The sequence below is a fragment of the Mustela lutreola genome, chromosome 11 (assembly GCF_030435805.1).
Source record: "Mustela lutreola isolate mMusLut2 chromosome 11, mMusLut2.pri, whole genome shotgun sequence".
Classification (NCBI taxonomy): Eukaryota; Metazoa; Chordata; class Mammalia; order Carnivora; family Mustelidae; genus Mustela; species Mustela lutreola.
The window spans coordinates 65050732-65157720 of NC_081300.1; the positions used below are offsets into that span (position 1 = coordinate 65050732).

At 46.9% G+C, this 106989-nt stretch overlaps 4 protein-coding genes across 8 annotated transcripts; 2 read left to right on the forward strand and 2 right to left on the reverse strand.

Annotated features, from left to right (window-relative positions):
- Positions 1-2239: 2239 nt before the first annotated feature.
- On the reverse strand, positions 2240-21345 carry SNRPD3 (small nuclear ribonucleoprotein D3 polypeptide). Of its 2 annotated transcripts, none has more exons than XM_059138961.1 (4): positions 20988-21345; positions 19210-19353; positions 4477-4669; positions 2240-2457 (listed from the first exon to the last, which is right to left on the reverse strand). In XM_059138961.1, exons 2-4 carry the CDS (start codon positions 19333-19335, stop codon positions 2396-2398), a joined length of 381 nt encoding a protein of 126 aa, XP_058994944.1. In that variant the 5' UTR covers positions 19336-19353; positions 20988-21345; the 3' UTR covers positions 2240-2395. The 2 variants fall into 2 exon arrangements, with proteins under 2 accessions (XP_058994944.1, XP_058994943.1); XM_059138960.1 differs by lacking the exon at positions 20988-21345 and adding an exon at positions 20817-20975.
- Positions 21346-21795: 450 nt separating this feature from the next.
- On the forward strand, positions 21796-35273 carry GUCD1 (guanylyl cyclase domain containing 1). 4 transcript variants are annotated; one of them, XM_059138958.1, is made up of 6 exons: positions 21796-22030; positions 27460-27544; positions 28372-28537; positions 29968-30059; positions 31907-32159; positions 32842-35273. In XM_059138958.1, exons 1-6 carry the CDS (start codon positions 21991-21993, stop codon positions 32953-32955), a joined length of 750 nt encoding a protein of 249 aa, XP_058994941.1. In that variant the 5' UTR covers positions 21796-21990; the 3' UTR covers positions 32956-35273. The 4 variants fall into 4 exon arrangements, with proteins under 4 accessions (XP_058994941.1, XP_058994942.1, XP_058994939.1 ...); XM_059138959.1 differs by having other exon boundaries at positions 21799-22030; positions 31907-32148; positions 32845-35273; XM_059138956.1 differs by having other exon boundaries at positions 21840-22030; positions 32845-35273.
- Positions 35274-47142: 11869 nt separating this feature from the next.
- UPB1 (beta-ureidopropionase 1) lies at positions 47143-78383 on the reverse strand. Its single transcript, XM_059139937.1, has 10 exons — positions 78216-78383; positions 71140-71311; positions 69172-69259; positions 61060-61154; positions 57894-58055; positions 55715-55884; positions 51846-51927; positions 50811-50853; positions 49616-49770; positions 47143-48108 (listed from the first exon to the last, which is right to left on the reverse strand). The coding sequence occupies exons 1-10, from the start codon at positions 78317-78319 to the stop codon at positions 48025-48027; spliced, it is 1155 nt and encodes a 384-aa protein (XP_058995920.1). The 5' UTR covers positions 78320-78383; the 3' UTR covers positions 47143-48024.
- Positions 78318-102332, forward strand: LOC131810974 (uncharacterized). Its single transcript, XM_059138981.1, has 4 exons — positions 78318-78923; positions 101400-101478; positions 101581-101657; positions 101919-102332. The coding sequence occupies exons 1-4, from the start codon at positions 78318-78320 to the stop codon at positions 101991-101993; spliced, it is 837 nt and encodes a 278-aa protein (XP_058994964.1). The 3' UTR covers positions 101994-102332.
- The last annotated feature ends 4657 nt before the right edge of the window (positions 102333-106989 follow it).

A 106989-nucleotide genomic window follows, 5' to 3' on the forward strand; every position in this document is an offset into this window, starting at 1 on the left:
TCTGCCTTCAGCTCAGGTCGTGATCTGGGGATCCTGGGATACATCAGACTCACTGCTCAGCAGGGAGCCAGCCTCTCCCTTTCCCTTTGTCCCTGCCCACACCCTCAAATGAATAAAACCTTTATGAAAAATATTTTTAAGTTTCCAAATTATGCCCATTAAAAAAACCATAAATGGGAACTCCACTTTTCAAGACCTAGGTAGGGTTACAGTTGTTTTTACTGCATGTAGAATCATGCAAGACTGGTATTCCTGCATGGTTCCTAAGGTAAACCATATCCAGTCAGCTTTTTAGAACTAGAATGCAATTCATGTGTGAAGTATAATGTGTTCCATAAGTCTTGTTTACTATAAAAGTATGATGATTTAAGCAGTGACCATACTAGAATAACATTTTCAAACAGTCCGGGATATCAAAATGTGGCCATAGATCTACTAAATCAGATCTACCTAGCTTGGGTGGCAAGGGCATTGCTTACAATGCAGATTCCTGGGCCCCACCCCAGACCAATTAATCCGCAATCTCTAGGGGTAGGGCCTTGGAATCTGCATTTCTAACAAGGTCCGTAAACTGATGTTGAAAACTACTGCTGTCACTCACTCTATGAGTAACCCAATAGTGCTCATTAATAAGCCAATAAATCAATGCCTGTAAGTCACAGTCAGGCAGAGAAGAGGGAAAGGAATCCATGCGGGGTAGTGGGTATCACAGTGTCTACCTCAAAGAATCATTTAAAACACTTCAGAGAGATTCCACTCCATATGTAACTCAATGTACAAGTTTTTTTCTTATCAGGAACAATACATAACTTTTGGTCAAACCTTAAACAAACAAACTCTTAACTCCATTCACACGAAGTTCATTGGAAATAGTGTCCAGTCCAGGAGCCCCTCCACCGGGGAAGCAGAGCCTGCAGGGCCATTAGCATTCGTCCAAATGTCAGAGGAGCTGGGGCTGCTGGAGCAAGAGGTACAGGGATTGCGCTGGGGGATGGGTCTCTGAAGCCTTACTTACGTGGCTGCGATATCTGACCAACACTCTGGTGCCTATGCCTCAGTTCTTTATTTCAAGAAAAATGTAAGGTCTGTTACACTGAGGTAGGGTCATGATTGTAAGGCAAAGCTTGTTAGAAAATCCCTACTTGATGCCTAGTTAACAGATGTGTTGGACTTTCTTCTTTTATTACTTGAACAGTGTGTCCCATGTGCAACTTTCTAAGGTAATCAATCCCTTTTCTTCTTAATAGTTCTTACTGAAGTTCATCCTATACTGAATCTGTGGCAAGACCTCTTTTCAGTGCATGACTTCAAGTTTGCTTTTCTAATTTCTGTGTTTTTGTCAGTTATTCACTTTGCGTGCCGTGTCCTCTCTACCTCTGCTATTGAAAAGCTAGGACCATGCCATTGCATGTTGAGATGCTCTGACAAATGCCTAAGAATCTGTCCCCGCAAATCACCACAGAACTGCTTATGAAGCCAGTGCTGGAGCCACAGATGTTGGCTGCTTAGATTACTTTTGCCAGATGCTGAGCCACTAGGGTTTCCAGACTACGATCAGAATGGTGGACTTTTTCACGGGCCAGGAGCACCCATGCCATGTTGCTTAAGCTGAGCTGATAATATCTCCACATCTGTGTGTTCTTGGAGTTTCTCCAAGGGTTTAACCAGCAACTGGCCTCAAACAGTAGCTTAAACTCTTATCAGGAACTGTGCTATTTCAAAGTACTGGCATTCTCCCAGGAATCTTCCTGGGTGTCAAAATTTAACCTGCTGCCAAAGTAAACAGAACACCAAACTCCAAAATGAACACACAGTCCTTATTCCTTCAAAAAGAAAAACAACAGAGGCACCTGACAATCGGTTAAGCGTCTGATTCTTGGTTTCGGCTCAGGCTGTGATCTCAGTGTCATGACTGAGCCCTGCATCCTGCTCAGCACTCAGCATGGAGTCTGCTTGGATTTCTCTCTCCCTCTGCTCCACCCCCACCCCCAGCAGCTCTCTCTCTCAAATACATAAATCTTAAAAAAAGGGGCGCCTGGGTGGCTCAGAGGGTTAAAGCCTCTGCCTTCGGCTCAGGTCATGATCTCAGGGTCCTGAGATCGAGCCCCACATCGGGCTCTCTGCTCGGCGGGGAGCCTGCTTCCTCCCCTCTCTCTGCCTGCCTCTCTGCCTACTTGTGATCTCTGTCAAATAAATAAATAAATAATCTCAACAAGAAAGGAAAAGAAAAACAACAACAAAAAGGACCACCATATTTATTTAGTTTAACATTTCCCCTGATCTAAAGAGAAAGATGTCAAAAGAAAAGCCAGAACATATACATAAGCACACACCCCCCTGAACACAGATGACCTAAAAGAAAAAATAACGGCAAAGTTCTGTTCAACAGATAAATTTATCTTCTTTTCTGGAAGATGTTTCCGCGCCCCATTCCACGTCCTCTTCCTCTTGCAGCCACTGAAAGGTGGAAAGAAAGGATAAGGCCAGGTCAGTGTGGTCAGCAAATGCTCATGCCACGGAGCAGCCAGAGTCCTTGGACACTGGCACAGAAGAGGCCTGAAAAGCCACCTGGTCCAACACCATGCCGACCCCATGACATTTCCTCATTGCAGGGGGACCAGAGCTGGAGTGCCTTCCAGTCCAGCACTGATTTCAACATGAGGCTGGGAGTCAGGGTGTTGAGAGCTTAGGTGGTTTGGGGAACAGGCCTGAGAACCACAGAAAAGATGAATTCCCAGCACTGGCCTAGGGTGAGTTAATAAAACAAAACAGATGAACTTAATTCACACTTAAAATCCTGAAACAAATAGTTAAATACTAAATATCTGTTAAATCTGGGTAACAGGTTTTATTATTATTTTTTGAGGTATTCTGCAATATAGAATGTTTCATAATAGAAAAACAAACAAATAAAACTACTCCCCATACAAAGGGCATACAAGCTGCTGTTCTCTGTAACTCCAAGAGTTCTAGGAGAGGACCAGTGGCTTTGAAGGACAGATGAAAATATTCTGATGCCTACTAATTGGAGACTGATTCCTCTACGCTCTTGTAGAGCCTCGTGAAGAGGGAGGAAAGTCACCCAGGAGCCCAGCCACATATTGAAATGAACCAGAGCAAGGGACCGACAGAGATATAGATGGCTCAGGCAGAGGCCAGTGAACCTGGGCAAACTAACTGCCAAGTGCCTTCCAGTGCACAGGCTACTGGGTTGCATCTTTTGTCAGAGAAGATGGTGCAGTTACGCACTGACAATGAGGACAGCCCTTCCCTGAGAAAGCAGAGAGAACAGCAGTTCTAGTAGGAAAGCCAGTATTCCTGAAAATCATTCCTTCACCAGGACAAAAAGTCCAGAGCTTTTGGTTCTACAAATGCCACCTACCTAGCAAGGGCAAGGAGATTCTCTGATCATTTTTTTGTAAGGACACTTAAAGGATTACTCTAGGGGCACCTGGGTGGCTCAGTGGGTTAAGCCTCTGCCTTCAGCTCAGGTCATGATTCCAGCGTACTGGGATCGAGCCCCGCATGGGCTCTCTGCTCGGCAGGGAGCCTGCTTCCCCCTCTCTTTCTGCCTACTTGTGATCTGTCAAATAAATAAATAAAATCTTTAAATAAATAAATAAATAATAAAGGATTACTCTATTGCACCTTTAAACTCAAAAACTACCTCATATATAAAATATGCACAACAAAAGATACTGATGGGAGAATCCAGTGACTTTCCTGCGCTATAAATCTTTTTACCGATACTCAGATAGTTTCTAATGAACGCACTTGCTTCCTAGATAATCAACACAGCAGAGCTTCTCGGGGACCCAAAGATAAAACCTCTGACTAGGCTAACCAAAAAGAAAGGCCAGACTAAGGAAAGTCACTGGATCAGTGAGGACATGCTGAAGGAAGGATTTATTTTCAAATGTAAGAATATTAGAAAACAGAAGTCTGGTCCCTTTAATGGGTAAAGATGGCTTAAAACTATTTATTTCTTACATGAAAATGGATCCCTACTGTCAGTAATCCCCCCCACACACTTATACGGGGTGTGATTAAACACCCCGAGCTCTCTGAGAACTGTTACCCCACTGCTTCAGTTGTCAGCTAAGCCCCCCCCCACAGAGCTCCTGCTCAGCAAACTAGTAAGAGCAAGCCTCCCCCAGAATCTTTGGACAGAATTTCTGGAAACAAAGTCATTATAGGAGACTTATCCAGTCTCTCACTTAAGAGTCCCCTTCTTTCGAAGGAGGCACTTTGGATTTTGCATAAGCCCTATGAATGTGATCAGGCAAGACAAAAGACAGAAGGTAAGATCAGGCCATCAGCCCCTCACATGTGGGGGGTCCCAAGGCTGTAGGGTGGCAGTGAGTGTGGAGATGGCTAAGTCCAAGTCCACGCCAGGCCCAGCCAATTGACAGGGCCCGCCCTTCCCTAAAAGATACAGGACAAACACATTGAAACCAGTGCAAGAGGAGCACATACCTTGGGCCTTCAGAATAGCAGCTTTTCCCCGGCCAGCCCCTGAGCCTTGGTTTTTATTTTTCATGCTCTTTAACATGGGCGCATTTTTCAGCATGTCAGGCAAAATGAGAAAACGGATCTTGCTGCCACGGATGTACACCTGTTCCAGCTGTGCCACTCGGCCATCTCTGTATGTGACTGTGATGTTGGACATCTGGAAGGGAATCACCAGCTCATCAATCGGGGCCAACAAAACCAACAGAGAATAAGGGCACACAAGTGGGGAGCCTTGGCTGGTGGTAGGAGAAGTCCAGAACTGCACAAACTGACATCATGAAATAAAGAAGCCAGGCAAAGCACTTCACATATTTGGTCCTCACAGCACCTTCAGGATAGGTTATGGGCATTTCCATCTTTTACAGATAAAAACAAAACAAAACAAAACACCCTAAAGCACTTGTCCAAAGTCCAACAGCCAGAATGAAAGGATGCAGATTCAAATCCAGCTGGCGTGACTCCAGAGCCCTAACTCTGCCATATACTGCCTCCCTTGCCAGCATGTGAAGAGTTCTCAATGGTGAAAAACTCTAACGAAACAGCTTTGAACCACCTGTCCAAACTGTGTCCTGTCCTGCATCTGTCTAGCACACACAGAAAAGGCACCATGAAGGTCATGAGTATGCACCAGGGCCCCTCTAGCTTCAATGACCAGGGACTGAGAAGTACAACCAGCAGCGCCTGTACGAAGGGCTCAGAATATTGGGAGACGTGTGAGGCAAGAGCCTGCACTGACAGGACACTTGGGTACGAACCTACAGGTTATAAGGACTGGAGCAGAACAATTGAGAGAGAGGACAAAGTTATCACCTTGGGAGATTATGGGGTCACTCATTTGTGGACAGAGGGAGAGTGGACAGGATCAGGGTAGCACTTTGGAAAGATCAATATGCCAACATAGATAAACTGTGGGATGGAGAGACAGGGAGCCTCGAGGTGAGACCAACCAGCAGACAGCCTTGGCATAGCAGGGGACCCAAACCGGCTAGCGCTGACCTCAACAGGGACCATATTTACCACAAAAAGTAGCTTATTTTGAGTCTTCTGGATGAAAGAGAATATAATTTATTCAGAATAGGTTAAAGTCCACATTGTAGAGAGGTGTTGTCTCCCCAGATTCCTAACTGGCTTGTTGCCACCTTATACTCATTCTTTTCTTCGAAGAGCTACCTGGCCACCCAGCTTCTGCTTGAGCACTCAATTTGCCGAAAGACTAACAATACCCCAGGGCCATCCTCACTAAATCTAAATGTGGAGGTGGAACAGTTCATAGAGCTTCAACCCACTGCCCCTGTTCCCCCCTCAGGGTTACAGGGCTCTAGCTTCCCGTAAATTTTCTGTTCTAGGCTCAACATCCCCAGTATCTTAAATTTCCACACAGGTTCTATATTCTTGCCATCCTGTTCTTGCCTCGAAGAATGCCATAACCTCTGGGGGTGCCTGGGTGGCTCAATCAGTTAAGTGTCTGACTTCGGCACAGATCATGATCTTGGGGTCCTAGGACCAAGCCCCGCGTTGGGCTCCGCATCCAGCAGGGAGTCTGCTTGTCCCTCTGCCCTCCCCCTGCTTGTGCTCTCTCTCCCTCTCTCACCAAAAAAACAAAATCCAAATACCATAACCTCTGGTGCCACAACTGAACAAGAAGTATGATTAATAAAGCCAACTTTTGGGCACCTGGGTGGCTCAGTGGGTTGAGCCGCTGCCTTCGGCTCCGGTCATGATCTCAGGGTCCTGGGATCGAGTCCCGCATCGGGCTCTCTGCTCAGCAGGGAGCCTTCTTCCTCCTCTCTCTCTCTCTCTGCCTACTTGTGATCTCTCTCTGTCAAGTAAATAAATAAAATCTTTAAAAAAAAAAAAAAGCCAACTTTTACTGAGCACTTATTAACATACCAGGCAATTTCGTATCATAACTCCTATAAATCACACAGTGCTACAGATCACTATGAACTCAGGTCTAACTCTAAACCCACATTCTGAAACCATACATCAGATCACCACTTACTTCCTTAAACAGTAAAGGAACAAATTAAATGAGACAAATATGTCTAAATGCTGTTCCTATTATTGAGTACATATTAGAAGAGCAGTAAACAATGAATCTAAATGACCACCAAGACATCTATTTTGGAGGCTGTGCTACTGCTAAGCTACTTCTCCAGCACAGTCCAGTACATCTCACCCGTTCCTCTCCTACAACCTCCCCAACCCACTTTGAGAATCCCTGACAGAGGGTGTTCAGTACGACCAACAAGACAAACTGTTTCCACAAATGGATCTGTCCTGGCTGAAGCAGGAAAGGGTCCAGCATCAACTGACTCCTATGACAACCCTAAGAATGACCAGGTTGGCTGCTGTACTCATGCACTCCCTCGTAGCACCAGCAGAGAAATGGCTGTGCTAGGCATAAAGCCCCACAGGCCCACCCACCCATACAGCTTGTTAATAAGCCCAAGTTATGTCTGCATCGTAAGCCAAAGGCAACAATTTGAGTGAACTAGGTTTCAGTGATGTCAGGTGGGAACACCCACTTTATTCAACTTTCCCAAACAGCCATAATGAAACACAGGTGGCATAAACCAGGTACCCAACTGAAATGACATCTTGGGGGAGAGAGAACACCTTAATACAATCAAAATTGTGGGAATTTCCCCACACATCCAGGGCCAAGAGAGGACTAACTCCAGGGTTGTAAAGCAATGTTGGGGTGCTCTGGGATTATCAATCACAACATCCTGTTGTAGGGCACACAGCAAGGGCTCAACAAACGTCTGGTCCCCTCCCCTATTCTCCCCTGCCCTACCATTAGTAACAGAGCCTCCCTCTTTTTTCTACTCATCTTCTTGTCTGAAATTTGGTAAGAGTGAGGATCTGACAATTCTAAAATCAACAGGACCTAGCAGGTTTACTATACACCTCATCTTCAGAGATGATGGTTAAGATCAGAGATTTGAGACTCAAAGACTTGGGTTTAGATCCATTCCTTCCATGCTTGGTCACCCTGGTCATCTGGAAATTTGTCCTCAGAGAGGTCCTGTGATAACTTAAAGATCTATTGTACATAAAGAGCACTAGCATAGGGGTGCCTGGGTGGCTCAGTGGGTTAAAGCCTCTGCCTTCGGCTCGGGTCATGATCTCAGGATCATGGGATCCCAGGGATCCCAGCCCACATGGGGCTCTCTGTTCAGCAGGGAGCCTGCTTCTCCCCCTCCCCTCTCTGTGCCTACTTGTGATCTCTGTATGTCTAATAAATAAGTAAAATCTTTAAAAAACAAAAACAAAATACTAGCATAGTGCCTCGTACAGAATAAGCATGCAATGAATGGAAGTTTCTGGTACTACTTTTTTCCCTCCCCCTTTAAGTTATTTATTTATTTTAGAGAGAAAAGAGAGAGCATGGACTTGAGAGGGTGGGGGTAGGGGATAGGGGCCAAGGGAGAGAACCTTCAGGCAGACCTCCCCCCCACAAGTGCAGAGGCTGACATGGGGCTTGATATCACAACCCTGAGATCATGACCTGAGCTGAGCTGAAACCAAGAGTGGGATACTTAACCCACTATGCCACCTAGGTGCCACATGAATGGAAATTTCTGGTACTATTAAGCACTCGGCCTCTTGGAGACAGATCCCCACAAGTTAAACTAAGACTTTTAAAATACTAAACAGTGGGCGCCTGGGTGGCTCAGAGGGTTAATCCTCTACCTTTGGCTCAGGTCATGATCTCAAGGTCCTGGGATCGAGTCCTGCATCGGGCTCTCTGCTCAGCGGGGAGCCTGCTTTCTCCTCTCTCTCTGCCTGCCTCTCTGCCTACTTGTGATTTCTCTCTCTGTGTGTCAAATAAATAAAAATCTTTCTTAAAAAAATAAATAATAAATAAAATAAAATACTAAACAGTACCTGGATCTTGGTTTTTAAATTTTACTCCCAACCAAAAAGAAACCAAGGATACCTGAAGAAATGGCTGATTCCAGAGCTGGGTTAGGGAAGGTAAAAGATGAGCCTGCAACAAACATCTTATTTCAGAAGATTAAGGATGTGCTCCCCCCAAATGGCCAAGGGACACCAAAAGGACACAAAAGAAGTCAGCTTCTGGACAAATTTGGGATAAATCAATCAAAATAATAATAGTAACAGATTATAACCCATTTAATGAAACAGAAACCCATGAGCCTATACTGACAATAAATGAATGAATAAATGGGGACTAAGGGAAGGCTCTTCCAGTAGACCCAGCAAATATCGAAAGCATGATACAGTCAAAACCAAAAACCATTCTGGGGCGCCTGGGTGGCACAGCGGGTTAAATATCCGACTCCAGGGGTGCCTGGGTGGCTCAGTGGGTTAAAGCCTCTGCTTTCGGCTCAGGTCATGATCTCAGGGACCTGGGATGGAGCCCTGAATCGGGCTCTCCGCTCAGCGGGGAGCCTGCTTTCTCTCTCCCTCTGCCTGCCTCTCTGTCTACTTGTGATCTGTCTGTCAAATACATAAATAAAATCTTAAATAAAAAATAAATAAATATCTGACTCCAGATTTTGGCCCAGGTTGTGATCTCAGGATTTTGAGACTGAGCCCCACTCAGTGGAGTCCACCTGAGATTCTCTTTCCCTCTTCCTCTGCCCCTCCCCACCCTGGCACATGCTCTCAACTCTCTCAAATAAATAATACATCTTAGTAAGTTAAAAAAAATTTTTTTGTAACCATTAGGTAAAAAAATTCAAACAAGAATCTTCACTGGATGCTAAATGAGGGTTGATGAAGGTGGTGATGAATAACAGAATGCTCACAAGATATTTACTTCAAGAACCTCCCTCACAAAATTCTCCTTTGTTGCAAAAGGAAAAAGTACAGTGGACAGACCACACAATACTTCAACCAAATTATCAAGGTTAACATCACCAATAGGGTCAAACAAGTGTTCTGGGCCTCCTAGTGACAACCCCAGAAGAAGTTATCACTTACACAGTAACAGCCAAAACAACACAAAAACAAACCCCAAATCCCAACATGAAGAAACACCAGAGAAAGACATACAATCAAAAGACATTCTAAAACAAATAACTGGTCATTATTCTTCCAAAATGTCAATGCTGGGAAAAGCAAAAGGATTTAACTGTCCCAGACTAAAAAGTACAAAGCAAGCTGATATTAAACGCCAATACGTGATCCTGAATTGAATGGTACAGAGGGAAATACTGCATGTACAGAGAGCACATAGATAAGCAGTTTTTCATTCTAGCTAGAGAGGGTATCTAAAGAGATTCCCAACCACCCTGCACATTTCTGTCAAAAACTTTCCTGATATTCATTCTGGGAAGTTTTTTTTTTTTTTTTTTTTTTTTTTTAATTTTATTTATTTATTTGTAAGAGAGAGAGTGAGAGCGAGCACAGGCAGACAGAGTGGCAGGCAGAGTCAGAGGGAGAAGCAGGCTCCCTGCGGAGCAAGGAGCCCGATGTGGGACTCGATCCCAGGACGCTGGGATCATGACCTGAGCCGAAGGCAGCTGCTTAACCAACTGAGCCACCCAGGCGTCCCTCATTCTGGGAAGTTTTTTGACAGTCATGTGACGGGTTCTCTCAGGTTACCATTTTTACAAAAAGAAATCAAGCACAGGCCATTTTTCCATAACAACAAAAAAAAAGGTTTGACCAGTCCAGTCAGTGATAGGGTGGTCATGCTAAGGCTCCCAAAGCACCATTTTGGCTCCAGCAGAGTCTCTGAACTCTTATCACTCCCACCAAATTTCTAGGAATTATATTGCTTTAAGCAGTGAAATTTTGCATTTGGCCATTTACCCTCTTCCTTTATCTAATTTTCAGGATCTTTTTATTGAGCTATAACTGATATATAACATTGTGTAAGTTTAAGGTATACAATATACTGATTTGATACACTTATATTACAATGACTGCCACTGTAGCATTAACTAACTTCTCTATCATGTCATACAATTATAATTTCTAGTGATGAGAAGTATTAAGATCTTTTATTTCAGCAAGTTTAATGTTTATAATAGTTTTGTTACCTCTAATTACTATACTGTATATTAGAACTCCAGGACTTCATTTATCTACTTGTAACATACCCTCTTCTTTTAAAATAATCTTCACTGGGACGCCTGGGTGGCTCAGTTGGTTGGACAACTGCCTTCAGCTCAGGTCATGACCCTGGAGTCCAGGGATTGATTCCCGTATCGGGTTCCCAGCTGCATGGGGAGTCTGCTTCTCCCTCTGACCTTCTCCTTGCTCATACTCTCTCTCACTGTCTCTCTTTCAAATAAATAAATAAAATCTTTAAAATAAAATAATCTTTACTGTGCTTCATGATCATAAACTTAACACATCTTTTAATTTTTTTTTAAAGATTTTATTCATTCATTTGAGAGAGGGAGAGAGAGCACAAGCAGGGGGAGAGGCAGAGGGAGAGGGAAAAGCAGACTCCCCGCTGAGCTGGGAGTCCAATGAGGGGCTCCAATTCCAGGATCTGGAAATCATGACCTGAGCTGAGGGCAGATGTTTAACCATCTGAGCCACCCAAGTGCCCCAGATATTTTAATTTTTAAAGTAGGGAGGGGAAAAAGTTTTTTTCTTAAAAATTTCAATCCCCCCATGGGGCACCTGGTTGGCTGAGTCGTAACAGTATGGGAGTCTTGTTCTTAGGGTCACGAGTTCAAGCCCCACAAAAGGTGCAGAGATTACTAAAAAATACAAAAACAAAAACAAACACACACACACACTCTCTCTCTCTCTACATATATATTCTGTGGGGCTCTGTCACCTCTAGATGCTGTCATAGTCAACAGCCCTGGCTAGCAGCTTATGCTTGCCTTGCAGCTGTGGAGTACAAAGAGGAGGACAAGACTCCCTGCATATATATCAATAAAAACTTTAAAAAATGTTTTTTTTGTTTGTTTGTTTAAAGATTTTATTTATTTATTTGACAAAGATCACAAGTAGGCAGAGAGGCAGGCAGAGAGAGAGGAGGAAGCAGGCTCCCCGCTGAGCAGAGAGCCCAATGCAAGGCTTGATCCCAGGACCTGGGGATCACGACCCAAGCTGAAGGCAGAGACTTTAACCCACTAAGCCACTCAGGCACCCCTAAAAAAAAAATTTTTTTTTTAAGATTTTATTTATTTATTTGACAGAGAGAGATCACAAGTAGACAGAGAGGCAGGCAGAGAGAGAGAGGAGGAAGCAGGCTCCCTGCTGAGCAAAGAGCCCGATGTGGGACTCAATCCCAGGACCCTGAGATCATGTCCTAAGCCGAAGGCAGCAGTTTAATCCACTGAGCCACCCAGGCGCCCCCCTCTAAAAAATGTTTTTAATCTCATTTAATTTCCACCAAAAGATAACTACTCACTTTGGTTTTGCTCAAAAACTTAATGCATTTATTTTTGTTTACTTCCTTTTTTTTTTTAACTTAATGCATTTTTATGTATCACTTATAATTCGGCTTTTTTTTTTAAATTTAAAGATTTTATTTATTTATTTGATAGAGAGAGATCACAAGTAGGCAGAGAGGCAGGCAGAGAGAGAGAGGAGGAAGCAGGCTCCCCGCCAAGCAGAGAGCCCGATGTGGGACTCAATCCCAGGACCCTGAGATCATGACCTGAGCCGAAGGCAGTGGTTTAACCCACTGAGCCACCCAGGCGCCCCCCCCAAAATGTTTTTAATCTCATTTAATTTCCACCAAAAGATAACTACTCACTTTGGTTTTGCTCAAAAACTTAATGCATTTATTTTTTTTTACTTTTTTTTTTTTTAACTTAATGCCTTTTTATGTATCACTTATAATTTGGCTTTATTTTTTAAACTAGGAACACATTGTGGAGTTTTGTATTTTTCTCCACTTAGGTCAACAGTATCTTCCCATTGACATTAAATATTCTTCCACATTATTTGACCAGATGAATAATATTCTTTGTAATGTACCCTAATTTGTTTAACCATAATTTATTTAACTCATTAGAAATGTTTGTTTTTAGGTTTTCATCATTAAAAACAGCACTGCAGGGAGCCTGGGTGGCTCAGTGGGTTAAAGACTCTGCCTTCGGCTCAGGTCATGATCCCAGGGTCTAGGGATCCAGCTCCACATCGGGCTCTCTGTCCTGTGGAGAGCCTGCTTCCTCCTCTCTCTCTCTCTGCCTGCCTCTCCTCTTTCTGCCTGCCTCTCTGCCTACTTGTAATCCCTGTCTGTCAAATAAATAAATTTTTTAAAAAATCTTTTAAATAAATAAATAAATAAATAAAAACAGCAATGCAGAGGCACCTGGGTGGCTCAGTCAGTTAGGTGTCTTGACTCTTGGTTTCAGCATAGGTCAGTCCTAGGGGTTGAGGGAGTCCTGCGTGAGCCCTGCACTGGGCTTCATGCTTGGCAGGGAGTCTGCTTGGGATTTTCTCTCTCTTCCTCTCCTTCTGCCTCCCCACCTTCATGCTCTCTCTATAATAAACTAACAAATCTTAAGAAAAAAATAAAAACAGCACAGCACTATGAATGATTTTCAGAAGTAGAACTATGGCACCAAAGGGTAGGAACTTTTCTATGCTGACATTTAAATGTGTTTTCCAGAAACGATTTAACAATCTGTACTTCTACTGGCAGACTGGTAAGGAACCCTTGGTGGAATTAATTTTATCATCTTGTAAGTTTAGAAATTCTTACCTTTTCCCAACTTACATGTCTAAATATTAATAAGGTCATTGTTTTTGTATGTTAAAAGTCCACTTTAGGGGCGCCTGGGTGGCTCAGTGGGTTAAGCCACTGCCTTCGGCTCAGGTCATGATCTCGGGGTCCTGGGATCGAGTCCCGCATCGGGCTCTCTCTGCTCAGCAGGGAGCCTGCTTCCTCCTCTTTCTCTCTCTGCCTCTCTGCCCACTTGTGATTTCTCTCTGTCAAATAAATAAATAAAATCTTTTTTTTTTAAAGATTTTATTTATTTATTTGATAGAGAGAGATCACAAGTAGACGGAGAGGCAGGCAGAGAGAGAGAGAGAGAGGGATGCAGGCTCCCTGCCAAACAGAGAGCCCGATGTGGGACTTGATCCCAGGACCCTGAGATCATGACCTGAGCCGAAGGCAGCAGCTTAACCCACTGAGCCACCCAGGCGCCCAATAAATAAAATCTTTAAAAAAAAAAAAAAAGTCCACTTTACTTGGGGCACCTGGATGGCTCAGTGGGTTAGGCCTCTGCCTTCGGCTCAAGTCATGATCCCAGGGTTCTGGGATCAAGCCCCGCATCAGGCTCTCAGCTCAGCAGGGAGCCTGCTTCCTCCTCTCTCTCTGCCTACTTGTGATTTGTTTATCAAATAAATAAGTAAAGTCTTTAATTTAAAAAAAAGTCGCTTTACATGTTTTTCTTCTGTTAATTAGCCATTTTTAAACTTGGGTCCACTTTAAATTGGGAAATGGGCATTTTTGACTTGCAAAAACTATTTATATGTTTAAATACAATAAACTTCCATCATAAAAAAATTATGAGATGTCCTAAATATCTGAATACTGCTGAGCTGGGAGAACACTTCCAGCATTCGCTAAGACTCTACACAAGAACTTCCAGGGACACTTTACACTGGATACCCAATAAAATCCATAGCCATAAAAGCTGCCTCTGAAAGGTTAGATAAATATAAATTAGTCTATTAAAATCAAAATAACGTGCTTATTTCTACTCATAATTCCTCACCTTAAAAGTCCTTTTTGGTTTTTAATATTTTACCAAATATTTGACTAGAAGTATTCTTTCTTAAGAAATATATATATTTTTTATTTTGAAGAAAAATCCCTTCATTCCCTCACGGACATTTAATAAAGATAGGATGCTTCAAAACCATGGTAAGCACACATAACCAACAACAGAAATTTCTCCATTTGGGGACCTCTGGTTTTAAATCATCCACACCCAGGCTGGGCAATAGATGGGATACACTCCTCCATCAGGTCCCATCTCTGCTACAAACACAAATCAGCTTAAAAAACCACTTGGAGAGGGATGCCTGGGTGGCTCAGTTGGTTAAGCAGCTGCCTTCGGCTCAGGTCATGATCCCGGCGTCCTGGGATCGAGTCCCACATCGGGCTCCTTGCTCCACGGGGAGCCTGCTTTTCCCTCTGACTCTGCCTGCCACTCTGTCTGCCTGTGCTCGCTCTCGCTCTCTCTCTCTGACTAAATAAATTAAAAAAAAAAAAAAAAAAAAAAACCACTTGGAGAGCCACAGAGGCCCTGCTCACCCCCCACACACAGAGCCCTTAGGAGACGCTCTCAGAGCACTCACAGGGCTCTCTCACCTATAGATACCACCATAGCTGACAGCCCTGGCTAGCAGATTATGCTTGCCTTGCAGCTGTGTGGTACAGAGCAGAAGGACAAGACTCCCTGCTTTCCCAAACAAACCTCAGATGCAAAGAAGTATCTACACCTTCTGACCCTGTGAGCACCATCTCAAGGACCTCATCCTAAGATTAATTCTTGCACAGATTACATCTGCACTGTCAAAAAAGGGCTGTGGTAACAGGCTACATTAAAAATACCAGATTCTCAGGGTGCCTGGGTGGTTCAGTGGGTTAAAGCCTCTGCCTTCAGCTCAAGTGATAATCCCAGGGTCTGGGGATCGAGCCCCGAATTGGGCTCTCTGCTCAGCGGGGAGCCTGCTTCCCCCTCTCTGCCTCTGCCTGCTTGTGATCTGTCAAATAAATAAATAAAATCTAAAAAACAAAAACAAAACAAAAACCCTATTCTCTCTGCCTGCTTCTCTCTCTGCCTCTGCCTACCACTCTGCCCACTTGTGCGCACACCTTTGCACATGCTCGCTCTGACAAATAAATAAATAAAACCTTTAAAAAATATCTGAGGAACCCCAAAAGGTGTATTTTGTATGGGGATGTTGATGACACTACCCAACAGACTAAGACTGTATACTTTTCATCAGGGCCCAGGGGAAAAATGTCTCCCACATCTGAATGCCAAGGAAAACCGAACAACTGGTATTTATCTTAAGGGCACTATGTACCTTAGAACTGCTGATCTCCCTCTGCCAATACTCTTTAAGTAGCTGAGAACAGAATATGCCTTTATTAAATGTACAGGGATTCAGGTTTACATTTCTGGTTACTAACTGCCTGCCTGGCTTCATTTTATAGTCTACACCAAGTTAACTGCACCATGACCTATCTGTCCATTTTTATCTTTCATATAGTTTTTTAATGAATCACCTCTTTTTTTTTTTTACAAGTTTTATTTATTTATTTGAGAGAGAGCGAGCATGTGCACAAGTGGGCGGTGGGGGAGGCAGAGGGAGAAGCAAACTCCCCACTGAGCAGGGAACCTAATGCACGGTTTGATCCTAGGACCCTGAGATCATGATGTGAGCCAAAGGCAGACTCAACCAACTGAACCCCCCAGGTGCCCCCTACCTCTAACTCCTTTTGAAAGTAGAGTAAAAAATACTAGAATCCCAAGACACATTCCTAGGGTGAAAAAAAAAAAGTCCATGCCAATTGTGGCTGTGGCACGTTGGTGGTATAGTGGTGAGCACAGCTGCCTTCCAATTGTGGTTGTGGCAAGATGCTCTTACCTGTTTTCCAAATCTTTGTAGTGTGTGACCCACCACACTTTTGTAACAAAAAATGTTAGGGGTGCCTGCATGGCCGACTCTTGATTTCAGCTCAGATCATGATCTCAGGGTCATGACATCAAGCCCCGTGGGCTCCACACTCAGCTAGGAGTCTGCTTCAGGATTCTCTCTCTCCCTCTGCCCCTCCCCTCACTCTCTCCCACACATGCTTTCTAAAGTAAATAAATAAATCTTTAGGGGGGAAAAAAAAACAAAGTTATTAAAAACCAACATCGAATGGCAAACACTAAATTCCAGCTGTCCTCTAGTCAAGGCTGGAAGTGCTAAGGGGATGCTTTCACTCCCAAAGGGCAGACTAACTGGAGCCAGAAAGGAACGAAAGCAGCAGGAACTGCAGGAGCCACTGGCCTTATGCATACTGGGGATGTGTGAATGAACTGTGCTGGGTTTACCAGAGTACATTCAGCTGTGCCTGCTGGTTTTTATTCAGTGAGCCAGGTTTAGGTAAAACCAGCAAAGCCTCAGCATCTGGGCATGGGCAGTGTTATGGGCTGAATCCTAACTTCATCTGTTGAAGTCTTAACCCCTCAGCATCTCAGAATGTGACCATATTTAGAGACTGGATCTTTACAGAGGTAACTGAGCCCTAATTCAATGTAACTTGTGTCCTTAGAAGAGATCAGGATACAGACCTACATAGAAGGAAAACCATGTGAAGACACAGGAAGGAGACAAACATCTATAAGCCAAGGAGAGAGGCCTAGAATAGATCCTTCATGCCCTGAGAAGAATTAACCCTGTGGCACCTTGATCTCAAACCTCTTCACCTCCAGAACTCTGAGGGAATAAATATACTTGTTTAAGCCACCCAGTGTGAAACTTTGTTATGACAGCCCTACCAGATTAACATAAGCAGGAAGTAAGTGACTGGCTCCCCCACATCGGACATGCATTCACTCATTTATTCTGCACTATAATGCTGAGGTTGAGGTGTTATTTTTATTCCTGACTTAGAAAAGAGGGAACAAGAGGGTGAGGGAGATCCAAAGCTTGACCCAAGTCACGCAAGGTAGCAGGCTGCAACCCGATTCTAGATCGATCACCAGGCTGTGCGCTTTGCATCACACTAGCTAAATTTGAGAGACCACCAAGGTCATCTGCTCAGACACCCTCACAAAACAAATGGGCAGTCTGAGGCACCAGACACTCAGTAAGTTGTCCAAATAAATAGCTGAATAAACACATTAAAGTGCCTCACCCCCAGTTTTGCATTCTATTCACCAAAACAGAGTACCTTAAAATGGATGAGGATGCCTTAAGTCAGAGACTGGATCTATAACTGGGGTCCTCACAAAGACAAGGTAGGCAAAGCTCCACAGGACCTTTCGAAAGCCCAGTCCATCTACCTGTATGGCATCAACACTGAAGAGAGAAACCTGCAGTTACTAGACGTCTATTTCCCTGAGTCAGGGAACTGGCCCCACCCACTGGTCCACCTAGCAGGAAGATGATGTTCAAAGCTACAGAGCTGTCACAAGTAAATAAGTGAACCCTGCAGAGCAACAGATAAGACACCCGATCTGCAGTGTGATCTTAGAGAAGTCACCTTCCCTTTCTGACCTTCAGTTTTCTCACCTAGAAAACATTAACAGAAACTATATGTGAACATGCACTATGTGTGGTGTGAACTACTTGTTGCACATACATAACTAAACTGATCTGTAGAACAGCCCCAGCGTGTGGGTGTTATCCCCATCTCCAGAATGCACTGCTCGGATCTCCCCGCAAGGGTCATCAGGCTATGAGGCATGCAAGGAGCTGACAGTCTCCAGTCGTGACCTATGGGATCCATCACAGCATTCACTCTGAAGCCAGTCTCCCCAGGCTGCCAGCCAATGACTGATCACAATGGGGATCCGAGAGCCAGGCCATTTCTGCCCCATAGTAGACTCTTCTAATGAGCAACTCCTGCTGGCTGATACTTCCTCAGAAACACACTGTTCTCTAAGGCTCTTCCCACTCAACCCGGTCTTTTCCTTCTCCTTTTCCCAGCACCAGACCAGTACAGATTGAAAGCTTTCCTAGCTACTCCTACTTCTTCTCCTTTATCCTTCATTATCATTTCCCCCAATAAATCTCTTGCACAATTCTGCATTGGCATATACGTCTCAGTGGACATAACACCATTCCCATTTTAGAAACAAGGAAACTAACGCGATTAACATGATCAAGGTCAGATGATTAGGATCCAAACCCACATCTCTGATTCTGAAGCACAAGCTCTTTTTTTTTTTTTTTTTTTTTAAAGATTTTATTTATTTATTTGAGAGAGAACATGAGCGAGGAGAAGGTCAGAGGGAGAAGCAGACTCCCCATGGAGCTGGGAGCCTGATGTGGGACTCGATCCCGGGACTCCAGGATCATGACCTGAGCCGAAGGCAGTCGTCCAACCAACTGAGCCACCCAGGCGCCCTGAAGCACAAGCTCTTAATTGATGATTTAAAGAAAAAAGGAGAAAGTGTGCTGATACATCTTGCCAAAGCAATGCTCTACAAGCTCTCCTGGTTATTAGCAAAACACAAAATAGTGTCACAGGAAGGGCACCGTATGAGGAAGCTGCTCCAATATTTGTTAACGGAAAGACATTCAGTAGATAGAAGTCTTTTAATCTTACTCTCCCTATTTTATGGATGACAAAACTATCACCAAACTGCTTACCTCAAAAGGTAGTTGCTATAATCACATGCGACTCTTCCTCCAAGAAATATGGAAAATAAATATGGTACGTGAGTGGAAGATTCCACTAACTGCAGAGCAGTTACACAAACATGTAGGGGGCAAATGGAGAATGGTCTTGAACCTGACAGATTCTACCAAAGTTTACTTCTTTTAAACAAGTCCCCAAAATATGGAAGATGATTATAGGATGGAGAAAACAAAATTAGATATCCCAAACTTTAAATGGCTTTCATTTACGCCTACATCAGCAGCAACTGTAACAGCTGGCATACATTAGACATGCCAAAATAACTCTTCAAAGAGAAGAACTGCAAAAAGACCTCCAATTACTATCTTTCTCTGTTCCAAGACAGAGGCCCAAGCTTCCCCCATAACCTTATATGGAAAACAGGATACCTGGCAGTTCATGTTGTCCTCCGCCTCAATGAGTTTCCCACGATACACCTCACCAGTGTTTGTCTCACATGTCACGATGTGACCCTCGGCCTCATGTAGGACTTTAATCGGCACACCAATAGACATCTTGGCAGGAAAAGAGTTCTACAGTGAAAGAGAAAACAGTTAGTTCATCCTTCAGGGCCTAGGAAGTCATGTGGCACATATCATGCTTCCCTTAAGGCCTGACACTCCATAAAACTTAGTAAGAATGCCAAAACTGCTATTTTCCATGGGGGGGGGGGGGGTGCGGCTTAATCCCTACTTTGAGAAACTCATCTGGCAAATATATGCAAGATGTGGGATGGTAAAGAATAGTGGGGGGATGGGGGGCTGGCTAGAGAGAGAGGGAAAGCTAATGGGATGAGAAAAAAGTTCCTTCCATCTTCTTCCCTGCTACCATATGCCTCTTTACCTTCATCAAATAACCAGTATCCAATATTGTGTGTGTGTTGGGGGACAGGGGACTGAACTATACATACCACATGATGTACTTGCCAACCCATAGTTGTGGATGACACTACTTTTGAGAGCCCATGATATAGACTTGAGCTGCCCAATACAGTAGCCACAATCCACCCATAACTATTTTAACTAAACTTAAAGTGAAATAAAATGAAAATTAAACATTCACTCCCTTAGTCACATCAGCCACATTTCAAGAGGTCAATGGCCTTGGGGTAGTGGCTGAAGTACTGGGCAATGCAGATATAGACCGAAGAATCCAGGCAAATCTAGAAGAGGCATGCATTTAATTTGACTCATTAAGTACCTACTGACCTACCTCCACTCCTTCAAGGATAAATAGAAAATGAAGTGTTCACAAAGGGACACCGTGCTATAAGCAGGAAATGCTTGGAGGAAAAGCATGATCACGGAAATCACCTGATTTCATGTAAATAAAAGAAACAAGCAGTGGATTTCATATTCCCAGACGAGCAACGAATGAAGGCTGGAACACATCATGTGTGTCCAAAAGAGGAAAAGAAACACGAGTTCGGGGAAGACCGGTTCCCTCGGTGAGGAAGTAGCGTTAGGAGTTTGGCTTTTAATGCTGAAGATCGTGCGGAACGACTGCAGGATTATAGGTAAGGAATGATCCAATAAAAAGGCAGCAGCACTTACAAACGGATCAAACAGTTTTTTTTTTTTTTTAACAGTTTAGAAGCAAGGAAACTTGATAAAGTTTCTGTAACAATACGGGAAGCATAAGAGGACGAATGCCTAAAAGGGGAATGGAGGCAGAGATGCAAACAACTTTGGAAAGGATTACCCGGAGAGAACTTGGGAGAAGGAGGCAGCCAGAAATGATTTCAAGACTACTGCCTGTATGTGAGGGAAAACGTGGTCTGGAGAGACAGGGAAAACAAAGAGCATGTACTTCGGGGAAAAGCTAATGAGAATTCACTTCCAGGCGCTAGTGAGGCAACGCAGACAGTTTGGGTGACCCGGGCTTCCCGCTCTTCTCCCTCCCCGAACCTCCCAGAGTTCCTCAGCAGCGCGTCCTTCTCCAGCCCTAGGCCCCTCACGCGTGCTTCGGGCCTACCCTCGCCTGCCCCGGGCCTCACCTCACCGGCTCCGGCCTACTCTCCCTTTCCGGTGCAGCGGCAACTCCAGCGACTGCAAAGGCGTGAGCCAAGCGAATGGCGGGTCTCGCGCTCCCAGAATACCACGCGTTCCCAAAATGCTGCGCGCAGGACCCGGCCCCTTCCTTTTCTTAGTGGTGAGCGCGGTCTTGCCTTTGCTGCCTTCTTATTCTTCCGGCTGAGAAACGTTGACTCCGCTCCGATAGTTCCGACCCCGGAAGAGAGAGCTGGTGACAGGGCCCAGGTGCCGCCGGAAACACTGATCCTCCGGCCGTCAAGGCGGGGGCGGGGGCCTCGCGTTTCCAACCACCTAGCACCAGGGACAGGCTGGACGGCAAGGCGGGGATCTGGGGCTTGGGCCCGCGGATCGGGGGCAGCAGGCAGTGGGGCTGAGGGCCAGGACCTACCCTCACAATTTAACCTTTGGAACCCGGCACCACCAGGTAAGGGGTTATCCTCCTTAAGGCGAGGTATCTCACCGTCCGGATAGAGAAAGAGGTTTAGAGTAGAGCGGGAGCAGGCCTACGGCCGTCCTTCAAAGAAGTCCGAGTACTGTTAGGTCTCCCGGAGCCCCGCGGTGTGCGGATAGGACCTGGCCTTAGGCCTGAGGGTGGCCGAGAAGTACCGCCAGGCAGAGACGGAGTTTGGTAAGGTGAAGAGTCTCTGGGGAACCAGTGCTGGTGGAAAGGCAGGGCTTCGGGGCCGTGCTCAGGCGAAGAGGCGGAGCTTCCGGGGAGCGGAGGCGCGAAAGGGCCTGCGCGTCTGCGCGAAGGGGAGGGCGGGGGAAGGGGCGGGGTTACCAGAAGCCGAGACTGCCAATGGCCAGGACTCGCTTAGATCCGGAGGCTGGGGGCCTCTAGGAATGGAAGTCTGGGGAATTGAAAGGGAGGGGCTTCTTCGAGACCCAGCGCGGGGTGGGGTTTAAGGAAGGGGCGGGGCCCCGAGCCGCAGCCTGGAAGGGGCGGGGCGGGGCTTGGGGCGGCCCTGCCGCCGCCTCCCCTTCTCCCTACCGCGCTGGTGGCGGCGGCGGCAGTGGCGGTGGCGGTGGCAGCGGAGGAGGAATCTGACACGCACCAGCCCGGCTCCCGCCCCAGTCGAAGCCGAAGCTGCAGCCGGCGCCGGGCCGGGGCCATGGGCGCCCCGCGTGGCCCGGGTCATGAGGACGGAGGAGGCAGCGGGGCCGCAGCTCGAGCCTGGTCAGTGTCTCCCCAGGGCCCGGCCCTCACCCCGGGGAACGAGGGGGACCCCGCCCTAGTGCAGGCAGGGTCCAGCCGCGCGACCTTGGGTCGACCGCTGCCACGGGCCGGACTGTCGATTTTTGAGCGATACCTGGCCAGGTATACACTCCCGCCTTGGCTGCTCAACCCTCGGCCCGGGTCATTTGGGATTTACTGATAGTCCTAGGGCTGGGACCCCAGTCAGCTCCGAAGTCAGTGATGGTGGGAGGGTCCTGGTTGCGGGGCAAGGGCGGCACCTTCCCCAGAAGCGTAAAGTCCTGCTGGAGCGCCTTAGGAGATCCCACCTTGCTTCCGGGGAACTGTGGGGGAACTGAGGCCTAGAAGGACAGGGAACTGGCTGAGAGCATAGAGCAATGGATGTGCCCCTTACCCTGGCCTCCCAGACTTAGCATTTTGTCTTGGGTTCCTTCTGCCCCTAGGTGGCCTGAGTTCCTTTGGGGCAGAAACCAAGACTGACCTTCAGTGCCCTCGGCCTCAGTTTGCTTCTCTAGATGGGGGAGGGGGAAAGCAATGATTCTAGCTCTTAGGGTTGGTGAGAAAGAGAAAGTGCTAGTAAACTCTAAAGTGAGGTGCCAACTCATCAGAGAGATCAAGAGCAGGTGGGACCCCACCCCAAGACATCAGGGACCTTGGTGTCACGCCCAGGGAGTGGTCTCTTTTGTGAATATTGCAGATCATAGGGTCTGATGCTATCACGGGATTTACATACCTACTCTTCCAATTATCTAACTCTGTGATCTCGGACCAGACATTCGCCTTTCCTGAGTCCCAGTGAAGTAATAGCTCACATTCATAGGGAGCTTTCCATGAGCAGACACTGCACTGCTAAGTTGTTTACATGGGGTGCCTCATTAATCCTCATAAGGACCCTTTTGTAAAGTAGGTTACTTACCATTGTTACTTGCTGGAGCGCCTTTTGCACAGGAGCAGATAAAGTTAAAAGGAGTTAGGTATCCAGGGCCTGCCTTCTTTGGCAACAGCTGCCAAATGAAGCCAGGCCAGGGCCTTACAGGCAGACCCTACATATAGGTGAGACAGTCACTTGGCTCCAGGCATCAACATCTGGCAGTAGTTCTGGGCAGTAGTTCTGGGCTTGGAAGGCCTTGCCTCTCCTTTTCAGCCCCCCACAGGAGTATCTCTGGATCCCTGTGAACTGACCTGCCCTTGCCAAGATGGGATGGCCATGTGGAAGTGTTTAGCCTCACAGGGCCTCAAGATCAAGGGATTCTAGGATCAGGGCAAGAAGAGGAGGTGCAGCAGAGTTCACAAGGACCCTCAGGAGCAGCTGTCCTGTGCCACATTTACAGCTGGGAATAGGGAAAGGCACAGACAGAGTCAAAGCCTGGCCATCAAGATGACCCAGCTAGGGACGCCTGGGTGGCTCAGTTGGTTGGACGACTGCCTTCGGCTCAGGTCATGATCCCAGAGTCCCGGGATCGAGTCCCGCATCGGGCTCCCAGCTCCATGGGGAGTCTGCTTCTTCCTCTGACCTTCTCCTCGCTCATGCTCTCTCTCACTGTCTCTCTCTCTCAAATAAATAAATAAAATCTTTAAAAAAAAAAAAAAAAGCAAAACTTAAAAAAAGAAAAAAAAAAAAAAAAGATGACCCAGCTAGCTGGTGCCAGAGCCCCGGCTGCAGAGTAAGGAGGGAGCCATGAACAGAGGGGCTATAGTTTGGTAGCTTACGGGAGGGGTTAGGGCATTGTTGTGACAAGTAGGCCTGGGCACTGCACGGGATAAGGCCTTTTTGGAAAAACACCTTCCATGCATCAAGCATGTCTGAGTGCCTGCGCTGGTCCAAGGGCTTCGGCAAGGCACATACAACCCTGTCCCTGCCTACCACTGAGATATTCTGTCTGTCCAGTGGGGAAGGCAGACATGATCCCCTGAAATACTCATATTGAAGGGCTCAGACAGAAAGAGACCAGAGCATTTGGCTGTTGGGAAATGGGAGACAACATTCCAGACTAAGGGATCTTGCAAGAGCAAAGGCTGGGGAGTAAACAACCCGTGTAGAGAGAAACAAAAAGACAGTTTTTGGCCACAGAGAAGGATTCTTCAAAAGGGAGGCATTTCATCATGAGAGAATAAATAGTACCTTGCATAGAGCTCTCTCTCCACTAAGCCCATTGGGGGGATTTATTTTAGCATATGAATCTGGAGGACAAGACCTGGGACTTAGTCATCTTTAGTGTCCCCAAACCATAGCACACATTGAGGGTGTAATAATTTTGTTTTTTTTGTTTTGTTTTGTTTTGTTTTGTTTTTTTAAAGATTTTATTTATTTATTTGATAGAGAGAAATCACAAGTAGATGGAGAGGCAGACAGAGAGAGAGAGGGGAAGCAGGCTCCCTGCTGAGCAGAGAGCCCGATGCGGGACTCGACCCCAGGACCCTGAGATCATGACCTGAGCCGAAGGCAGCGGCTTAACCCACTGAGCCACCCAGGTGCCCCATAATTTTGTTTCTTAAAAAAAAAATAGGCTCGTTTCTTCAAAGAAATGTTTGTTGAGTTACTGCTAAGCTTCAGATACTATGCATTGGCAGTAACAGTGAACAAGATTAGCAAATTCCCGGTCCTCAGGAAGCTTAGAATCTTGCGGGGAGACAGAGTAGCTCTGTTTTATTTTTCTCATTCATTTTGCCAAGTATTGTAAAGGTAACAACCAGGATGCTGGGAAGAGGGACCTTCTTCCCCCCCAAAGACATAGTCAGAAAAAAGCCTCTCAGAGGAGAAACATTTGAGCTGGGACCAATGACAAAAAGGGGCAGCCTCAAGAGCTGCAGGGGAAGAAAGTTCCAGACGGAGGCAGCTGTACGTACAGAGGGGTAGAATGAAGGCTGATGGTTTTCCCACAGTAACTGGAACTGAGTGAGTGAAGTGTAAGGGCCAAGGTGATGCTGGTGGGGCCTGGGTTGGGCAGGGCCCAGCAAATCATGGTGTGGAGTGACAACTTTATTCTAAAAGCAGTGGGAAACTGGGACTGGGATTTCTCTGGCTACTGGGTACAGATGGGAGAGGAGCTGGGGGTGGAATTTGGAACAGAGGATAGGCAGAAGTCAGGCTGGACAGAGCCCTCCGAACTGAATCCACAACCCTGGGAAGAGGCAACTGTGGGAAGGCCTTGAGTGATGGCCTGGGTTCCTTTTAGAGGCATCTGGGGTCAGGGAAAGGCGAGAACAAAGCCTCAGCCCAGTTGGGCTCAGGGCACCAGGGCCCTCTAGATGGAGGGCAGGGTTCACGTCAGCACATGCAATGCACTCTTGCCCCGGGTGCCCATAACACTCTGCAGGCTGCCATCTATGGTGGTCCATTTCATAGAGGAAGAAGCAGGCACAGAGAGGCCAAGTGCCTCTCCTCAAGTGACTCAGCTAGCAGATGGCCGGTGCTCACCCATGCCATCCTGCCATCTACAGGCCCTGTTGCATGCCCTTGGAGGTGGGGAGTGGAGGGAGGAAGGCCAGCACAAGGCAGTGAAGAAACAGCTATAGGTCCCTGCGTGCTGGGAATGTATGACAGCTCCACAAGATACAAACAAGCTCCAAGCAAGGACCTTACCTGTGAACCGGAGAATGCACTCCAGCCTAGCAGAGCACAGATGAGGGAAAGGGCGTGGCCAGCCTGGGAGCAAAGCAGGCACTGGAAGTGGTAGCATCTGAGCCAGGCCTTGAAGGCTGGGGAGGGTTTAGACAAAGGAGAGTAGGAGCTTGGGACTCCATTCCAGGCAAGGCCCTGCCCAGACAAGGCCAGCAGGTTGAAAGGCCAAGACAGACATCAGGGCCCTTCTGGTTGCTGCCTGCAGTGGAAACCAGGCCTGGCATGGCAAGTTGGCTTCTGGGGCAGCTCTGCACAGCAAAAGCTGTGGATTCGAGAGAGACCCCAGAGACCCCCTCCCACCCCCCACCCACCCCCGAGATGCAGAAACAATGTGGGCTGGGTTTTCACATGCTGGGTGAGTGTCATGATGAGCAGTGAGTGGTGATTGCTGAAGGGAGTCTCTCCCATTTTTTCAGACTCGAAACTGTCCAGATTCGTGGGATTCCAGAGTAGGAGGTTCTAGTAGGCCACGTTCCAGCTGGCCCCTGCTTTAGCACTTCATCGTATGCTGTTCCCCTCTGTCTTATGTTTCCTGACTCTCACTCTCTAAGGCACACCTCCCCCACCCCCCATTTTCCCAGCCTAGCCCTCTGTTTTTCTTTTACCCTTGCTTGTTTTTCCTGACCACCAGGACAGGAATCAGTTCTTGTCACTCACCACCACATCTTCAGTTCACATGCCAGGTGCTAGGCTCTTGGGAAATATTTGTTGATTGAATGACTGAATCAGACCAAAGTCCCCCACTCCAGAGATAGCCAGACTCAGTCTAGTGTGAGGTCAGTTGCTCAGCCCACAGCCAGGCTATGACAGAGCTGGGGCTAAAGCACCGAAGTCAGGCCCCTTCTGTTCCTCCACACTGTTTGGCAAGAACAGACCAAGAGAGGGGCGCCTGGGTGGCTCAGTGGGTTAAGCCGCTGCCTTTGGCTCAGGTCATGATCTCAGGGTCCTGGGATCGAGCCCCGCATTGGGCTCTCTGCTCAGCAGGGAGCCTGCTTCCTCCTCTCTCTCTGCCTGCCTCACTGCCTGCTTGTGATCTCTCTCTGTCAAATAAATAAAATCTCAAAAAAAAAAAAAGAACAGACCAAGAGGTCACCTAGGTTAACATCGCACATACACAGATTACATGACAGTCTCCCTTCCTTTAACTGTGGACTTCACACTTTGGTGGCCCTGGGGGGCTTTGGAGTTGGGCAAATCTCCAGGGACCTCATGAATTCAGACATGAATATCTGCTAAGCATCTCCACGGGTCTGCCCTGTGCCAGCCTCCTTGGAGGTTCCACCAAAAAGAGTGTTCTCAGAGAGAGGCCTGTAGGGCTGGGAGTGCATGTAGTGGGGGGGCTAGGCATGATGGAGAAGTGACAGCCAAAGGCAGGAGTTAGGTCAGGCACCTGGGAGAGTTCAGGCAGAGGGACGAGGTATGCAAGGTCCCTGGGGGATAAGGGATCATAGCAGGTGAAAAGGTTCTGCCTAGAGGTTGGCCCAGTGAGGACGAGGGGAGGTAAGAAGGCAGAGGGTGCTGGGGCAGCAACCATGAAGGCACGGTCCTAAGAGATATATGAACGAACCCACTGGAGGATTTTGTGTGGGGCTGACCTACTCTGACTGTGTTTGGGAGAGATTACTGCCATTGTAAGGAGAATGGGTTGGGGTACCTGAAAGGCTGTTTGCTGGCCCCTGAACAGCCCCTATAGGATCTGAGGCAGGAGCCAGTGACAGTGGCCTCAGTGGGGGGTGGCAGTGATAGGCACAATGTCAAGGGTCTGTGACCTCCCTGTGTTTCCTCATAGGAGACTTTGTGCAGCTGCCCGTGCCCATCATCCAGCAGCTCTACCACTGGGACTGCGGCCTGGCCTGCTCCAAGATGGTGCTGCGGTGAGTGGGCAGGCCTAGGTCCTCCCCATCCATACCATCTGCTCTGGCTGGAAGGAGAAACAGGGAGAGACCTGGGTGGGATTCATCATCCATATGGCTTTTCTTGGTTGGGCCTTACAGGAGGAGGCCCAGCTTCCATCCAGACTTGGTTGCATCTACAAGAGCAGGCAAAAGGTGAACAAGGCCTTCCAGATGGTGGCTCTGGGGATAGCCAGAGAAGTTCTAGGTGCCTGGGCCTGGTCCACAGAGTGACCCCATCACTGGGACATGGGACTGTCCAACCTCAGGCTCCCGCAAGACTGTGTCACTAGGGAGCCTACTGTTGAACTAAGGCTGTGTGAATATCACAGGAACCTTGATCATCAGAGCATAGAGTGCCGTAGCCATCTCCTTGTAGGAGACTTCAGGCAACTGCCAGGAACCCCAGAGTAACCTGTCCCTTACTTGTCTTATATCCTAGAAATCCAGGCCAGATAGTGTTCAGCAAAAGGGTTCCGTGCCTAATTCTTAGGAAACCACTGATGTGGTCCAAGCATCTCATCCTAGAAATGAAGCTAGTGAGACCAGAGAGGTTGGCAACTTACCCAAAGTTACACGACCTTCAGGAGATTCAAGAAGCAGAATCCTTGACTCCAGGGCCAACATGGTACCCCAGGCAGCGTCAGGTCATGCCCAAGAAGTAGATGATACAGGATTTCCTGATGAAGGATGGAATTTTCTGGGGAGTGGGAGTTCTTGATAGTGGCTATCTGGCCCCTTGGAGGAGGGTGACTCCAACCAGCTTCCCTGTGTAAGCAAGCCAACCTCAGCAGCCCGTCCACCCACAGGTACCTGGGCCCACTGGACGATGGTGAGTTTGAGAGTGCCCTGCGGGAGCTACGACTCACCAGGAGCATCTGGACCATTGACCTGGCCTATCTGATGCGCCACTTTGGCGTGCGGCACCGCTTCTGCACTCAGACCCTGGGCGTCGACAAGGGCTACAAGAACCAGGTAGGCAGCCAGTCACCAGGCCTTCACCCAGGTCCAGTAATCAAAAGAGGGTATGGTCGGGGCTGGGTGGCTCAGTGGGCTAAAGTCTCTGCCTTCGGCTCAGGTCATGATCCCAGGGTCCTGGGATCGAGCCCCACATCGGGCTCTCTGCTCAGCGGGGAGCCTGCTTCCCTTCCTCTCTCTGCCTGTCTTTCTGCCTACTTGTGATCTCTGTCTATCAAATAAATAAATAAATAAAAGTGGGGTATGGTCAAGGCCCGGACACCTGAGTGGACACACAAGTGCTCAGAGACCAGGGAAGAGCAGCAGACACGCTATGGGCAGGACTTTTGATCTAGCCAGTCTAGGTGACCTTGGGGTCCGGCCAGCTCAAAGCATCTGAGCAGTGAGATTCCTGCAGCCTGCCTTTGAGAGCACTGGGTGGTGTAGATAAGCATCTCAGGCTGCCTTTCTGCATCCTTCCCTCCTGTCATTCAGCGCCCAGGGCCTCGGAGAATGTCACTCTGACCTTACCCTGCCACCACTTGCCCATGTTCTTTCTTGTCATAGGGACAGATGGCTTCAAGCTGTCTAATTGGTATTCCGGAAGAAAAACTGAAAACTGACATGCCATCTTCCCTGTTTTTTTTCTTTTTGAAAAAGAAAATGATAGCCTCACCATGATACCAGTGCACAACCCACTCCCCCACCCCGCCCCGCCCCAACCCCTGCCAACCGATGTAGTTAGAGCCAGTCTTGCCTGCTGTAGAGGCACATGTTGGCCCAGGTTCCAAAACTTGGCAGAGCAGGGTCTCTGCTGGCCTCGTTGGCAAGAGGGTTCTCACATGGTGGCCGGGGCCAGTCAACCTCACTTTCCTTTGAATCTTCCAGGCCAGGGGAGGAAGGCTAATGGAGCTGGCTTGATCACTGTAGCTGCAAGGCAGAGAAAAGAGCCCAGGAGCAGGGTCTCTCCTGCCTCCCCCACAGACTGGGGCTCTAGCCCCCTGTAGTCCCCTACACCAAACCAAGTATGTTCCCTGGACCTCACCTTGCTAAGCCGAACTATGGAGGAGCATCTGGGTGGACTCAGCCACCCCCCTTTGCTCATTTACCACAGACTCCTGCTGGTGTCCACAGGAAACACAACCCAGGATGACCAGCCTTGCTGGGGGAGTGGAAGAGCTGACCTGAGCTTGGCTGCCTGCCCATCTCCTGAGTGTCATCCTTAGGCCTCTGTGTGGTCCTGTGTGCTTGGCCAGCCACCCTGCCGGTTCAAGACACACGCCGCATTCTGCTCAGGCATGCCTCACGTGCCATCACGTGCCCCTAGCAGGCTGGGCTCCTCCCCTCATTCACCATCTTTTACTCCATCACGTGCCCTGTACTTCATCTAAATGGGGGTGAGGGCAGCCAGGACAGGTGGCCCCTCCAACCGGCCCTACTCTCTTTAGTCCTTCTACAGGAAGCACTTTGACTCAGAGGAGACCCGGGTGAATCAGCTATTTGCACAAGCCAAGGCCTGCAAGGTGCTTGTGGAAAAATGGTGAGCCTCCCCTCATTCTTCCTTGTGTGCTTGCTTCATCCACGTACTTACTGTCAGGCAGAACTGGGGTATCCTACCCAGGTGGCCAAGGGCATGGACTTGCCCTCCAGAGACTTAACTATTTCCATCCATAAAATGGGGACAAGTGGGAATACATGACCTACACAGTATACAAAACTGTAGCCTCAGATGGATCACAAGCATGGCCTGGAGGGACATGTGAACCAGACAGACTCTAGCCAGCCCTCAGGCTGCTTGCAGAATGGTAGCTTGAGACAGAACACAGGAACCCTTAATGAAATGGGGACAGTGTAAGGAACATGCAGGCAAAGTGATGGAGAGTGACAGAGGACAGCCCTTTGTGAAGGCTCTCTAGGGAGGCCTGGCCCTCAGATCTCCCCACAGACTGCCGTGACCTTATGTGGGTCTCCACTCTTACCTATACGTAAGAGCAGAATTTGGGCAGAACCTGGGAGTAACTTTCCCAGATGCTGATGACTTTCTTCTTTAGGCTCAGGCACATCAGCTTAGATCCCTACTGGGCTACCCTAGACCACTCTTCTCAGGTCTCTCTGTTCTTGAATGACTTCTGTTTTCATTGTTAACATAATGTTACCACACAATAGGTAGTTTGGAAAACAGAAGTCTCCACGCATCTATCCACTGCATGAGCACATGCTGGGAGGGAAGCCACCAAATGTTCATTTAGTGGCACATGCCACTTGCTGGCTAGTTGAGTGGGAAGCTGGTGCTGTCCCTGTTCATCCAGTGAAGAAACTGAGGATGGGAAGAATAGTTTGAGCTGCCCAACATCACCGCCGGCCGCTCGGCCATGCTGTGATCCAAACCGGACACTCCGCACCCAGTTAATTCCATGGAGCACAGTCCTTTTCCTTCTGGCCCAGGCCCCTGCTTTTTCCCTGTAGTTGAAATCCTGTGCTGCTACATACCGTTGGGAACTCAGCCAGGTATTTCATTTCAAAGGCCAAATGGAAAAATGGCATGTTTCCCCGGGCTGAGGCAACCGAACCAAACTGCCACATGACTCGGCTGTGGGCTGGAGTTGGGCCAAGCCACGTCGTGCTCATGCTGCCACTCCTGCGGAGTCTATGGAGGACAGAGGCCCCTAGCCTAGGGGACCCTCCCCACTGACAGCCCCTTGCTCGTTCTGGATTCTTAGTTTGAAGGATTTTTAGGGTACTGCCTTCTGTGGGGCATTGAATAGGGCAGTGCCTATGAGTCTGCCACAGGGAGCAGCCAGCTCTGCCAAATTGGGGGTCCCCCAGAAGCTGACCTGCCCCATTCCTGGACAATTCCTTTTGCCTTAGGAGACTTCAAGAAAAAAAAAAAAAGAAAGAAAAGAAAACCAGTCCTTTCAAAGAAATGTGGTTTTGAAACTGACAAAGCCACACTTGGCTCAGATTTGGGGGATTAAATTGGACCCACAACTTCCAATGCAAACCGCATGTGATTTAGGGTAACTGTCCAAGGAAGGTGCTCAGCAGGAAAAAAAAGAATTCACCAGCCAGGCTGGGAGGTGAGGTCCCATGTGCTGCTTCAGTGGCCTCTTCCTGCCACCCTTGGAAGGACCTGACCGGGCCGGCTTGTCCTTGGGCACACTCAGAGTCCTCCTACCCGCCGCCCCCACACCCCGGCACTAGTGCCATGCTTAATCCTGGGCTGAGCCCAGGCCACAGGGACAAAGTAGGATGTCTCCCTCCCTGCAAGGAGCTCAGGAAGTGGGGAAGATGAGCCGTGCCCCCAAGCTCTGTGATCCAAGCAGGGGTCCACTTGAGAGATGGAGAATGGGGCCCAGCAACCCTGGCTGACCCTTCTCCTGCCCACAGCACAGTGAGTGTGCAGGACATCCAGGAGCACTTGGCACAGGGCCACGTGGCCATTGTGCTGGTGAACTCTGGGGTACTACACTGCGACCTCTGCTCCAGTCCGGTCAAGTACTGCTGCTTCGCCCCCAGTGGCCACCGCTGCTGCTGCCGGAGCCCCGACTACCAGGGCCACTTCATCGTGCTGCGTGGCTACAACCGGGCCACCGGCTGCATCTTCTACAACAATCCAGCCTATGCCGACCGTGAGTGCTGGGTGGGTAGGGACAGCGGGGAAGCGGGTGGCAGGCTGCATTCACCATCCCGTCCTGTGACTCCTCCGCACTCCCTCGCTGCCTTCCCCGCAAAGCCTCTGCTCCTCCTGGGCTTCTATAATCTGCTGCTCCTCTGGCCATGCACAGACCAACCATAGACCTGAGGCCGGGCCGGCCTCCATGCCCCAGTCATTGCCACACCAGCTCAGGCCATCTGTCCTTCCCACACCACCAGCCCTGCACCACTGCCCAGGGCCCACCTCAGTCTTACTCTGCGGTTTCCTCCCCCCGCCCCCCATCTCCCTCCTTCCAACCTTCCCAGGACAGCCAGCAAGCACACTCATCAGAAAGGGAAGTCTGCCCAGTCCCAGCTCCAGCTCCAGGGGCAGCAAGGACTCCCACTGCCCTGACTCCAGCAGACTTACCTCATGTGTCTTCAAGCTGTTTGTTCCCCTCTGGGTCTCACCTCCTTCATCTGCTAAACTGAGGGAGGGTCAGAGAATGAGTTCATGAAGGCTAAAATAGGCAAGGAAGGCTTCCTATGGGTGGAAAATGAGTGGCAAAGGGTGGCCAAGCAGGTGGGACACAGTCAGACCTCCCTCAGCTCCCCTGGGTGTCACTGAGGCAGGTATAACCTCCCCCACCCGCAACCCTCTGACCCCACTCTGCCCTTCCTGTCCCCAGCAGGAATGTGCAGCACCAGCATCAGTAACTTCGAGGAAGCCAGAACCAGTTATGGCACAGATGAGGATATCCTCTTTGTCTACTTGGACAGCTGACAGCAGGAGGCTGGCGTGACCAGGCCCTCACACCCTGCCCCGCCCTAGCCGGGCCAACTCAGGAGGCCTTGGCCCAGGCCCCAAGCTGCTGGGGATTGGATGCGGAGCTGCAGCCTCGGCCCATGTGACAAAGCCCCAGAGAGTTCTTGGAGCCCGAGGCTTGCATGCTTTGTCTGCCAGCATCGTGCCTGGCGTCATGCCACTTACCCTGTGCACCTGCTGGTTGCTGGAGGCATCTCCAGAGCATCTGAGTAGAGCTTCCCCCAGGATCCCAAACCTGACTTGAACAGTGCCCAGGGGACTTCCAGCCCTGTGGGTGCCCTTCTTGCCTGCAAACCAGACCCAGGGCAGGGGAGAACCTGAGTTCGTCTCGCCACAGACCTGGGGCTTGAGCCCAGAAGATGCCACTTGTCAGGATGGTGTCCATGTATTTGGAGACCATGTAGCCAACCCGCCTATCCACCAGAAGTACTATGGACCTCCTTGTGCCCTTTGGTGGATGCCGCCACTCCCTCCCGCCTCCCAGTGGACCCGCATTCCTGTGGCTGGTGGCGAGGCCTCTGGGCTTCTGGGCTCTGGAGAGGGCTGGGCCTCAGGCTGAAAGGACCCCTCACCCCTCACCCCTCAGCCTCCAGGTACTACAGCACTGTAGATTGGAGGGCCATCTGGGTCGTAGACGGGGCCCTGGTTCTTGCTAGCTGTCAGTGCAGAGCATACTCCAAGAACACCTGACCCAGAGGGCCAGGTGCAGCTGCCTGGGTCCCAAAGGACTCTCCCCAACCTGTGAGCCCTCCTGACACTAGTCTAAGCCTGACAGTGCCCATTCTCTGGGTGTGGGGAGCCCCAAGCCTCATAGGCCTGGGTGCTGGGGTATGCTGGGGCCTGTACTCCTGAGGCAATGGTGGGAGACAGTCTGTGGCCTCCTACCCATCCTGATATTCATGCTGGGACCTTTTGCACCGAATGTTGGGTCTCTTCTGTCCTCACAGAGAGGGGTGGTACCTGCCCAGGGTCACATAGCACAGCACGAAACATAGACTAGAGCTGTTTCCTTCTTTTTCTTTCTTTCTTTTTTTTTTTTTTTCTTTCTTGTAGGGGTAGGGGGTGGTTTGGTTTTTTTGAGATTTAAGTTTTTCACTTGTGGGGAGTGAGAGTCCCTCTCAAGTAAGACAATAATAGCAAGATTGCAGGTACTTTGGAACCGCTGACACCTCTCTGCACAGAGCAGATCAGCCAGCCCAAGTTGTCTTTCAAAGAGAAAAGGACTCAACGGCTGGCGGGCTGAGTGCCAGAGCCCCCCAGCTTACAGACAAAATCTGGCCATCAGTCTGGGGAGAGTTTGCCCAGGACTATGGTGGGGTTGGGTCTCGAATCCAGGTCTGCACCAGAAAACTAAGGGAACTGGCTCATTCCCAAAGGGGCCAAGAATACCCACCCCTCATGAGCTGTTCCTGGTAAAGGAGCAGGGCTGCCCCCCTGTGTCTTGGTCCTCTGTTGCCCAAGGCATGATGTCATGGCAGGTGCTATGCCTCTGGCCTGCAAACCCTGTTCATCATCTGTTCCCCCAAGCTGGCTGATGCCTCCCCACCATGGCTTCTCTGAGGTACGGCGGTGGGCTCTGCTCACAAGGGCTGTCAGACCACTCAGCTGTATTGCTCCTCAACACCAGATTCAGCCTTTGGCCCCAAGGGTGGTGCTGTTAGCTGCTTAGCCAACAGGTTAGCCCCCCTGGTTTCAGAGATGAGCAGTGTCTTCAGACTGGCCTTCTCTCTTTTGCCTTAATGTTGGTGGCCCAGGATCCCAGGGAGCTCTGGTTGCATGCCCAGGAAGACCATGTGTGGCAGCCGTGGGGTTTGGGCCTCATTCAGGAAGGATCTGGCTAAAATTGTGAGAATAGACGCATCAAGGAAAAAGCAATGAGGAAGTGAAGCTTCAGATGATGGGTGGGGCTTCGCCGGGAGCAGCCAGCCCAGAGAGCAGTCACAGCGCCTCAGTCCTTCACGCGAGACATGTGGAAAATGCTCAGTCCCTGGGCAGGCCACAAGTTAGAGGTCACCTGTCTGGAAGATTAACAAGAAAGCTACCTGTGCCTCAGATGGTGCCATCTGCCCGGGAGGATCATGGGTGGGACGCGAAGGCGTTCTCGCACACGTTATGGAAACAAGGCTGGAGAATCCAGATTTCAGGAACCAGTGCCCATAGCATGTGGCTCCTGTGACCCCAGTCCACATGCTGGGGGCCCAGTGAAACCACACTGGACAGTTGGTTTTGTTCACTCCAGCCACACAGGGACAAAAGGGATCTTTTGCATTGCAGAGATTTTCTATATATATATATATATATATATATATATATATATATATATATATATATATATATATATATTTTTTTTTGTTTGTAATGAGCCATTCTCAATAAACATTCTCACTGCAAAATCATGGCAGCACTCCGGCCCACCTTTGTGAATTCTCGTTTCCCTCCCAAATTCTCAGCTTAAGCATGTGCCACTCTAGGTCCTTGACCTGCCAGACCAGGTTTTAGCTGGGACTAGAATCCTGTTTACTGCTTTTCAGTTCGGCCTCCCTCATGCTTGCACAGGGCTGAGGTAGGCAGTACTGGAGTTGGAAGGGCCACAGAAATGAGCTGGATGGCTTGAAGAGGGCATGGAGGGCACACAGCCTTGGGCAGGAGGAGGTCCGGAGGGGGGTGCAGAATCGAGTGAGGGTGCAGTGGGGGCCCACAGGAGGCAATAGAGTGGGGAATCCTGCTGCCAGAACTCCAGTCCTCCCTGTGCCTCCACCCCCAACCAGCAGCTCCCCTTAGTTGCTCGTTATTGGGCTCGTCTAGTGTTACATTTGATAAGAATTCTACTTCTGAAAAAGGAAGTGTTTGGAAATCCTGCCTTATCCGGCAGCCTCAGACGTGCCCCAGGTCCCGCAGGGAGCTGACAGAGCCAGAGCTGGCTTCTTGGGTAGGGTCCCAGTCTCTGGCCTCTGTTCTCATTGACTGACTGCTGCTCTGCTCCTCCCCAAGCCCCACACTGTAGGGATATTTTTGGAGTTGCGACTGAGATCTTAGACCCCTCTCCAAGCTGGCAAGCAGCCCTACAGACATGCCTTCAATCCGGGCGTTGGCCCACTGAGGCGGGGGCGCCCTGCTAGAGTGTGCCAGGCAGCCTAGCAGGTGTTCTAGCTACGTGCCTAACCAACAATGCTTGCCCCTCTCTGCACTTTAGCGGGAGCCTTCTGCCCCTCCTAGGGGAAGAGGCCCCCATTCCGAATGGGCATACTGTCGTTGGGACAAGCATGGGAAAGTTTGGTTTGGGGCCTCTCAGCGGCCCCGAATTATATATTGAATATAATTATGGGAGGCAAAAGGGCGATGCAGGACATGTTGAAATAGGAGGGCCAAATGTGGGTGAGGTCTGGAGTACTGGGCGGAGTCGGCTGCCCAGCACATGCCGGGTGAGGATAGCAGAGGTGGAGGATTTCTGGGAGGGGTCCCACTGGGAGCCAATGGGCCAGGGCAGAAGGGAGAGCTGGGTGCAGCCGGACAGATGCAGAAAGAGGGAGAAAACAAGCACCCAGTAGAAGCCACAGCCTTTCAATAAGCTAGTCTCAGAAGTGCCATCCTATCATTTCTACAATACTCTATTTAGATGTTTAGACTGCATCTAAAATACACTGGGGATTCTACACAGGATACATCAGGAGGCAAGGACCACTGGACGTCTGGTGGCTACGTTTTTTAAATCTCAAAATTTTTTGAAATCTCAGAACAGAGCTGGGAAACACCCCCAGAGACATCTTGTCTAGCACATCCCGAGGCATGCCCTTCAGAATACCCTCAGAACAGTGAGAAGCTCTGTATCATGGGGTGCCCTGGTCAGGTCAGTTGGGCAAACACTGCATGCTACAGTCCCCTCTGGGGGATTTAAGATGTGCAGAAAGGCTCTATGTTATCCTACAGCAAGGGGACCCCCTTCGTTTAGGGTTTCCCCAAATCCCTTAGCCATAGCTGTTCTTTTGTAATACTGTTATTCTGTGAAATATGCTGACACTGGGGTAACCATTGATCTAGTCCAAGGTGGAGAGTGCAGCACAGAGAGGGGGGCAACTGGCCCAAAGTCATCGCTCAGTGAGCTACAGACAGAGCTAAACCCCAGCCCACCATTGCTGCTTTCCCAACCCTCAGCCCAGACTACAGTCAGAAGTAAACTTGGTGGCCCTGTAGGTCCAGCCCATGCCAAAAGAGCCAGGAAGTGGACTCTGAGTTCTGGAGCTAGAGATAGGCTGCCACAGGCCTCTGGGGTTCTCCTTCCCAGGTAGAAAGCCTGGCATGTGGCCCCAATATTCTGGAAGAGCACAGATCCTGCACTCCCTGCTGACTTGCCTCAAGCTACACTAGAGCGCACATCATGGATTTGCCCTACCCTTCAGCATCAGAACAGAATTGAGAAAACCAGGAAGATACAGGTCCCAGGGGCCAAGGGATGGGACCAGCATGGACTTAAGTATTCATGGGAAAACCTCAGTGCCAGGAAATGGAGGCTAAGACTCCCATGGGCCCAGAGTAGTGGTCTCTCCAGTGACATCTCCATCCTCCCCATCCCCCGCCCCCTCATATCTCCCTCCTCTGTGTCTCTCTCTGGCTGCCTGCCCTGACATGCATCCGGACCACTGCTTCCTGAGGATCTGCCCCCAGCCCCTGGGTTTCCCCCAGCCCCAGGGGATCTGTTGAGTCAGTCTCCCCAAGCTATTCGGAGTCCCTTGATTTATAAGGGTTTGATGTCCACAGCTCACAACAGACGTTCTATACCTCTCACCTGCCAAAGCCCTTTCTTTCCTCAAGCTCTGGTCAGTGTCACCCCTTTTAAAGGAGTACCTTTTTCTGCACCCCTCAGCCACGTGGTTCTGTCTACCTGTCTCCACTACTGTAGCCCCTGGCCCTTGACACCTAGTAGATGCTTGATAAGGTATATCAATGACTGGTCAAGGGCAGATCTTTAACGATGCCTGTTTTACTGGCTTTCTTGTACTTTTCAGAATCAGAGGTCACCATTCGGGGAAGGTTGCATTTGAACCTATGATGTTATGCAGAATTCAGCAGACACTCTCTCTTATAAGGATGAGTGGGAGGATGAACCCCCACCAACTAGGGGCTATATTTCTGCATATCTCATGAGCAGAGGCACTATTTTGAACCAACTTCTTAGGAATGTTTGTAAAGCAAGTAGTCTGGGAAGACGTGGAGTGTCTCCCTTCAGAGCCACAGACAGGTAGATATATTGCCCATTATAAAAGATTTGGGGGGGCGCCTGGGTGGCTCAGTGGGTTAAAGCCCCTGCCTTCGGCTCGGGTCATGATCCCAGGGTCCTGGGATCGAGTTCCGCATCGGGCTCTCTGCTCAGTGGGAAGCCTGCTTCCCTCTCTCTCTCTCTCTCTCTGCCTGCCTCTCTGCCTACTTGTAATCCCTCTCCCTCTGTCAAATAAATAATTATTTTTTAAAAATTAAAAAAAATAAAAGATCTGGGTTCTTTCAACGCAGGGTTCCTCTCCTACAACACAGCCCATTGCGTCCCTTGCTCTCTTGGGAACGGGACTTGGAGAATCTGCAAGAAAATGAGGAACTCTGACCACTGCTCCTGCTGTAATAAACTGTCCTTTGCTCTGTCTGATCCAGGAATGTTGTCTTCGACTAGCACCCATGAAACTGTGACAGGCCAACTTGAAAATAAGGCCCTGCATGGATCTTGACGGTCCTAGCACCAAGGGGATGCTCACAGAGACATGGTTTTCTGGAAGATGAATGAGGGCCTCACAAGCCAGTTAATGGGAAGTCCATGAGAGGCAGCCGCAAACCTTATTCCCCAACTTGCATGGCAATCAAATGATAAATAGTCCTTCATTCTATTGCCTGTTAGTGAAAAAGAATTGGGGAGGGGGCTGAAGACTTAGTCCCTGGAAGTAGGTCCCAGGACAGTTAGCTGGATGGTGCAATAGTTTTTGCTAACTTCCCAGGGGCAGTAGGCATCCTGTACCATCTGGTGGTCAGTTTCATGTCTGCCCCATTGTAACAACTAGTAGTAAGTCTGGTCCTGGGTGGGCAGTTGGTTGTGACCACTTTTAAACAAATAGTTACAGAGATGTAGACCTACATGGAGCCTGAAGGGCAGGAGATTCAAAACAGCTGTGGGAGGAAAGCAGGTGGATCACTGGAACCTTGGCCAGTTTCCTTGAGCAATGAGGGATTGGAGCGTGTAGTACTTGCCAAGGAGGAATTGCACAGTTGGCCCTCTGCCGGCTCAACATTTCTTGCCTTCTCTTATGCCAGCCTTAACTCCACTAGGAGACAAATGTAAGAGGTCCAGAGTTTTTTTTTGCAGTGGGTTCAGGCTGCTGAAAAGAGCTTTGGTCCTCTTAGAGAGACTCCCACGAGACAACGAGACAAATTCCCATAGAAAGTCACAGAAGTACCGACCAGTATTTGGGTTCTAACCTCCAATTCGTTTTGCAGTGCTGACGAAGGTAGCTGATAATGAGAAATGGGACCAACACAGGAAAGTCTCCTCCAGAATCAACTTAAGAAAAGGTCTCTGAGCCTACCTTCTTCACACCTTCCTGGTCCACACTCTCATACAGCAGTTTGGAATTGGGGCTTCAGACTTGATGATACCTGGGCATGTTGCTTCTTTCTTTGTCCTAAGAGTAACTCCAGGCCAGCCTGGTTGCCACATGTTCTAAAGTGACAGCCCGGGGGCACCTGGGTGGCTCAGTCCATTAAGCGTTCAACTCTTGATATGGCTCAATCATGATCTCAAGGTTGTGAGATTTGGGCCCCCCGCTGGGCATAGGCTACTTAAGATTTTCTCTCTCTCTCTCTCTCTCTGTCTCTCTGTCTCCCCCTCTCCCTCTGCTCCTCCCTCTGCTCACATGTTCTCACTCATTCTCTCCCTTAAATAAATAAATAAATCTTAATAAATAAATAAATAAATAAATAAAGTGACAGCCCAGCTAAAAGGAGACCTAGGACTTCAAATTTGAATTTGGTTCACGCACTTGGATTCTCTTGTTGGAGTGACATGGGGGTAGGTCATAAGAACAATGAGCACTTGAGTGAGTACATTGCTTGCTGAGACCCCATATGGTGGCCCGAGTAGGAGGAGGTTGGGAATTCGTGCATTTTGTCAAAATGCCCTTGTTCCTCTTGCCCCTGGCCCTTCCAAACAAAGGCTAGGGGTTTAAGAAAGGGGTAACAAGGGCTGGGGGTTGTGGGGGAGAGGAGGGGATGTTTCAGCTTTTGGAATTCACAATGACTTTGGAGGAAGAAGAGCAACTTTGACAGCTAGATAGGGAAAAGCTCAGGTTCTAGGAACTAGGCAGGGAGGAGCACTAATCATTAAAGATCTTTGTCTTTCATAATTGCTTCTGGAGCCTTCATTATGAAAAAATGCTCCAGTGTGGCCCACCCAGACTTTTGTAAGCATGTTAAATAGAACTGATTGCAGGCATTTGCTTTCTTCCTAACCAGATGGCTTTAACCACAGCTTGATCACCATTCCCATTAACCTTACCAGAAGACTGTTGCAAACACAACTCAGGGATGTCCTTGGATCCTGCATCTCCCAGGAAAACAACCACAAGACTGCCAGATGTCTTCCCAACCCCTATCCCCATGGAATTCATTCAGCCATTCTGTGAAGACAAATGTCACCCAGCTGGTGGCAGGGGCAAACAGGATAGATTGGCCTGACTACCCTCCGGCAGTCCTTCTAAAAACAAGCATCAGATTCAATTATGCAAACTAACTAGGAAACCAAAGGCCTACCAGCTGGTCAGGAGGCCACACCAGAAATGTTATGAACTTGTGCCCTGATATAGGTCCTACTTGAGGGACCCCAGTATTTGCAAAGAGCACTTTCTAGGGGCACCACATGTGCCCTGATGACTATTCTTGTATGGAAGCCAAGCAGTAACCTCCCAACTTCCTCCAGAATAGTGTCTTGCATTTTCATGCTGGTCATGGGCTGGAATCCATGGAATTACTGCCAAGTCCAATGTCATGAAGATTTCTCTCTGTATTTTCTTTTTAGGAATTGTATAGTGTTAGCTCTTACACTTGGGACTTTGTTCCATTACACTGGTTAACCAATACCACCAGTAGATCAGGTCACCCACAGACAATGGTGATCTCGCTAAAATGAGGTAGCCTTAGTTACTCAGGGGAGCTTTGTGAACCAGTGACTTACTCATTATTTATGTGTCCTCTGTGGGAAGATATCTCCATCATGGTCATCATCTGATTAGAAAAGATGATCCAACATTTGCCCCTGATTTTAGCCAAAGCAATCAGGGTTTTTCCTTCCATCTTGGCACTAGAGGGCATTTCAGGTCAGTGTTAGATCACTGGCTAAGTTGGTATAGATAATAGACTTGCCTAGACTTCCCTGTGGACCCAAGTGAAGATTGGGCAGCATCTAATATATCCTGCCATACCCGGATTAATGGCCTAGGCAAAGTGGAAAGGTCAATATTTGAGACCACCACTTGACTTTCTAAGGTAGACCTTTATGGTTCATGGGATTTGGCCATCCTGTTTGGTTGAGGATCCTGGAAAGTAAGACTGAGGTTAATTTTCAGGTTGGCTCATTCTGCTCCTTGAAGTTCTGTGATAAAATTGATGCAATCCTATAAGAAAAATTGAACTGATTTGGTCCAGCCTCTCTGTCGGTCAAATTAATCAGAGTGTCTGATAGAGTAGTACACTCACGGGGAAATTGCCACAAGTCAAGATGATGCAGAAATGAGAAATAAATATTGGTTGGAAATTACTGCTATAGGTCTCTCATTTTCTCAAATTTCTGCATGATGCATGAGCTAAAACCATGAATGCCCTTTGGCCTGGAGTGTCTTTCCAAGAATGTTTGCAGAGCCAATAACCTTAGAAGATGGAGCTAAGTGTCCCTCTGGAGTGAAGTGCAGATGTTTTTGCAACCTTGGTAGATAGAGATAGTGTCTGCCTCCAGAGCAAGGGCCAGGCATGCTTTACTTTCCAGTATAAAAGATTCCAATTCTCTAAGCTCTTCTCCCCCTTTCCCTTCCTCTTCCTACTGCAACCCACTGTGCATGCAGGAGTTGCTTGGCCCTCTTTTGTCTTGTCCTGGGGGAACTGGGGCTCAGGGAATTGTAAGACAGTGCTGGTACTCTGGCTGCTGCTACTGCTGTCCTAAACTCCTGTGTCTCTGAGAAGTGCTATGTCTTCTGCTAGCATCCATGAAACTGAGGTCAGTTAAGTTGTCAGCTCAGATACTTCTCAGTTCTTTTTTTTTTTTTTAAGATTTTATTTATTTATTTGACAGAGATCACAAGTAGGCAGAGAGAGAGGGGAAAGCGGGCTCCCGGCCGAGCAGAAAGCTCGATGTGGGGCTCGATTCCAGGACCCTGAGATCATGACCTGAGCTGAAGGCAGAGGCTTAACCCACTGAGCCACCCAGGTGCCCCATATTCTTCCCAGTTCTTGACAAGATGTATGTGTTTCTTTAACACAGTGAATTCTATTTCTTAGAACTTATCTTAAAGGAAACAATAGAAATAAGACTAACTCAGCCATTAATCTTTTTAATATGCTGCTGGATTCAATTTATTAGTACAGTTGACCATCAAACAATACAGGTTTGAACCACACAGGCTCACTTAGATGTGGATTTTTGGGGGGTGGGTATAGTACAGTACTGTACATGTATTCTCATGATGACTTTTTAATATTTTCTTTTCTCTAGCTTACTTTAAGAATATAGTATAACATAAAAATATGTATTCATCAACTGTTTATATTGTTGGTAAGGCTTCTGTTAACAGTAGACTATAAGGTTTGGGGAGTCAATGGTTATTCGTGGATTTTTGACTGTGTAGGGAGTCGGTGCCCCTACCTAACCCTTGCATTGTTCAAGGGTCAACTGTTCTTTGTTGAGGATGTTTGCATCAATATTCACAAAGGGTGGTGCTCCACAGTTTTGTTTTCTTGCAATGTCTTTATCTGGCTTTGATGTTAATACAATATTGGCCTCGATGAGTTAAGAAGTGCTCCCTCCTCTTCAATTTTTTGGAAGAATTTGAGAAGGATTGGTGTTTTTTCTTTTTCTTTTTTTTTTTTAAGATTTATTTATTTATTAATTTATTTGACAGGCAGAGATCACAAGTGGGCAGAGAGGCAGGCAGAGAGAGAGGAGGAAGCAGGCTCCCCGCTGAGCAGAGAGTCCGATGCGGGGCTCGATCCCAGGACCCTGGGATCATGACCTGAGCCGAAGGCAGAGGCTTTAACCCACTGAGCCACCCAGGCACCCCTGGTGTTTTTTCTTTTATTTATTTTTTAAAAGCTTGTTTATTCAGTTATTTAGTAATCTCTATACCCAACATGGGGCTGGAACTCATGACCCTGAGATCAGAAGCTACAGGGTCTTCTGACTGAACCAGTTGGTACCCAGGTGTTAGTGTTTCTTTAAATGTCTGATAGAATTCACCAGTGAAGCCACCAGGTCCAGTGCTTTCCTTTGTCAGGAGGGTTTTGATTATTCATGCACTCTCCTCACTTGTTATGGTCTATTTGGATTTACTATTTCTTCATGATTCAGTCTTGGTAGTTTTGTGTTTCTAGGAATTTGTAAGTTTCACCCAGGTTGCCCAAAGACAATTGTGTTGATTTGCAAACATGGGAGTTCTCCAGGTGAAATGTGAAACTGGCCCCATACATGGAGGGCAAGGAGAGACTGAAGAAAGATGCAGACCTCTTCAGATTCGTAGGTAGCAGTTGTAATAAGCAAAGCTGCTTACCTACAAGGCTTGTCTCGAGTGACCACAGGACAAGTAGATCTCTGCACTTACCCATCAGAATCTTCAGAGTTCATATAGAGGGGTGCCTGGATGGCTCAGTGGGTTAAGCCTCTGCCTTCAGCTCAGGTCATGATTTCAGGGTCCTGGGGTTGAGCCCCACATTGGGGTCTCTGCTCACCAGGGAGCCTGCTTCCCCCTGCCTCTCTGCCTCCTTATGATCTCTCTCCCTCTCTCTCTCTTTCTCTCTCTGTGTCAAATAAATAAATCTTAAAAAAAAAAAAAAAAGAGTTCATATAGAAATCTTAACAGGATTCAATCACATATACTGCCCAGATGGTCTTAACAATACATTACTCTCTCAAGTTATATCCTTGAAGTAGCTCCTAGTGTAGTAACAGTGGGCAGAATGTACATTCCAAGGATGGGGAGCAGTGGGGGAGGGAAGGAGTCTGATTGCCCGGGCGCAGCTCATGGGTCAACTAGCAGTCACATGCTCTGGGTGACCTCTTCTAATAAATTGTTCATAGTATTCTTATAATCCTTTTTGTTTCTGTAGTCTCAGTAGTGATGAAAGTGTCCCCACTTTCATTTTGGATTTGAGTAATTTGAATCTTCCCTTTTTTTCTCAGTCAAGCTAAAGGTTTGTCAGTTTCTGTTGCTGTTTTTGAAGAACCAACATTTGGTTTCATTGCTCTTCTCTATTGTTTCTCCATTCTCTATTTTATTCCTCTCTGCTCTGATCTTTATTATTTCTTCTCTACTGTTACCTTGAGTTTAGTTTGCTCTTCTTTTCCTAGTTCCTTAAGATGTAAAATTTGGTTGTTGACTTGAAATCCTTCTTCTTTAGTTTTTTTAAGTAAACACTTAAGCCCAGTGTGGAACTTGAATTCATGAGCCCAAGATTAAGAGTCGCCTGCTCTACAAATTGAGCCAGCCAGGCGCCCACCTTCTTCTTTATTAATATAAGTGTTTACAGCCTTACATTCTCCTCTCACACTGTTTCATTCTTTCCTACCAGTTTGGGTATGTTTTGCTTTTGTTTCCATTTGTCCTGAGACATTTTCTAATTTCCTTTGTGATTTTTTAAAATCCAATTAGTTGTTTAAGAATGTGTTGTGTAGGGGTGCCTGGGTGGCTCAGTAGGTTAAAGCCTCTGCTTTAGGCTCAGGTCATGATCCCAGGGTCCTGGGATCGAGCCCCGAATCGGGCTCTCTGCTCAGCAGGGAGCCTGCTTTCCTTCCTCTCTCTCTGCCTGCCTCTCTGCCTACTTGTGATCTCGGTCTGTCAAAAAAAAAAAAAAAAAAAAAAAAAAAAAAAAAAAGAATGTGTAGTGTAATTTTCACATATTTTTGAATTTTCCTTCCACTACTTATTTCGAATTTCATAACATTGTGATTGAGAAAGATACTTCGTATGATTTCAACCTTAAACTGTATCATGACTTGTTTTGTGGCCTAACATGAAGTCTATCCTGGAGAATGTCTTTGCCTTTTTTTCCCATCAGGCACACTGCTTGCACCATTCTTCTCTGGTACTCCAGATTCTTAGCAATAAAACCATGGGCTGGCAGGAAAGCTGTCTGCCGAGCTGGAGAGCCCCTGGAAACCCTCAAACTCAGTCACCTCTCACCTTAGAGGTGAGAAAACTGAGGCTCAAGGGATCAAAAGCCTTCTCCCAAGGGCCACAGGCGCTGTACACTGAACCACTGCACTTCCTTTCTGTGGTATCAGCAATGATCACACCGTAACAAAAACTTCCTCCCTAGGTTCAGTCAACATGTTTGCTAAGCATCCACCTATTCTAGGTATGAGTTAAACCCTCAAATGACTCCATGTGTGGGGGGCCCATCCACTCTGAGGCAGACCTGGACATTTTGATTTTAGGCAGTGACAGATGTGGATAATCAAATCCTTTCTGGTATATTAGTGCCTATTTCATAAATGCACCAACTTGTTATCTAAGCTGGCTTCTGTATTAGGTTGACTACCCACTCCTTTTAGAAACTACAGGCACAAAGGTTGTGGACACTGAGGGCCAGACAGAAAAGCTCACTGCATCTGCAGGGCTGGATTCTATGAAAAATAAGTACAAAGGGGGCTTTTACATAAAGCAGAAAGCCTGCAGTCAGAGAGGCTAAGGGGGTTAACACAGAGTACAGCCAGGCAGTTCTGACCAGTTTTTTCACCCCACATGGATGTCTAAGAGCATTGGTTCATGCAGCTCAGCTGTTGGGCCAGGGAAGGAATGAGCTGCCTTCTCTGATCAGGCACAGTAAGGGCAGAACCAGAGCACCCCACTCCCACCTCCAATGCTGTGGCCGACTGTGGAGCTTTGAGACTTCACAGCTGGGACACTTAGAAAAAAAATTATTTATTTGAAAGAGTGACAGAGAGAGCAAGCAGGGGGAAGGGCAGAGGGACAGGGAGAGAGGGAATCTCAAGCGAATTCTCTGCTAAGCACAGAGCCCCGATGACATGGGGCTGGATCTCACAACCTTGAGATCATGACCTGAGCTAAAACCAAGAGTCAGTCACTCAACCGACTGAGTCACCCAGGTGCCCTCACCACAGGGGGACTTCGGCTCTGTGATGGAAGGAACAGAGCCCACATAGGCTCCCTGGCCCATCTAGTCTGTCTCTCACCACTGTCCTGTGACATAAAGCAGAAGAGGGGATATGGTCCCACTTTACAGATGTGTAAGCAGAGGGACAGAGAGAAGAGCAACCCGCTATTTTAGTGAGGCAGGTGGTGATAATCAGAGAAGCAGAACCAGCAGGGGACACAGATATATTTACATATACAGGAGATACATATGTGTATTACATACATATATATGTATATATATAAAGATACAAAGGGATTGAGTGCAAGGAATTGCCCTACATGGTGATGGGGGCTGGTTAGCCAAGCCTCAAGTCCACAGATGGGAGAGGCCAGCAGGAGCGGCAGGCTGACAGTGTGCTTTGTCTATAAATCTCTATCACTACAGGGACGCCTGGGTGGCTCAGTGGGTTAAGCCACTGTCTTCGGCTCAGGTCATGATCCCAGGGTCCTGGGATCGAGCCCCAAATCAGGCTCTCTGTTCAGCAGGGAGCCTGCTTCCTCCTCTCTCTCTGCCTGCCTCTCTGCCTGCTTGTCATCTCTGTCAAATAAATAAATAAAACCTTTAAAAAAAAAAATCTCTATCACTACATCATACCATGGACTACCATGGCCCCCTTTAACACTGCAAACAGAGTCATGAGTGCCCTTAAATGAAATAAGAGAAGAATTCCAGAAAACCTAGCACCAATGCAGAAAACTCATCCTGAGGATTCTGTTCTGGGACCAGAATCTCTATCAGCCAGGGTCCAACTAGAGAAGCAGAAACAGCAGAATCTATATTAAGAGATTTATTGCAAGGCATTGATTTAAATGATTGTGGGGGCTGGAAAGACAAGTCTGCAATCTGTAGGGCAGATGGTTAGGAAGGGCAAACGAGATCTCTCGGGCAGGTGGGGTGGGGAAGCTGCTGTCCACAGGCAGAATTTCTTCTTCATAGGGGAAGCCACAGCTCTCCTCCTGAGGGCCTTTAGATGGACTAAATCAGGCCTCCCTGGATTATCTAGAATAGTCTCACTTGCTTAGTTAACTGGTTATGGACTTTAATCACATCTACAAAATACCTCCATAGCAACACCCAGATTAGCGTCTGATTGAATACCTGGGGGCGCCAGTCTAGCCATGCTGACACGTCTGATGACCATCTCCCCTGCCCACAGCCACCCAGCAGCTCAATGACTCTGGATCAGCCTCAGCTTCCCCTATTTGCACATACGTTCCCACCCTTACCCACAGGTTGCCGACAGTCTAAACAGAGGCGGAGAAGAACGTCAGGACTGGGTCATCCCATGTGTCTTACTGCAAATCCACCTGCACCATCAGTGCCTGGGTTTTTTTTCTTTAATGGAGGTAAAATTCATGTGACATAGATTCAGCCATTTTAAAGTATACGATTCAGTGGCATTTCACGTGGACACATTCACGGTGTTGTGCAACTGTCACTTCTGTATGGGCCCAAAACATTTCATCAGCCAGGAAGGAAACACTGTACCCACTGGGCAGTTACCTCTCCCCGCCTGGAGCATTTTTAAACCAATGTGGACAGCAGTGTTCCCAGGACATCATAAGGGAGAACTTGAACTTTCTAAAGCCTGCTGTACTCGCTGAGATGCCAGGGGCAGAGGTGCTCTCCTTGGCAGCCAGGGGCTAAAATCCAGCTACTCCTTCACGATATTGGGGCTATAGTTGGGTTTGACCGCTTCGGCAAGCTCCCGAGCATACATCTCGTATCTGCCAGTCATCTGAAAAGCAAAACACAGGCAGAGTCTCATTTTATAAACGCCCTTCATTTACTCACCACCACCTCTTGCCACTAGAGGGCAGCCACAGGACAGAAATTTGCCAGGAAGGCCAGCAGGAGGACAGGATGGTTTCAGACGGTAAGGTAGGAAATGACCCCTGTGTGACCGTTCACCACTGATTCTAGGGCTATAGGGGCTGAGATGACTCGCACATGCTGACCCCTCTTGCTGGAAGACCTCTGTGACCTGTCCATCCAGAAGGCATGGCCTGCCCAGAGGCAGAAGGGAAGAAGGCTGCCCTCTTACAGAACCCCAGAATAGCCTACAGCCTAGAGAGGGGAGTGACTTGCCCCGGGTCCCCAGGCAGCCAAGGAGTTTGCTGGGATTTGTACTCTGGTGTCCTGGCCCTGAGTCTGGGAGAGGTGGGGGCAGGGCTGGAAAACTTACCCAGGGTGTTCACACCTAGGCATTCCCTCCATCCTTCCGAAAACCCCAACAGGAGCTCAGGCCCACCACCATAGTTTGCAGGGCGGGGGGGGGGGGGGGGGGCTTGGGACATTCAAAAAGTTACTACTGAGAAACATTCTGTTTATTGCATGGAATCCTGCATTAATCCGAGCTTCCCAGACAGAAGAGAGACAGGCCAGGAGACATGCATGTGGGCGATGCCTTATTTGTCTGATGAGGACCTGAGACCTAGGGAACATGCCCTAAGACCCGTGCTCAGGTAAACAGGGGAGGTGGTTCCACCCAGACATGCTGGGCAAGGTCCTATAGTCATGAAGACATTCAACTGCATGTATAAGTAGTTTCTGAGTCGGTTGAAATACTGCTGGACACAAATGCAGCAAACTCCATCTGGGTGAGGATGAGGGGGTCTACTGCTGGGCCTCTGCCCCATTCCAGGGGGCGGGCACTTACGCTCCTCCATGACCCCTGGTGTCATATGTGTTAGGTTTCAAAGGCCACTTGAGACCTTCCAGTTTTATAAACAGGGATCCTAAGGTCCAGGAGCAGAAAGGGCTTGCTTAGGGTAACTGAGTGGCAGAGCCAGGCCTAGATTCCATTTCTCTGCGTGACCCATTTCCCTCTACTGTCAAGGTCTAGACCGCCAGGCCACAGGCAGAGCCAGACACCCACATGTATCTTAGGATAAGTGCAAATGCCTGGAAAGGGAAAAAAGGATTAGCAGAGGCCAATCCACTCTATTCTCCGGACAAATGAAATTGAGATTAATTTGTTTGAAGGCGCCCAGAATCTAAATCAGACAAGAGGAGAATTTATTGAGGTCTGCTGCCTGGCCATCATCTGACCCAGTGGCTCCTCCCTTGCGCACCAACTCTGGGAGGAAGACACCCAGCCCCTTCACTTGCCTTGGAGCCTCCTCTGGGAGCTCCAGAGAGCAAACCCAGCAGCTGCGGTTTCCAGCTCTGAGAGCAGGCTGGGAGGTGGAGGGGGGTGCCGCAAATGGAGGAGCAGGCCGACAACAGGGGACTCAGGGACCCACCTTGAAGTTCCAGATGTCATTCACTTGCCGGCAGAGGTTCAGGTCGAGCTCTGCAACCAGCAGCCCGTCCCGATTGCGGGAGAGCCCAGGGGTGCGGCTGCCATCCGGGGCTGCCACATAGCTCGAGCCGTAAAAGTAGCCAAAGTTCCGGTGAGCTTTGGAGGAGTGAAACAAAGCACCCGTGAGCTTGTGTGTGCAGACAGCGGGGTAGGCATATGGAGCGACATCCAGGACGTGTCCATTCCACTCCTCCCCACCCTCCCCAGCATCCCCGTGCCACCTCCCCAGAGGCCCTGCCTCCCTCCTCAGGCCTAAGGCTGAGCAGGTTTCTATAAAAGTCACCCTCACAGCCTTCACCTCCGCCCTGGGAACTTTTTTTTTTTTTTTTTAAGATTTTATTTATTTATTTGACACAGAGAGAGGGAACATAAGCACGGGGAGTGGGCGAGAGAGAAGCAGGCTTCTGGATAAGCAGGTACCCGATGTGGGGCTCAATCCCAGGACCCTGGGATCATGACCTGAGCTGAAGGCAGACATTTAACCAACTCAGCCACCCAGACGCCCCTCCTGGGAACATTCTTAAGGGTCACCCTTGCAGAAATGTTAGCCCTTATTCCCGTTAGCTACCCAGAGCCCAAGGGAGTCATATGGCTCTGCATGGCTTCCTGTGTGACCTGCTCCTGTGCTGGCCCCACACGGTGAGCCAGAGGCTCCATCCCCACTTGCCTTCCCAGCTGCGTCCACCATACCTTCCTTCCATGCCTCGGTCCCCTCACAAGTCAAGCGGTGCTAACAGCTACCCCACAGGTGTGCAAAGAGCTGGGCCTAGAAGGGGCTTGGACCCAGCAGGCACCCCAGGGACTTCGCTTCCCTGCCTCACTGTACCTCTCTCTGCAGGGAGCTAACTGGGGTTGGAGACTCTGGACATGTGGGGCCTTAATCTGGAACATAGACCTAGAATCCTTTCAGGAAGTGCTTTTCTGGGAGACAGACCTGCTCAGTCCTCTCTGTCTTTCCAGGGGACACCCTAAGCTAGTTCCAAGATCTCCTGGGTGAGCCCTTCCCTTCCACATTCCAAGTCAGAGAGGTGGGACCAGTCTGTGGGGTAGTCCCTGCCCGGAGGGGGCAGACGGAGAAGGGGACAGTGAGGCCCACCCCTCAGCTGCTACCAACCACGGAAAATCCTGGAACATACCTTTCTTCCCATCTCCTGAGGTAAACTCGTTCGGGAATTGCTCCTATGAAACAAAATCTAGGTCAGGTAAGCCTATAGGTGGCACTCCCAGCGTGGGCCACCGTGAACTCAGAGAAGCAAGTTATAGCAAGAGAAGGAATGGCCTGTACTCGCTGGGCAATCAACAAGTACTTATGAAATGTCTCCGCTGAGTCGCCAGCACTGGGCCAACACAGTGGGCCAGCGGGGAATTTGACAGGCAAGGTAAAAAGCCTGACTTTGTCTCTGGGGAGTTTATAATCCACTGGGAGGGGGAAAAAAAATAGAGATCCAGCAGAGTGGTTCTCAGGCCTGTGGAAGACAGTTGAGGTTTGTCTGCCTGGGAAAGAAAGCCCCAGTTTGGGGTCTCTGAGGGGACTAATAGGGTATTCACACACTGTTGCCAGTATTTCCCCAAAGCCTCATGGAAACAGCACCTCAAGCTGTGATGGGGTTACAGAGGCTAATGAGAACACTGAGTTTCTCCATATTGCCAGAAACTGGACCCACTTACTGTAGGAACCTTGATCACCTCAGCCTCAGCAGATCCTCTGATCAAAGTCTGACATCCAACTAATATGAATGAGGAAGAGGATTATTATGTAATGAATGCACTGGGTTTCATAGTCAAGTTCACTCAGCGCCCCGGGTCAATGGGGAAAATTATGAAACAGGAGACTTGGAGGTTGACAGGGTGAGAGCCTTTCAACATGGTTTCAGCTACAAACCCAAATAGATAAAAACATGAGAGGGACATAGGAATACCTTTAAAAGGAACAAACCAAGCCAGTCTCCCCTCTTCCAGGACCCTAAAATTTGTGGCACAGGGACAGGCAGAAGACGTGTGAGGGACAAGCGGATGAGGTATGAGGTCAGCAGACAGTTGCTTCCCTTTGCTGGTGGAAGAGGCCAGGCCCCCCTGGGCAGGCAGCTTTCCTAGCAGCTCTGTCCTCCACTCCCTCCACAGCATACCTGGTTGACCAAGCCCAGGAGCCCAGCCAGACCGTGGGAACTTACCTCACCCACGCGGTTGATGGCACAGGTAAAGCAGTGATTCGCGATGGCTGCGTTTCTGGCCTCAATGGGCCACAGGGATTCACTGTGAGGGAGAAGCAAGAGGAACCAGGTAGCTGACTTCCCTGCCAGATGGGGTGGGTGCTTGGTCCCCAGCTACAGCCAGGCTGCCGGCCTTCTCAGGTCTGCGGCAGGGATGGCCCGGGAGACTGGTGTGGTTGTGGGTGTCCCTACATCCCCCAGCAGGCCAGCTTGTCCTGTGTTCAAGCCCAAGCAGTCTTTTGGGATGGGCCTGCTGCAGGCTAAAGCAGCCCTGAGCCACAGTTTTCTTTTCTGAAACTTCCTGAAAGGGCTATTGTAAGGACTGACCATATAGGTGAAGAAGCTTCTAGTAGGGTCTGCATGACAGAAACTCTGTAACGGCTAGTTCTTGCTCCTTCCCTCCTCCTCAGTCGGGGGAGGAACTTACCTTCTAGGCTAGGCAGGGCCTCACCTGGCAAACATCAGAAGGGAACTGGGAGCCTCGGGGCTCAACCACTGCCCTCTGAGGACTCCAACTTCTGCCCTAACCCCTACCCTGCTCTGTGGTCTTGCAAAGCAGTCTCCAGAGGGAGAGATTTCAGGCCAAGCAAACAGAGGAAACCTGAAAGGAAGGTAACTGGAAGGGGTAGTAAATTCTGTAGCAGGTGTGCCTTCCCCTGAGCTGGTCTCCATTTTCTAGCACCTTCTGATTTTCCTCTTCTGAACCCTGAGACTCTAAACAGAGGCTCTCTGGCCCTCCTACCGGCCCAGGAAGGAGCTGTGGGCCTTCCTCAGTTTGGCACCCACAAAGGTAGGACATGGTAGGAAATCTTGCCCCAACTGAAGACCCTGTCCTTCTCCGGCCTATCAACTACCATGTGCCATGGAGTCCCATGGGCCTTCTTGTCACTAATGATCTCTTGTCTGAGGAACAACATCATTAGGATTCTGGATTGACAGGCGTAATGCCCACTTAGAAACACTAAGTGACTGAAAGCAAAATGCCCTGGCATCTTTCTTCCTGTCAGTGTGCACCTGGTTTAAACTGGGAGTAGGTGGAGGGAGTGGGTGCTTGACAAGCCTAATTCTCAGGAGGATTCACAAGTCTGGAAAAAAAAAAAAAAATCACAGGCTTGATTGAGGGGACTCATTTTGCTGCTTTTTTCCCCCAGCTGCTAAGCCAAGCTGACAAAACTTTTAAGAAAGGATTTTTATAGAAACACACCCGTAAAATGACATTTTCAGGAATTAAATAGACAGCTTTCTTGCAATTCTCCTGGGAGGGTACGCTGCGTAGGACTCAAACCCACAGCTGGCAAATAAAACTCAGGCTCTCCAAACAAACAAGGGAAAAGAACCTGAGGTTCGTGAGGGCCCAGCATGTGCAGGAGTCATGGCGAGCACACTGGGGGCAAGGGGACACCTCCCCTATTCCCAGTGTGGTTACACTAACCCCTAAAAATAATCACAGTGGGAAGGAGACACCTATCAAAGGGATGGAACTATGGCTCTTCCGTTCATGCATGTAGGTGGCCAAAATCTTCAACCCCATGGGCTGCATGGCACCGTCAGGACAACTCAGTCCATTGAAATGCACTTCAAGTCTGTTGTGTGCTTACAACTGTGGGACTCCCAAAATGAGTAGGGACACCCCACCAACCCACAGAGCATGTGGGAGTCGGGGGGACAGGACACACCGGAGAAGGGATGGATGGTTCCAGAAGCCACTGCCTGTGTATGGCTGGTGGGTATTTGCCTAGCCTTGTGCTGAAAAACACTCACTATCAATTCTGTAAATAATCATTTATCATTTTAGGAAAATCACCTAGAATCCCACCATCCTAACAAACCATCTGTTGTAATGTTTCCACACTCCACATCCATCCTCAGCAAAAAGATGTTTACAGAGCTCTGACCACAGCCTGGAAACATCTTCCTTTGCTCACAGGCTTTTGTCATGAAGCTGCATTATCTTCGTAATGACTTTTTAGTAGCTCTGCCCTAACTAACATGGAAGAGACAAGCTGAAATTTACCTAACCCTGACATTTTTCTCGCCTTAAGCTCTTTTATTATTATAAACAAAGCAGCCAGAAACATCTTCATGCATATAGCCTTTTCCTCCTCTATCAGGTAAAGTTTTAGGAGTGTAATTATCCGGTTAAAGGGTGTGAACATTTTGGGAGCTCATGAAACATCCTACTTTCCAAAGGACCTGTTATCGTCTTAATTGCCGGCCTCACTGCACCCTTGAAAGGCACGAGTTGGGTGATTGTTGGTTGAGGAAGGAAAATCAATAATTTTTAATAAGCCTAACTGGCTGCTGAAGATGCAGTTATGTGCAGATTACACTGGGGTGCTTTGTTTGCTTAATTGGGGCTAATAAAAGCCTGACAGACTAAGGTCAGGGAGGCAGCCGTCTGGAGTCTGAGTCTACCGCTTTGCCTGCCCTGGCTCAAGAGCTGGTTCGGGGCAGAGATGCTTAGTGCATCGGCTTCAAGTTCCCCGGGGGGACCCTTGCAGGTAGATGGCGCTTGCTGAATGTCTTATGCGTGGCCAACAGCAGGAGGCTGCTCCAGAGGGCTGGCCCAGGGAGAGGTTCTGTCCACGTCCGGATGCAGGGTGACCAGTCATGACCCTACGTCACAACTGCCTTTGGACTCTGTCATGGTAACCAAGCTGCTGTGAGGCCCCAGGAAGTTTCTTCAGGGGTATAGAAGGTGGGATTTTTTCCCCTTCTGCCCAACAGTGCCCCTCCTGGACACAGACAAAAACTTCAGGTGCACAGAGGGGGCCGCTGATCTGAGGCAGCCCACTAGGTTTGTGTTCTGGCCCACTGAGGGACCCACTGTTCAAATAAGAATGTGGTGGGGACGTCGCTCAAGAAGGGGGCAGCGTGCTTAAAAGAAAAGGTAAATGTCACATTCTGACCTTCAGAAGAAATTTGACGGGAATTTAATCAGAGTGACAGGTGTAGGCCGGCAGGAAACCCAAAGCTGCCCACCAGAACTGTCCCAGCTGCTCCCTACAGAGGGACCAGGGGCCCTCTCCCACTGCACTCCACCAGCATCCCACTGCTAGGGCACTGGCAACCAGGACAACAAGGGTGAGAGCCAGCACCTCCTCAACCAGGAATCCTGCTTTGGAGGAAGTGAGTTGGGGAGAAAGATATTTGCACATAAATTCCTAGAGCTCTGGTACTTGTTAATGATGCAAAACTGGAAACCACCCAAATACTCAGCCGTTGGGGAAGAAAGAAATCGCGGAAGTGCACTCATGCTGGGTCATCTTAGCTCACCCACCATTATTAAATGAAGGGCCCCAGGGGTCTTGCGCAGGAGCCCAGGGACTGCCAGCCCTCCCCCCTACTGCCTTCCTCAGAATAGATTCATCTGTTTCACGACAAGGCTAATGCCTAAACACATTATAAGAGTGTTATAAGAAAACAGTCTGCTAGTTAAAAACAAATTTCAGGGCCACTTGGCTGATCTCTTAAGTCCCCTCTCAGCTTTGATGCTCTCATTGGCTCCTTCCCTCATCCAGGTGTCTGCCCTCCATGGGCTGCATGTCACAGACAAGAGGCTTAGGAATCCCCAGGCCCCCTGTCCAAGGGCATAGTGGCTGCCATGACAGGGAAGCGGGTGCTAATGCTGGCCAGGCACCTTCTAAGCTCTGGGTACTTTACAATCGCATGGCTCAAGATTTGTTAGACGACCTGGTGATTTTCCTGCCTGCCACATCCACCTCTGCCTGCCACATCTACCACACCCAGCTCGGAACCCTGCTGCGGGGCCATGAGCCCCAAGAGGGCTAGGTCCCAAGAACCCTCCCCGATCCTGCTTGCTGACGGACCTGAGCGCGCCGACGGTGGCTGAGGGGTTGAAGATGATCTCAGCCCCGTTGAGGCTGTACATGAGCCAGTTGAGAGGATGGTGCCGCCCGTAGCAGATGTTCACTGCAGTCCTCCCGAATGGAGTCTGGAACACGGGGTGTCCCAGGTTTCCCTCCATGTAGTAAGTGGACTGAAAAACAAAGGGCCGTGTGTGAAAGCCTCTTAGCCTTACAATTTCTCCTTCCTTAGACCTGACAGAAAAAAAGAAAATACTGCCAGGACTCCAAAAGTCACAATCTTGGCTGTAAATCAAGTTCCGAAATTTTAATACGCTTAACAAAAAAAAAAAAAAGAAAAAAGAAAAGAAAGTAAAAAGAAAAACTGAAGAAACCAGACACAGTAACCACAGACAATTGGGAAATCACCACGGCTTAAGATTTTTCCCACAATTTCTTTGGTGGCGTGTCCAAAAAATCCCCAAAGCAACTTCCCACAGTATTTTCAGGATGAACTTTGGCTAGTTTTTCAGTCATGGTACAACTAATGGTTAAGGTCTGGTCAGTGTTAACATGAGTTAGTGGATGTCTTCACCAACCACATGTTCATCTGAAGAATGTCAGAGTGGAAGGGACTGGAAACTCATCCAGAGCGAGCCCCGCCCTTTGGGGGAGAACACCACCACGGCCTCAATGGCCATGTGACCCGTCCAGCTCATGTAGGTCAATCTGAGACTAGAGCTCACAGTCTGAAAGTGTTCTCCACAGAGATTCCTGGCATCTTGGCCGGGACTAGGGATGTTATACCATGTCTGCCTCTCTGCCTGGCCCCTTGGGGTGCTGGCCCTGGGACATGTTCGAGGATGGCCCTGTGGAGGGGCCGGAGGGCTCATTGGGGGTCCCAAAGAGATCTGCTCCCAGAACATTCTGACTCCTCCCATTAATTTCAAAATGTGTTAGGGTCAGGTAGCAACCAGGATGTGTACATGTGGTGGACACTAGAATAGATCCTGGTGTGTTGAGACAAGCCCTTCACTATCTGCTGGGAGCTAAAGATTAATCCTAGGGTAAACAGGTGACAAGCACATCTTCCCATCCCCATCCCTACCTCCAGCTATCACTGAGAGACACCAGGGTTTTTTTTTTCTCCCCAGGGAACATCATCCAGCTCTGTAGATCCTTCCTTGTCCTTCTGAGCAGTCTGGGAGTGTGGTTGGAACCCCCATAATCAGGGAGGGCAGCAAAGGACAGGGTATATCACATTCTGAACAACTGTATTTACTGCAGATCAAGTTCAGGTTTCATATCTTACGTATTAGGTGGAGTCACCCAATCCACCCATGTATTGCCATTAACTAATCAGAATAGCTCTCCTGACTTACACCTTCATCACGGGCACAGAGCTTTACCTAATACCCATGTGCACAAGCACGCCCATTTACGTCCTGCTGCCCGGCATAATGACATGGCTAAGACCTCACGTGACTTACGAACAAGGATTCCACTTCCCAGAGGAGGAGCTCAGAGCCTGAAAGGGGCTGTAGGAATCATTTCATGTGTGTGCACAATTTATTTTGGTTTTAATCTATATATCACTTACCTCAGAATTTCAGAAAATGAAGTCAGGTTATATTAAAAAAATATATATCCAGGGGCACTTGGGTGGCTCAGTCAGATAAGCATCTGCCTTCACCTCAGGTCATGATCCCAGGGTCCTGAGATCAAACCCCACATGGAGCTTCCTGCTCAGCAGGGAGCCTGCTTCTCCTTCTACCTCTGCCCCACCCCCTGCTTGTGTTCTCTCTCTTGCTCGCTCTCACTCTCTCACTCTCAAATAAATAAATAAAATCTTAAAAAAAAAAAAAAAAAAAAAGAGGGATGCCTGGGTGGCTCAGTTGGCGGGGCATGTGCCTTCGGCTTGGGTCATGATCTCAGGGTCCTGGGATCGAGTCCCGCATCAGGTTCCTTGCTCAGCAGGGAGCTGCTTTTCCCTCTGCCTGCTGCTTGTACTCTCTCTCTCTCTGACAAATAAAGTTTTTAAAAAAAGAGAAAAGAAAAAAAAAAAAGAAATCTGCCTCTGTGCTTGGTGTCTGGGACTCACCTGGGAGTGACCCAACACAGGATTTCCCTCCCAGAATGATCTGCAGGCAGGTGCAGACAGAACAACCAGTAAGCTGAGCGGGCTTTCTTTGGGCCAGCTCACCTCATTGAAGTCGCCCACTCTGGGGATGTGGTTTTTCCTGGTCTTTCCCAGGACTGCTCCAGAATTGGAGATCACCACAGCTGTGTTCCACAAAACATCCCCGTGCTCTCTGTCTCGTTCCAGGATGGGAGATACCACCACCATGTCATGCTTCTTTGCCAGCTGGAAAGACAAGAAATGCTGCAGAGTCATTGTTTTAAGTGGAATGTCATCATTTTTTTAAATTGAAGAATTAGATGATCCTACTAAATAATTCGACTTGGTTCAGAGATATGGATCATCTATGTTTTTTCTTTGGAAGACTGAATGCCAGCGTTGTCCTGAGGCCCAAGCTGAGCTAAGTAAAAATAACTGCTGTCCTTGGGTCCTTGGTGGAAATGTCAAATGGTGCAGTGGCTGTGGAAAGTAGTATGGCAGTTTCTCAAAAATTAAAAATTCAACTACCATACAATCTAGAAGTCCCGCTTCTGGGTATATATCTGAAAGAGTATCTTGGAGAAGTATCTGCACACCAATGATCACCACAGTCCTCTCCATAAGAGCCAAAGAGTAGAAGTAACCCACAAATCTGTAGATGGATAAATGGATAAATAAAATGTGGTATATCTGGGGTGCTTGGCTGGCTCAGCTGGTAGAGCAGGGGACTCTTGATCTTGGGGTCTCTGCACATGTTGGGTGCAGAGATTACTTAAAATCTTTGAAAGAATTAGAAGGAGGGGTACCTGGGTGGCTCAGTGGGTTAAGCGTCTGCCTTTGGCTCAAGCTGTGGTTGCAGGGGATTGAGCCCCACATCGGGCTCCCTGCTCCGTGGGTAGTCTGCTTCCCCCTTTTCCCCTGCTGCTCCACCTGCTTGTGCTCTCCCTCCCTCTCTCTTTCTCCATGTGTGTCAAATAAATAAATAAAAATCTTAAAAAAAATAAACAAAAGGAAAATCTTTTTTAAATGTGGCATATCCATACAATGGAATATTATTCAGCTTTAAAGAGGAAGGAAAGTTTGTCATCACATGGATGACTTGTGATTGCCTCAGGACAACGCTGGCATTCAGTCTTCCAAAGAAAAATCACATGGATGACATGTGATTAACATGATACAGATAAGCCTTGAAGGTCTTATGTTACATGAAATAAGCTAGACACAAAAAGACAAATACTGAATGAGTCCATTTATGTGAGGGATCTAAAGTAGCCAAATTCATAGAGACAGGAAGTAGGATATGGTTGCCAATAGCTGGGGGTGAACAGAGGGTTGTTTAGTGGGTACAGAGTTTCAGAGTTACAAGATGGAAAAAGTTCTGGAGATCTGTTTTCTAACAATGTGAATGTACTTAACACCCTGAACAATATACTTATAAATGGCTGAGATGGTAAATTGTATGTGCTGTTTACCACTATTTAAAAAACTAATAATATTTATCATACTTTTCATTATAACAACCAAGCCAAACCACACTCTTTGATGGTGAATTTCTTTTCTCTCAAATAAGAACATTAAGGACCTGGTGACAATCAGGCTGAGTAGCCCCAGAGGGTCGTCTGTCCTCACCTCTAACCAGCCTGTCACCATCTCTGGCCTTAATGATGGAGAAAGGCACAAGGTAGAAGGTGATGCTCCAAGCCATGAAAGGGCATCCATGAGTCCTGGTCCCCTGTTGATGCAGACAGGTGTCTTCCTGCACCAGTTCTCATCCCTACTCCCCCTTTTCTCTTCTTCTAGCCCTGGTTCCAGTGTGTCATCTACTTTCACCACTTAAACCAGTCCCCTCTCTTTAATCCACAGCACAGAATCCACAATCTGGTAGATGACAGATTTTTTCTGATAGAGTGAAAACACTGATGTTTGGAATCATGACTCAGTTTTGATAGAATCACTATGATTACAGTTCTGCTAAAAAAAATCCCCTAAAAATACGTATAAAATCTGAAATGGGACGTGGAGAAGTAAAAAAAAACAAAAACAAAAACAAAAACAAAAATGCTTTGTTAAGAATAAGGATAAGTTATAGAGGGCACCTGGGTGGCTCTGTGGGTTCAAGTCTCTGCCTTCGGCTCGGGTCATGATCTCAGGGTCCTGGGATCGAGTCCCGCATCGGGCTCTCTGCTCGGCAGGGAACCTGCTTCCTCCTCTCTCTCTCTGCCTGCCTCTCTGCCTACTTGTGATCTCTCTCTGTCAAATAAATAAAAAAAAAAAAGAACTGCTTCGTAAGGACATAATTCACATGGTATAAAATTCATCCTTTTCCTTGTATTTTTATTTTTTTAAGATTTTGTTTATTTATTTGACAGACAGAGATCACAAGTAGGCAGAGAGGCAGGTAGAAAGAGAGGGGGAAGCAGTCTCCCCGCCGAGCAGACAACCTGACATGGGGCTCAATCCCAGGACCCCGGGATCATGACCTGAGCCGAAGGCAGAGGCTTTAACCCATTGAGCCACCCAGGCACCCCAAAATTCATCCTTTTAAAGTATGCTGTTCAGGTCACTGCTGATGCGTGAGGAGGGGAAAAAAAATAAGTGTGCTATCGGGTGGCTTTCAGGACATCCACGGAGTTGTGCAACCACCACCACAATCTAATTTTAGAACATTTTCATCATCCCCAAATGGAAACCCCATACCCATTAGCAGTCACTCCCTGTCCCTCTCCCGGCCCAGCCCCTAGCAACCATGTCTTTCTGCCTCTATTCATTTGCCTACTCTGGACGTTTCATCTCAGTGGGGTCATACAACATCATAAGGTTTTCACAAAGAAAAATGAAGACTGATCTCTGTACTGATGAGACAGGCCACACAGAGAAGCTTACGTAATGCAGGCAAACAGTATGGGAAGCAGCGGAGGTCTGGACAAGGAATCGACCTCATCCCTGGTCCCTGAGGGCCACCTCTGCAGCTTGCCAAATGCAGAACCGACCACGGGAGATCACCCCTCCCTGGGCTGCAGCTCCCTCACCCGAAAATGCCAGGAAGGGCCCTCTTGGCTCTGAAATCCCCCGATTTTAAGTGAAAGGACACTAAAAAAAGGGCAGCAACAGTCTTATCTAATCTCATCCTGCGAAACCACCACCAAATGGGTGCATTTTCCGTGAAGGGCCACACCCAGCAGCTGTGGTCGTGCTCTGTGACCTGAGGTGTTTAGCAGCTGCTGTCAGAACAGAGCAGTTAATGTCCTACCTTCTGACAGAATCTCGTGGTGGGTCCATCCTCTGCCGACTCTGCAAATTCTGTCCAAGGAAGCCTCTCTCTCGTGCAGAAGGCAAAGGGCATAGCTACAAAGAGGAGAAAGTCAGAATCACATTCAGTGCTCCTGGCCTCTGAGGGGGCGCTCCTCAGCCAGCAGCTGAGGGTCTCCACAAGATAACAAGGCTCCCGAGGGTCTCAGCCTGGTTTCCAAGATCTGTGTCCCTCAATGTGGGTGGCAGGCAGACCCTAACCTTCTAGGCTTCATAGCAAAACAAAGGGCTGGGCCAAATTTCTTTACTCCAGGCTTAAAAACAATTGAATTGAGAGGAAAAAAAAAAACAACAAACCATTCAGGGACTTGAACAGATATGTGCATAATCATTTCATAGCAGCACTATTCACAAGAGCTGAAAGATGGAAGTAACACAAGTGTCCATTGGTGGATGAATGGATAAACCAAATGTGGTTTGTATCCATACAATGGAATGTTATTCAGCCTGAAAAAGCAGGAACTTCTGACACATGCTATAATATGGGTGAGGCTCAAAGACATTACGCTAAGTGAAACATTAGTCATAAAAGGACAAATGCTATAGGATTCTACTGATAGGGGGTACTTAGGATAGCCAGATTCATAGAGACAGAAATTAGAATGGTAGTTGCCAGGGGCTGGGTTGGGGAGGACAGAGTTTCAGCATGGGAAGAGGAAAAAATTCTGGAGATGGACGATACTAGGGTTGTACAACAGTGTGAATATGGTCAGCGCCACTGAAATGAACAAAAATGACTAAAATGGTAGAGTTGATCTTAGGTATATTTTACTCTAGATCCCAAACTGCTGGCTAGTCTGTGGGTTGGTAGGACCACAGCCAAGACTCCCTGGGGAAAGTCTGAGGGCCACTGAGGATGGCACAGGTGACCCTGGGCACGTCACCATAGAATGTTCCTCCTCATGGGCATAGAGAGGCTTCTTCAGGAACAAGAAAAGCCACTCACTTAATGAACTCCCATAAGAAATCTGGGAACCACCAGATTCCCAGATGGACTGAATGTTCCCCAAGGATAAATGTGTGACTAGGTGCCATAGGGGGGCTAATTAAATAAGACATTTCATTAAATTCATAAACTGATTTTTGTGTGCTTTTTATTTTTCAAGCAGCAGGTACCGACATATGTAGTAATCGTTCACAGAATGCTACACATACTGGGTTGAAAATGATGCTCGCCTTTGTAGGAGAGGCTGGCGGCTGCCATGGATGGGGTGGGTACAGGGATTTCTGGCCACCTGAGTTCTATCGTTCCCCAGCCTCAGCCACACTCTTTAGCGTCTGCCAGTCTGATGGTGTGAACTGGGAGAGCACCATAACTAAGTAGGCATTTCCCTTATCATCTGTAGGGGAGCACCTTGCCTCATGGTCACTGGCCTTTCTGGGTTCATCCTCCACGCAGTCTTGTGCATAATTACCTTCGCCCGTTTCCCAATGTGCTGCTTGTCTTTGTCTTCTTGCTTTGGAGCACTGAATTCTTTATTTGGACTGATTCCGTACACTCTTTAGACCTTCCTTCTTCCAATAACCCAAATCCGTTTTTTCCCCCCCAGGGAGATTAGCCTAATCGAAGTTTCCAGATGCTCGCTATAGTTCACATCGCTCTGAATGGACTAACCTGCAGGGAGGATATTCAGGAAGCAGTATGATGTGAACGGCAAGTGCCTTCAGTGGTCATGGCACAGGGTGGATGGCCTGTTTGGGGGGACTAATTACAGTCAACCTTTCCCAAAAGTGGGCCATGGGCCCAGGATAGGCAGCTGGTCCCCATATCCTTGTGAAGTAGGGGAGACACTCATTTCACAGAGAAGGAAGAGAAAGAAGCATCAGTCTTCCAATTCCTTTCAGTCGTAGGATGGCTGGTCCTAGGATGGTGCCAGCCTGAAGAGGCTACCAATGGCACCATCACCATCTTGGCCCCCTGGGCTCTGCCAGCAATAGCCCCAGGGGTCTCGGGCTCAGACTCAAGACTCCCCAGGCTTGCCTTCAGCAAAGAGGGATAAACTATTTTAAGGAAGCCAACAAAAAAGCTGTTACTGACAAAAAAGATCCTTAATGACCATTTATTCTCTGCTTTCAGCACATTAGGAGAGACTGAAACACCCCCAGAGAATAAAACCTCCCTTTCTGACTTCATTGCAGGTTGCTAAGCTCTCCAAATTTCTCCATTTCCATTTTAATGGCTTCTTTTCCTGTTTACACAACCTCTGTAAACAAACTTTCCAAAGAGGAATGTGGAATGGAGGTTGAGGGCAGGCTAGCTGCAAAGTCCAACTACAGCTTTCAGATTAGAGGGGACGAGGACTCCTTATTTATTGAACCAACACTCTGCGGGTCCGGCTCTAAATTTAGGCCTGGCCCTGCCCTCAGGAGCTGCCAGCCGAGATGGGGGGAACTGAATTATAACCTCGTGTGGCTGCACGATTTCACACCGTGCTCAGTTCTATGCTGGGTAGTTCCCAGGGTCCCCCAAAGAAGGGGGTGTCTGTGCGAGGCCTTGATGGATGAGTAGGAGTTTGTCCAGATGAGTCCAGATCCAAGAAAGTGAAGAAGTTGGTTAAAACATCCCCTAAACATTTTGTCTCTCAGTAGCAGCGACTGTTCATTAAAGATAAAACATTTAAAGATAAAACTGAGCCTGCGTGCCTCAGTCAGTCACACTGTCTGACCTTTGATTTTTGGCTCAGGTCACTATCTCAGGGTTGTGGGATCACACCCTATATTGGGCTTGTTGCTCAGTGAGGAGCTGGCTTGAGAGTCTCTATCTCCCTCCACCCCTCCTACCCCTTGTGTGCTCTCTCTCTCTCTCTAAAACAAATAGTCTTTTTTTTTTCTTTTGGAAAAAGATAAAATAAAATAGGGATGGGGGAATGGATAAACAAACTGTAGTCTAGTCATACAGTGGAATATTATGCAGCCATAAGAAGGAGGGCTTTTTTTTTTTTTTAAGATTTTTAAAAAAATGTTTTTATTTGACAGAGATCACAAGTAGGCAGAGGGGCAGGCGGGGGGGGGGGGGAAGCAGGCTCCCCACTGAGCAGAAAGCCCCTGCAAGGCTCAATCCCAGGACCTTGAGATCATGACCTGAACCGAAGGCAGAGGCTTTAACCCACTGAGCCACCCCGGCACCCCAAGAAGAGCACATTTTTAAAAAAATTTAATTTATTTATTTGACAGAGAGAGACACAATGAAAGAGAGAACAGAAGCAGGGGGAGCGGGAGAGGGAGAAGCAGGCTTCCCCACCAAGCAGGGCTCAATCCTAGGACCCTGGGATCATGACTTGAGCTGAAGGCAGCCTCTTAATGACTGAGCCACTCAGGTGCCCCAGGAGGGGCATTCTGACACATGCCACAACATGAATGGACCTTGAAAAACATCATTCTAAAGTGAAATAAGGGGCGCCTGGTTGGCTCAGTGGTTAAGCCGCTGCCTTCGGCTCAGGTCATGATCTCAGGGTCCTGGGATCGAGTCCCGCATCGGGCTCTCTGCTCAGCAGGGAGCCTGCTTCCCTCTCTCTCTCTCTCTCTGCCTGCCTCTCCGACTACTTGTGATCTCTGTCAAATAAATAAAATCTTTATTTTTTTTTAATTTTTTTAAAAGATTTTATTTATTTATTTGACAGAGAGAAATTACAAGTACATTGAGAGGCAGGTAGAGAGAGAGAGAAGGAAGCAGGCTCCCTGCTGAGCAGAGAGCCCAACGCGGGACTCGATCCCAGGACCCTGAGATCATGACCTGAGCCGAAGGCAGAGGCTTAACCCACTGAGCCACCCAGGCGCCCCATAAATAAAATCTTTAAAAAAAAAAATAAAGTGAAATAAGCCAGTCACAAAAGGACAAATACTATATGATTCCACTTATGTGAGGTCCCTAGCGTAATCAAATTCATAGAGACAGAACGTAGAACAGAGGTTATCAGAGGTGCGGGATGGAAGGATATTAAATGAATACAGGGTTTTTGTTGGAGGTGTTGAAAAAGTTTTGGGTATAGACAGTGGTGACAGTTACACTCTGTGAATGTGTTTAATGTCACTGAATTGTACCCTTGCCAATGATTAAAGTGACGAATATTATGTTTTATGTATTTTACCACGATTAAATATTTTTCATGTTAAAAACAGTGGTGATAATTAGAATGGGAAAAATTAACACCACGCAGACAATGGCCTCACAGAGTTTTATGGTCTAATGGAAGAGGCAGACAAATCAAAAGTGTCACCCAAATGAGTGAAGGTATAAGTAACCAGGAACATGGAAAACGAGATGAACTTCTGGGTACAGATTTTTTGGATGCATACCTTTGCTCTTTTCTGCAACCGCACCAAATGACAGTAAAGGGGATTTTTATGCAAAGGTACAAACCCATGAGGATGAAGTACTGAGATAAGGGCGAGAGCAACAAAACACAGGAGGTTAGAGAGCTGGAGATGAGGGTAGGTATTGTGATGGACCCAGAAAATTCAGGCTCCCAGCAGTAGAGGAAGCCAGGGAACACCCCCCTCTCCACCACATACCTTTGGAAAGTTTCGGAGTCAGAGGTACCATGAGGCTCTGAAGGTGGGGAAGTAGGGAGGGGTGGCGAACAAAAATTCGTCAAAAGTCTGCTTAAGAAGCAGTCAGGGGTTGGCTGGGTGGCTTAGTTGGTTAAGCATCTGCCTTTGGCTCAGGTCATGATCCCAGGGTCCTGGGATCAAGTTCCTCACCAGGCTCCTTGCTCAGCAGGGAGCCTGCTTCTCCCCTTACTTTCTACTCTCCCTGCTTGTGAACTCACTCTCCCTGTCAAATAAATAAATAAAATCTTATAAAAGAAAAAAAGAGCAGTCGGAAGCCCAGATCCCTCCTCCACTACACAAGGCTGGCATGAGTCCCTCCCACCCCTAGGAGAACACTAGGGCCTCATTCTCTAGAAGTGCTTAAACAGAAGGCCTCTGGCCAGGATAGATAAAGACGAGGAGAGTGTCAAAACTAGAGAGATTCGGGAATGCCTGGGTGGCTCAGTCGGTTAAGCGGCTGCCTTCAGCTCAGGTCATGATCTCAGCATCCTGGGATCGAGTCCCACATCTGGCTCCTTGCTCTGTGGGGAGCCTGCTTCTCCCTCTGCCTGCCACTCTGCCTGCCTGTACCCTCTTTGTCTCCCTGACAAATAAATAGATAAAACCTTAAAAAAAAAAAAAAAAACTAGAGAGATTCAGGAAACACTGGCACACTGGACCCCTATCCTCCTTCTTTTCTTGGCAGGGGGTAAGAAGAATCTTCTTTACAGACTCTGACCAGCCTGAAAAGGATGACCCGAAGACACTACTGTGAAGGGTTAGCTAACAAACAGCTAAACCAAGTCATCCTCTCATGAAGCTCAGTGGGAAGGAGCTCTTCCCACAAACTCAGAGCTTGCAATCAGCTTTTTAACCCCCAATTCTTAAAATATAAGCAGCTGGGGGGAAAAGACCAACTTGGAGTAAGTAGGAAACATGCAAGGAGGAAAAAAAAAAAATGCTACCTAACATCTTCAGAGACAAGATAAAGTATTGCGATTATACAATAAGAACAGGGTGTCATAAAACAGGAACTTTCAGACCAAAAGAACTCTTGTAAATTCAAAATATGACAGCAGAAACAAAAGACTGAATAAAAGGCTAAATGGCAAATTAAGGTAAAATCTACCAGAAAACTGAGCAAAAAGACAAAGATGAAAAATAGGAGGAAATACTTCAGAAAATTAGGGATCTAGTCCAGGGTTCTAACAGCCTAATAGAAGGAGTATCAGGAAGAGTTGGAAGGAAAAAGAGGGGAGAAAATCACTAATGAACAGTAAATCTGAAGGACCCAGATTTCTAGCCTGGAAGAAGCCACTGAGTTCCTAGAATAATGGATGAAAATAGATGTACACATATTATGTACTGTCTCCCCATTCCCCACAAGAAGCACCCTAAGGGCAGAGGTGTGTGTCTTTTGGCTTGCTGCTGTATGTCAAATACCTATGATGGTACCAGCATGTAGCATATGCTTAATAAATATTTGCTGACTTAGGGGCGCCTGGGTGGCTCAGTGGGTTAAGCCTCTGCCTTCGGCTCAGGTCATGATCCCAGGGTCCTGGGATCAAGCCCCACATCAGGCTCTCTGCTCAGTGGGGAGCCTGCTTCCCACTCTCTCTCTCTGTGCCTCTCTTTGCCTACCTCTCTGTGCCTGCCTCTCTGACTACTTGTGATCTCTGTCTGCCAAATAAATAAATAAAAATATTTATTAAAAAATTAGCTGACTTAATGAAAAAAAAAAATAGATACACACCATGGCATATCATTACGAAACTTCAAAACATTGGAGAAAATCCTACAACCTTCTATAGAAAAATAAACCTATCATATGCAATGGGTCATCAGTCAAAATGTCTTTAGACTAGTCATCGACACCCAAAGCCAGAAGACAAAGGACTAATGTGCTCAAACTTCCAAAGGAAAATTATTTCTAACCTAGAATTCGATACCCAACCAAACTATTAAGCTAGAGGTAGGAGGAACCTATTTTCAGAGATGCAAAGTCTCATAAAGGTTACCTCCTATGTGTTCTTCCTCAGAAACCTATAGTCAACCCAAAAGAGGGAGAAAGGCAAGAAAGAGGAAGATGTGGGACAGGAGAAACACAAGAGCAAGATAAGGGAACTCCCCAGCAGGACAGTGAAGGGAAATCCCAGGAAGACAGCCATGTAGCCAGCAGAGGGGGCAACTAATTCAGACTAGAGTAGTCAGAATGCTCTGGGGACATAGTCTTCAAGGAGATGGAACCAGGTAGAGAGTGTGGGGGAAACAGGTGATGGGGATTAAGAAGCACATTTGTCATGATGAGCAGCAGGTGATGTATGGAACTGCTGAATCACGATATCCCGCACCTGAAATGAACATAACACTGTATGTTCGTAACACTAACTGGAATAAAAATAAAAACTTAAAAAAAAAAAAAAGGAGATGAAACCAGCAGACAGCTTCACATATCTAAACCTCTCCAAAGGATTTAAGAAGCTGGAAGTTTGGGGTAGAATTTGGGGTAAGTGTGCAGAAAACAAAGCAAATTCTGGGGAAAACAGAAGGTGATTAAGGAAAAGAAATCTAAGTTTGCAAAATGGCTTGGCAGAGAATGGACGGAAGATAGGAAGGGTAGGTGTGAAAAGAGTGGGCAGAGGAGGCAAGGGACTCATGCCGTCGTCTTCCATAGCGGGAAGTTAACAGATGGTACGAAACTGAAAAATCAGGAAGCCGCAACACAAAGGTAGATTCCCAAAGAACCAGCTGAGAGTAGAAGCGGTTGCCTGTGGGGAGGAGGACAGCTAGTTTTTGGTAACAGACCTTGTAGACCATTTGACTCCCAACCATGAGCATGTGTAACTTTGATAAAAATAAAATAAAGGTACATGGTACCAGGGGTACATTACAGGGAGATAATTTTAGATAGGGAGGTGGGCTCTGAGCTTCTGTGTCAAGGTTGGACAGGATCTAAAGGCAAGGGGGGAGGGGAGGGCAAGGGGGATGAAGGCCAGGCAGACAGAGGGAGCAGCTATTTTAGCGGCCTGGGAGGAGAGGGAGGGTGCTGTAGGGGTGTGAAGGATCAGGGAGGTCAGGGCAGAGCCCAACCGAGGTGAGGCCACAGAGGTGGGGGAAGCAACAGACTAAGCAGTACAAGAGTTGAGATTTGCAAAGATCTTTTCTAGAAGGCATGAAGAGTGCGTTAGAAGGAGCCAAAGTGGACAGCGCAGGGAGACCAACTGGAAGCAATTACAGAAGCCAAGGTGAGAGCTGATGGTGCTCTGGGCCAGAGCAGTGGTACGATGGTGGGCAGGAACAAGGGAATGAGTTCAGGACAATTTGGGAAGAAGAACCGGCAGGACCAGATAACAGACTGGGGTGCACAGAGGCCAGGATTCCTGGCTTTCCAGTGCTGTTGACTAAAGAATCTTTCTACAGATGAGAGAAGAGATTTTTTAAAAATCGAGCAGTCTTCTTGGTGACACGAAGATTACACACTACTGTCTGCAGGTAGCAGAGAAAGCACACAGGAGACACTTACTCCAGGCTTCCTGGAAACAGATGATATTCACCCCGCACACTGCGGCCACCTCTACAATGGCTTCAATGCGTCTGTGAAGGGCGGTGACCTGGCAATTCAAAAAAGCAAGGATTAGAATCTATTCTCTTCTGTTGGTTGAGACCAGTCTCAGAACTCCTCCCCAGGGATGTGAAACTACCCCCAACCTAGGCAGCTGCAAGAGGATGAGGAGGGTGTGTGTGTGTTCTGATATCCTACTCCCATCAATCCCAAAATCTGCAGTAAAATGTGGAAGTGCCTAGGGTGCCTGGGTGATTCAGTCATTTGTATCTGACTCTTGTTTCTGGCTCTGGTCGTGATTTCAGATTTGTGGGATCCAGCCCCGTGTCAGGCTCTGCACTAGGTGGAGTCAGCTTGAGATTCTCTCTCCCTCTGCCCACTCCCCCTCCATGCTCTAAATAAACAAACAAATAAAAGGTGGAAGTGCAGAGGTTCTCAGGTCCCACTTACTCGACGCTGCCTTTCAGAGCCTCAGTTTGTCCACCTGGAGAATGGGGAGAACACCATCTGCCCCAAGGGGCTGCTCAGAGGACTGCAGAAGAAGCTTATCTGCTATTTACTGCAAGAGGTGCCCACACCCAGGGCACACCTTAGTCATCCCCTGGGCTAACTTCTCCTTTTGCCTCAGGACATAGTCCACTGTCTACCATCCTGCCCTCATGGCTTCTGGCGTGACTTGGACTGCCACTTCCATTTTCCTGGGTGTCTCTTTTTTTTTTTTTTTTTAAAGATTTTATTTATTTATTTGACAGAGATCACAAGTAGGCAGAGTCAGGCAGAGAGAGAGGAGGAAGCAGGCTCTCTGCTGAGCAGAGAGCCCGATGCAGGGCTCGATCCCAGGACCCTGAGATCATGACCCGAGCCGAAGACAGCAGCCCAAACCACTGAGCCACCCAGGCACCCCATTCCTGGGTGTCTCTTATCATTGAGTGAATGGATCCCATTTTCCAGACATAACCTCCTTCAGGAATATACTTCCCCACTCCACCCAATCTTTCCTGGATGGGTTATTCCTGTCAAGGGTTGCACACCGAAGCTCTGTGGAGATCTGTTAGGTGCTGACAGTGTGCGGAGTGTTCTCCTGGGTGCTATGGGGGGGGGGTGAGAACACTGTCCCTTGCCCCTGACAGTCTGGGATGGTTGAGGAAACATATTCACAGTCAATTAATCCAGAGACAAAAAGGGATCTTGAGCCAGGAATATTTTAATCCAACAAAAGCAGAAGGACCAAAGTGAAAGATGATACAGAACCTGACCTGAAATCCAACTGACCTTTTCTCAAGAACCCCTAGGAGTTCAGAGGCATGCTGTATCCCCAGGAAACCTCTGCAGACCAAGTCTTAGAAGGCTAAGCAGCTGGAGGAATGCTGGGAAGAAGCGCAGCCAACAAGGCACCTGTGTCTGTGACACTCTATTTCTTTAGGGACATCCCAGAATGCCATCACATTTATATTAACCATAAGGTCATAAGGAAATGCGTCTCATATTCCTACCCCGAGGCACCATCAGCTGACAGACATCTGGGTTTGGTGAGTCCCCACCCTCAGGATCCCAGAAGGACAGATGGGTCCTGACCGGTATGCACTGGCAGGTACCCTTCTGGCAAAAGACTAAGAGGCAAAGTTCCAGAGAGAACATGAGCCAGACGAAAGGCGCCCTCCCAGTGGATGAACAGAACTTCAGATGTATCACAGGAGGGGACATAGAGGGGAAGGTGGAAACAGCAGTGCGGAGTGAGAGGCTCGATCAAGAGGAGCCAGAGATGTGGGCTACAGGGAAGGGGGGTTAGTCAGGGCAGAAGCATCTAGGTGACAACTCGTGATGCCTCCAGATCCATAGTGAGTGGCCACCCAGGGACTGTGGACGTGTTCAAAACACACAGCGGGCCAACAGCCCCGTTTATGTATTTATGGTCAAAAGAGGTTGCACCTGTCTTGCCACGGGGGCATCTGCAGGCAGGGGAGTTCTGTTCTGAATGAGTCCCACACGCACAGTCCGAGGCGGCCTCAGCTGCTCCTCCGCGGCCTCAAAGGCATATCCCTGCAGCTCAAAGTCCCCTTCAGAGGCAGCTTCCAAAGCCCTGCTGGGCAGATCAAGCTTCCTAAATGGGCAGGAAAGGTGGGAAACTATTTGCATGAGGTCGGCTGAATTGAAACCTCCCCTCCATGTCCCACCGCCCATCACCTCTGGGGGGCAGTCTGGAAAGGAGGTGCACAGAGCAACCCAGTGCCATGGCCCACTCGTGGGAAGCTGCAGCAGGGGCTGGGAGGGGGAGGGCTCTGCCTGGTGGAAAAGGGACACTACACTGAGTGTGGACTTCACCAGGGAGGTGCCTGTCCCAGTCAGGCCTGGCAAAGCTGGGGAGTAGGAAGGTGGGGGCCGCAGGGTGATGGGTCAAGAGGTTGATGTTCCAGAGCTGTTCACCTCAGGGTGGAGATTAAGTCTCAGCAGTCAGCACAGAAGAGAGGCAATGGATTTCCAAAAGCGTGGACTAGAATCAGAGGGCTCCCTGAGCCTGGCCGGTGGGACAGGCTGTGATAAGGCAGGGCCGCTGCTGAGAACTGAGTTTAGGAGATGGCTGAGTGGAGGGGCTGGGACTGATTGCATGGTAGGGGTGGGTTCCTGTGACCCTTCGCTGCTAAGGGTTACAGGTCTCCGGTGAGCCCCACCCCTGTCCTGCGGCTGCTCCCACCAGGGGCAGTCCCATGCCCCATACTGGGGGGTGGGGGCCTGGTGGGACCCAGGTATCCAGACCAAAGACGCAGGCACTCATCCTGGTTTATGGTTTATTGACAAAGGCAAATGGATTATTTATAAAACCTTCTGCCTAAGTGACCACTGGCCAAATGGCAAACACCTCCTGATGCTGGTTGGATGCCCAGCGCTCAGGCGAAACCCGCAGGTGCACGGGACATGGCCTCTGGCCAGGAAGGCCTTACCATCTAGGGGCAAGATGGTTATGAAATACTCAGGGAACACATCAAAAAATAACCTGACAGCCATTATCTAATAATAATATTTCTCTCCTACTTTAAATCACTTTCTTAAAGACGTTTCTTTCAAAATCACAGCCCTGTCAGCCCAAGCCCCCTGTCGCCACCCCCTGCCAGGCGGTTTCCATGTGACGGCCCTGACAGCTCCAAGTTGGGTTCCGCCCCTGACAATCAGCTTGCTTTTCAAATAGTCAGGGTTCCGTTCACTTCAGCAGGTTAGAAATAGCAGCAGTGCCCACACCGCACCTCCCCTCGCCTTGACTGCCTCAGACACAGTCCTGCCTTCAAGCAGAGGGCTCCCCTGCTACAGACCTCAGTCCCAGGACAAGTCACCATGGAGGACAGGAGAAAAAGGAGAAGGGCTCTGTGTGTCCATTTCCCCTTAGGCCCTCGGGCAGGGGAAGCAGGACCATCCTTTCAGAGACATCTTGGCAAGCCTGTCCTCCATCTTGGTCTCCTCCCAGGAAGAGAGCAGATGGAAGAGATCTTGTCTCATCCTTGCAAGCCCACCTGTAGCCGTCACCTGGATGACAGAGGTCCCTCAGCCTCTGGCCGTCTTTTCTTATCCAACACCCATAGCTGTTGGCTCTCCCCATCTTCCCACCACCATAAGCCCCATTATTCTGAGATGTGCAGCCTCTCTGCTTTGTCATTACGCTGAGTGCTGCCTCCATCCCTCCCTGACCCAGCTCCCTGAGGACACTCATCCTCCTAGGCTTCAGGTGGCACAAGCCAGGCCACTCCAAGTCACACAGAGTGAGCTACCCTCAGGGTGTTTAGTCACCTCCACCTTCCTGTTATCCAAGTAGTCCGTCACCATGCCCTAGCCCATTTAGTCTTGGAGAACCCAAGAAACCCTCGAGCCCCATTCCGTGAACAAGTGTTGTGCCCACCAAAGGCTTGGCATAGGGATGTGGTGGACATAGACCAGTATGGCTCCGCTGGGGGGTGAGGCAGAGACCAATAGATGAACCATAACCTCAAGGTCTCCATGCTGCCCGAAACCCTCCCTTGATCCCTGTATTGGCCTTCTGCCCTTCTGCCCCTTATCCTGATATTAAGGCCCCTCATGGCCTCACCTCTAATGTCAAGGAGGAAAGCCCACCACTTCCTGCTCTGGCTGCAACATACCCTCCTGGGTCCCTCCCCTGGTGCCCAGCTCCCCCACCAGGGTCAAGGCAGGCCTCGCCCGAGGGAGCCCAACTCCTGCCTCCTCTGCGACCTCTAGCTTCTACAACTTCATCTTCCCTCTCTAATAGCTCTTTACCATCAATGTTTTGAATAATTAAACTAGAGCTTTGCTACTAAAGAAACACATGTTTGTGGGAGGAAAAAAAAACAAACAGTGGAAAGGATGTCAAATGAAAACTGGGTGCCCTTCCCCATCCCGTCCCTCAGGTCCAGTCCCAAATCTCAGAGACAACCCCTCTTAACAATGTAGGTTATTTTTCTAATATTTTCCTCTATGTGTGTAAACTACACTGGTGTCCTGTATATTCTGCTCTACTACTTGCCTTTCTTATTAACAATATGCTCAGACATTCCTCCCTGTCTCCTCCAGACCTACCACATCCACCATTAAAGCCGCGTGAGAGTCACGTGGGTGGCTCAGTTGGCTAAACTCCTGACTTCCGCTCAGGTAATGATCTCAGCCTCATGGGATTGAGCCCTGCCTCCTAGGGCTCTGTGCCCTTGGGGAGTCTACTTCTCCCTCTCCCTCTGCCCCTCCCCCTGCTCATGTGTACACACTCTCTCTCTCTCTCTCAAAATAGAAAAAAAAAAAGCTATCTGAATCTTTCCCATTACATAAATAAATAACGGAAGGAAAAAAAAAAGGACACAGGTCCTTCTTGCTACTTCACTTGCATTCCTCACCTCCCCTTAGTAAGGAGCTTCTCCAAAGCCCTTACTTCCCACACCTCCCTCTGCCGCCTGTTCCCTGGGGCCCACTCCCCACTCTGAATTTCCACCAGCCTTCTGGTTGGCTTTAGCAAAGGGAGAGCCTCAACCTCCTGTCTTCATCCTTCTAGACCTCCCTGTACTACCTGACACTCTGTCCCTATCCTGCTTGGTGTCTTTAATACTTGCCCTAGGTCCCTGATGCCTCCTTCCTCACCTCTTGAAGTACCATGCAAAGTCTTCACTTCCTGGGCCTTTTTTTTAACAGCAGGTTCTCCCGAATCCTTTCCCAGGCCTTTCCCACTCCACACCCACTCTTCCTCCTGGAATGAGGACAATCCCAATACCAGCCTCCCCCAGTGAGGACCACCTCTGCACAGTCCCTGTAGTGGGTTGAACTGTGGCCCCCGACGAGACACCCACATCCTATATGCAAAACCTGTGAATGAGACCTAATTTGGAAAAAGGACATTTGCAGATATAATTAAAGACGTCAAGATAACTTCATCCTGGATTATACAGGCAAGCCCTAAATCCAGTGACCAGTATTCTTGTAAGAGATGTGCAGAGGACAGTCAGGGGGAAGAGAAGGCCATGTGAAGACACAAGCAGAGATTGGGGTGACGCTGTCACAAGTTAAGGGATGTCAGAAGTCACCAGAAACTAGAAAAGGCAAGGAAGTATTCTCCCCCCTAAAGTAACTCTGTTACTTTAGACCTTCTCGTCTTTTTTTTTTTTTTTTAAAGATTTTATTTATTTATTTATTTGATAGATCACAAGTAGGCAGAGAGGCAGGCAGAGAGAGAGGGAAACAGGCTCCCCACAGAGCGGAGAGCCCAATGTGGGGCTCGATCCCAGGACCTTGGGATCATGACCTGAGCTGAAGGCAGAGGCATTAACTCACTGAGCCACCCAGGCACCCCAGACCTTCTCATCTTTCACCTGCTCTTTTCAAATTCTTTAAAGACTCCCACCACCATTAGGACAGGTCTCGCTGCCTTAGCATGGTGTATAGGACCCCTGGGCCTACGACAGCTACTTTTCCCTCCCCCTACCCTCCCCCCACAGCATTCTACACCTAATTCTAATCCCTGAATGAGATGCTCCCTGGTGTCTGGGCCTTGATCCGGAGTACCCGAGCCCTTCCTGTCTCCAAACCAACTTCTCCATCTCCTTCAGGATGCAGTCTCAGCATGGTGCCCCTGGGAAGCCTTCCTGACCCACCCCCACCTCTGTTCACTTACACTCTCTCCAGCCCACCTTGCATCCTTCTCTCACCATGTACGACAACCACGAAAAGGCAGAAAGCCTCTTCAGGGGGGAAACTGTGGCTTACTCATCCTTGTACTCCGAGTGCCCAGGACAAAAATAAACATGCAATAAATGTTGAATGAATAAATGCTTCTTGGTTCTGGCTGTCTTAAAATTGAGAGTCCATGTATTTTGAGGATTTCAGCTGCCTGACCCAGGCAAAAGCCCATTTAGCTCATACACTTAAACATTTACTAAGCATCTCTTTGTGTTTGGCACAGCAAGTAATCGGGGAGAGAAGGTGGTCTTGTGTGGAAAGCAGTCAGGAGCCCCAAAGAGGGGCTGAGGACTCAGGCTCCACCAGCCCTTCCTTCACAGAGGTGGCCATGTCAGTCAGGGTATAAGAAGTGAGCAGGAGTTTAAGTGAGAAAAGAGTTTTTAAATGACTAACGGTTTTCCATCTTCAGTTCACAATCCTGTGCATAGCCAAATCCCACCCACTTGCAGGGACTGAGCAAGCACACTGGCTAATACCCTAGAGGTAAAGCCTGAAAGGCCTCAGCGCTGAGTGGAAGAGAATCTTTTCTGAACAGTTATTGTAAGCCAAGCCCTTTGATGGGGCCCAGTCACCACCAGCCAATGGGTGTTGGCTCTCATTTTACCACGCATTATAATTCCTACCCACTCTGGAGAAATCCAAATGCTCTCACACAAGGTCCCTTTTGCAAGGCAGTCCTTATCCCAGTCTCTAGAATGTGCCTCAGCCAGTCACCTATATTGGAAACTTATTTCTCTTTTCCTAAGACTCTGCTTTACCCCTTAAACCACACACTCTCTCCATTTGTTCCCAGAAGAACATGTCCACCTCATCCTTAAAAGAAACAAACAAACAAAAAAGCTATTTCCATCCTGAGACCCTCTTGCTTTAAGACATCTTCAACTCTAAGAGGCTTCCAGGTATGGTGGAAAGTAGTAGGTCAGCATGATTTCACTGGAGAAAACTTAAAGGACATCCACTTCCAGGTATCCCTCTTTGGGTATGAAGAGCCCTTTTCAACAGAGTTCTCTACCACTCCTACCCCCAAAGGCAGTTGTTCTGCCTTTATCATCCACTAGCTCTGTTTAAATGAGCTAGTGGATGGTCAAGTTCACTTTATGTTCTCTTAGGTCTGAGATCGGGCCTCCCTGCAGTAACTCCAGTGCAGCCAGTGGCTGGGAACCACTGTTCCAACCACTGTTCCACCCTTGAGTTTCAGGTTGATCAGGTTCCTGCCTCAAGGTCATTGCCACAAGGTCAGGAAGTGCACAGTCTGGCTTGGGGGGGGGGTAATGGGAGAGCCCACCAGTGGGCAAAGCAGTGGAAGATGATGTCAGAAGCTGCATGGGGTCAGAGTTTGGATTTCACTCTAAGAGCCATGGGACTCCTTCACAGAGGAGTTTTTGTTTTGTTTTGTTTTAAAGATTCTATCCATTAGTTGAGAGAGAGCATGCATGCATGCACAAGGGGTGACTGGGGAGGGCCAAAGGGAGAGGGAAAAGCAGGCTCCCTTTTGGCAAGGAAGCCTGACAACTCAGGGGCTGGAACCCAGCACCCCAGAATCGCGACCAGAGCCAAAGGCAGATGCTTAACCAAGTCTGCCACCCAGGTGCTCCTCCTTCACAGAATTTTAAGCACAAGAGCAAGAAGATATGATTTACATCTTCGGGGTTGCTTGGAGAAAAATGGACTAAAGAGAACCAAGAGTGTGTCCATCAACAGATGAATGGATCAAGAAGATGTGGTATATATACACAATGGAATACTATGCAGCCATCAAAAGAAATGAAATCTTGCCATTTGCGACAACATGGATGGAACTAGAGGGTATCATGCTTAGCGAAATAAGTCAGGCGGAGAAAGACAACTATCATATGATCTCCCTGATATGAGGAAGTGGTGTTGCAACATGGGGGCTTAAGTGGGTACGAGAAGAATAAATGAAAGAAGATGGGATTGGGAGGGAGACAAACCATAAGTGACTCTTAATCTCACAAAACAAACTGAGGGTTGCTGGGGGGAGGGGGTTTGGGAGAAGGGGGTGGTATTATGGACATTGGGGAGGGTATGTGCTTTGGTGAGTGCTGTGAAGTGTGTAAACCTGGTGATTCACAGACCTGTACCACTGGGGATAAAAATACATGTTTATAAAAAATAAAAAATTATATTAAAAAAAAAAGAGAACCAAGAGTGAAAGTGTCTTCCAGCTTTGTATACCCAGTTCCAGCAGTGCACTAACCTAGTCCTAGTGATGCACACGACTGGCTGAGAGCAGAAAAACATTTGCACTGAGTGTGGTAACTAATTCCTATGGCTTGCCAGTGGGTAAGGTTCCTACTCAACCAGATTCAGCCAGCCTCTACCTCCAAGGATCTGCCAGAGGCCTAGTCACTGCAGGAAGTAGGGGCTGGGCCTGGACAGTCAGGTGACCTGCTAGGTGCTCTGGCTGAGGCACGGACCCAGACAGACACCCAAAGCATAGGCCTGCGTCTGGGGAGGAAGCTGGTCCCTGGAAGTAGGTAGAGAGCTGGATGGCCACAGAGAAAACGACAGAGAGTAAAAACCCATCCTTTCCCTTCCAGGTTCTTTTCCCTTCTGAGTTCTGGGCAACAAGGGGGAGAACTGGCTTGTAAAGGTCACTCGGGGGTTATGCAACCCCCAAGGCCCAGAGCCATCACAACTAGATCTCCTAAAGCTTCTGCTCAACAACTCAGATCTCCATCGCCCCGTCAGAACCCTTCAGATCCTGAAGCACTCTCCCTGGTTCCCCAGACCCACACTCACTGGTCCCAAGGTCTCCCCACCCGAACCTCTGGGCCCCAGACCTGGTTTCCTTGCCATAGAGAACGCGTTTCACCTCCCGCAAGTCTGCAGGAGGCAGGTGCTTCTCCAAACTGTGCTCCAGCGACTCCCACTCAGGACCCGCCATGGCTGGAGTCTGCAAGCGCGGACGAGGCGCTAAGGTCCAGACCAGTACTGCCTACCCTTTGCCCCCAGAAAGAGGAGGAGCCGACAACCAGGTCCACGCACGCGCTCTCCTCTCTCCCCTCACCTTCGACCTCTGGAGGGCTCACGTGAGGCACGCCCCCTCCTCGCGCCTTCCCAGGCTTCGCGGGTGGGACCGCCCCTTGCCCTTCGCGCCTCTTTGCGCACGCGCTAGGACACGCCCCTTCCACCGGCGGGATCGCCCCGAGCCCTCGCGCCTCTGCTGCACGCAGGAGCTGCGGCTTCTTGCCGCTTGCGGCCTTTGCGGGTCCCCAGATGCGTTCTGTTGCCTCCTCCCTCTCCGTCCGGTTCCTGGCCGGAGGTGTCTGGCGGGACCGAGAATCCGGAGAGGCGGCGAGGGAGCCCCTGAGCGCGGCCTCCGGGGGCGGGCAGCGGCGCGGTCTGAGGTAAATGCCTGGCCCGGCCGGTCGGACCCTCGCGGGGCCGGTTCCCGCCGCCGCCGCCAGTGGGCAGGGCTTCTCCTCGCCCCGACCTCGGTCTCCGGTCTGCCAACCGGGCCGGCCCACCGCACGGGACTGCGGAGGAAGGTACGGGACGAGCTTCAGTGTCCCAAGGGCAGTAACTGCACCACCGTTTTCCAGTGCCCCGTATTTGTGAGCACTTAGGGCTGCCCCACCCCGCCTGGGGCCAGGCTGGAAGACCCTGGCCGCACGCGGCCACCCGGGGCTTCGGGGTCCGAGCCTGGCCAGCTTGAGCGAACGGTCAAGGGATCTCATGCGCTTGCGTGGAGTGAATACGGCAAAACGCTGGGGCCCCAGCGCGGGGCTCCCACGCCGGACCCGTGGGCCCGCCTGTCGGCTCTGCAGTCTGCAGTGGGTGTGCCCGCAGGGGAGGGAGGGGGGCGCTTTAGACCCGCAAGGCCCCTCTCGCAGTTCCCGCGGATCCAGAGAGTGCTGCCCCCTGAGGAGACAAAGATCCACTTTTCAGCCCAACTGGGAATCGGAAGGGAGCAGCTTAACTCGGGTGAAGAAACCAGTCAGCCCAAGTCCTGGTTAAGCAACTTGCAAACCTCGTGACTCCAGGGAAGTTACCCAGACACTCTGACCTGTTGCTTTATATGTAAAATAGAAATACGGCTACCTTGCAGGGTTGTTTAAAAGTAAGATAAAATGGAGGGAGGGGGGAAGTGTCCCCATGGCTTAGTTGGTTGAGCATCAGACTTCACCTAAGGTCTTGATCTTAGGATCGTCAGTTCAAGCCCCGTGTTGGACTCCCCGCTGGGCGTAGAGCCTACTTAAAGTAAGATAAGCACAAAACGGTCTAAAAGTAGGTGCTGCAGACCAAATGGTTGAGATATTTTATATAAGTCAGTAACTCAACGAGTTTTGGCCATTGTTTTGATAAATGTTAACAGAGTTTGTAGTTATCTGATGGAGCTCCCTTTTCAAGAATGCAAACTTTGGCTGAGGCTTTTTGTATGTAAGGCTCTGAGATAAGGACAATAGAGAACAAAACCTAATACTTTTTCTTCACGGTTTAAGGTAGGGACAAGCTTGTAAATACTTACAGATACAGCAGATTTAAATCTGTGGAAAAGGTATACATTATGCTATGGAATTCTGAGAAAGAGGTGATTTCTGGCCTAGAAAAGGAAATTGTTTGAGGCCCAAGAAAGAGGTCTCATCGCTAACTCAAAGTGCCTCAAAGGAAACTTGACCCCCCCATCCCCAGGCCTCTTATCTCCTGTATGGTATTTCCTATTTTAGCTAATGGTCTCACTGCCCATTCATTTTGCCAAGCCTTTGAGAGTCATCCCCAACTCTTCCATGTTCTTTCCCTCCAAGGAAGCATCAAATTCTGCTAAATTTATCTCCTAAATTTTGTTAATCCTTCCCCCTCCCACCTCATGCCTACAATCATGTCATCTTTTGCTTGAATTGTTGTTAGTCTTCTAACCCCTGTACCTCTGATGTCTGTCCTTAGTTGTTTTTCTAAAACTGATAACTTCCCATCCTTTGTGCCCTCTCTTTCAATGTCTCCCTACCTGGAATGACCTCTCATCTGTTTCGTGAGCTCCTACTCATCCCGCAAGATGCAGCTCAAATATCACCTCCTCTGTAATGTCTTATTCAATTGCTCCGGGAAAAGTGTAGATTTCACTATCCCTTTATGGATACCTCTGTTAGAGCATTTATCAAAAGCTGTTGTGTAATTATTTCTGAGCCCTGGGCAGGAACTGGGTCTGATCTGCTTCTGTATCTACAGGGCTCTGGCACTCAGTAAATGACTGTTTAAGGAATTAATTCTGATGGGATCAAGGACAGATTCATTAAGGTGGTGACATTTGAGCTGGACCTTGAAGCAGAAGTAGAAACTATTATTACTAGATAAATTGCTTAATCCATCTTTCCCTATTGTTCAGTGACAGGTCATTCATACTGGGTCATTACAAACCAGGGTTTCACAAATATGCAGTGCTAATGTGAGAAGGATAAAAAAAAGTTGTATTTAAATTTTTATATTTACCTAATTTATTTTTCACTCTAAATATTAAGACACCACTAGATCCTTCTATGGTAATCATTAAAAAAAACTTTAAATTCTGCCCTAGTTTCTTTTTGTAATACCCAGCCAAGCCCCAAAGGTTTGAATTGCATGCAAGTGTGCTAGAATAAGAGACTCCTCCTTGTTTTGAAGACCATCTCGTTTTGTGGCAACATGGTGTGGTTTATGGATATATAATCATTTGAGTGTATACAGACATGAACAGGAAGAATAGAATATACCACAACCTCAATATAATGGTTATTTCTGGAGAATGAGGTAGAGGAATGGGTATCATTTGCTGATATATAATATTTTAATTCTTTTTTTAAAAAGATACAAAACATTAAAGTGCCATTTCCTGTCAAAAAAGATTTGAAGCATATGATGTTAACATTTAAAAAATCTGGGTATTTGTTGTTAGGCTTTTCTTTACATTTGAAATATTTTATAAAAAATTATAGAAAAAAGAGCTTTAGACCGAGTCAGGAAATCTAGTTTAGTCTGGGTTCAACCTTTATCTCCGCTTTCCTGTTTTAAGAAAGTTTGTTGAGGGGAAGAGGCTGGAAAGACAGTTTATAGAGATAAACTAAGCCTTTCCTAATTCTAACAAAATATGATTCAAATAATATAGTCATATATAAATTCCTCTGTTAACATGCTTATTTGTGACAAAAGAGTTTCATTATAGAAACTGATTTTATAGGAAGAGTTCATTTGTTAGAAATGTACTAGTGTCTGTTCTTAGGTGTTATTTATTTTTTTTTTTTTAAAGATTTTATTTATTTGTCAGAGAGAGGGAAAGAGAGCGAGCACAGGCAGACAGAATGGCAGGCAGAGGCAGAGGGAGAAGCAGGCTCCCTGCCGAGCAAGGAGCCCGATGTGGGACTCGATCCCAGGACGCTGGGATCATGACCTGAGCCGAAGGCAGCTGCTTAACCAACTGAGCCACCCAGGCGTCCCTGTTCTTAGGTGTTATTTTTAAATTCACGGTGTGTGTTAATCTTGATTCTTAAGGAAAGTGTTTAAAGTACTATGGGTTCTGCTCATCATATTTGAAGAACTAAAATTTTATGATAATCATTGCTGAGTAGTCCTTGAAAGGGCTATGGCATGGAGATCCCACCGCACTTCATTCTCCTTCGAGCGAGAGGGCTGCTTATTACCATTTTAACACTTTATGACGCACACAAGCTTTTGCCTCTTTTTGTCCCATTTCATCCTCCCAGTAATACTGTGAACTATGGGGCAGGGTTCTTGGTATTTGTCAGATTTCCAAGTTAAACATAACACTTATTGGAAATGAAAATACAGAAGCCAGTATTTCACTGATAGTCACAAGGGAAAGAGCTGAGGTGACCTGATTTCTAAGCAACTTTATAAAAGTCCCAATTGCTGTCTTAATGATGTTTCTTAGCTCAGAAGTCATATTTCTTTATTTGATAGGGCTCATTTTATCATCATCATTATTATTACTCTTATGTATATGGAAGAGTTTTGGAATGGTATCCCCAGCCTGACTGAGAATGGATTTTGTAGCCGAGAAGAGCCAACCAGTTAAAATGGTGACTTTGTCTGCCAATGGTGAAGTTTCTTTGCCTTTTAGTGGCCTGAATGTTTTAACTTTTGTTTCACTTTATCCCTTGTGCTGCTTGCTTCTCCTCATGATGACACATGTTCTTCCCTTCAAGGCCTTCTTTAATCATTAAACTTGTATAATTACACCTTAATGTTAGTTGACCGACACTAAAAATGCACTAATCGACTCCAGTTTAGTAAGGTCCTCTTCAAACCCTGCAGAAGGAACCTCTGATACTGTAAGTGTCAGGCATAGGAGAGGCCCTAAAAGAGATATTTATTTATTTATTTATTTATTAAAAGATTTTATTTATTTATTTGACAGAGATCTACAAGTAGGCAGAGAGGCAGGCAGAGAGCGAGGAGGAAGCAGGCTCCCCGCCGAGCAGAGAGCCCAATGTGGGGCTCAATCCCATGACCCTGGATCATGACCTGAGCCAAAGGCAGAGGCTTTAACCCACTGAGCCACCCAGGCACCCCTAAAAGAGATATTTAGATCAGGAAGCCCCACCCCTCAGATAACATCATTGAACAGCCTCAGTTTTTTTCTGGGATATGGCTTATCTGATGCATTCCTATTGCTACTTGTACATTCCTTGTACAGGCTCTCATCATTTCTTAAATTACTTCAACCAACTCATAATTAGTCTTTCTGCCTCCCAACTTCAAATTCCCCCTTGGCCTTAGTTCCCAGGTTGATCTGTTCTTCAATGACAGTCCATTAGTTTAGTCTGAAGTCCAACACTGTATGGAATAAGGCCCTCTGATTGGACCTCATTTTATGCTATCACTCTTCCCTGCCCTGCTTTGGACTCTAGTATTGTCCAACTGCTTCTGGTTGTACAAACATTAGATACCATTTCACACCTGTGTCTTTGTTGAGTTCCTTCTTTTCTTAGATAGTCTTATCCAAACCTTAAATTCAAGTGTCTCTTCAATAAAGCCTTTCCTGGCTCCTCAGGTTTATGTAAATTCCTACTTCTGTGTTGCCATAATACTCATGTCTTTGAATTTACACAAATTTGCATATAACTAGAGCTCAATAAATGATTGTTGAACCAAATCGAACACCATGTCAGTACTTATAAATGTTTGTAGTCACTTGATGAATTCTTTTTATGTATATTAACTCAATAGCTGCTTATTTAGCCTGCTTTTTTTTTTTTTTTTTTTTTTAAAGATTTTATTTATTTATTTGACAGAGAGAAATCACAAGTAGATGGAGAGGCAGGCAGAGAGAGAGAGAGGGAAGCAGGCTCCCTGCTGAGCAGAGAGCCCGATGCGGGCCTCGATCCCAGGACCCTGAGATCATGACCTGAGCCGAAGGCAGCGGCTTAACCCACTGAGCCACCCAGGCGCCCATTTAGCCTGCTTTTAAAAAAGACCACAATTGGCTGCAGCAGATTCTTGTTCCTCTCCTTTCAGTAACACTCAGCTGTCTTCGTTGCACCCTGATTATAGAGGATACAAGTAGTCCAACTCCTTGAGTGACTCTGAACAATAGGTGTTGGGGGAAGGAGCTCATTCTTGGGGATTACTTCATATAGCACAGCTCTGTCTATTGGGAAAGTTGCTGTTCAATATGTCTTCGTTCATCTCTCTCTAATTAGCCTCCTGGTTCGTATTTCCTTGGATTGAGAGTGTGGTGGAATCCTTGGCCATAACGTTCTTGTGTTATAGTTAACGTTTCAGACCCCATTTTCAGAAAGTTGTAGATATAGGTAACAGATAGCTGCCTACTTGTATTTTGAGAAACAGTAGAGTATAACAAAAAAAACACATTGAATTGGGTAAATAAACGGGTTCTAGTCATGGTTTTGCTATTATATAATTATAGCTTTAGGTAAATTACTTGATACCCCTTCCTAATCTCTTAATTCAAAGGTATTGGACTAATTCTCATGAATTCTATGATTTTACTGTTGCTAGAGTTTAACATTTATTAAATGTTGTAACAGCTGTTTTCACTGAGACCCTCCACCCCCCACCTTTTTTATATTGATGGCAAGAGCAAGTAGAGCACATGTGCCTTAACACCTGCAGGAGAAATCCTTGCACATTAGTGCCTTAAAGCCAGGACTGGTCCACACTTAGATTGCCATGGGTACAGGGGGAACTGCACTGGGATAGAAATCCAATGACTTGGGGTTCAACCCTGGTTCTGTCCTTTTTGCTTATGTAACCATAGACAAGTCATGACCTTTCTGAACCACAGTTTATCTATAAATGAAGATAATAATACCCATTCCACTTCCTTTGATTTGAAAGAATCAAATAAGCTAAGTTGAAATATCTTTGAAAATCTATACAGTGGTATCTCTGTAAGATAATTATTTTTAATTGAGGAAAAGGTGTTTGAATATACTATTCCTATGGGAACACACACGCACACACCCATCCTTAATCTTTAAGGTATTTTTCCAGTGGTGATAATGCCTTTGCACTGAATCACTTATATGCTTTCCACTAGTTCTTCTGGTGATAAATAGCATACACTTTGAACACTGAGTAATTTTTGAGGAAGGCTGTAGTCTGAGACTGTGAAATAAAGCAAATATGACTAGCCAGAGCTGAAATCTCGTCCATGAACCATCACCAGTTTGTTAATCATTTAGGCTAGCCAACTCAGCACAGGCTTATGTATCATTAGGAATGCAAAATCCCAGGTTGACTTTTTGGTACCTAAATTTCATGAAATATCAATGTGGTAAATAAAGCTCCTTCTCAGAAAAGCAAAAACAAAAAACCCAACCTCCTTTTCTACCTCCTTCTCTCCCAAAACAATTACATAAATATGCAGTGGGGTTAGCACCAAAACATGTGGCATTTAGAGATAGTTGTCTGTAAGCTCAGTGTGAGCCTGTAGTGTGTTATAGCTGCCAAAAAAAGCTGTTAGGACCTTAGGTTGCATATTGACAGGTGTAGTAGCTAGAGTATACCTGAAATTTATCTAGCTCTGGGTTAGATACAAGGCATATAAATCATCTTGAATGTATCCAGAAAAGAAAGAGTAATGTTGCTGAGAACATTTAACAACAACAACAGATAGTCAAGGGCACTGGGAACATTTATCTAGCAAAACAAAGCAAACAAACTCAGGAAGAATATTGTCACTTTATTCCAATATCTGAAGGTGGCCACATATAAGAGGTTTATAGTTGTTCTGTTTGGCCCTAAGGAGAGGAGCTGGAGTCAATGGATAGAAGTCAGGGAGGCATATTTCAACCCAAAGCAGTTATTTTCAATAGGTCGTATGAAATGAAATAGGCTGGGTGTGCAGGCAGTGAGCTCTCAGTCGTTCTGGGTGTTCAAGGATGGTCCAGATGACCACTTGGTGGGAGTATTGTAGAAGAAAGTCATCAGATGGGTGGTGGAACCAGATAGTCCATGATTTGCTTTAACATGAACCTAAAAAGAAAAAAAGCACAACAACTTAGGTATATTAAATCCAAAAAACCATACACAGAGCATAGAATAATATAAGACAGCTTGGTATCTGAAAAGTGAAGTTTTCACTTTTCAAAATCGCAAGGGCGATTTTGCTGAAGAATTAGGAGATGAGAAGAGTTTATTATTAATAGTAGTAGTAGTATTGTATTTGCTTTTTAAAAAAGGATTTTATTTCTTTATTTGAGAGAGAGAATAAGAAAGAGCATGAGAGGGGAGAGGGCCAGAGGGGGAAGCAGACTCCCCACTGAGCTAGTAGCCATCCTAGGACTCCAGGATCCCGGGATTGTGACCTAAGCTGAAGGCAGTCCCTTAACCAACTGACCCACCCAGGTGCCCCAGTAGTATTGTATTTGGTTTGATTGATTTTAAAGGAAAAGGACTATTTTTTTTTTAAAGATTTATTTATTTGACAGAGAGAAATCACAAGTAGACAGAGAGGCAGCCAGAGAGAGAGAGAGGGAAGCAAGCTCCCTGCTGAGCAGAAAGCCCGATGCGGGACTCGATCCCAGGACCCTGAGATCATGACCTGAGCCGAAGGCAGCGGCTTAATCCACTGAGCCACCCAGGCGCCCCGGAAAAGGACTATTTTTACTGCTGGTGTGAGTGGACCTAGTTTCTAGGACCTAATGATGACTGGAGTTCTGGTCATAGAATCAGAGGTTGAAACAACCAATTTGTGGTTGTAAAAAGTAATTTCAACTTGGAAGTGGTTGGGGCTCAATTAGAGAGGAAAAAACACTGTATGGGGATTAAGAGACCAAGCAGGTACACAGCTGTATACGGTCTAAGGGTGGAACAAGTGTACAGAAAGAATTAGATATTTATGAAGCCAAGCTAAACAGATTGGTGTTCTGTACTTTATTTGCCACCTTAGATAACTAGCATCTTAAAATCCTTACTGAAACAAAGTAGATTTTGCGTTCTGGGAGGCTGTAGTGTGTGCTAATGATCCATTGTAGGGTGCTTGCAGTATTGTAATAAGGTAAAATGTTCTTTGCCCCACCAACTACATTAACAACTGGCAAGTCCTGCCCGTAGTCCCAGGATCTGAGTCCTACTTCATATCCCAACCTTGCTGCTAGCCCTGCCTGAATGAATGCCCCAAATTGGATAACCAGTCTGCTATATTGGAAGTACTAAGTCTTCTTGCATTCCAGCTCAGTAACTGAAGCTACGTTTCATTTCCTTAAACTCATCACAGTGCACTGTTGTCTCTTAAACTGAGCACTGCCAAAAACTTGAATCTAGCTTTTTTAAAAAGATTTTATTTATTTATTTATTTGACAGAGAGAGATACTCTCTTGGAGAGATACTCCGAGAGAGGGAACACAAGCAGGGGGAGTGGGAGAGGGAGAAAACAGGCTTCCCGCCAAGTGGGGAGCCGGATGTGGGGCTTGATCCAAGGACCCTGGGGTTATGACCTGAGCTGAAGGCAGATGCTTAACAACTGAGCCACCCAGGCACCCCTGAATCTAGATTTTGAGTCTCACTCTGGTTGCTGGGCCCTGTTAGTTCTCTCTCTCTCTCTTTTTTTTTTTAGGTTTATTTATTCATTTGAGATAGAGAGCGTGAGCACTTGCACACAGCAGGAATGGGGGCAGAGTGCGAAGGAGAGGGAGAGAATCCCAAACCGACTCTAGCTGAGTGCAGAGCCCAACGTGGGGCTTGATCCCACCATCCTGAGATCATGACTGGATCTGAAACCAAGAGTCAGAGGCTCAACTGACTGATCCACCCAGGCGCCCCGGGGCCCGGCTAGTTCTTGCCAGACTCTAACACTGTTTCGTGGACTGCCAGCTGCTGAATCTCACAGCCTCAGAGCCTCACCTTTGGATCTCTGTGGGTGCTGCAGATAGAGGCTTCAGTTCTCTAAGAATCAGGGCTCCCTTGATCATCAAGAGCCTTTCTTACACTCCCAGGTTTCTCCCCAGTTAAGGGAGTTGGTCTGACCATGCCATCTACACTTGGGGAGCCAAACAGTTATTGGCCTGAGACAGAGCAATCCATAGAAGCCCATCCTCCATACTCAGCCTCTGCAGCCACTAGCCATCAAGAGCTTCCTGAACCTGGTATCCTGTGTCCTGCTGAAATTCTGGGCTGTGCTTCTGTGCTCCGTAGCCCCATCTCTGTTAATAACTGGATACTTGTCCTGTCTGGACTCTATAAAGAGTTAGTTTTGGCAGTCCGTGGCAGGCTGTACAGATTGTTTCACAGAAATCTTTTACGTGTTTAATATTTGTACTCTTCATTAGTTAGTTTTAACATGTGTTGAATGTGCCAGACATTGTGTGAGGCCCTGGGGTAAAACATGAACAAGTTGTGGTGCTTGTTTTCATTATCATAATAATGGCTCTTACAGAAATTTCTTGAGTATCTGCTATGTCCCAGGCACTGTGCTAGGCCTATAAGAGCCTTTATAGGGTACAGAAAGTGTGCTTAGGAAGTGGTAGAAGGAAAAGCCAGGTAGTTTGTATTATATACATAAGGCTGCAGACATAGCACATGGTTAGTGCTTGATAAACAATAGCTGTGTTTATAATATTAGGTGATAACATTACTGAAAGTGCCACACAGATCCAGAGCGGGGAGAACAAACATCTGAGCCAGAGGATGTGTAGAGGACACAGGAAGGTCAATCCAAAAAAAAAAAAGGAAAAGTGAGACTGCAAACAGAAAAAGATGACCATTGCAGAGTAGCCAGTCTGTCTGGAACAGCAGAGTAGATAAAGTGTTGCACCGTACCAGTATATGGAAAGATGTCTAGAGAGTTCTAGATATATACGTGCTAGTGAGAGACTGTAGCCATGAAACCATTAACCATATTCACAGGAGACAATGATTGCGTGAAGTTGTAAAAACCGGAAGGAGAAGACAAGCCTGAAAATTATCCAGTTAAAGGAAGGAAGATTGCAGACTGCTTAGTCACCTGAAGAGAGTAACCCTTACAAAATGAGAGGAGATGATTACCTCACTTAAGTGAGCATTGATCAACGTGTTTGGCAGGACAAGTGGAAATGTTTTTCTCTTAAATAATTCAAGCCTGCAGGCTTCCAATTCAGTTTAAGATAGTATAAGTGTCTGCTATATATAAATGTGTATGGCATACCAGTGGTGAATGAGTAGAATTTAAAAGAGGAATAAGTAAAACTTACTGTCTGTATTCAAGGGAGTGTTCATGAATAAATCTCCTGATGGTAAATACACCATAGCCTTCAGTTGAACACATTACACAAACACAAAGAAATTGTATTTACTTATTGATCTGGTTTATAACATACTTACACCATATAGTAATACTGTAATCTGAGAGAATCAGTCCTTTCTATTTCTTATGTTCTATATCTCTACAAGGTAGACTTAATTCAAGTTTTATGACAAATTTTCATGACTCGTTGTTGAGTTAACAGATTACAGAAAGTGGTGGAGAAACAAATGAAATTAAAATAATATTAAAGTGGGGTGCCTGGGTGGCTCAGTTGGTTGAGCAACTGCCTTCGGCTCAGGTCATGATCCTGGAGTCTTGGGATCGAGTCCCACATCGGGCTCCCTGCTCAGTGGGAAGTCTGCTTCTCCCTCTGACCCTCTCCCCTCTCAAGATCTCTCTCTCTCTCTCTCTCAATAAAAAAAAAAAAATCTTAAAAAAAATAATATTAAAGTTACGGCTAAGTGAGATGGGATTATATAGTATTGATATCCTTTATTCTTTTTAAAAGATTTTACTTATTTATTTGAGAGAGAGTGGGATAGTGAGAGAGTGCACAAGCAGGGAGGAGAGGGAGATGCAGGCTCCCTGTGCGCAGGGAGCCTGATGTGAGGCTTCATCCCAGGACTCTGGGGTCATGACCTGAGCCCAAGACAGATGCTTAATGGTCTGAGCCGCCCAGGTGCCCCTAGTATTGATATTCCTTAACTAGTAAATTTACCATCCATTGGGAAGCAATGTTCTTATTTTATCAGAAGCAGCACAGTATAATAGCAAAATTATAATTTTTTTTTGCAAAATCATAAGTTTTTAAAGCCCTGGCAGAACTATGTATTAGTTTCATTACTGATACAAGTTATGTAACATTTCTGGACCTTCTTTTCCTCTTCTTTAGTATAAGATGATAGGACTTGCATTTACGGCTGCTCCAAAGGTCCAAGATCCAAAAGCAGATATATAAAATAATTGGCTGTACGGTGCCCCATTCTCAGTAGGGGCAACCCTTCCCCACAGTGATGTTGCCACTCTTTTAAGAATATTTGGAAACCCACTCCCTGGGATGCCTGGGTGACTCAGTCAGCTGGGTGTCTGCCTTTAGCTCAAGTTGTGATCTCACGGTCCTGGGAGCCCCAAGTCAGGCTCCCTGCTCATTGGGGAGCCTGCTTCTCCCTTTCTCTCTGCCTGCTGCTCCCCCTGCTTGTGCTCATACTCTTTTTCTCTGCCAAATAAATAAATAAAAATCTTTAAAAAAAAAAAAAAAAAAAAGGAAAGCCTTTCCCCAAATTGCCTACAGAATCTGTGGCACAACCTCTAGAGATTTAGTGTTGATGCTCAAGAAATCTAGTTTGGTTTTTAGGGGGGGAGGTAGATTTTATTTTTGAAAAAAAAAAAAAAAAGACAAGAAAAGTTAACTCAGAGCTAAGTTAATGGGTGATCAGGTTTGAGATGTTAACAAGTGTGTCAGTAAAGTTTGGACTGTGGATTGATCCTGAAAGCAACTCCAGTGTGGACAATTTCCAGGATAGTGTTGAACAAAAACAGAATTTTTGGAATAGGTTTCAGATAAGTTCTTGTACATTTAAATGTCAACTTTATTACATTATAATCATACCTCATTTCTGTGGAAAAGATGATGCATTGATAACAGAGACTAGCAGAATGTGAGGAGAAGATAAAACTACAGTGAATACATAGCGGCCATCCTACTGGCACAGAGTTAATTAAAATGTTTAAAAATTCTCTCTTTGTATAAAACTCAAGCCTGGATACTAACAATTTTTTTTTAAGATTTTATTTATTTATTTGACAGAGAGAGAAATCACAAGCAGGCAGAGAGGCAGGCAGAGAGAGAGAGGGGGGAAGCAGGCTCCCTGCTGAGCAGAGAGCCCGATGCGGGACTCAATCCCAGGACTCTGGGATCATGACCTGAGCCGAAGGCAGCGGCTTAACCCACTGAGCCACCCAGGCGCCCTGGGTACTAACAATTTTTGAAGTTACACTTCTAATCTTACTATGTTAAAGTCTTTTATATTCTCCCAGAGCAGAGCAGCCCTACTTTGTCTTCACCTCAGTATACCTTCAAATGAAGATGTCTTTCTCTTACTAATATCCTTCTTTCAGCTTCCCAGACTTAAAAACTTCAGTCTAGGGGCATCGCTGGCTCAGTCAGTGGAGCATGCCACTCTTGATCTTGGGGTTGTAAGTTTGAACTCCACGTTGGGTATAGAGATTACTTATAAACAAAAATCTTTAAAAAACAGAAAACTTCAGTTGGATTCTTTTTCTCACATTAAACCTGTTACTGTCCTTTCTGCCTTTGAAATGTCTTACATTATGCCTCTTTTCCAGTCTTACAGTATCCACCATCATTACCTTCCTCACTGGAGCTGGCCTGGATCACTCTATTAGCTAGGAAGCTCATTTCTCCGATTTCTTTTGGCTTCTTTTTTTTTTTTTTTTTAAGATTTATTTTATTTATTTATTTATTTGACAGACAGAGATTAGAAGTTGGCGAGAGGCAGGCAGAGAGAGAGGAGGAAGCAGGCTTCCCACAGAGCAGAGAGCCCGATGCAGGGCTTGATCCCAGGACCCTGGGATCATGACCTGAGCTGAAGGCAGCGGCTTAATCCACTGAGCCACCCACGCGCCCCTACTTTTGGCTTCTGATAGAGCTGTTTTAGATTAATTTTCCTAAAATAACACTCCCATCTTGTGTATGTATTTGTTACAATACCTAACACATTGATTTATAAATAATTATTTATGAGGTGCTAATTTGAGTACCTGTCTGTGGTTGGATTTCAGAATCTTTGAAAACAATGTTCTTTATCTGTGCCAGTAGTGCTTAGTACGGGGCCTTACACACAGCTGTCTGGCCCCAAGCAAGTTATGTGACTGTTCTATGCCTCAATTTCTTCATCTAAGAAATGGTGATAATAGTATCTATCTCACAGCTGTGTTAAAAGAGTATGTATATGTGTGTATCAAAAGGTGGCTTTTATGTTATGATAACTTTTGTATATGATTGTTTTTGCATTACTATAACACTCAAACAAGTTACCGCTTTCTTATTCAAAGTAAACTCCCTTTTTCCTGACTCTTCAAGGGCCTTTGTTTTCAGGGCCACTTCTCTCTCCAGGTTAGTCTCATTGTATCCTAACATAGTTTCCCATCCCCATAAGGCTACACTTCTTTTTGTCCAACCAGTGTTATGTACTGTTTACTGGCCATTTCCATCCTGGAGGTTCCTCCCCCTTCTACCAATGCCCTCACAAACCCCACCCACCCTTTGAGGTCCTCAGAAGTATCTCTTCCCATGGGAGGTCTTTATCAGCTGTTCTACCTTACACTCACCTGTCTCTTCTGAGGTTCTCTGGCGTTTGGAGCTTGTATCTCAGTTTAGGTACTTAACACTATAGTCTCTTACGTTTCTTTTGTCTCTCCAAAAAGAATATAAGCTCCTAGAGGATAGGAACCATATTATATTTCTTTCATAATCTCTACTATCCATGGCATTGTTCTGGGCTTGTATTCATTCATTTAATGTGCTTTTTTTTTTTTTTTTTTGAAAGATTTTTTTTTTTTTTTTTGACAGAGATCACAGGTAGGAAGAGAGGCAGGCAGAGAGAGAGAGGAGGAAACAGGCTCCCTGCTGAGCAGAGAGCCCGATGCGGGACTCGATCCCAGGTCCCTGAAATCATGACCTGAGCCAAAGGCAGCGGCTTAACCCACTGAGCCACCCAGGCGCCCCTAATGTGCTTTCTTGATGCATATTTAATGACTCTAGTAGGTGGTGGGATACAATAATTATTAAGAGGTGCCTCCAATCTAATGGGGAGCTAGAGATACAAATATTCAGGATTTTGTAGGAAGACTGTATGGAAGACTTGAGAGCAGGTGATTAATGCTCAGATCTGTTAATTAGATAAATTAAAGATCTGAGCAGAGGGTGAACTGGGTGAATGACTGGAAGTCAGGGCCTTCAGTCTGGAGTATTAGCTGTGGCATGACAAAGGCTTGAGCTAAGGCACTGGAAAGAGGGTGAATTCAGAAGATATTGTGGGAATTAAAAGGGATTTGTGACCATTCAAATACAGAATATAGAGTATAGATGATACACTCAAGATGACTTAGGCTTATTCCTTGAGCACTTGTTTGATAGTGGAGCCATTTAGGAAATAGCCACGAGGGCAAGAAAGCAAATTTGGAGATTTGGATACTTATGGAACCTCCAAAGAGAGAGTCCTATGACCAGTTGGAAATTCAGGTCTGGAGCCTAAGGATTGAAATTTGGACTAGACAGTGAGAGCTGGGAATCTTAGTAAATAGTGGTAGTTGAATCCAAGGGAAAGGAGGTGATCCCCTGAACACAAGATGCATAAAGATGAGTGTAGAAAGTGACTGAGACAGCAGTGTTCAGAGAAGTTAGAGGAGGTGCAGAAATGAGCAGGCCACCAAAGGTCAGAGTGTCAGGCCATAGTTAATGCTTGAGGAGCCAATTCACAAGTGTATACTGAATTTAGAGTTTGGGAGGGCATTGAAATGGGCTAACATGGGGTGCCTGGGTGGCTCAGTTGTTAGGTGTCTGCTTTCGGTCAGGTTGTGATCCCAGAATGCTGGGATCAAGCCCCGCATCGGGCTCCCTGCTCGGTGGGAAGCCTGCTTCTCCCTTTCCCACTCCTGCTGCTTGTGTTCCTTCTCTCACTGTGTGTGTGTGTGTGTGTGTGTGTGTGTGTGTCTGTCAAATAAATAAATAAATAGAAATGGGCTAAGCTGTCCCTAGTATTTCAATATATCGTGACCAAAATGAATTGAATATGGAGAAGGAAGAGCCAACTGTGAGGATAAGCTTTGAATAAGCTTGGAATGACAGGAAGGAGAAAGAACAGCTTATTGTTTGAGGATGAAATCTGGGTTTTTTTCAAAATGAAACTCTTTTGAACACTTTTGTGAAAAAAGGGGAAGGAGCTAGAAGAGGGAGAAGCAGTGTCTGTCTGTTGTGTGCTTGGTGATCTCCTCACACTTTTATATATTCTTTTATTCCATTTTCATAATCACCTTGAAGTAGGGGGTTTCCTGTCCACTTGACATATGAGGCTCAGCAAGGCTAACTGATCTGCCCAGAGGGATGAGGATTTGTTGCCCGATTTAGAAGGACGTGGGAAAGAATGAGGCCAAGGTCACTGTATAGAGACTGCCTGGGGAGCAGTAAGTATATTATCTTGAGATAAGAGGCAGGACGTGAGGAAGAATCTGAACAGAGTAAGGCCTGGAGATGGACATAGGGAGCTAAGGGGACATACCGAGCCTTAGTTGGTCATCTCCTAAGAAGACAGAGGAGGGTAGTGCGAGATTAAAAAATGCTAACTGGATGAGGTGCCTGGGTGGCTCAGTTGGCTAAGAGACTCCCTTTGGCTAAGATCATGATCCTGGAGTCCCAGGATCAAGTCCAACATCAGGCTCCCTGCTCAGTGGGGAGTCTGCTTTTCACTCTGACTCTCTCCCCTCTCCCGCTCTCTCTCTCTCTCAAATAAAAAATAAATAAAAATTGTATATTCTTTTAAAAAAATGTTAATTGGATATTGACAGAAATCATCACTAAATAACAATGTTTAGAATGCTTTGCTGGGGCGCCTGGGTGGCTGGCTCAGTTGTTAAGCAGCTGCCTTCAGCTCAGGTGATAATCCCGAGGTCCTGGGATCAAGCCCTGCATTGGGCTCCCTGCTCACCCTGCTCAGCGGGAAGCCTGCTTCTCCCTGTCCCACTCCCCCTGCTTGTGTTCCTTCTGTTGCTGTGTCTCTCTGTCAAATAAATAGATTTTTATTTATTTGACAGAGAGAGATCACAAGTAGGCAGAGAGGCAGGCAGAAGGAGAGAGGAAGGGAAGCAGGCTCCCTGCTGGGCTCGATCCCAGAACACTGGGTTCATGACCTGAGCCGGAGGCAGAGGCTTTAACCCACTCTGCCACCCAGGCGCCCCATTAAAATCTTAAATAAAATAAAATAAAATAAAATGCTTTGGTAGAGACATCTGGGTGGCTCAGTTGATCGAATGCCTGACTCTTAGCTTTGGCTCAGGTCATGATGCCAGGGTTGTGAGATCAAGCCCTGCATTAGGCTCCATGCTGGGCGAGGACCCTGCTTAAGATTCTCTCTCTCCCTCTCTCCTTTCTCTCCCTCAAAAAAATAAAGTAAAATAAAATGCTTTGGTAAAAGAAGAGAAAGTTTGTTAAAGATTTTAAAGGTTTTTAAAAAATCCTATCTGAAAATGCTTTCACTTTCTTGAGATTTAAAAAAAGAAGGGGAAGGCAAAAAGGAGCCAAGTTAAAAAAAAAAAAAAAAAGACTTCTAAAAAAGGAGTAGGAAGAATTGGAAGATCAGTATATGGTAGAAAAACTATATGAAAATATCTTTATATTTATATAAATTTAAGTTCCTATTCCCTAAAGAGTAAGGAATAAAGTATCAAAGAACTCCACATTCTTAGGAAGATGTAGAGAACCCAAGGCCTTCTACTTCAGCAGAGAGCATTGAACCCTGGAGTGACGAGACCTGCTTCAGATCCTGGCTCCGTCTCTAGGCAATTCTCATCATTTAACTAGTTCTTTTAGCTCAGCTGCAAAATCTGGGGGTTGATATATGATATCCGAAGTGCCTTTGAGCTCGACATGTCTGTGCTGGTGTTTAGATGTGGTACAACATAATGGTGAGGAGCACAGACTCTGAGGTCAGGATGCTACAATTTCTCAGCATCTCAACCCAAGTTATATGACCGTGGCAAGTTGTTAGCCCCTCTGGGCCTCCGTTTCCTCATCTGTCAACTAGGGATACTAATAGTAAGTAACCCACTGAATGGTTTATGAAGATTCAATGAAAAAATATATATATATATAAAAAGTACCTGACAACAGTAAGGTTCCATTTACCTTCTGTTCCTTGCAACCTTGGTAAATGGAATTAACCAATTGGAGTTTGCCAGGTTCCCCTTTTGGGAAAGGAATGAAAGGAATCTTCAAAGATCTGAGTGGTCAGGACCTCTGAGTTATGATTCAGCCACAGTCAACTGTCAAATTTTCCCACAGCTCAGTGGAAAGTCACTGAAGACTCCGCGAAAACAGTGCCGCCCCTCCTTCAGTGTTTCTCTGCTGGGATGAACCGCTGACTCTGGAGGTCTGACCATATCAGCGTTCCAGCAGGGAGAGGATCTAAGCAGGCTTGATAGATTTTCCAGCCTACGCACTGTCTGTAGGTGCTTCTGCTGTTCCAGCAATGTTGTAAGACTCAAGCCTGTAAGAATTCATTGTCAACCCAACTGTGGGGCACCAAAGAAGACAAGTTAGAGGGTGTGGGTCATTTTTCCAGGCAGGAGCAATGATGTAGTGACTGTCAGGTTATTTCAGAATTTGGAACCTTAAGTCTTCATCCCCCACACTTTGCTCTGTATATAAAGTCAAGATTATGGATACCACCTTGACAGAGAACACATATTAGGGATAATCACTAAGATTTTTAAGTTTTCTCAAGTGACCCCAGCGGAAGCTTCATCTATGAATGTAACTGGCCACAGTTTAAACAAAAGTGGAAACACCCACACATTTGCTTATAGTTCTGATATCTTTTGAAATGTTCTTATGTCATTTGCCCAAATTTGAGCTCAATATCCCTTCAATTGCTTGAATTCGTCTTTTTAGCCTTGCAGAAGAAACTCGCAGCTAGTCCTATACCATGATGTTCAAGTAACTATTGGTGATCTGGGCCAAAGCTCTTTTTACTTCTTATATTTGCTCTTTTAAGAATGGACATGTTTTAAAAAAAAGAATGGACATGGTTATAGTACAAAGCTGGTCTGGATTTTTCCTTGCACTGAGGCCTACTCAGTACAAGAATAGACTTTAAAATCTAGGCCTCTTGTCTAGGGGGGATATTCCTTATAGCTCACCCAGGACTAGATCCTGCATGCCACTCCCCACATACCAGTCATCATAACACACCTTCAAATAATATTTTAGGGGGCCTGGCATCTGCACTCTGAAAATTTCTGCCCTTGGGCTCACTACTTCTCTGTGTACTTTTTTGTCTTTAGGTAGATCACTGGGATCTCTGCCCTTTGTGGAATAATCTACTCCATGGTTCTTGAAATGCCATACGACACACAATAGGTTTGTAGGTAAAGATACTGAGGCCCAGAAAAGACAATTAAGTTGCCCAAGTTCTTACAAAAACTCAATAACAGGGGTCAAGCCCAGAATGCAGATTTCTCTGAATTCTGCTCACTACTGACTCTATTAAACTCGTAAGCATCTTCTTTTATTTTTTTAAAAAATATTTTATTTATTTATTTGACACAGAGAGAGAGATCACAAGCAGGCAGAGAGACAGAGAGGGGGGAAGCAGGCTCCCCACTGAGCAGAGAGCCCAATGTGGGGCTCAATCCCAGGACCCTGACACCATGACCTAAGCCAGAGGCAGAGGCTTTAACCCACAGCCACCCAGGCGCCCCAGAGCATTTTGTTTTAAAGGAGTGGTTAAGGGACCCCTGGGTGGCTCAGTTAAGTGTCTGCCTTCAGCTCAGGTCCCAAACCCAGGGTCCTGGGATCAAGCCCTGCATTGGGCTTCCTGCTCAGTGGAAGGCCTGCTTCTCCCTCTCCCACTCCCTCTCTCACTGTTTCTCTCTCTGTCAAATAAATAAATAAGATCTCAAAAAATAAAAATAAATAAAGGAGCAGTTAGGATGAGTGAGGGAATAAGACTGTCAATGAAGAAAGGATAGAACTGAAGGTTAGAACCCAGGCAGAGAGGGGGCTCTCTACGTAGGCAGAAGGCCCAGGCAAGCAGTGGGTACCTGCTTGTGGCCAGGGAAAGGAAGTGCCACAGGGTGAGAAAAAGGCACGGAGAGAGTTGAGTGACCACTACTGCATCCTTGGCCTACTAGAAAATCTCACTCAGCCAAACAGATAGAAATGTCCCTCTAGAACTTACTATTTCTACAGCTGTGAAATAACTGCTGCTTATCTTTCCTCCAGGAGATTCCTTGGAATGAAACCAATGGGAGATCAGGGTTTGGGAGAGTCTCATCAGAGCAGATGGGCCAGCAGCAGCCAGAAAGCTTGTTGCCTTTGGCTGAGAGCACCATCCTGGATCTGAACGTCTTGTGAATAAACCCCAGCAGGCTCAGCCTTAGGCCAGAGTGAAGCTGGCCTGCTTCTCCTTGAAGAGGAACCTAATGTACTCCCACATCTTCCCTCCCCTCTTGCTGATTTCAAAATCACATTCTCAGAGAGCTTTTCAACCTAAAACCATGTAGCCCATTAGCAGCCCTGGGAGGATGGCTTCTTAGAGTTTTTGGTCCCTTGGTACATTTGGAAGTACACTGCATGAGCGGTCAGGAGGCCTGGGTTCTGGTTCTGACACCACAATTTTCCTTGGGGCAGTGGGCAAATGATTCTTCCCTAGGCCATAGTTTTTCCTAACTGTAAGTTTGTTTATAATAACAATAACTTCCATTTAGGAAATGTTCATTACTACATACCAGATATAATCTCAGTTGCATTCTTTCAATAGTGTCCTATGGAATAGGTACTGTTACTGTCCCATCTTACAGATAAGGAAACAGGCTTAGAATTCTCATTCCCTCACCACCCTATTTTTTTTTTTTATTAACATATAATGTATTATTTGCTTCAGGGGTACAGGTCTGTGAATCATCGGTCTTACATAGTTCACAGCACTCACCATAGCACATACCCTCCCCAGTGTCCATAACCCAGTCACCCTATCCCTCCCTCTCACTCCCCACTAACCACCCTATTTATTTTTTTATATTTTTTAAAGATTTTATTTATTTATTTGACAGAGAGAGGTCACAAGTAGGCAGAGAGGCAGGCAGAGAGAGAGGAGGAAGCAGGCTCCCTGCTGAGCAGAGAGCCCGATGCGGGACTCGATCCCAGGACCCTGAGATCATGACCTGAGCCGAAGGCAGCAGCTTAACCCACTGAGCCACCCAGGCGCCCCTAACCACCCTATTTAAATCACCAGTCCCCACCCCCCCACCCTGGCCAAGATTCCTTTCTCTGCTTTATTTTAGACATAGCACTTCTTACTACCTGAAATATTACATATTTTACCTTTTTTTGCCTTCTCCCGAGACAAGATTTGTAAACTCTTTTAGGGAGTGGATTTTGTCTTTATGTTCTTGTTGTTCATTTGATGTGTTTCCAGGGCTTAGAATAGTGCCTGGCACATAGTAGGCACTCAAATATTAGTTGAATGAATGAATTTCAGTAGGAGTATAAATTGTTACAGACTCTAGAGAAATCAATTTAGCAATATTAATATTTAACAAAACAAACATATTTAATATGTTGCCACTGTGATACCAGAACTAGGAATTTATCCTGTAGATGACATCTTCATGCATATGCTTAAAGTCATTAGTGCAAGGATGTTTACTGCAACATTTTTTGGTGTATAAAAGGACTAAAATCAGTCAAACTGTTCATTAGTATAGGAGCTCATTAAATCAATTGTGGTGGGTCCCTACAGTGGAATTCTCTGCAGGAGCAGGAAAGAATAAAGTAGGCGTGCATGTGCTGATAGGCAAAAACATAAGATACATAATTAAGGGAAATAAAGGAGAGTTCAGAACAGAATATGACTCCCTTCATTTATATCAAAAGAAAAAGATAACGACAGGTTTTCACATATACTTGTTTATGTCTGGCCATTTCTAGAAGGAGAAACAAGAAACAAATAGCTGCATCTGGGGGTGGCCAGAGGTTCTGGGTTGGGATGGAGAATACACTCTTACAGTACGCTCTTGTTTTTTAAGTTTTCTTTTTTAGCAGTTTTCTTGAGATAAAATTCACATATTATACATTTCACCCACTTAAATTGTTTAATTCATTAGTTTTGCTGTATCATGTTATTAATTTTTAAGATTGTGGAAAAATATGTATAATATAAAATTTGACATTTTAACCATTTTTTAAAAATTTTGTTTTTATTTATTTGACAGAGCAAGTGCATAAGCAGGGGGAGCAGCAGAGGGAGAGGAAGAAGCAGATTTCCTGCTGAGCAGGGAGCCCAACATGGAACTCCATCACAGGACCCCTAGATCATGACCTGAGCCAAAGGCAGATGCTTAACCAACTGAGACACCCATACACCCCCATTTTAACCATTTTTAAGCATATATTCAGCAGCATTAATTACATTCACAAAGTTGTGCAACCGTTACCAATATCTATCTCCAAAATCTGTTTTATTCCCCAAACATTATAATAATTTTTTGTAGTATTTGATTTTTTTTTTTTTAATAGAGGGAAATAGGGGAGGGAGGGCAGAGGGAGAGAATCTTAAGCAGGCCAAGCGCAGAGCCCGATGCAGGGCTCAATCTTGAGATAATGGCCTGAGCTGAAATCAAGAGTTGGGAACCATCCAGGTGCCCCTGTAGTATTTGACCTTTAAAAATCTTGTGCATGTGTTACTTTTTTTATTTGAAAAAATCATTTCAAAAAAAAATTAAGTCAGGTTTAGAAAATTTATTAACTTGTCTAAGATCCCACAGCTCATATTCCATGACAGCAACCACCAATATAATTAGAATAGAAATTCTTACAAAGAATCAGGTTTTAGTAAGGGGTGTTGGATATCATCTAATACCTTCATTTCACAAATGAGATAACAGACTCACAGGGGTAAGGTAGTCACCCCAAGTCAGGATGTCCATCAGAAGCAGTCCTCCTAATCCAAGATATGCTGTTCATAGTAGGTCACAGAAGAGGACTCTTGCCCCTCGACAAAGAGTGAGGCTTGAATCCCTCCTGCACAAAAGGGGATTTAAGTTCTTCTATGTCTCACGTATCTATATTGCCTACTAGTAGGGAATGGGGCCATTGAGCCTGATGTCACTGTTTCTGTTTATCTGAAACCATGTAGCAAATCTTCAGCACCTATCTCAATTTTTACTTCGAAGAAAATGTCTCTGATCGCCTTAATACATCCGTATCCCTACTTGATTCTTAACTCTTATAAATGTTAGTATTTAAAGCACATAAGGAGCAACCCGAGAATGTGAGATATCGTATAGCTATGTCAGTTTATGAATCCATTCTTCCCACTAGTGTAAGCTCCAGGAAGACAGGAATCGGGAGGTTGATTCCATGCAGTAGGTACACAATAGATAACTGACTGGATTAATTGAGTTGAAAAGTAGCTGTGGTCTGAGATGTAAGTTGTTTGTTTGTTTTTTGAGATGTAAGTTTTTCAAAAGGTTTCTCTTCGCCTCCCAGCAGAGATGCCTACTGGATCACAGAACATTGAAATTGTTGGAAGTTGTGACTGTCCTACCCCCCAGTCACCAAGAGCCAAGTATGATCCTTCTTTTGTCATATTTACCTCGATGTTAATAACACCCTCATGTATGTGATTGCTTACAGTTGATCTTCTTTTCCTTTCCTCTATGCCCAATAGATGGGAAGTTTCACAAGAATGTAGATGGTCCGTCTTGGCTCACCATTTTAATCTCCAGCACCAAGCCTGGTATTCAGGTATTCAAGAAATATTTGTGGAGGGGCACCTGGGTGGTTCAGTGGGTTGGACTCTGCCTTTGGCTCAGGTCACGGTCTCAGGGTCCTGGGATCAAGCCCCTAATTGGGCTTTCTGCTCGGCGGGAGCCTGCTTCCCCTTCTGCCCTGCCTGCCTCTCTGCCTACTTGTGATATCTCTCTCTCTCTGTCAAATAATAAATAAAATCTTAAAAAAAAATTTGTGGAAAGAATGGATGAATGAATATATCACCTTGTTTTATAGATGGAAACAGAGGCAAAAGGAGGTGTGGTTCTTAAAGACAAAACTGGGGGTGCGCCTGGGTGGCTCAGTCGTTAAGCGTCTGCCTTCAGCTCGGGTCATGATCCCAGGGTTCTGGGATCAAGCCCTGCGTCGGGCTCCCTGCTCTGTGCGAAGCCTGCTTCTCCCTCTCCCATTCCCACTGCTTGTGTTCCCTCTCTTGCTGTCTCTCTGTTAAATAAATAAATAAAATCTTTTAAAAATTAAAAAAAAAAAAAAAGACAAAAATGGGATACGAAGTCCGGTCTCCTAGTTCTCAGGCCAGCCAGCATTCTTTTTACTTTCCTTTGTGTTCTCTCAGTGTTGGGGTTGGAACATCTAACCCTTTCATTTTACAAATGGGAAACTGGGGCCTTGAAAGGGGAAGGACTCATCCAAGTTCACAGAAGGCAGCCCTGGCAGAGCCAGGCCTAGAACTCAGGTCTCCTGACTCCCAAGCTAGTGCTCTTTGTAAAGGCATAGAGAAAACAAAGCTGAATTGGGCTTATTGCCAAGCCCCTGCAGGAGGTCACATAGCCAAGCAGCTCTCAGAGTTCCTTGTCTATTCTTAGCCTGAACTTTTAGTGACTCTGGTCTTCAGCAGCTTTCCCCCCCCTTTTCCTTTGCATTTGATTTTTTGTGTATATGTGATGCGTGTTTTAAATAAATGCTGCTACGTGTAGGAAATGGGCTTCAGCACCGTCCTGCTACAGAGGCCCTGAAAAGAATAAACGTGAGAGAGGGGCCCTGGGAAAACAATCGGCTTCCCTTCTCTGAAGTGACCCCAGTGCCCCAGAGCCTCTCTTACCTCTCACAACTGCCAGCAGAAGGCGAAGCTCCTCACACAATACGAAGGAAATCACTAGAAAGAATTTACAAGGAGAACTGGCTATTAGTATTGGCTGCTGATGCCTCACTTTGATGAAGACCAAAAATTATTTCTTCCTAAGCCGTGGTTCCTCTTCTAACTTCTACTTCAGCTTCCCACCTACAAGATGCTTATCATTCAGCCACACAAAATGAGCTAAAACTCCTTTCTCATACAAAATTCTGCTTCTCAAAACCTTTCTCCACCTTGCCAAATACTTTGAGTAACTTCTGACTTTAGGTTATTTGGAAAGGACTAGAAACAGAGAATAGAAGGGAGCTAATGTTGTAAAAGTATAAAAGGACCAATGAGATAAACAGTTCTACCTCAAGTTCAAAGAAGACAGAAGCTTCTCTGGGCTAGGCTAAGTCAAAGCCAATTCAGGGGAACAGTTTGAAGCAAGGCCAAGTTACCTTCAAACTTAGTGGCTTAAAACAATAAGTATTTATTATCTCACAGTTTTCATGGGCTAAAAATCTAGGTATAGCTTAGCTGGGCTCCTTTGGCTCAAGGTTTCTTGTGAGGTTGCAGGTAAGCTCCAAGGCTGAATGGAGGGTGGAGAAGAAAACAATTTCAAGCCCACTGAAGTGGTCATTGGCAGGCCTCAGTCCCTCATAACATGGGCCTCTCCACAGAGCTGCTTTAAGACTTGGTACTAGCTTCCCCTGGGTGAGAGACTTAAGAGAAACCAGGATGGAAGCTTTGGTCTTTACGTAACCTAATCTCAGAAGTGATAGCCCATCACTGTTGCTGAATGTTTTCGTTAGAAGCAAGTCACCAGATTCAGCCCACATGTAAGTGTGTGATTACCAAAAGGCAGAGATCATTGGGAGTCATCTCAGGGGCTAACTACCATGCTTTTGTGGATGGATAGGATTACAATAAGCTATAGAAAGCAATCCAGGTAGGGAATAAGAGTGAAAGTACAAGTTTAGGAAGGTTTTACTGGGATGATTTGTTTGGAGAAAGGCATTTGAGTAGGAGTATAGAAAGTAATGAAAGAAGTTGACCAGGCCCAGACTGAACTGGATTTTAATTTCTATTTATTACTATTATTTTTTAATTTACTTATTTGTTAGAGAGAGCACAGGCAGACAGAGTGGTAGGCAGAGGCAGAGGGAGAAGCAGGCTCCCTGCCGAGCAAGGAGCCCAAAGTGGGACTCGATCCCAGGATGCTGAGATCATGACCTGAGCTGAAGGCAGCCGCTTAACCAACTGAGCCACCCAGGCATCCCTGAACTGAATTTTTAAATGCCAGGCATAGACTTATTTTTTTTTTAATTTTTTAGACTTCTATTTTTATCCTCGGGCTCTTGTCTATATTTCTCCCATTCAACTGTAAGCTCTGTAAGAACAGGAGCTATGTCTATTTTATTCTTATCATGATATCTCTATGATTCGAGTAGAAATTGGCATGTAGTACGTGATCAAGAAAATCTGTTGAATGAATAAACCTGTGAAGTTAATGTGTAAAGAGTAAGGCAGAATTGCCAGATTTGTCTTTTTAATTCTGACAGAATTCAACCTCAAAAGAAGCCCACATAATTACTCTTGGAGCTCTCAACCAAGATTTAAACTTTGTCTCCTATTTCGAAGGTATCATTATTCAAATTACCTAGCACATCACAAAGAGGAAAGTTAAGCTTTACTCACAGGCCTCCATCTTTCCCTTGTACTAAAAGCTCCTTAAACAGTTCTTCTGTTGAGCTTCAGAATCTTGGTATATAGGCAAAAGAAAACAAACTTAACGTCTGAGGACAGACAAAGCTGGTTTCCATTCACTCAGCCATTCAAGTGTAATCTACTACCTGACAGGACAAGCTCTTAACACCTGGTCCTGACCACCAGCCACACTGCCTTCTCCCCTTGCTGGCACCCAGAGTGCCTCTAAGAACCGTTGTTGTGCATTATCTTTCAGTATAAAGGGAGAATTTGTTCTGGGGAAGCAAAACTGTTAGGTGAGTGTACTAGTTTGCTAGGGCTGCCATAATAAAATACCATAGACCAGGGGGCTTAAACAGCAGAAGCATATTTCTCACAGTTCTGGAGGCTGGAAGTCCAAGATCAAAGAGTCAGCAGGTTTGGTTCCTACTATGTCCCCTGTCCTTGGCTCTGCAAGTGGCCACTTTCTTGCTGTGTCCTCCCACAGCCATCTCTCTGTGAGCACACATCCCTGGTGTCTCTTCCTCATGGATAAGGATGCAGTCCTTTTGGACTAAGGCGTCCTTCTTATGACCTCATTTAATCTTAATCACCTCTTTAAAGGCCCTGTCTCCAAACACAGTCCTACTGGGGGGTTAGGACTTCATTAGAAGACTCTGGGGCGGGGGCGGGGGGGGTGGGACACAATTCAGTCCATGACAGCGGGCAAGGTTTATTATACATGAGCTTTCTATCACCACATCCATGCTCTTCTAAAAGAATGATAATCTCCCATTTGCAGAGATGGTGATCAATAATTCTTAAAAATTCTTCACACCCACCGTCTCATGTGATATTACAGTAGCCTCCAAGAAAGCAGAGTTGGTGGTTACCTCTCTACAGATAAGGAAACCACCCAGAGGAGAGTTCACAGGTTCTCCCAATCACAAAGTCTAGAATCCGGTTCCTGGCGGTTGGGCCAGTCTTGTTCATGCTCAGCCTTGGAGTTACCTGCTCTTGACCACTCAGGAGCAGCCCCTGAAGCATCCCTACCTAGACTCTAACTGCTCACATCTTCTTCCTCTTGCCCACCTCCATCAAGATTTACCTACCTTTCAAGGTCGTTCCACTTGATTTTCAAAGTGACAGCGAGATGGCTAGAAACAAACAAACTATTGTTAATGATCTATGTTGATTTGTGAGTGAGAGATTACTTGAGGGTGGGGTGGATCTTGGCCAAACAGATTAACAGTCTATATTTTATAGCTTGCAAAACATTTTCTTCACATACCGCATTTAACTTACTTCCATTCTAACCAAAATTCTGTGAAGTAGATGCTATTATTATCTCTGCTTTTTAGAAAAAGAAACAGCCTCAGAGATTAGGTACCCAGCCTAAAATCACATACGCAAGTAGCAGAGGTGGAACTTGAACCAGATGCTATGTGCTCTTTTTACTTTGTCTCGCTTCGCTGCCAAACTTTACCAGTTCATTCAGAATAGTAACCTGGTACAGTGATATTTTCCCTGCATGTTCTGAGATGTGGCTCCTTCCCTTCCATGTCTAATCTGCGCTGACCTACCATCTAGTGAGCTTGCACAGTGTTGGTACTTGAGTCCGGTTCCATTCCTGTTTAACTGGGGTGACTGCAAAGACTTTTTTTCCTTTTCACTAGGCTTTTGTTTCTTCATTTGTAGTTAATTTCATTGACTGTAGTTAATTTCATTCTCTGGTTTGAAGAGTCTAATGGAGTGACCTTCTCTTCCATTTCACTCATTCAACAGATAGGTATTGAATACCTGCTGCGTACCAGGCACTGTGCTAGGTACTTCTTTTTCTTTTTTCATTTCTTTTTAATACAAATTTGGATCTTTGGGTGTGTCCTGCCAGCAGAAAACAATAGCAGAGAAAACACGAAAGAATGAAAAATAAGAAAGGAAAAAAATCCCCCTCAGAAGGTTCTTCTTCTCCTCCTCACCCCATACACATCAGGGAGCACAGCAGGTTTACAGAATGCAGTATACAGTCAGCAAAGAAGAGGACAGACACTGTCCCTGCCCTCAGGGAGATTACTGTCTTATCTGCCAGGAAGGGACCCTTGAGGTCACGGAGTCAGGTCCTTTTACTGAAGAGAAAAGCGAGCCATGAGGCGGAGTAAACTATCCAGGGTCACAAAGCTGCAAGTGTCCGAGAGGGATCTGGGAAACTGGGTCTTTTCATTCCTAGTCTGGGGTGTTTTTCTTTCACACAATGTTTTGTATTGAGATCTGGCTCCATGCCGTGCTGCCCCTCAGGTGGTAGCTGGCAACAGGACTCAGTCTCAGAAAACTACCTCGTGGAGTCTCCATTTCAGCGTCCAGAAGCAGAAACTTTTCAATTTTCTTTTTCTTAGATTTTATTTATTTATTTATTTGGCAGTGGGAGAGGGAGAAGCAGACTCCCCACTAAGCAGAGAGCCCTATGTAGGGCTCAATCCCGGGACCCTGGGACCATGACCCGGGTCTAAGGCAGACACTTAACCGATTGAGCCACTAGGCACCCTTGAA

What these genes read in the sequence shown, in the direction of transcription:
- UPB1 (XM_059139937.1), bottom strand. Translation starts at nt 78,319, where the DNA reads ATGGCGGGTCCTGAGTGGGAGTCGCTGGAGCACAGTTTGGAGAAGCAC. An exon ending in GAGTGGGCGACTTCAATGAG is followed by an intron (nt 55,885 to 57,893) that starts GTGAGCTGGCCC and finishes TTTGTTTTTCAG; the next exon opens with TCCACTTACTACATGGAGGG. An exon ending in CTCAGGAGATGGGAAGAAAG is followed by an intron (nt 49,771 to 50,810) that starts GTATGTTCCAGG and finishes ACTCCTCCAAAG; the next exon opens with CTCACCGGAACTTTGGCTAC.
- LOC131810974 (XM_059138981.1), top strand. Translation starts at nt 78,318, where the DNA reads ATGGCTGGAGTCTGCAAGCGCGGACGAGGCGCTAAGGTCCAGACCAGT. An exon ending in GCACGGGACTGCGGAGGAAG is followed by an intron (nt 78,924 to 101,399) that starts GTACGGGACGAG and finishes TTCGCCTCCCAG; the next exon opens with CAGAGATGCCTACTGGATCA. An exon ending in CCCCAGTCACCAAGAGCCAA is followed by an intron (nt 101,479 to 101,580) that starts GTATGATCCTTC and finishes TATGCCCAATAG; the next exon opens with ATGGGAAGTTTCACAAGAAT.
- GUCD1 (XM_059138958.1), top strand. Translation starts at nt 21,991, where the DNA reads ATGAGGACGGAGGAGGCAGCGGGGCCGCAGCTCGAGCCTG. An exon ending in AAGGTGCTTGTGGAAAAATG is followed by an intron (nt 30,060 to 31,906) that starts GTGAGCCTCCCC and finishes TCCTGCCCACAG; the next exon opens with CACAGTGAGTGTGCAGGACA. An exon ending in ATGCCGACCGTGAGTGCTGG is followed by an intron (nt 32,160 to 32,841) that starts GTGGGTAGGGAC and finishes TCCTGTCCCCAG; the next exon opens with CAGGAATGTGCAGCACCAGC.
- SNRPD3 (XM_059138961.1), bottom strand. Translation starts at nt 19,335, where the DNA reads ATGTCTATTGGTGTGCCGATTAAAGTCCTACATGAGGCCGAGGGTCAC. An exon ending in AGGACAACATGAACTGCCAG is followed by an intron (nt 4,670 to 19,209) that starts GTATCCTGTTTT and finishes ATTCCCTTCCAG; the next exon opens with ATGTCCAACATCACAGTCAC. An exon ending in TGCTATTCTGAAGGCCCAAG is followed by an intron (nt 2,458 to 4,476) that starts GTATGTGCTCCT and finishes TCCACCTTTCAG; the next exon opens with TGGCTGCAAGAGGAAGAGGA.